At 49.2% G+C, this 108,704-nt stretch overlaps 5 protein-coding genes, 1 long non-coding RNA gene, 2 other non-coding genes and 2 pseudogenes across 13 annotated transcripts; 6 read left to right on the top strand and 4 right to left on the bottom strand.

The window, feature by feature from the left end:
* Positions 1 to 7,755: 7,755 nt before the first annotated feature.
* Positions 7,756 to 12,062, bottom strand: WNT1 (Wnt family member 1). Its single transcript, XM_001159566.7, has 4 exons — positions 11,630 to 12,062; positions 10,652 to 10,905; positions 9,685 to 9,950; positions 7,756 to 9,224 (listed from the first exon to the last, which is right to left on the bottom strand). Exons 1-4 carry the CDS (start codon positions 11,731 to 11,733, stop codon positions 8,736 to 8,738), a joined length of 1,113 nt encoding a protein of 370 aa, XP_001159566.1. The 5' UTR covers positions 11,734 to 12,062; the 3' UTR covers positions 7,756 to 8,735.
* Positions 12,063 to 14,071: 2,009 nt separating this feature from the next.
* WNT10B (Wnt family member 10B) lies at positions 14,072 to 24,995 on the top strand. The gene is made up of 8 exons (XM_016923511.4): positions 14,072 to 14,183; positions 15,738 to 15,812; positions 17,402 to 17,542; positions 18,247 to 18,884; positions 19,770 to 19,883; positions 19,988 to 20,250; positions 22,019 to 22,392; positions 23,782 to 24,995. The coding sequence occupies exons 5-8, from the start codon at positions 19,810 to 19,812 to the stop codon at positions 24,238 to 24,240; spliced, it is 1,170 nt and encodes a 389-aa protein (XP_016779000.1). The 5' UTR covers positions 14,072 to 14,183; positions 15,738 to 15,812; positions 17,402 to 17,542; positions 18,247 to 18,884; positions 19,770 to 19,809; the 3' UTR covers positions 24,241 to 24,995.
* LOC112205054 (U6 spliceosomal RNA) lies at positions 14,741 to 14,844 on the bottom strand. Its single transcript, XR_002938919.1, has one exon. It is a non-coding gene; the product is annotated as a U6 spliceosomal RNA (small nuclear RNA).
* A 4,520-nt stretch (positions 24,996 to 29,515) lies between the features above and the next one.
* LOC112205171 (small nucleolar RNA U13) lies at positions 29,516 to 29,614 on the top strand. Its single transcript, XR_002939019.1, has one exon. It is a non-coding gene; the product is annotated as a small nucleolar RNA U13 (small nucleolar RNA).
* Positions 29,615 to 32,793: 3,179 nt separating this feature from the next.
* ARF3 (ADP ribosylation factor 3) lies at positions 32,794 to 60,094 on the top strand. 4 transcript variants are annotated; one of them, XM_509036.9, is made up of 5 exons: positions 32,794 to 33,045; positions 49,179 to 49,419; positions 50,260 to 50,370; positions 50,588 to 50,712; positions 51,259 to 54,167. In XM_509036.9, exons 2-5 carry the CDS (start codon positions 49,272 to 49,274, stop codon positions 51,418 to 51,420), a joined length of 546 nt encoding a protein of 181 aa, XP_509036.1. In that variant the 5' UTR covers positions 32,794 to 33,045; positions 49,179 to 49,271; the 3' UTR covers positions 51,421 to 54,167. The 4 variants fall into 4 exon arrangements, with proteins under 4 accessions (XP_509036.1, XP_054520276.1, XP_054520275.1 ...); XM_054664301.2 differs by lacking the exon at positions 51,259 to 54,167 and adding an exon at positions 59,030 to 60,094 and having other exon boundaries at positions 32,826 to 33,045; XM_054664300.2 differs by having other exon boundaries at positions 32,868 to 33,364.
* A 4,569-nt stretch (positions 60,095 to 64,663) lies between these two features.
* On the top strand, positions 64,664 to 68,399 carry FKBP11 (FKBP prolyl isomerase 11). 3 transcript variants are annotated; one of them, XM_003313729.7, is made up of 6 exons: positions 64,664 to 65,057; positions 65,246 to 65,311; positions 65,709 to 65,796; positions 66,100 to 66,133; positions 66,504 to 66,574; positions 66,752 to 68,399. In XM_003313729.7, the coding sequence occupies exons 1-6, from the start codon at positions 64,914 to 64,916 to the stop codon at positions 66,802 to 66,804; spliced, it is 456 nt and encodes a 151-aa protein (XP_003313777.3). In that variant the 5' UTR covers positions 64,664 to 64,913; the 3' UTR covers positions 66,805 to 68,399. The 3 variants fall into 3 exon arrangements, with proteins under 3 accessions (XP_003313777.3, XP_001159891.3, XP_003313776.1); XM_001159891.7 differs by having other exon boundaries at positions 68,158 to 68,399; XM_003313728.7 differs by lacking the exons at positions 64,664 to 65,057; positions 65,246 to 65,311 and adding an exon at positions 65,368 to 65,583 and having other exon boundaries at positions 68,158 to 68,399.
* Positions 68,400 to 68,782: 383 nt separating this feature from the next.
* CCDC65 (coiled-coil domain containing 65) lies at positions 68,783 to 84,660 on the bottom strand. Its single transcript, NM_001246546.1, is given in 8 exon segments — positions 68,783 to 69,192; positions 69,278 to 69,430; positions 71,433 to 71,651; positions 71,864 to 72,061; positions 73,235 to 73,373; positions 74,199 to 74,368; positions 83,654 to 83,821; positions 84,299 to 84,660. Coding segments are annotated over 8 exon segments (1,455 nt in total). The 5' UTR covers positions 84,431 to 84,660; the 3' UTR covers positions 68,783 to 68,916.
* A 295-nt stretch (positions 84,661 to 84,955) lies between these two features.
* LOC104001558 (large ribosomal subunit protein eL32-like) lies at positions 84,956 to 85,483 on the top strand (annotated as a pseudogene).
* A 9,969-nt stretch (positions 85,484 to 95,452) lies between these two features.
* LOC112205097 (U6 spliceosomal RNA) lies at positions 95,453 to 95,551 on the top strand (annotated as a pseudogene).
* Positions 95,552 to 103,271: 7,720 nt separating this feature from the next.
* Positions 103,272 to 104,156, bottom strand: LOC129136639 (uncharacterized). Its single transcript, XR_008538463.2, has 3 exons — positions 104,089 to 104,156; positions 103,426 to 103,544; positions 103,272 to 103,341 (listed from the first exon to the last, which is right to left on the bottom strand). It is a non-coding gene; the product is annotated as an uncharacterized LOC129136639 (long non-coding RNA).
* Between the last annotated feature and the right edge of the window lie 4,548 nt (positions 104,157 to 108,704).

A 108,704-nucleotide genomic window follows, 5' to 3' on the forward strand; every position in this document is an offset into this window, starting at 1 on the left:
GATTACAGCCGCGCACCACCACGCCCAGCTAATTTTTGTATTTTTAGTAGAGACAGGGTTTCACCATGTTGGCCAGGGTGGTCTCGAACTCCTGACCTCAAGCTATCTGCCTGCCTCACCCTTCCAAAGTGCTGGGATTACAGGCATGGGCCACCACATCTGGCCATTTTTTTTCTTTTTTCTTTTTCTGAGACAGGGTCTTGCTATGTCACCTAGGCTGGAGTGCAGTGGCATGATTACAACTTACTGCAGCCTCAGCCTCCCCAGCAAAAGTGATCCTTCCACCTCAGCCTCCTGAATAGTAGGAACCACAGGCACGTGTCACCATGCCTGGCTAATTTTTTTTTTTTTTTTTTTTTTTTTGGTGGAGACGGGGTCTCCCTATGTTGCCCAGGCTGATCTCAAACTCCTGGGCTCAAACGATTCTCCCATCCTGGCCTCCCCAAATGTTGGGATTACGGGTATAAGCCACTGCACTCAGCCTACATAGCCTTTTGTGAGTCCTTTTATGGATAGATTTTCCATTCATCCATCTATTCATCCATCCACCCACCCATCCATCTACACATTCCACATCCACTTATCCACCCATCCACCAACCTATTTGTCATCTATCTGGCCATTTATACTTTTTTTCTTCTTTAAGACAGAGTCTCACTCTGTCACTCAGGCTGGAGTGCATTAGTGAGATCTCTGCTCACTGCAGCCTCCGCCTCCAGGGTTCTAGCGATTCTCATGCCTCAGCCTCTTGAGTAGCTGGGATTACAGGCGCCCACCAACATGCCTGGCTAATTTTTGTATTTTTAGTAGAGACAGGGTTTCAGCATGTTGACCAGGCTGGTCTCGAACTCCTGACCTCAGGAGATCCGCCTGCCTTGGCCTCCCAAAGTGCTGGGATTACAGGCATGAGCCACCGCGCCTGGCCCCATTTATACTTCCATCGATTTATTCCTCTGTCCGTGCATCCATTTATTCATGTATCCATCTATTCACCATTTAACAAAGGCATATGATATGCCCAGGTCAGTGCTGCAAGGGCTAGCCTAGTAGGAGGATGAGTAATATACACAGACAACCACCAATGGGACACCCAGTATGTGCTGCTAATGAAAGCACCTACCTACATGGTGCTTCAGGAGCTAGAACGGGCAAGACCACTCTACCAAGGGAAATCAGAAGAGTCTTCATGGAGGAAGGAACATCTGAGATGGGTTTCAACAGTGGGAGACAGGGAAGGGGGACATTCTAGGATGTGGGAAAATGCAGAGAGGTGGGAAAACACGTGGCTTTCACAGGGAGCAGAGGCATTAGGGAATGCAGTGGGGCAGAAGAGTGAGTCCTGGTAAGATGTGTGGGAGCCAGAACTTGAAGTATTTCTTGTCTTTTTTGCTTTTTGGGTTTTTTTTTTTTTTTTTTTTTATGGAGTCTCACTCTGTCACCCAGACTAGAGTGCAGTGGTGTGATCTCTGCTCCAGTTCCTGGGTTCAAGCGATTCTCCTGCCTCAGCCTCCAGAGTAGCTGGGATTACAGGTGGGCGCCATAACGCTTGGCTAATTTTTTATTTGTATTTTTAGTAGAGACAGGGGTTTCACCATGTTGGCCAGGCTGGTCTCGAACTCCTGATCTCAAGTGATCCGCCCGCCTCGGCCTCCCAAAGTGCTGAGATTACAGCTGTGAGCCACCATGCCCAGACTGTTTCTTGGTAATGAAGATAAACCATTTGCACTTCGGTGAGAGGAATTGAGGGAGAGGTGAATGATGGAGTTTTTGAGCTGGGAATGTTCTAGTGCCTCCTCAACACCTGGATAATTTTTTTTCCTGCGGCTTGATCGTAACCTCGTTGGTCTTGTTACCTTGTGGAATCCCCTGCTGGACCATGAGCTGCTGGAGGTGATTTAGCTGATTTAGCTCTGTATATCCGACAAGTTTGGCGTGGAGCAGGCTCTCAGAAAATGCTGGAATAAAGAAGGAACAAATGATAAAACTGTGCCACAGGACCGCTGGCATAACAATGCAGTTCAGACATACAGGAAGAAGGATGGCTGCAGCCCGGGGTGATCCCCTGCTCCTGAGAGATGACCCTGCCTTCTTGGCCAGCGTCTCTCCAGGAGCTCTCCCAAGAGTCACCACAAGGTGGCGCTATCCCCACTACCGCTCTGAGTTCGGCCGGGGTCTGTCGTGTCAACAGCTGGTGAAGAGCCCACCGCTGACCGTCCAGGGATGGTCTAGACATCTCCTTCCAGCAAGTCCTGAGAGAATGAGGAGCCTGAGTGCAGCTGTGGAAGAGAATAGCTCACAGATCCCAGTTTTAAAGCAAGTGCCGGCTTCATCTGTATTCATCCATTCACTTGACAGTGCCTATTACGTGCAAGGTACAATGTTAAGCTCTCATAAAAGCAACAGTGACCAAGACACAAAGACATAGTTCTTGCCCTCAAGGAGTTCACAATCTAGTTCTGCCTAAATCTTCCTTTCTTATCTCTCTCTCTCTGTCTTTCTTTTACACACATACCTGCTCCCCAGGGCCAACCACCTTGACCCAGAAAGCTGTCTCCACGTGAAATCCGCTCTTTGGAACTCTTGCCCCTCCAAATCCAAGTTTCTCCCTGAAGTTGCTGCATGGCCACATTAGTGTGACCCCCAGGAATGCTGTGACTCTTGACTGCTCCTTCTTGACTTGGCTCCTTTTGCTCTTCCCCTGACAGAACCTTTCCTGCTGTCTCTCTTAACATCTCCCATCACATCCACAGCCACTCTGCCAGCACTGGTAGGTTTAGGGATCTCCCCAGAGTAGGCCTGGTACAGGCTAGAGCCTCTTAACACCCTAGAGGCTATAGGGACATGAGGATGGATCTGCAAAAGCACCTTGTGAGACCCTGGTGTCATGCATCTGGAGATGAGGAGTTGGAGAGTCCAGAAAACCAAAGTCCTCAGAAACAGGTCCCTCTCTGGCCTGAGGGCTCTGCCAGCCAAATCCATCCCCTGGCAGAGGCTGCCTTCTTTTCTCACCTTCTCTGGGGGGACCAGGAGACAGCTCTGTAGTGATGGCTATGGGTGACACCGGTGGGGAGGTGAGGCATTGTGGGACGCTGTCCACTTTCCCAACATGCTCCAGGGCCCATCGTAGTCCTTGGCGGGTTTGGAAGAGGAGGGGAGGGAGGGCTGGTGCTGAGAGTGGGAGCCAGGCCCATCGAGGTCCCAGGAGTGAATGCCGCATTGTTGGCCAGGCCAGAGTCACAGATAATTACCTCAATTAGTGACAATGGGAGAGTAATAAATACAGGCTTAGTGTCTCCTACCCCACCAGGGCTCCGAAGATTAATCCAGGCTGACGGGCGGGCCCTGAAAGGCGTGATGGACAATTCATTAAACTCCCCAAATGCCGCACAACCTGGGCGTGAAGGCTGAGTTAGCCCCCTGGGGGCTGTGCCTTTGTCCCGATTGTGTGTCTCCGCCACAGCAGAGCCGGGCAGCCCCCAGAGAGTGGGGAGGTGAGTGGGGCTCCCCCAGCCGGGCCAGGCGGCGGGAGGATTAGGCCTCGGTCCGGCCCTGGTTGCCCTGGCACACTGGCCCGGCCTGGCTGGAATGTCCGTGGGGGGGAGCTGGCCGAGCAGAGGGGCGGGGCCGACAAGGTGGGGTAAGGGGGGCATACAAAACCAGGGGCAGGAGGAGTTAATTAGACGCCAGCCGAGGAGGGTGAGGGGCCACAATAGGGCTGAGGGGCCGCCAGGGACGGCCCCTTAACTTCCGAGGATTAATAGGGAGGAGGGAAAAGGGAGGGGTTCAGCCCTGGGGGAGGAGAGCTGGGAGCTTCACAGGGTGGAAGTGCCCCCTCTTGCCCCAGCTTGGCACCTAGTTGGCAAGTTGCTGGGAGGTGGGAGGCTCTGGTGGCCTGGACAGGTACCCTCAGCATCCCAAGAATGGCTCTTTCTTCGTCACATGGCACCTACTTAGGGAGGATGATTGGGCAGGAAGGAGAGAAAGGACCCCCTCATTTACAGGGGAAGTAGTGGAAGCAGAAGTGTTTGGGGTCCTGTTCTCAGCCACCCCCTACCCCATGCCCCCTAACCTACTCTGAGGCACAACCAGGAGCGTGAAGCTTTGCTTTCCTGATGAGGCTGGCAGGTTGAAGCCAGGAAGTCCTTAGTGGGGGCTGGAGGTGATGTGAGCACATGGAGTAGGGGCAGCTGTGTGTGCTTGCACCTGTGTGTGCACACACTGTGCACACAGGTGGGCCTGTGCACAGGGTCTGGCATTCAGCTGGCTTTCAGTTAATGCTTGTTGAATGAATGAATGAACTTCTGTTTTGCTGAGAGCAAATGCATGTGAAGAAGAGAAGTAGCAGCGGGCTGCGCCATGACACAGAGTACTTTGGGCCCTTTCATTCCGAGCCTCCAGCCAGGGCCCAGGGAGGGTAGGGACCACATCTCTGAAGAGATGAGCAAATGTTCAGGGAAAATGGAGTGGCAGTGGTTCCTTCACCTTGAAAAGGGGGAAAAAATATGGTAGCCTCTAGGAAGCCCCACTTCCTCCTGGGCCTCAGGGAACAGGGCAGCCCTGGCTCCTCCCTGGGAGCCACCCCACCCTGCCCCTCCCAGGGGATGACAAGGGAGCGAGTTGGCGGCAGTTCCCTGGGCATATTTATAACCTGCTGCTCGCTCACCAGCGTCTGCTTTTAGACCAGACGGGGGAGGGGGCAGGGGGGTGGTCTGTCTCATGCTGGGCGCCCCGGCTGGGTGTGGAAAGAGTGAGTAAGGGTGAGTGGTGGGCAGCCCTGCATGGATATTCCTGCTCACACCACAGCCAAACAGCTTATTTTCTCCTCGTTTTGTTATTTTTCTCCCTCTGCGCTGGAGAGGAGGACTGAGCCAGCCTGGGGCGAGGGGGGAGGCTTTGGGGGAGGCTGGACCCTAGGGTATTTGCAGCCCCACTGACAGGGTTTTTCCAGGGTGCGTGTGGCAGAGTGTGTGTGGTGCTGGCTTGCTGACCCCCTGGGGACTGTGCATAGCCTGCCTTTCTTCTCAGCTTTTCCACTCCCCCCAGGATATTTCAGGACTAGTCTTTCCCTCACTTGCTCAGGCCAACGTGTATCCAGCGTCCTGGCACCTGAAGATCAGAGGTGGTGAGAGGTGGCGCATCAAGCACAGTCCTGATGACACCATCCTATGGCCACCACCCTGAGCCTACTGTGGCCCCTGAGACCTTTGTGAGTCTTCTTTCTATGCACAATTGTTCTTCTCCTCAGGATCTACCCGCTCCAGCCCTGTGTGAGGATAGCATAGATGATCACAATAACAAAATGATTAGCTTTTATGTAGTGCTTTGCAGATCCCTCTGCCCTTTTACTTGTTTGTGTGTGTGTGTATGTGTGTGTGTGTTTTATTAGTGCCCATTGAGGGCCCAGCCTAATTCTGCACTTCCCAGCACCATCACCTTTGAAATTCCAGCCCTTGGAAGAGAAGAGCCTCCATGCCGAGGGCTTGAGTATGGGAGTCTGCCCTTAAACTTCATTTATGTGCAGAAGGCTTTACACTTCATTGAGCCTTCATTGCACTCCCTCCATATGCTAACAATATCTGAGGATGTGCTTGATCCCCTGGCCAGACTGTCAACCTCCTCCAAGCAGGCACTGTGGTTTATAAATCATTGTATTGCCAACATTTGGCAGATGCCTGGTATAGAAGAGGTGTCAGTGAGTATTCAAATGACCCAGGCTTTCATGTACATCATCTCATCTGAACCTCATCACCTCCCTGAAAGGTTAAGTAACAATAACCATCCCTGTTTGATAGGCAAGGCAACTGAGTCTGAGAAAGTACGAGATTTGCTGAAAGTCTGGGTAGGGGCAGAAAAGAATTCACCACTTTCCCTTGCTCTTCCTCCAGCTCCTGTTTGTCAACCTGGTTCAGAGTGCCCCAGCTTCCAAGCCTGAAAGCTGATACTGACTCCAATTCTTAGAGTTTCAATTTAGGCAAAAGTAGTTGGAGACAGCTGCCAATGCTTTGACTCTACCCTGCTGCTTCGTCCCAACTCTGGGCACTGTCCTGCAGGGGCCCAAGCCCCCCCTCCCACCTCTGGCAGCCTATTAACTTCTTATTTGGGGAGTTGAGGGATCTAATAGCCCTTTGGCTTATAGACTGGGCATTCTCTGCAGGGTGCTCTTTATGGAAACCCAAAGCTTTTCAGGTGCCTCTTCCCCAGGATCAATAGGTTTTTATTTCTTCCCCTAGGGTGAGGAATCAGAACTGAGATGGTGCTAGTTTGGCAGGTGGAAAGGAAGGGAAAGGGATGTCGTTGCAGGATTGAGCAGTTCCTGGCTCCATTCCCCTACCCCTACACATATCCCAAAGGCCCACTGCAGGTCACACATCCAGGGAGAGGTGGGAGGCACCAACAGCAGAAGAGGCCTGAACAGGAGAGGAGGGAATAGGGGAGAAGGGGAAATTCTCAAGCTGACTGGGAGCAGTTGTTGCTCTTAGGGGATAGGTTGGGTGTTTCACAGCTCCCCTTGCCCTTCTGATCCTCCCCTGTGGGGAGGGGTTAGGATTAGGGACAGACATTAGAGCTTAGAAGGGGTTAGTGTTTGTCTGAAGTTAGGGTTAAGGCTAAGGTTCAACCTAGACCTAGGAACAGGAAGAGGGTTAGAGTTAGAGATAGGTTTAGGGCCGTGGGTAGGATTAGAACTCCCACTGACTCTGGTGAATGTGCACACAGAGGTATCACATTGGTGGTGTTAGTAACAAAATCCTCATTCTGGTTCTTTATGGGAATGGCTAGCTTAGTAGTTTGGTTATGGACCACATTAGGGTTTCCTTTGGTTACATCGGTTTAAGCCTAGCCTGCATTTGGATTCTAGCCTACCTGCTCCCTTCTCTCCCACCAGCATCTCTGAGCTTCTCGGTCCAGCACCAGGCTCATCACCTATTATCTGGATCTCCCTGAGCCCAAGATTGGGAGTGGGGCTCCTGATAAGGTATTTATTAGATAGATAGATAGATATACATATATAATACCTAATAGTGTATACACACACACACACACACACACACACACACATATATATATATATATATATATATATTTTTTTTTTTCTTTTGTAGAGGTGGGGCTGCCTGTGTGGCCCAGGCTGGTCTCAAACTCCTGGGCTGAATCGATTTACCCACCTCGGTCTCCCAAAGTGTTGGGATTACAGGCATGAGCCACTGCCCCAGGCTAGTATTTACTTTTCTGTTGGTGGAAGGGCTTCACCCCTGTCCAATGCCCTGACCACAGCTGAAGAAGCCAAGCTTCAGGGACCAATAGCTCCACATTAGGGGCAGCAGCACTCTGCTTTAGTTTCTCTTCCTACTTTTTGGAAGATGGTCACAGTTATCATTCAATAGTAGCTATTTTCTCAACAGCTGTTCCAGGCAGGAAAAGCAGGCACTGAGGTTGTTTAACCCCCATTCACCAAGTATATGTACTTGTCCATATCACACAGCCAGTTGCTGTTCCACGAGGAAGAAGAACCCTGCAGGGTTGTTTGGCTACTGACCAGGTTCCTCTCTCAGGAGAGCTGGATTCCCAGTGGCCTTGTTAGGGTCATCCAAGGGTCAGAATCTCAGGGTCCTCTGGCAAGGTTAGGAAACCAGTCCCCCAACAGCATATTCTATTTGTTTGAGAGAGGTAAGCTTCCAAGCCTGGGAGTGGTAAAAGGGGAGGATAGGGGACACCACAAACAAGGTTGTGTTCTGGATTCAAGGAAAAGCCACCAAGTCATCGATAAAAATAGAGATTTTATTCTGCAGAGGAAGATGCTACACTGGTGGGGGCGAGGAGCCGCTAATAGCTACAGTGGAAGGAAATACTGATTCCAGGAGGCAAATGCATCTTTGAGAAACTGAGGAGAGAAGAGGGACCAGAAAAGGCTGCAGGGAGAAAGGAGAGAAGAGTGGAGAGGGATTGGGTTGGGTTGGAGGTGGTCTTTGCAAACCAGGCTGGGACCCAGCACAATAAATAGTTTTATTTACAACATCCAAACTCGTGGCTCTGTATCCACGTTTCAGTGCAAATTATTTACACACTGATGAGGAGGCAGGACAGGAAGGGGTAGGAGGTGGCCCAGGGAGGCATGGCTCACAGCTGTTCAATGGCTCCACGACAGAGACTGGGAGAATGGGGGCATTTCTGCTGGTTCCCCCAACCTCATTTCCACATCATCACAGCTGCCCTTTTGCCCTGTAACCTCCTGCTTCAGCTACAGGTGGGGAGGAGAAAGGCCCTGATGCCCAGGTGTGGGTTCAGGGTCTGCACCCATGGCAGGAGAATAGGAAGGGACTTAGGAGGACCCGGAGAAAACGTAGGACAAAGGGGAAGAAGAGAGGCAGAGAGGTCGCTGGCGCGATGGAGCAGGCAGAATGACACCATCAGGAGCCGACCCCATGGCGGAGGGGACCCTTCCTTCTCTCACCTCCTGGCCAAGCAGGGGGCAGTGCAACAAGGGGTCTCCCGCGGAGAGGGAGGGAGGTAGGTCCGGGGCAGGTCCATCAGGATGGCAAGAGGGTTCATGCCGCCCCAGGCAAGTGGTTTGAGGAGTCCCCAGGTAGGAGGAAGTGGGAGAGATGGGATGCGTATGAACCGCGGGGAGTGTGACTGGAGGTACTCGGGTGGGCGAATAACCGGGTCTTGAGTGCTAGCGAGTCTGTTTGGGGGAGGGCTCGAGGAGAGCGTTCCTGGGGGCGAGTCCGCGCAGCGCCTCACAGACACTCGTGCAGTACGCGCGTGTGCGTGCAGTTGCGGCAGCTGACGTGGCAGCACCAGTGGAAGGTGCAGTTGCAGCGCTCGGTGACGCGCTGCGTGCGCGTGCGGTGGCCCCTGCCGCAGCAGAGCAGCTCGCAGCCGTCCAGCGCGGGCGACGAGCTGTTACAGGCGCGCCCTGCCGTGCCTGCTGTGCCCAGGCGTCCGCTGTACGTGCAGAAGTTGGGCGATTTCTCGAAGTAGACGAGGTCGTGGGGAGAGGGCGGTTTGTGGGCCGGGTCTTCCGGCTCCAGGCGCAGCAGCTCCGCCCGCGAAGCGCGGTTGCTGCCGCGGTTGCCGTAGAGGACGCGCGAGGCGCCGTCGAAGCGGTCGCGCAGCACATCGCCCACGGCGCGCAGCGTGGGCAGCCGCATCCAGCACGTGCGCACCGTGCATGAGCCGGACATCCCGTGGCACTTGCACTCCTGGCGCATCTCGGAGAATACGGTCTGCGGGGATAGGGGAAGAAAGAGTGTCCCAGGGCACCGGGCCAGAGTCACCCTCCCAGACACTGCCCTCTCCCGGACGCCACGGGGGCCGGACCTCAGCAAAGGCCCAGGCCTAGCTGAGCCCAGGGGAAGGGAGGCGCGAAATGTTCCGCTGAGATTTGGAAACCCTGCCCAACCCTGCTCCGCCGCGGCGAGTCAGTCTCGGCCTCTCAGGCTTATTTTTCGAATCTGTACAGCGAAGAGACTGTGCTTGATTTGCAACCTCTTCTACCTGTCCGCGGGCCAGACATACCTTTGCCCTCAGCCACTGTCTCCTATTCTCCGTCTTCGTTCCAAGCCTCCGGCTCTCCCAGGACGCCCTCTCCTGGTGCCCCTTGCCTTATCTCACCGACCGTCACTTCCCCAGCCCGAGGTTGGCCCCTGCCGCTCCGCTTAGGGTGCGGAGCCTCTCAAAGCTCACCGTACGGCCTGCCTCGTTGTTGTGAAGGTTCATGAGGAAGCGCAGGTCCCGCCCCTTCTCCCCGGAGTCCACGAACTCCCGGCCGAAGAGGCGGCCGAAGTCAATGTTGTCGCTGCAGCCCCCCCAGTGCCAGTCGGGGCCCCCGGGGCCGCGCCGCCGGTAGTCACACGTGCAGGATTCGATGGAACCTTCTGAGCAGGAGCGCGCCACCGAATGGGTGACCCCGGCGGAGGTGATAGCGAAGATAAACGCCGTTTCTCGACAGCCTGTGGGAGAAGGGAGCGGGGATCAGCGAGAGGGTACGCGGGGCGCGGCCAGCACCCTCATGAAGGGCTTGGGACCGGAATCCCACCCCCGACTCCGCACTTTGAGTCCTGAGAGCCAGGGCCGGCAGTGCTGGAAAGCTGGTCTCTAGGGCTAGTAGAGAAAGCAGGTGCGTGGGCACGCAGCCACGTCCACGGGCGTAATCACACCTTACTGGGAGATTCTAGGGCGCATTTTGGCTCGATAGCGGAAGTGGAGCAGCCCCAGAGAGACAAACCGAAGAGAGGGGAGCGGAAGAACCATACATCCCCAAGACTTCTTCGCAGCCCAAAACTTTCGGCCCGTTTTGGCGATGCAAGCCTTGCTGGGCGAGAGGCCAGACACACGCCTGCAGAGAGCAGCTTCCCAGGCGCTTTTGAGAGAGGCTGGGGGAAAGCGGCGGTCAGCCGGCGTCCGCGACCCGAAACTTTCTTTATCTGGGGCAGTAGCTCAGAAAAGTTAAGCTCGTTTCCAGGGTGCACGGCTGGAAAACGCCTGGTAGAAGTCTGGCCCCGAGCTGGCTCTGGGCACGAGGCACTTGGCAAGGTTGATTGTGTGACCCTCCAGGCGCCTGGGACACCTTCTCTGAACTCGCCCGCCCATGCCCTGGGGGTGACCCCGCGTTTCCCCTGCTCCCGGAAGCGTCGCCTTCCTGGGCACCCACCTCGGTTGACGATCTTGCCGAAGAGGTGGGGCCCTGGAGCAGTGGGACAGTTCCAGCGGCGATTCCGGAACTGCCACTTGCACTCGCGCACGGCACTCTGCAGCCCCCCACTCACGCTGTGCAGGATCCCCGGATTTTGGCGTATCAGACGCCGCTGTTTGCGGCTCAACAGCTGCAGACTGGGCTCGAGTACCAGTTGCAGACTCTTGGAGTCTGTAAGCAGGTTCGTGGAAGAGGCTACGTTCACAATACCCCTGGTGGGACGTATGATAGCTCAGGCTCAGGAAGGGGATCCGCACCCTAACCATAAAAACTGTGCCACCCGGTCCTCTTCCTGGGGGTATGTGGCTGGAGAGAATGGCGGGAGATTAATAATACGCTAATGACCCCGCTCTCCCAGGCTCACTAATTTGAAAGAACTGGGCGTCCAGACTTGTGTGTGCCCAGTAGTCCCAGGGCTGCTCGCCTGAGCCCTAGGTCCGGAGACTGGACAGAGGAGGTACCCGGAGACCGAGTGTCTACCTTGGATCTCCGAGCCTCTTCCGGTCAGCCTGAGCGAGATAATCATGGCCTGCAGTTCTTGCCCACCCAAGGCGTGAAATGCTTAGGAGTCCCACCCTCTTCTCCCCTCCTTTCTAGGCGAACTCCTGGCCCTTCACTTCCCGAGGTGGGGAAACCTGTGGTGAGGCCACCGCCGTGAGGCTGGAGTTGGCGCTCAAAGGGGAAGGGCGGTGCTAGATGAGAGTGGGCTCCCTGCCTGGGGTATCTTAGGCCTCCGCAGGCGGATCATTCGCCCCACTTGTACAGAGCTGGAGTCTGGGGCAGTTTCATGCCAGATCGCCCTTCGGTGTCGCGGAGGAAAGTCAGAGTGGGGAGGGAGCCTGTCGGCAGACGGATCCCAGAGCGTGGGAGCTGGGTAGGGTTGGCCCCTGGCTCTGTGCCGCGGGACAAGTGGCGACCCCGCACCAGCTCACTTACCACCATCGGCCACTGCTGTTGGCAGCCAGGGCTGCGGGCAGAGCGGCCAGCGCCAGCAGCAGCGTAGCAGAAACCCAGCCAGGCAACAGCGCCCAGAGCCCCATGGCCTGCCTGGCTTTGCCCGCTCTGTGCTGCAGTTGCGGCGACTTTGGTTGTTGCCCGCGACGGTGGGACGGGACGCGGCGGTGGCGGCAGTGGCGAGAGTTCGCAGTCTGGCTTTAACAACCCTGGGGGCGGGCGGCGGACAGCATGGCTCGCGGTCCCGGCTGGTGGGCTGAGGCGGCCACGGCGGGCGGCACCGCCTCTTATAGTTGCGGCGCTGGCTGAAGTGACGGGAGGAGGCTGCCCCTCCGGGCCGCACTGTGGCACCAGGGCGCACCGGTTAGGGGCGCAGACAATGGGCAGCGAGCGGGGCTGTGGTTCCCGCCCGTCTGAGCCGAGAGCTGACGGGTTGGCCGTCGGGGCTCACCCCCGCCCCCTGCCCGGTGGCCCCCGCCTCCGGGCCTGCACTGGCCGCGGACCCCTCCCCTTGGGACACCCTCCCACGCGCGCCCGCCTCACTCAGCTGAGCGTCCGGAGCCCGTCGAGGACTAGCATCCGCCAGGGGGCGCGGCGAGAGTGTGCTGCGGGGAGAGCCCGCCAGGGGCCCAGCCCGCCTCGCCGCCCGCGGTGGGGTTGTCCCCTCGACGTCACCCCGGGCCCCTCCGACGTCCCCTCTCTCCCCCATCCTGAGTGTCGGAAGGAAAGCTGTGGTTCTGGGCAGCGACTCCGGGGAGATGCTTAACCGCCCAGGAACCCCCGATGGCTGGACAGAGAAGGAAAAAGGGGAGACGGGGGCGTGAGTGCGGCTGTGGTCAGGGAAATCCCGGGGATGAGTTGTGGGGGTGAGCTAACCAAAAGGAGCCTAGCGGTGGAGAGAAACCTAAAGCAACAGGCAGTTTGCTCATGTGCGCCAGAAGAAGCGCACAAGTGGCTGTGTGTGTGTGTGTGTGTGAAGTGGAACAACGTGAATATGGGTGGGAGTGAGAATGTGCTGTGTTCTGAGGGTGCATCCTCCTGTGTGTTGGTACGTGTAGAAACTCCTTGTTCTGACGAAGGATGTTAGGAAACTTTCCAAAGAATTTTGGAATTTAGCTCAAGTCAGAAAAGGTCATGGAGTCACCTTGTCACAGTCACCGCCTGGGGCAGTGTGTCAGGAAGGAGGTGGCAACTGTCGACAGGAGACTCAGAAGCATGATTGAGGGATGCAGAGTGTCTGGACTGTGTGTGGAGTGGGTGGATGAGCATGTGCATGGGAAGATTAAATATGTGTGTATGCGTCATTCTGTTGCCCTTTGTACCTCGTGGCATCCTATGGCGTGTCACACTGTGGTATGTGTCAACCAGTGCATGTCATTGGGGGAGAGAGCCGAGCCTACAACCAAGATGGTATTGAGGTGAACCCAGCCTGGAGTGGCTAAGTCTCTGAGGCCTAGGCTCAGAAAGGATGGGAAGTAGTGCAGATGTCCACTGTATGTATGGTGATGGAGAGGACTGGGAAGACAAGGGTTGCTGGCTGCATTGAACCTAGATGAGGAAACTTGTGCCTCCATGTGTTTGCTTCTCTTTGGATGTTTCTGCCAAGTTTCTGTCTTCCCCTAAAGCTCTAGTTCCCACCACACTGGGATACCCAGAGTGCCTGTGACCATCTCATCCATTGTACACTTTTCTCTTCTCTCCCAGGGACTCCTACTCAGCTTCAAGGCCATTTAGGCCTCCTATTGAAGAAGTGACAGGCTGGGCGCGGTGGCTCATGCCTATAATCCCCACACTTTGGGAGGCCGAGGCAGGTGGATCACGAGGTCAGGAGATCGAGACCATCCTGGCCAACATAGTGGAATCCCATCTCTAATAAAAATACAAAAATTAGCTGAGTGTGGTGGCGCACACCTGTAGTCCCAGCTACTCAGGAGGCTGAGGCAGGAGAATGGCTTGAACCCGGGAGGTGGAGATTGCAGTGAGCCGAGATCACGCCATTGCACTCCAGTCTGGGCTACAAAGCAAGACTTCATCTGAAAAAAAAAAAAAAAAAAGTGGCTGCTTTTCCCTATATGGGGAATAGGGGGCACTGCCAGCCTGGTTATCATGCCCCACCACCACACACATGGCCCCTGGAAGGAGGGAAGATCTCTTCTCTCTCCCCATTTTGCAGAATTAAAAATAGATCAGGCACTTGTCCAAGGTCCACGTCTAATAAATGAATCAATGGTAGAGCCAGATTAAAACCCAGACCAATTTGACTCAAAGCCCATGCTCTTTCGACCTTACCAGCTGCTTGCCAGTGTGCAGCAATTACAGGCTGGGAACCCTTCTCAAAATTGATGGGTAAAAATAATTTTGGGGGCCTTCCTGCCTCCCTTTTGAGTTCTAGCTCTCATTTTTTTCATCTCCCTTGTCTTTTAGGATGCCTTCTGACTGAGAAATTTCCCCAGGCCTGAACCTAAAGTCTCAAGTCCCAGAAATGACTAGGATTCCCTTCTAAGGCAGGGAAATCACTCTAAGGAATAAATGCCAGGTAAGTTTCATTAATATTCCTGGGCACTTGTGTTTTAAATGAGATGCATATTAACCCAAATGAAGCCTGATGAAAGTTATTTTAGAAAGAAATGTCCTTCTTTCCCTTTTTTCTTCCCTTTTGCCCAGCCTAGTATATCTGGCCCTTCCAAGGATCCACCCCGGAGGGAAAAGGTGTAGTGGTCCAGCACCCTCCGTAGATCCAAAAGCCAGTAGTCCCTGCAGAGAGCACCCAGCATAGATAGCTCAAGTAAATGGACAATGTACCATGGGGAGCCTGTCCTTTATCCCTTATGAGTTTTTTCCCACTGGGGCCTGGGTCACATCTTTTGGCCTGATGGATTGATACAACACCGTGAGGGTGGGAGGCTGGCTGGAAAATATGGAAGCCCTGTCTTTGACAACTGTTGTCAAGCAGAGGTGGAAAGAGAGGAAAGGAGCCACTGTGCTTTGTTCCAACATTCCACCCACCAGGAGTAGGGGGCAAGAGGGTAAGGCCCCTAGATCTGGGTCACATTGTTTATGACCTGGCTGACATTTCTTTTTCTTTTCTTTTTTTAAAATATGAAATGCTTCACAAATTTGCATGTCATCCTTGTGCAGGGGCCATGCTAATCTCTGTATCATTCCAATTTTAGTATATGTGCTGTCAAAACAAGCACCCAACTTTCTATTTAGATCAAATAATCATGATATCAACTGTCCCCTCTTTCTTTCCTGCATCATCCACTTATCTCTCTCCTGGAACATACACATAGGCATGCAGACATGCTGCAATAGTACCCATCTGAAAAACCCAAAAACTTCATTAGACCCCACGTTATTGCTCCATTTCAGTGCTCCATTTTACTGCAAAAATCAAAAGGGTTGATTTAATTACTAGAGCCAATTTCTTTCTTTCTTTCTTTCTTTTTTTTGAGACGGAGTTTTGCTCTTGTTGTGCAGACTGGAGTGCAGTGGTATGATCTCGGCTCACTGTAACCTCCACCTTCCGGTTTCAAGCGATTCTCCTGCCTCAGCGTACCGAGTAGCTGGGATTACAGGCGCCCACCAACACTCCCACCTAATTTTTGTATTTTTAGTAGAGGCGGGGTTTCACCATGTTGGCCAGGCTGGTCTCGAACTCCTGACCTCGTGATCTGCCCACCTCGGCCTCCCAAAGTACTGGGATTACAGGCATGAGCCACTGCGCCCAGCCCAGAGCCATCTTTCCTAAAACAGAAGTCTGATTAGTTCATTTCTCTGCTCAAAATTTTCCAGCGAGACCCCATGTCACTCAAAGTAAAGGGGCCTCCTTCCTAGCCCTCCAGCTTCATTGCCTACCACTCTCTTCCTTGCGAATTTCTCCCCACTAGCCCCACTGGCCTCTTTTCTAATCCTTTGAACCAAGCATGCTCCTTTCTAAGGGTCTGTGCACCTGCTTTTCTGTCTTCTAAAATGCTCTTCCTCAGATCTCTCCATGTATTTGTTCCTTCAGTTTGTTTTCCCTCCCCCTTTATAAAATAGAATCCCACTACTAATCTCCTTTACCCTGCTTCATTTTTCTCTGTATCAGTTTTGACCGTGGATGACTTTAAAGGCTTGAAGTTGAAAATCAGTAGCAAACCACCCCCCTGGAATAGGGTTAGAGGTGAGATGTTAGAGGGGAGAGGGGCTTTGCCTTGACTTTGGGATCTGGGGAGGAAGCAGGGCTCCAGGGTTTAGAGTTTGTGGGCAGAGGAGCCTACCCTCCTTTGAAGCACCTGCAGGCAGCACTGCCCCCTTGGGCTGGGAAGGCACAGCCCATCCATTAGGCCTGAGTACAGAAGGGGGCAAAATTCTGTCTAAGGTAATCCCATGGATTTGTTGGAGTGGACTGCTGAAAGTGGGGCCTTCCTGAGAGTCCAGTATACAGTCGGCCCGCAGACCCTTTGGTGCCTCCAGGTGGTGGCCTACGGTGCTGCAGCAGAAGGCGCATTAAGCGGAGGGTGGGCAGCGCAGCTGAGCTCACCGCCACGGGCGCATCCATCCCTCCTGGGCCTATAATTTGGGTTCCCCGGGTCTGGCCTCCCCTATCAGCGGCTCAGCAACAGATGAGTCACCCGGGACCCCGGGCCAAGGCAAACATGGTGGGGGGGGGGGGAGGAGGAGGCTTCTGAGGCTTTAGCCACCGCCTCAGTTGCTCGACATCCCCCAATCTCCAGGGGCCCCCACTCTTTTCTTTGACCCCCGCCCTCCGGGGCCCCAGTGTTCTTCCCACATTGCTCTCGTTACACCCTCCATCCCTAGGATGGGAAGGGCAGCCCTCCACTCTTCTCATTGAGGGGAAGGGGAACCAGCTTGCTCCTAGTCCCTCCCTGCAGTGATGAAAGCCCCCCACTTTCCCCCTCCTGTCATTGGCCCTGACCCACGTCAAGGTCTCTCTGGTTCCCGTCCCTCCCCTTTCTTGGAGCTGGCCGCGTGCTTGGGGTATTAGGCAATGGGTGTGCACCCACAGCCCTCTCCAGGCCCCGCCTGTCCCACCGCCCTCTAGCCGCCTGCGGGTCAGTGCTCAGGCCAGCCGGTCGGGCTGAGGGCACTGCGGGCCAGCTCAGGCCACCCAGTCTGCCGGCCTGTGGCCTCTTGTCCCAGAGTTGGGCTTCAGTAGAGAGAAGGAGCAGGACTCTGGGTCCTTGGATTTGGAACAGTCCTGCTTGGGGAGACCTAGGGTCACCAGGAAGTTGAAACCTATTGTAGTAGTTCTGCCCCTCGCCCCTTCTTGGCACCTGGCTGTATGCTGGAGCCTGACAAGGGTAGAACCAGAAGGCAAAAAATAATCCCAAACCTAAGGGGGACCCAGAGACACATGGAGAAATACAAATGTCCATGAGGTCCCCATGGAGAAGAGAGGCTTAGGCAACCTCATTCCCCTCTTCCAAGGACCTGGCAGGAATCCCAGGCTGACTGCAAGAAAAAGGATAAGGACACTGGCGGGGATCATGAATCCAGGTGTAAGGATGAAAACTATGAGATGGGGTTTGGAGATTCTGGTGACCTCCAAAACCACACATGGTTTGGCTCTTGTCCTCTAAATGGGAAGGAGGGTCAGGAACTCTAGTGCTCCCTCTTACCCATCCCAGAGGTAGGGAATCAGAGAAAAGCAGTCTGGTCCAGGCTGTCCAGTGTCAGGGACCATGGCACTTTCACCTCCCGACTGCTCACAGCCTGGCACGTAAAGGTGATCTGTAAATATCCCAACAGATGTAAGTTTGCTCGATCTCCTGTCTCAGACTGCTGTGCCCGCTATCCAACAGTGACCCCTGCAGCACGGGCAGGACCTCCAGCAGCACAGACTGGAGGCTGGCTGCCCAGCAGAGCTGCAACGCCACCACCAAGGAAGAGGTGACTGTGGTTGTGGGTATCATCCCTGTTCCTCTGCTTGCTTGGGGGCAGTCTGAGTCAATGTGCCTGGGGCGCGTGGGGCCAGCCGTGCCTTGGGCTGCGGTCTGGCAGGGGCGGGGGGCGGCTGGAAAGCCTGGGGCCCCTCTCTGGCAAAAATAGCCCACAGTGGTTAGAGCTTCGAGGGTGAGTCAGGCGGGAGCACGGTGGCGCCTAACCCGTTCGCTGCCACTGGGTCTCCCTAAGGCGGTTTGCCTTTGCCTGTGCACCCCAAGACCAGGCTCTTTCCCGGCTGCCCTTGGGCTTGGCTGAATTTTGGATCCCAAGGCCCTCCTCATCCCATAAGAAGCAAGTCTACAGCTTGGAGCAGGAATCCAGGCCACCCAAAGTGCAGACCGGGGGAATCCCGAGAAGGGTAGGATACCTCTGTTGGCAAGCATCCCTGCCAGGCAAGGAAGCATCGGGGCAGGCTGACAATCTTTGGTGCTACCTGAACCTCTGCTAGGGCCAAACTCTGAGGCCAAAGCTGTCCCCTCCAAAGGGGCAGGCGCAGGGCTTGGAGGAGGGTGGGAACCAAGCTGCCCAGACCTGTGCTTCTCCTGCCCGCTCTGAGTACCCCGGGTGCGCTCAGGCTGTGGGTGCCACATGTGACTGTCCCACACCGAGAAGCCCAAAGACTGTCTGGCTCCATCCTCATCTTCTCAAAGGCACCTTCCAGCCACCCTGATCTTGGTGGAGAAACTGACGCAAAGAGAAGTGATGAAAGATGTGGCCATTTGGGCCCCATTCTGGCTCCCTAGGAAGGTTACTACACCCTCCCTGCAGCCTTGGCGACCCCAGATCAGGTGAGAGGAACTCTGGCCACCTCCTTCTTCAGTGGGGCCAAGCCTGAACCCAGGCGTCGGGGGAGAGGGTGTGTGTGTGTGTGTGTGCGCGCGCGCGCGCCCGGGCGCGCGCGCGCTGGGGGGAGGGGGAGGCTGCATTCGCCTGGTCAAGGCTGGGAGTGGAGGGTAGGGTGGGGAAGCCCCAGGCTCGGGGAGGGGCTGCAGCTCCGTCAGCCCGGCAGAGCCACCCTGAGCTCGGTGAGAGCAAAGCCAGAGCCCCCAGTCCTTTCCTCGCCGGCTTGCTAGCTCTCTCGATCACTCCCTCCCTTCCTCCCTCCCTTCCTCCCGGCGGCCGCGGCGGCGCTGGGGAAGCGGTGAAGAGGAGTGGCCCGGCCCTGGAAGAATGCGGCTCTGACAAGGGGACAGAACCCAACGCAGTCTCCCCACGGTTTAAGCAGCACTAGTGAAGCCCAGGCAACCCAACCGTGCCTGTCTCGGACCCCGCACCCAAACCACTGGAGGTAATTAGACCTGGGAAAGCAGGGAGGGCAGGGACGTGCACACGAGGAAGAGACAGGCACGTGTGTAGTCAGACAGACAGACAGACACGCATCCACCCACAGAAGCACAGAGACGCATAGAGAGCCAGAGATATTGCTAGAGATAAAGACACAGAGAATAAAGGAGTGCCCCCAGATTTAGAATGCAATGAATGTGAGAGCCAAGGGGTGAGGACCAGACGGGCGACTATGGAGGAGGGGAGCTTGTAGTTAGGCAAGGTGGGGGATAGGGAAGAGGACTCAGTCTGTGCCACGGTCCCTTTTAGGACGGAGCCAGGCTCTCCTCCCCATCTTTCCTGCACCTGGAGCCTCTCCTCTTTCCTTGCTGCTCAGGGAGGGGGCAGTGTGAGTGGGGAACTCATTCTTAGACCTTTCTCATGGAGCCTACTTGCCCTTGATGACACCTGGAGGTGACACCCCCTTAGGTGGTGGGGAACCTCCTCCCTATCCCTCTCCCTAGCCCTGTGAGGGCGGGGAAGCTAGTCGTGGGGCCCTGGAAAAGGGAGCAGTAGGCGAGGTTGTGGAGCAAGTGTTTGTGAGTCTGTGTGTCTGAGTTTGCAAGTGAGTATGTGTCTGTGTGCCGGGTGTTGTGTCTGATTGGGCAAGGTTCCAGGGGTGCTCGCTTGAGTCCTGAGCTGGGACAACGCCTTGACTCTTCTTCTTTAAGACCTCCAAGCCTCAGGGACTCTGGGAATCAAGGGGTGTTTCTTCTTGTTTTGTTTGAGGAGGAATGAGAAGGGTCAGTAGGGTGGCACCGGTGGGTTAGGAGCCCGAAGAAGGGCATCACTTGGTTCCCCAAGCGAGCCGCCCTATTCCTGAACCCGCATCAAGTCTCCCGTCCCGCAGGTCCTGATCGATCTGCCCACCGGAGCCTCCGGGCTTCGACATGCTGGAGGAGCCCCGGCCGCGGCCTCCGCCCTCGGGCCTCGCGGGTCTCCTGTTCCTGGCGTTGTGCAGTCGGTGAGCAGTTCCCCTTGTCTCCCAGGCCATAGAAACACCGACCCGGGGTGGGGAGAGTTGGAGGGGTCTGGACCGCAGACCCCAGACGCCTTCTTGGTTCCCAGGGCTCTAAGCAATGAGATTCTGGGCCTGAAGTTGCCTGGCGAGCCGCCGCTGACGGCCAACACCGTGTGCTTGACGCTGTCCGGCCTGAGCAAGCGGCAGCTAGGCCTGTGCCTGCGCAACCCCGACGTGACGGCGTCCGCGCTTCAGGGTCTGCACATCGCGGTCCACGAGTGTCAGCACCAGCTGCGCGACCAGCGCTGGAACTGCTCCGCGCTTGAGGGCGGCGGCCGCCTGCCGCACCACAGCGCCATCCTCAAGCGCGGTGAGCCTGGCTGGGCGGGTCGGCGCTGCCGCGGAGGCTAGGGGGTGGGGGGCAGGGCGAGGCGCGCGGAGGCGGGAAGGGATGGTTTCGCGGCTCCGGGAGGGGCCTCTCCTGGAATTCCCCGCCCCCCCCGGAGCCGCTCTGAGCCAGGTCTGGCCACTCGTCTGGGCCCCTGCGCGCCTAACTTCCACCTGCGTGCTGCCAGCGAGGCAGCTGGGTCCCTGCTCTCCTACCCTAGGGCCCCCCTTTCCTGCCTCCGCTCAGCTTAATCTGGGTTGCACCTGTGAACAAGAGATGCCCCCAGTCCTGGAAGCTTCAAACGCCCCCCTATTCCCTCCACCATTTTCTCTCCCCCCATCTTGGCTGGACAAGCCCAGGCTGGTGTCTCCAGTGTCTCAGCGGGGGTGGGGTGACGCCCCCAACCGTTTAAGGGTTAAATCTGCTCCCCTAATTGCTGGGGTTCCCAGGAGCCAAAGCTGGGAACAAAGACCCTGATGACTTTGAAGCTGGGGAGCCAGTCCCCTCCTCTGTGCTGTGGTGGCTCCAGGTGTTGCTCACCTGAGCAGGTGAAGAACGGCTGGAGAGGCAGAGAACAGGTCACTGCTGGCCTGGTCTGGGAGGCATGGCTGCCTCTCCTGGTTTCCCACTGGAGTTCACTCCCTGAGGTGTAAAGACCCATGGGGGCTCAGCCCAGAGATGGGGGCAGTGCTCTGGGGACTATGGGGTTAATAGGCAGCTGCCATCTGCAGGGGAATTCCCAAGACTTGTGCAAACAGCTTCACCCCTGGAGGGTTGGAGTTAGGGGGATCAGAAGGCTGGCCCAGGAGCCCTAGATCCTGGGGTAGCAGAGGCCTGGTCTCTAAGGGGGTGCTGTCTCTCGTCTTCTCAGGGCTCCGGAGAGCCCCTGCCTAAAATGAAGTGAGGGTCCCCCTCCTTCCCCACAGGGCCTGGTGTAGGGGAAGGCTTGGACACCCAAATGGTGAGCATGTTTATTTAAGTCTGGGAAAGGCTTGGCAGCCTGAGCTTCTGTGACCCCCAAAACATAACAAAGAAGCCAACCTTTTAAGAGGGCCTTAGGGAAAATCACTCCCCCACCTCTCTCCTCCTCTCAGTGTTTTATAGGGTAATAGCAGGTTAGGATAAACATAAAAAGGGCAGTCTTGAAGGGCAAATATAAAACTACATCTTGGGAAGCGGAAGGGCAGCTCCATAGCTCCAGTGCTTTGGGGGTGCTAGGATGGTGGTAGGTAGGTTGGTTAAAAGACTGATTAACCCTGAAGTGAATTTAAAAAAAAAAAAAAAAAAACCAGAACCACAAAGGCTCTGCTCCCACCTCACCCACCCAAGCTCCCTGCAGGGTTGGGGGAATTTCTAAGGCTTTCAGATGTAGAACTCGGTTGTACACATCTTCAAAGACCTCAGGGACTCCCTCTTAGTCATCTCCCGACTCCAGGGGTCTCTCCCTGTGGGCTAGCTCTTTCATCTACACCTGAAAATCACAGACTTACAGAATGAGAATGGGCCTCAGAGATCATCTTGACCCATCGTCTCCTGCCTCCCTTTAGAAATGAAGAATCTGAGGCTCTGTGCTTTTTGTACCCTTCCTTGTCCCATGACTTTCCTCCAAATCACTCAACTGGTGAATGGCAGGGTCAGGATTCAGTTAGGAATTTCTGGAGTTGCAGGGGGGCTGTTTATTTCTTTCTGCCTCCACACTCTCAGCTGCCTGTCAACCTTACCTCCACCATCACACCCTTCTCATCCCCAGGTTTCCGAGAAAGTGCTTTTTCCTTCTCCATGCTGGCTGCTGGGGTCATGCACGCAGTAGCCACGGCCTGCAGCCTGGGCAAGCTGGTGAGCTGTGGCTGTGGCTGGAAGGGCAGTGGTGAGCAGGATCGGCTGAGGGCCAAACTGCTGCAGCTGCAGGCACTGTCCCGAGGCAAGAGTTTCCCCCACTCTCTGCCCAGCCCTGGCCCTGGCTCAAGCCCCAGCCCTGGCCCCCAGGACACATGGGAATGGGGTGGCTGTAACCATGACATGGACTTTGGAGAGAAGTTCTCTCGGGATTTCTTGGATTCCAGGGAAGCTCCCCGGGACATCCAGGCACGAATGCGAATCCACAACAACAGGGTGGGGCGCCAGGTATGTGTGTACATCTTGTCCTGGGTCTCCCCAGCTTTCGAGGCCTGGTTAGAGTTTGAGAGGCATAGGGAAATGATAGGATAAAGTGTGATGAGTGACTGACACTCACCATCAGCAAGTCACCCAGCCTCAGTTTTGTATCTGTAAAGAACCTAATGATACTTATCTTACAGTGTTATTAAGACTGAGCTAGCAGGCCAGTGTGGTGGCTCACGCCTATAATTTCAGCACTTTTGGAGGCTGAGGGGGGAGGATTGCTTGAGGCCAGGAGTTCAAGAACAGCCTGAGCAACGTTGTGAGACCCCATCTCTATATTAAAAAAAATTATATATATAAAAACAGACTGGGCCGGGCGCGGTGGCTCATGTCTGTAATCCCAGCACTTTGGGAGGCTGAGGCAGGCAGATCACCTGAGGTCAAGAGTCCGAGACCACCCTGGCCAAGGTGGAGAAACCCCATCTCTATTAAAAGTACAAAAATTAGGCCGGGTGCAGTGGCTCACACCTGTAATCCCAGCACTTTGGGAGGCCGAGGCGGGTGGATCAAGAGGTCAGGAGATCGAGACCATCCTGGCTAACATGGGAAACCTTGTCTCTATTAAAAACACAAAAAATTAGCCAGGCATGGTGGCTCCTGTAGTCCCAGCTACTGGGGAGACTGAGGCAGGAGAATCGCTTGAACCTGGGAGGCAGAGGTTGCAGTGAGCCTAGATCGTGCCACTGCACTCCAGCCTGGGCGACAGAGCAAGACTCCCTCTCAAAAAAAAAAAAAAAAAAGACAAAAATTAGCCAGGTGTGGTGGCCTGCACCTGTAATCCCAGCTACTCAGTAGGCTGAGGCAGGAGAATCGCTTGAACCTGGGAGGCGGAGGTTGCAGTGAGCCGAGATGGCGCCGCTGCACTCCAGCCTGGGCGACAAGAGCAAGGCTCCATCTCAAAAAACAAAAACAAACAAAAAAAACAGACTGAGCTAGCAAATAGTATACCCAGCATAGTGCCCCATCGTTGGCTGACTGCATAGTAGCTCTTATTACAGCTACCTTCCCTACAGAATTTAGGCGTGCTGTGGGCCAGACTCCCAATTTTATAAGTGCTTACAATGGAAAGAGCACTGGATTGGGAGTCAGGACAACTTGAGTTGAGTCTTGGCTCTATTACCAGCTGTTGATGGAAGATGGACAAATCACACTGCTCTGTCTTCAATTCTGCCATCATAAAATGAGGAAGTTGGCTATTAGCTAACTGCAATGTCCTTTCTGTTCTGATATGCCATGTTATTCTTGCCTCCATTTGTCCCTCCCTGTGTTCTCTGTTCCCTTCCCTCTCCTGTGCCTCTGTGTTCTGTCCATTTGCTGCCCTCCGCTTCACCTCTTTTCCCCCTGATGCTCTAGGTGGTAACTGAAAACCTGAAGCGGAAATGCAAGTGTCATGGCACGTCAGGCAGCTGCCAGTTCAAGACATGCTGGAGGGCGGCCCCAGAGTTCCGGGCAGTGGGGGCGGCGTTGAGGGAGCGGCTGGGCCGGGCCATCTTCATTGATACCCACAACCGCAATTCTGGAGCCTTCCAGCCCCGTCTCCGTCCCCGTCGCCTCTCAGGAGAGCTGGTCTACTTTGAGAAGTCTCCTGACTTCTGTGAGCGAGACCCCACTATGGGCTCCCCAGGGACAAGGGGCCGGGCCTGCAACAAGACCAGCCGCCTGTTGGATGGCTGTGGCAGCCTGTGCTGTGGCCGTGGGCACAACGTGCTCCGGCAGACACGAGTTGAGCGCTGCCATTGCCGCTTCCACTGGTGCTGCTATGTGCTGTGTGATGAGTGCAAGGTTACAGAGTGGGTGAATGTGTGTAAGTGAGGGTCAGCCTTACCTTGGGGCTGGGGAAGAGGACTGTGTGAGAGGGGCGCCTTTTCAGCCCTTTGCTCTGATTTCCTTCCAAGGTCACTCTTGGTCCCTGGAAGCTTAAAGTATCTACCTGGAAACAGCTTTAGGGGTGGTGGGGGTCAGGTGGACTCTGGGATGTGTAGCCTTCTCCCCAACAATTGGAGGGTCTTGAGGGGAAGCTGCCACCCCTCTTCTGCTCCTTAGACACCTGAATGGACTGAGATGAAATGCACTGTATTGCTCCTCCCACTTCTCAGCTCCAGAGCCCCTTTAACCCTGATTCATACTCCTTTTGGCTGGGGAGTCCCTATAGTTTCACCACTCCTCTCCCTTGAGGGATAACCCCAGGCACTGTTTGGAGCCGTAAGATCTGTATCTAGAAAGAGATCACCCACTCCTATGTACTATCCCCAAACTCCTTTACTGCAGCCTGGGCTCCCTCTTGTGGGATAATGGGAGACAGTGGTAGAGAGGTTTTTCTTGGGAAAGAGACAGAGTGCTGAGGGGCACTCTCCCCTGAATCCTCAGAGAGTTGTCTGTCCAGGCCCTTAGGGAAGTTGTCTCCTTCCATTCAGATGTTAATGGGGACCCTCCAAAGGAAGGGGTTTTCCCATGACTCTTGGAGCCTCTTTTTCCTTCTTCAGCAGGAAGGGTGGGAATGGATAATTTATCATACTGAGACTTGTTCTTGGTTCCTGTTTGAAACTAAAATAAATTAAGTTACTGGACTGGTGGATGCAGATGGTGATGTATGTACCCACACTTGGGATCCCAGTCCATAGCTTCTTTTCTAGGTGAATTCTCCTACCTTCCTACACTCAATGACTTTATGTATATCCTGCTGAGTTCCGCAAAGGATTTGAAATGAATCTCAGTGACTTTGTTGGCAACTTTTCCTTTGTAAAACCAGGAAGGACTCCTAGGTGGGAAGGGCTAGAGTTCCAGATGTAGGCCCTATTGACTCTCTATGTGCCTCAACTCCAGATTTCACCTTGATCACTGCCTTAGAACAAGGGCTGGCAATTTTTTTGTTTTTTTTTCTGTAAAGGGCTGGATAGTAAATACATTACACTTGTGGTCTTTGTCCCAACTATTCAACTCTGCCACAATTACTCAACTCTGCTGTTATAGATCAACAGCAGCCATAGACCACACATAAACGAATGAGCGTGGCCATGTCCAGTAAAACTTCATTCACAGAAATGGGCTGCAAGACCAAATTTGGTCCCCTAGCTGCAGTTTATTGACCCTCATTCTAGACCACAAGGTTGCCTTTGTTCTGGAGTTTTTCAGTCCTAAATGTATCTCAACACTGAATTTGGACCCAAAAGAACAGGTACTTTTTTCTCTGGTTCCAAAGGAGTGAACTTGGGATATAGATGCAAGACTGATGGGAAACGTATAAAAGAGATTCATATGCTTGAAATGGGAGTTTTTCCCTCTGGAAACTAGCAAAACCAGCATGTTCTCTCATGGAATTATTTGCATGTTTTTTGTCCTTATTTATTTGATTGAGACAGGGTCTCACTTTGTCACCCAGGCTGGAGTACAATGGTGAGATCTTGGCTCATTGCAACCTCCTCCTCCTGGGTTCAAGCCATCCTTGTGCCTTAGTCTCCCGAGTAGCTGGGATTACAGGTATGCATTACCATACCTGGCTAAGTTTTGTATTTTTAGTAGAGATGGGTTTTCGCCATGTTGGTTGGCCAGGCTGGTCTCGAACTCCTTGCCTCAAGTGATCCACACGCCTTGGTCTCCCAAAGTGCTGGGATTACAGGCGTGAGCCACTGTGCCCGGCCTATTTATTATTATTATTATTTTTTGAGACAGGATCTCGCTCTGTTGCCTTGGCTGGAGTGCAGTGACGTGATCTTGGCTCACTGCAAACTCCACTTCTTGGGCTCAAGTCTGGGCCCAAGAGTAGCTGGGACTACAGACACATGCCACCACACCTGGCTAATTTTTTTTTGTGTGTGTATTTTTTTGTAGAGATAGGGTTTCACCATGTTGCCCAGGCTGGTCTAGAACTCCTGACCTTAAGCGATATGCCTGTCTAAGCCTCCCATGACCTTCCTCATTTAGAGCTCTTTTGTATGTCATCTTAGTAAAATAATTCCTTTATCTTTTAAGAGATAACATCAACTCAACAGAACAGGATTTATTTTTATTTATTTATTTTTGAGATGGAGTTTCACTCTTGTTGCCCAGGCTGCAGTGCAATGGCGTGATCTTGGCTCACTGCAACCTCCACCTCTCTGATTCAAGCGATTCTCCTGCCTCAGCCTCCCAAGTAGCTGGGACTACAGGTGCGTGCCACCACGCCTGGCTAATTTTTGTATTTTTAGTAGAGATGGGGTTTCACCATGTTGGCCAGGCTGGTCTCAAACTCCTGACCTCAGGTGATCCAGCCGCCTCAGTCTCCCAAAGTTCTAGGATTACAGGCATGAGCCACTGTGCCTGGCCCTAGCCCAACATCTTCGAAAATAAACTCTTACTGGGCTGGGCGCGGTGGCTCACGCTTGTAATCCCAGCACTTTGGGAGGCCGAGATGGGCAGATCACGAGGTCAGGAGATCAAGACCATCCTGGTTAACATGGTGAAACCCCGTCTCTACTAAAAATACAAAAAAAAAATTAGCCGGGCATGGTGGCGGGCGCCTGCGGTCCCAGCTACTTGGGAGGCTGAGGCAGGAGAATGGCGTGAACCCGGCAGGCGGAGCTTGTAGTGAGCCAAGGTTGTGCCACTGCACTCCAGCCTGGGTGACAGAGTAAGACTCCGTCTCAATACATACATACATACATACATACATACATACATACATAAACTGTTTTCTTCCTTTCTTCCTTTCTTTTTCTTTCTTTTCTATTTCCTTTCTTTCTTTCTCTTTCTTTCTTTCTTCCTTTCCTTTCCTTCTTCTTTTCTTTCTTTCTTTTTTTTTTCATACAATGTCTTGCTCTGTCTTCCAGGCTGAGTGCAATGGCTCAATCTTGGCTCAGTGCAACTTCTGCCTCCCAGGTTCAAGCGATTCTCCTGCCTCAGCCTCCCAAGTAGCTGGGATTACAGGTGCTGGCCACCATGCCCAGCTAATTTTTGTATTTTTTATAGAGATAGGGTTTCGCCGTGTTGGCCAGGCTGGTCTTGAACTCCTGACCTCAGGTAATCCATCCGCCTTGGCCTCCCAAAGTGCTGGGATTACAGGCATCAGCCACCAAGCCTGGCCTAAGCTGTTATCTTTCTAAGATTCAATGCAGACAAGGAATATGCATCACACATTTAGAACTTCACAAATGACTGCACACTTATGCAGCTGCCAGATGCTGACTCTAACAGGTTATTTCTTTGGCCAGAGAATGTAGAAATAGTTCTCTCCACTTCTCTAGACAATAGACACTTCTGCTATCCTCAAAATCAGATGAAATGAGAGTAGTACCAAGGTAGTGAGGACATTTTGAGGAGTATTAGGTTAGGGCAGTACTTTTTTTTGTTTTTTGAGACAGGGTCTTAGGGTTTCTGTCACCCAGGCTGGAGTGCAGTAGCGTGATCTCGGCTTACTGCAACCTCCACCTCCTGGGCTCAACCGATCGTCCTGCCTCAACCTCTTGAGTAGCTGGGAATACAGGTGTGCACCACCAGGCCCGGATAATTTTTGTATTTTTAGTAGAGATGGGGTTTCGCTATGTCGTCCAGGCTGGTCTTGAACTCCTGGACTCAAGCTATCTGCCCTCCTCTGCCTCCTAAAGTGCTACGGTTACAGGCATGAGCCACTGTGCCTGGCCATAGGACAGTTTTGTTTGTTTGTTTTTTGTCTTATTTTTGAGAGACAGAGTCTTGCTATGCTGCCCAGGCTGGTCTCAAGCTCTTGGACCCAAGCAATTCTCTTGCCTTGGTCTCCCAAAGTATTGGGATTACAGGTGTGAGCCACTGTGTTCAGCCAGTACTTTTTTTTTTTTTTTTTTTTAATTTAGAGTCAGTGTCTTGCTCTGTCACTCAGGCTGGAGTGCAGTGGCAAGATCACTGCAGCCCTGAACTCCTTGACTCAAGTGAACTTCCAGCCCCAGCCTCTCAGAGTGTTGGGATTTACAGGTTTGAGTCACCACACTGGGCTCTAGGGCAGAACTTTATGGCCACATTTTATGTCCTGGATTTCCACTTGAGCATTGAGAATTCTGGGTTTGGAAATTTGATGGAGACAGGAGAAATCCCATCCTTACTTCAGGCACTTACTGAACCTAGTGTATGTGGAAGGAAGAGGGGATGCACTTAGAATGGGCATAGGATATAAGAGAATAATGATAAAGAATATTTATAATCAGAACTTCTCACACTCAGGACGAGGAAGGAGAATCTCTAACAGAGTCACAGCATGATTATTTCAGCTTTTTCCTGTTTCCTTCCTCTGTACTTTGGGTCCCTCTTTCCTTTCTAGCGTTCCCTCTTCTTTCATCAGACACACTGTGTGGCAAACTTAAGCCCCAAACCACAACCTTGACAAATTCCAAATGGATTTTGTCAGCAAGGCCAACACACCCCTTCACCACTCCCTATCCCTGCTCCTAGCACATGCACTGGGGTCAGTGACAGGGTTGGAGTATGCAACCCACAGAGCTGGTGGCTACAATTTCAGCTTTTACTAGGCTCCAATGGCAGCCAGAGGGAGGGAGAAAGGCTGATGAACTGTAAGGCGGGCCTCTTGTCCCTCTTCAGCTCCAGATGAGTTCTACTCCTGCTGGCCTTTACCAAGTGGCTGGGAAGTTAGGGAGGGGCAGTGGCCAGCTAATTGCCAGCTGGGCAGCACTCCTCCTATCTCTGCTCCTGTTTGCTCCATGGGCAGCCCACTCTGATGCTGCAACAGACGTTTTCTTCTTCAGACTCCAGACAGGTGAAGGACAGAAGCACTGGGAGATTCTCTAGTCCCATTAATCAGTCCTGACTAACATACCATGGTACCTGCTGCTTACTACATTAGACTGTCACCATTTCCATCTTTCTATTGCACTGGGGATAAAACCTTGAGAAGATCTGAAGCACTGGGCAGGAATATCAACAGGTTCCACCTCCTTGTCTGAGTTCCACAGGCATGTGCACGTGGTAAGGGCACTAGGGAGGTTTTATAAATCATAGTTTTGGTGGACAGCATGGTGGGATAACCTGGTGGAGTGTTACTAGAAATTTCTAGAGAAATAAATGAAAGAGTAATCACATGGAAATATCAAAAAACCCACTCTAGGAGTAATAAGACTGGAGGAAGATCCTTTTGTAGTTCATAAGCATAATGACTGGGTGCTTACACACATGTGAGATGTGCCACCCTCAAACCTTGTTACATTGGCACACTATCCATTTGACATGAACAACAACAACAAAATACTGGAGGTGTCTTTTGCCCTTAAAAACACAGAGCTGGGCTAGGCGCGGTGGCTCATGCCTGTAATCCCAACACTTTGGGAGGCCTAGATGGGAGGACTGCTTGAGCTCAAGAGTTTGGCCTGGGCAACATGGCAAAACCCTGTCTCTACAAATAGCATAAAAATTCGCTGGGTGACTGGGCATGGTGGCTCACGCCTGTAATCCCAGCACTTTGGGAGGCTGAGGCAGGTGGATCACCTGAGGTCAGGAGTTCAAGACCAGCCTGACCAACACAGTGAAACCCTGTCTCTACTAAAAATATAAAAATTAGCCAGGCGTGGTGGCACATGCCTATAATCCCAGCTACTTGGGAGGCTAAGACAGGAGAGTCACCTGAACACAGGAGGCAGAGGTTGCAGTGAGCGGAGATTGTGCCATTGCACTCAAGCCTGGGCAACAAGAGCGAAACTGTCTCAAAAAAAAAAAAAAAAAAAAATTAGCCAGGCATGGTGGCGTGCACCTGTAGTCCCAGCTACTTGGGAGGCTGAGGTGGTAAGGATCACTTGAGCCCAGGAGGTTGAGGCTGCAGTGAGCCGATTGTGCCACTGCACTCCAGCCTCAGCAACACAGCAAGACCCAGTTTCTTTTTCTTTTCTTTTTTTTGAGATGGAGTCTTGCTCTATCGCCCCGGCTGGAGTGCAGTGGCGCGATCTCGGCTCACTGCAAGCTCCAACTCCCGGGTTCATGCCATTCTCCTGACTCAGCCTCAGGAGTAGTTGGGACTATAGGCGCCTGCCACCACGCCTGCCTAATTTTTTGTATTTTTAGTAGAGACGGGGTTTCACCGTGTTAGCCAGGATGGTCTCGATCTCCTGACCTCGTGACTCGTGATCCGCCTGCCTCGGCCTCCCAAAGTGCTAGGATTACAGGCTTGAGCCACCGCGCCCGGCCAAGATCCAGTTTCAAAAACAGAAAAAAAAAAAAAAAAAAAGCAAGAAACAAACAAACAAAACCACCAACAAAAACACACCCGACAGAACTACCCAGCACAGTGGCACATGTCTATAATCCCAGCTATTCAGGAGGCTGAGACAGGAGGATCACTTGAACCCAGGAATTCAAGACTGAAGTGTGCTATGATCGCTCCTGTGAATAGCCACTGCACTCCAGCCTGGGCAACATAGTGAGACCCCGTATCTTAAAAAAAACACAGAGATGTGGCTCACGCCTGTAATCCCAGCACTTTGGGAGGCCGAGGCGGGCAGATCACGAGGTCAGGAGATTGAGATCATCCTGGCTAACACAGTGAAACCCTGTCTCTACTAAAAAAACAAAAAATTGGCCGGGCATGGTGGCACACGCCTGTAGTCCCAGCTACTCGGGAGGCTGAGGCAGGAGAATCGCTTGAACCTGGGAGGCGGAGGTTGCAGTGAGCTGAGATTGCACCACTGCACTCCAGCCTGGGTGACAGAGCGAGACTCCATCTCAAAAACAAACAAACAAACAAACAAACAAAAAACACACAAAAACAAAAAACAACCCACAGAGATTAGCAGGGCAGCAGCCCTTAATAGCAGTGCCCAGGACAGATATAATTCCTTGTTATAAACAGGTTCCTTGTCATCCATCTCATCCCTTACCATCTTAAATTAAGGTCCCCTTAGCTTGACATTCTAGGGTCATGTTATCAGGTTAACATAAGACAGAAAACAGACTGGGTTAAGGGACTGTAAGTGCATACACCAGGGATTGATGAGGACAAGGAGATCGACATATATGGCACCTACCAGCTTTTTTTTTTTTTCTTTGAGACAGAGTCTTGCTCTGTCGCCCAGGCTGGAGTGCAGTGGTACGATCTTGGCTCACTGCAACTTCCGCCTCCCAGGTTCAAGCGATTCTCTGGCCTCAGTTCAAGTAGCTGGGATTACAGGTATGTGCCACCATGCCTGGCTAATTTTTGTATTTTCTGGTAGAGACAGGGTTTCACCATATTGGCCAGGATGGTCTCAAACTCCTGACCTTAAGTGATCGGCCCACTTCAGCCTGCCAAAGTGCTGGGATTACAAGTGTGAACACAGGGCCTGGCCCCAGCTTAGTTCTTCTTGGAAGCAAGAAAACAAACAAACAAAACCAACCAAGGCAATACATTCATAAGAGCAACAATTTTGGCTCAAGCCTTAGGGAAGAGCCATGTGTTCGTTCCCTTATACTGCTGTAAATGAGGAGAGAGGGCACTTAGAGAACCTTCTGTTGGCCGGGCGCGGTGGCTCACGCCTGTAATCCCAGCTACTCAGGAGGCTGAGGCAGGAGAATCGCTTGAACCCGGGAGGCAGAGGTTGCAGTGAGCCAAGATGGTGCCATTGCACTCCAGCCTGGGCGACAGTGAGACTCTTGTCTCAAAAAAAAAAAAAAAAAAAAAAAAAAAAGGAACCTTCTGTTCTTAGCATTACTAGTGCCCTTCTATCACAGCTATTTTTGTTTCAAGGCAGTTCTGCATGTCTAGACCAGGTGCAAAACGGAGTGTGAGGGAAGTAGGAGTGGGTAGGAAGCAAGAAATATGGGTGCAAAGTCCTTCACCTTTCCTTGGGATACTAAAATCCCTACTCATCTAGGCACACTTCCTCAAACCACACTTCTGAATATTAGGTTTCCACTCTCCGTCTTTCAAGTTCCAACTTAACTGGCTCAGAGTCCAGCTGTTTTCCTTTAGCCTCTTAAGTTCATCACTCTCCTTCCTCTTCCTTATGGGAAAGGATCTCTTGATTCAGACCCCACAGTAATCTAGTCTCAGGAATAGTGAGCAACAACAATGGTGCGGTGAGGGCTTTCAGGGGATTGCAGCTAGCCCAGATTAAGAAATAAAGATGAAGTCTGGCTGGGTAAGGCATGCCACAGCAACGACTGTTCACCCATATCCCGATGCTGGCTTTGCCCAAGGAGCCCCTGGGCCCCTCAGCCCAGCCCGTCTCCTACGCAGCCAACTTGCCGCCTCAGTCCTTAAATTCCAGGCACAACCCTGGAGCTTGGGATTCTCACCTCAGTCCTCACTGTCTCATCCCCATTCCCGGCTCCCGCCTCCGCCGCCCACAGCCCCCACACCTGCCCCCGCCCTGACTCCAGCTCCAGCGCCCGGCTGCCGGTGCTGCAGCCGCTGCCATGGTGATGGGTCTCGCGAGAACTGCCGCTACCTACCGCGCAGCTCTCGCGCGATCGGGGAGGTGGGAAGTATCCCGGGCTGGGGGTGGGGGTACGCTGCACAGCTCCAGTCGCCGTCGCGGCTTCCGGTGCTAGGTGGAGGGAAGGAAGGAGGGAGCCGGGGAGTGGGCCAGGGCAGCAGCCGGGCTGAAGTCGGCTTGGGGAGCCAGAGGGAGCGGAGCGGAACCTGCGGGGCAGAGGCGGCGGCCGCAGCGGCGCAGCTGATAGCAGGAACAGGTGAGAGGCTGGGAAGGGAAGGCGGGTCCCGGTAGAGAAGAGGCTCGGTCAGGGTGAGGGCTGAGGAGATAGAGCGCCTCCCGGGCCCCGCCCGGCACTGCTTGGCGTGGGGCGGTGGGATCCTTCCCACCCGAGAGCTCAGAGAGGGGGCGTCGGGCCAGCTTCACGCCTGCCCCCGCATTTGAAGGACGCAGAGCTGGGGTGGGGGGCGCACACGGATTTGTCCTCCGCCTCGCTCAAGGGGGCGACCTGGGCTGCAGTTAGGTTGTCGCCTGCAGGAGGTGTGCTGTTGAGGGAGAGGAAAACCGTCCGAGGAGAGGTGATGCGGGGGCGGTGATGGCTGTTTGTATCTTTTCTGTTAAAGGGCTAGGGAATGCTGCTTTCTTCTACTCCCTCTCCCTCCCCCACCTTAGCAATAGGAGACGGGAGAGAAGCCTTGCTGTGGTTACACCCCCTCCCCCATCATAGGGCAGGGGTGCGTAGAGGGGTTGGGGGTTAGCCAACAGGGCAGGCTGCTGGGGCACCACATGGGCGCTATTGTGGTAGAGGTTGCGCTTTCGAGTCTAGGGAACCGCAGGTTGGGAAGAGGGCAGCAAGTGGGGAGAGGGTGGAGAGGAGGCAGGAGAAGGGGGAGGGGGATCTGATCTTCCTGGGAGAAGAGAGGTGGGGCCTTCCTCCCCAGGCGGAGCGGGGGCGGTCTCACAGGAGGAGGGAGCATCTTGTCACTGGCCCTCAGTTTGTGTCTTCCAATCCGCTTTCTTTCTTTAGGAAGTACCAGGATTCCCGGAACAGAAAATGGAGCCATTGCTTACGCGAATCGTTTGAGGGAAGGGGCGGGAGTTGGGGAGGTGGAGTTCCCTGTTAAAACGGGCCACTTGATTAGCAAAGTGGTAGCTGTTATTTTGGGGGAATTCCCGTCTTGATTGCATTAAGGCGGGTCTCCATCTTTCCAGGCCAGGAGGAATGTGGTGGTGGAGGTGGAGGATTGTGGTATGTGGTCAGGAGTGAAAAGAAATAGTAAGGCCGTCCCGGTGAGGGAGAAATGTAATCTAAAACCTGTCTCTGCTGTTGTTGGATTGGGTCACCCCTGGTCTATGGCATGAAAGTTTTATTGGGAGGAGATCTGCTGCAAGAGTCTGATTGCTTGGGTCAGTGCAACAGGACAGAATCTAGTCGCTGCATACCTCCTTCCCTGTCCTCAATCAGGTAGGTAGTAACAGTCTTTGCTGCCATTTTGTCTTGGGCTTGTTGTTGGAGTAGGTGTCTCCACTTGCCGTGACTTGGGACATGGGACAGTGTTATGGGACAGTGGATTATCATAGCCCATTGGACTTGAGTTTGAAAAACATGTCTGTAAAAGTTCATTCTAAGAAAGAAACTAATCCATTAAGGTTCAGCTTTTCACCGAATGAATGATTGACCTTGGATTCAGCCAGGAAAGGCTCCCATGTATCACATATTCACATGCGTCCTGTTTCCCAGCATAGAATTATTACCTTGCATAGTTAGAATTTTTATAGTTGTCTATCTTGCTTTTCCAAAGAGACTAGACGCTTTTCGACTGCAGGAACTGGATTTCATCTCCTCTTCCACAATGCCCATGCAAACAGTAGGTACCCATAATGAATTTAGAATGTAAATGGATAGAACTCAACAAGCTTTCTAACTGTAGTTTAAGGAAAGGGCAAGAGATGGCTTGGCTGTCAGCAAAAGTGCCTGGAAATAGCTTAGCAAGGGTACAAAGACCCTTAGCCTTTGTAATTAAGAAGTTTTTGTGTCTCTGCCTTCCTAAGAGGCACAGAATAGGCATAGATAATGGAAACTTAAGACCCAAAAAGAAAAATATTACTAGAACACAGAGTCATTATCTGCAGTCCCAGATTTCCTGCTTCCCCATTGTGGGCAAAGGGGTCTCTCCATCAGACCTAAGTCTTTCAAAGTGTTATATATGAATTGGGATCCTGGAGAGTTTGGAGGAGGGACCAATATATGTATATGTGTGGTGTCAGGTACAGAATTGGTACCAGTGAATAGTAGCTGCTATTATTATACTGAATGCAAGTATAAAGGGGAGCAGACTGGAAAGAGTGTGAGTGAAATACTAAGTGCACAAAGAGTCATATTGTAGTGTGTGTTCACCCTACTCTTTTACACTAGAGTCATAATAAGAGGAAGTGGACTCAGGATAGAGGGTGGGATTTATTGGTTAGAAGGAGGAACTTCTTTAAAACCAGGTTGGTTAAAGTTGAGTATGTAACTGAAGGAAATTGTAGAATCTGCTTCCCTATATACCTTTATTTTTATCCACCCAGGCTGGAGGGCAGTGGTGTGATCATAACTCACTGCAGCCTCGAGCTGGCCTCAAGCCATCCTGTACTTCAGCTTCCCAAGTAGCTGGGACCACATGCGTGTGCCACCATGCCCAGCGAATTTTTTTTTTTACTTTTTGTAGAGATCTCACTGTGTTGCTAGGGCTGGTCTCGAACTCCTGGCTCCAATATATCCTCCCACCTTGGCCTCCCAAAGTGCTGAGATTACAGGCATGAACCACCATGCCTGAACTCTCCTCACCATTTTTATTTAGGTAAATTTAGAGGCAGAATGGTATAGTAATTAAGAGTGGATCTTGGAATCAGACAAAATTAGATTCAAATCCTGCTTCTGCTAATTACCAGTTGCATGTTTCTTGTAAAATTGCTTGTCTTCTCTCTTTATTTTCTTCATCTGTAAAGAAGGTAATGACATATGGTTTTCAAGAGAATTATTATTTTTTTGGTTGTCAGTAGAATTAAATGAGATAAATGTAAAGCACCTGGTATTGTACAAAGCATATAGTAAGTACCAAATAACTGTTAGCTGCTATTAATAATCCATTATCATAATCCTAATAATATGAACACTCAGGGCTGCCTTAGAGGAAAAGAGGTTTACAGAAGAACAACTTGCTGCCTGAGGTGCTTGTGTAGAGGGATGATTGTTACCATGAGTTTCTATGCTGGTCGTAGGCTTATAAGCAGCGAAATCTTTTTTCAGCTTCAGCATCAGCATCGCAGAGACAGCTCCTGCTGCCTGAGTGGGAGGTGAAGCTGGAGCAAGGCAGGGGCCCTGAACCATCAATTTGGATGTAGGGTGAAGATATGGGGGCACAAGAATAGTATTCATATTAGAAAAGTCAGTGTGACTCTGAGATAATGGTTCACTCTTCCAGAAAAGAGCACCCTGATGACCTAGGTCAGGGATTTAGATTCCTAGATGCCCTTATTTTAGGTCTCAGTCAGTATTTGGGGATCTTCATTTAGTCCACTCTTTTCATTTAGTCCAATCTTAATAAAAAATGTCTGCTTTTGAGTATCTGTTTCAGAATATCATGGCCTAGAAATTGTGATATCTGTATAATTATCTGTCTACCGTACCTTCTTCACTCGAACATCTGTTGCAAATATAGATAGAGTGCTAATAAAACTATTTGATAATGAAAAGACATGAGGAGCGTTTGGAAAGAGTCCCACAGATGTTTGAAGGTTTCATATTATAGTCTGGTAAAGAACTGACTAAAGTAGGGATTTCATGAATGTGTTAGAGCTTTACCATGGACTTATGCAAAGGATCTGCCACACCATGTGGACCAGAAAGGAAATGGCTCAGAATGTTAGAGATCCACCATTATTACCATATTCCTGAAGAAAGTTGAGATGACTGGGTGTGGCAGGTCTCTTGGTACCTTTTAGTTCTCCCATTACTGCTGAAAGCCTGGCATAATCCTTCCTTTATTAGCTTATGCACAGGAGTGTCAAGCATGAATGCTTAAACTTCAGCATGAGCTTAAGATGTAGGAGAGCATTTGCTCTCTGTTGCAATGGTTTATGTCCTTTTTAAAAAAAAAAATAGTCAAACCTTAAATAAAATTTTATTTGAATTCTAATACATAAAATGGACAAAAGTGGAGTTACTCTCCACTGGTGGTGGAAAATGGGGGTGGGGTATAATTACAGCCCCTCACATGATCTCTCCTCTCTTCAAGCAGAACCTGTGGGCTCTGAGGACATGGAAACCATTTCTTCAGTTTGTCAGATACAGGGAAAAGGATCAGTGACCACCTATAGAATACAGTCTTCTTCAACCCCACAAGTGTTTTGCCACCCTCAGTAGAACCGTTCTCAACACGCGTGTCAGTCACTAGCTATAGGTCAGTCGTTGGTGCTGGATGCTGGAGATGTGAAATATGAATAAGGCATAGTCTGTGCTGGCAAAGAGCTCACAGTCTAGTGAGGTACTTTCCAGCCTTTTTCTCATCATGGTATACACAAAAAATGGTAATAGTGAGACTTGAAATCTGAGATGGCTGGCCCAAGGGCTGTAGCCACCCCAAGCCCTGCCCAGCCATCCAGTGGCTGATAGATCAGTATCTCCAGCTGACCTGTAATGCACTAGAGGCACATTGGGCAGTTCCAGCTCTGGAAAGCAAAACAGACAAACGTGAATACTGCAGCAAGTCCTAGAGTAGAAGTGTGTTTGGGATGCCGAGGGATCGCAGGTAACTCTTATTCCCTAAGTAGGCAGTTCTCTGTTCCTCTGTGTCCTTAGGCTGCTCTGTATAATGGTTGGCCTTGTCCACATCATGTCTTCCTGTTTAAGCAGTTTACTGTCAGCTCCATCTTGACTTGCACAATGGGACCAGATTAGGCGCAGAAGATTATTAGGAGTCTAGGCTATTGATGGACTTTCAGTGATTTTGTGATTAGGAATTTATAGTGTTCTGGATATCCAAGACTGTAGAGGTGGGCATTGGATTGGTACAGCCATAGAATATCAGGAGCTGTAGTGGTTGTAAGCTGGTCAGATTCTAAGAACAAGGCAAGCTGAAATTTTTGGGCAGAGGGCAGTACCACAGAATGTTCCAAAGAAACAAATGAGTCTAGTTTTTATCTTGTCACTGTTTTATCTGGCTAGGATTCTAAAACAGACCTTGTCATCTTTTCTGACTCACTTGCTAAGGGTTGTCCATGGTAAAAGCCAGACCCTTCCCAGGCGTTTTGGGTCTCCATCAGACAGGGCAGTTCGGGATCCTTCTTCACTTCACAGCTGTGGCGTCCTTCAGGTTTGTGTGTCCTGGAGTCTTTTCCAGGATTGTTCTTTGCCTAGATGGGAAGCTGGCATAACAATTCTGGCCTGAGCCTAAACACCGCTAATTGAGCTAATAGGAACTTATTTAGTTAGGTACGTTTTAGTTTACACCAAAACTCTAGCTTTGGATCCTCCCTCTTTTCTTTTGTGTGTTCTATCCCCATTGGTGTCTATGATGTCTTGCTCTCTTGATTTCCCTTCTATCCCTCTGGTAGCTTCTTATTCTTTCCTGGCCTGCTTTTCTGCCTGCTATTTTATTTATTTATTTATTTATTTATTTATTTATTTTAATTAATTTTTTTTTGAGACAGAGTTTCGCTCTTGTTGCCCAGGCTGGAGTGCAATGGCACGATCTTGGCTCATAGCAGCCTCCACCTCGCAGGTTCAAACCATTCTCCTGCCTCAGCTTATGGAGTAGCTGGGATTACAGGCATGCGCCACCACGCCTGGCTAATTTAGTACTTTTAGTAGAGACAGGGTTTCTCCATGTTGGTTAGGCTGGTCTCGAACTCCCGACCTCAGGTGACCCGCCCGCTTTGGCCTTCCAACGTGCTGGGATTATAGGCATGAGCCACCGCGCCCGGCCTATTTATTTTTTATTTATTTGTTTTTTTTTTTTTTGAGGTGGAGTTGCGTTCTTGTCACTGAGGCTGGAGTGCAATGGTGCAATCTCAGCTCGCTGCAACCTCCGTCCACCACCTGGCTTCGAGCAGTCCTCCAGTCTTGCCTCCTGAGTAGCCGGGATTACAGGAATGCCCCACCATGCCCAGCTAATTTTGTATTTTTAATAGAGATGGGGTCTCACCATGTTGGCCAGGCTGGTCTCAAACTCCTGACCTCAGGTGATCCGCCCACCTTGGCCTCCCAAAGTGCTGGGATTATAGCTATGAGCCACCGCGCCTGGCTCCCACTACTTTAAATGTTGAAATGTCAGGCAGGTTTCTGCCTTTGCCCTTTTCTTCTATCCCACTGTATACACTATCCCTAGATATATCAGTTAGGATGTATTAGTTGCAAAAATAGAAAACACACATGTGTCTAAAAGGCTGAGAGGATTTATTAAGTCATATAGCAAGACATCTAGTAGAAAGGCAGATATAGGCCGGGTGCAGTGGCTCACGCCTGTAATCCCAGCACTTTGAGAGGCTGAGGCAGGTGGATCACTTGAGGTCAGGAGTTCGAGACCAGCCTGACCAACATGGTGAGACCCTGTCTCTACTAAATACAAAAAATTAGCCGGGCGTGGTGGCAGGTGCCTGTAATCGCCCAGCTACTTGAGAGGCTGAGGCAGGAGAATCGCTTGAACCCAGGAGATGGAGGTTGCAGTGAGCCGAGATTGCGCCATTGCACTCTAGCCTGGGCAACAAGAGCAAAAACTCCGTCTCAAAAAAAAAAACAAAAAGGCAGACACAGAAGAACACATATTGTACAATTCTACTTCTATGAAGTACCTAGAGTAACAAATTCATAGAGACAGGAGAATGGTGGTTGCCAGGGGCTGGAGGGACAGGGGGATTGGGGATCCTCTGTTTAACAGGTACAGTTTCAGTTTGGGAAGATTAAAAAGTTCAGGTGATGAATAGTTGTGATAGTTACACTACAGTGTGAATGTACTTAACGCTACTGAATTGTATACTTAAAAAATGGTTTGAATGGTAAATTTTGTGTATATTTTACTATGATTTAAAAAAAAAGAAGCCAGTCGGGTACAGTGGCTCATGCCTGCAATCCCAGAATTTTGGGAGGCCGAGGTGGGCGGATCACTTGAGCCCAGGAGTTTGAGACTAGCCTGGGCAACATGGCGAAACTTCAGTTAAACAAAAATTAGCCAGGCGTGGTGGTGCATGCCTGTAGTCCCAGCTACTCCAGAGGCTGAAGTGGGAGGATTGCTCGAGCCTGGGAGGTGGAGGCTGCAGTGAGCCACGATCACGCCACTGCACTCCAGCTTGGGTGACAGAGCAAGACCCATCTCAGAAAACGAAAGATGCCAGGCGTGGTGGTGCATGCCTATAGTCCCAGTTACTCAGGATTGCGTGAGCCCAAGAATTTGAGGCTGTAGCGCACCATGAGGGCACCTGTGAATAGCCATTGTATTTCATCGTGGGCAACATAGTGGGACCCCATCTCTAAAAAAGAAAAAGTTTAATTTACCAGCTTGATACTGTAATTAAGGACCCAGCTGAGTTTTTCCCATTTTTCTGCTCTGACATCCTGGAGTTTTTAATGTCTGTCTCCCTCTCTTTATGGTCTCCAGATTATTCTAGCTTCTCATCCTTCTACATCATCAACATCCAAAGGCTGGACAAGAGAACATTGCCATAGGTCCTTTTCTAAGACTGAGGGGCCAGGCACAGTGGCTCATGCCTGTCATCTCAGTACTTTGGGAGGCTGAGGTGGGAGGACTGCTTGAGGTCAGGAGTTCGAGACCAGCCTGGGTAACATAGCGAGACCTCGTCTCTACAAAAAAACTTTAAAAATTAGCCAGGCATGGTGATGCACACCTGTAGTTCTAGCTACTTGGGAGGTTGAGGTGGGAGGATCTCTTGAGCCCAGGAGATGGAGGCTGCAGTGAGCCATGATCATGCCACTGCACTCTAGTCTGAGTGGTAGAGTGAGACTGTTTCTAAAAACAACAGTAATAATAAAAACAAACATGTTCGGGCCAGGTGCGGTGGCTCATGCCTGTAATCCCAGCACTTTGGGAGGCCGAGGTGGGTGGATCATGAGGTCAAGAGATCGAGACCATTCTGGCCAACATGGTGAAACCCCGTCTCTACTAAAAATACAAAAAATTAGCTGGGTGTAGTGGCGGGCGCTGGTAGTCCCAGCTACTCGGGAGGCTGAGGCAGGAGAATGGTGTGAACCCGGGAGGCAGAGCTTGCAGTGAGCCGAGATCGTGCCACTGCACTCCAGCCCGGGCGACAGAGTGAGACTCCGTCTCAGACAACAACAACAACAAACAAACAAACATACATATTCACCCTCGGATCTGTTCCTCTTGTATTTTCTTTCTGAAGAAATGCCACCCAGCCCTAGGCCAGAAACCTGGGAATCATCTTTGATTATTCTTCTCTTCTGCCTACATTTAAGCACTCATTAAATCCTGTGGATTCTACCATTTTGATGTTTCAAATCTGCCCTCTTCTATCTCCACTTCTAGTTGAGAACTTGCGATTTCTCACCTGTATTACTATACCTCCTAAGCAGTCTCTGTGCCTCCAGTCTTTCCCCTTTCTAATTTACTCCTGAAACTTCTAAAGCACATACCTGATCACGTTACTCAGCATGGCCTTTAAAGCCCTTCATGATCCAGTCCCTGCTTATCTCTCCAGCCCCATCCCTCATCATTTTCTTTCTTTTTTTTTGAGACCGAGTCTCACTCTGTCACCTAAGCTGGAGTGCAGTGATGTGATCTTGGCTCACTGCAACCCCTGCTTCCTGGGTTCAAGCAATTCTCCTGCCTCAGCACCCTGAGTAGCTGGGATTGCAGGCCCACACCATCACACCTGGCTAATTTTTCTATTTTTAGTAGAGACGGGGTTTTACCATGTTGGCCAGGCTGATCTTGATCTTCTGACCTTGTGATCCGCCCACCTCGGCCTCCCAAAGTGCTGGGATTACAGGTGTGAGCTACCACACCTTGCCTGTAATCTTCACTTTAGGAGGCTGAGACTGGAGGATCGTTTGAAGTCAGAAGTTCGAGACCAACCTGGTCAACAAAGTGAGACTCTATCTCTACCAAAAATAAAAATAAAAAAGTTAGCTGCGTCACGATGATTTGGGCCTGTAGGTCTTAGCTACTGGGGAAGCTGAGGCAGTAGGATTGCTTGAGCCCAGGATTTGGATGCTGCAGTGAGCCTGGGTGACAGAGTGAGACCTCATCTCTTTAAAAAAAAAAAAAAAGATTATATAAATTTTTTTAAAGTGCTATCTGAAACTTAGGTCTTTTTTTCTTTTTCTTTTTTTGAGACATATTCTCTCACTCTGTCACCTGGGCTGGAGTGCAGTGGCGTGATCATGGCTCACTGCAGCCACAACTTCCTGGGCTCAGGTGATTCTCTTGTCTCAGCCTCCTGAGTAGTTGAGACTACAGGTGCGCACCACCACACCCAGCTTTTTTTTTTTTTTTTTTGTAGCGATGGGCTTTTGCCATGTTGCCCAGGCTGGCCTTGAACTCCTGGCCTCAGGCAATCTTCTTGCATCAGCCTCCCAAAGTGCTGGGATTACAGGTGTGTCCTGCTGTGCCTGGCTCAGTCTTTATGCCTTTGCACACACTTCCCCTGCCCAACTCCCTCTTTATTGTCTGATTACTTCCTCGTCTTCCTTTAGGAGCCAGCTCAGGTATGACCTGAGAATTATGTTTCAGAATCACCCTTTACCCTTCAGTGTTGATTTACTGCTCCAGCTTTCTGTTCACATAATACTATGTGCTTTACTCTTACTCTCACACTGTTTTGTAGTCCTGTCTGTCTTCACTAGTCTTTTCCATTAAAGACTGAGTTTCATGAAGGCAGAAACTGTCTCCCTCTCTGTATCCCTAGTTCAGTATGCCCAATAAATGTTTGATGAATGAGGCCAGGCACGGTGGCCCACGCCTGTAATCCCAGCACTTTGGGGGGCAGAGGCGGGCAGATCACAAGGTCAGGAGATCAAGACCATCCTGATTAACATGGTGAAATCCTGTCTCTACTAAAAATGCAAAAAATTAGCCAGGTGTGATGGCATGCGCCTGTAGTCCCAGCTACTCGGGAGGCTGAGGCAGGAGAATCGCTTGAACTTGGGAGGCGGAGGTTGCAGTGAGCCGAGATTGCGCCACTGCACCCCAGCCTGGGCGAGAGAGCGAGATTGTCTCAAAAAAAAAAAAAAAAAAAAAAAGTTTGATGAATGGATGAAAGCTGGTATCAGAAGCTATTTCTTAACTTTGGGAAATCTTTAAGTCTAGTCGAAATAGTTAAGATATCATCTAGGAGTTCTTATGTTCTGATTTCAGTGCTCTTGAGACAAAAACTTGGAGTTTACACAGGTCACGAGCCAGCTGCACCAAGAAAACTCAGTACAGGCGTACTCTGCTTTTGTTTCCTTAAATTGTATTGGTCTGTTTGGTTAGCTGTGCTAAAAATAGCATCTCTTAGTGATATTTCAATTTGAAAATTATCTAAGAACAAAGCTGTTTTTACTGCACTCTGCCTGGCAGCAGAGGGTTTGGGAGACCCTGGTCTTCCTTCCCCTGGACGCTGAAGAGGAGGAGGTAGTGCCAGATCAGGAGTCCCCTCAGAGGTGTCTCATAGCACATTCTTGGATCATTCACTGGAATCAGGTAGAGGGAGTATGTGTGGCCGACTGGGATGTGTGACTCTCAAAAGCACCTGGAGATTGAGGCAGGCACGTTCTTGCAACATATGTAAGGAAAGATGGCTGAGTAGCCAGTTACAGCAACAGCCTGCTTCTCCTGGGGGGATGAGGTGGGAGCAGTGAGTTGTCCTCAAGTGAGGATATCCTTAGATGAGGCTTAAATCAACTGATGTGCTTAACTGAATTCCTACAGTGTCCCACACAGATTGTACTAGAGCACATATTTGGGTTCCTATTGTTATTTTTACTTGTGATAATAAAGTTTCTGACTGTAAAACAGAACCTGGAGGTATCTTCTTTTTAACAGAGATGTTAGTATATTCCATTTTTCATCTTGAGCCACTCACTTTCAGTCTTAACTGCTTATTCTTGGTATCCAACAGCCAATGGAACCCTGGCATTTTGCCCTATAAACACAGGAGTACCATCTGTGGTGAAAGAGAGTAACTAGGCTATATAATACACGGAGAAACAATTCATGGTTTGTTTGCTTTGCCATTCTGCTTCCTAGTGCTTTTTTAGGAATGTATTGTGAAAGTGAGAATAGGCTGTATAGCCAAAGATTTGTATTCATGGCACAAAGCAGAAAGCTGCTACCATCTTGGTGGTAGGGCAGCATGCTCTCTGGTATTAGCAAGGGACAGGGAAAACCAAGACAAGAAAGCCAGCATCCCCTTTGAAATGCTCATTTAAGTCAAGCTCCAGATTATACTTAAAGAAAAGTCATGGCCAGACGTGGTGGGTCATGCCTGTAATCCCAGCACTTCAGGAGGCCGAGGCAGGTGGATTGCTTGAGGCCAGGAGTTTGAGACCAGCCTGGCCAGCATGGCAAAACCCCGTCTCTACTAAAAATATAAAAATTAGCAAGGCATGGTGGCACATGCCTGTAATCCCAGCTACTCGGGAGGCTGAGGCACAAGAATCACTTGAACTTGGGAGGCAGAAGTTGCAGTGAGCAACCTCTGCCTCTGCACTCCAGCCTGGGTGACAGAGCAAGACTGTCTCAAAAAAAAAAAAAAAAAAATAAATAAATAAAGAGGAGGAGTCATAACATCCATTAGTTTCAAGGTCCTGGGCTGTGCCAGGGAGACACATGATAGCTACTGGATATTTATTTTTTGAGATAGAGTCTCAGTGTTACACAGGCTGGAGTGCAGTGGCGTGATCTCGGCTCACTGCAACCTCTGCTTCCTGGGTTCAAGCGATTCTCCTGCCTGAGCCTCTGGAGTAGCTGGTGCTACAAGCATGTACCACCACGCCCAGCTAATTTTTTTTTTTTGAGACAGAGTCTTGCTGTTGTCTGCCTGGGCTGGAGTGTGATGGCATGATCTCGACTCACTGCAACCTCCACCTCCCAGGTTCCAGCAATTCTCCTGCCTCAGCCTCCCGAGTAGCCACCACACCCGGCTAATTTTTTTGTATTTTTAGCAGAGACAGGGTTTCACTGTATTAGCCAGGATGGTCTCGATCTCCTGACCTCGTGTTCCGCCCGCCTCGGCCTCCCAGAGTGCTGGGATTACAGGTGTGAGCCACCGCACCCGGCCAATTTTTGGGTTTTTAATAGAGATGGGGTTTCACCATGTTGGCCAGGCTGGTCTCGAACTCCTGACCTCAGGTGATCCACCCACCTCAGCCTCCCAAAGTGCTGGGATTACAGGCGTGAGCCACTGTGCCCGGCCTTTTTTTTTTTTTTTTTTTTTTAAGACAGAGTCTTCCTCTGTCACCCAGGCTGGAGTGCCAGCGGCATGATCTCAGCTCACTGTAACCTCTGCCTCCTGGATTCAAGCGGTTCTCCTGCCTCGGCTTCCTGAGTACAGGCGTGCACCACCATGCCCAGCTAATTTTTATATTTTTAATAGAGATGGGGCTTCACCATGTTGGCCAGGCTGGTGTCAAACTCCCAGCCTCAGGTGATACGCCCACCTCAGCCTCCCAAAGTGCTGGGATTACAGGCATGAGCCACCATGCCTGGCCAGCTATTTAGATATTTTATCAGTTATTCATCAGTCCCACTGTATATTAAATGGCAAGAGAGGATCCCACCAATTCTAGTCTTCTAGTCCTTTTATGTTGTTCCCAAACCAGTCCTTGGGTCAAATATGTGTGGAAAATGGCTGAGAATGGACAGGATAGCTAAGCAACTCTCTGTGCATTACACAGAGATACCAAATCCTACTGGACAGAAGAAATAATATAAGGACATCCTCAGATGAGGCTTAAATCAGCCAATGTGCTTAATTGAACTCCCACAGTCGACTTCGCACTAGAGGGAGGACAGATTCAAAATAAGTAGACATAGTCTTTGCACATAGGGAATACACAGCTTAACGTGGGAGGCAGTAAATACACAGACTTATAAAAGAAGAAAAACTCCACAAGGTAGTAAGTGCCACATTGAGTGGTTAAGGTCATTCAAAGTAAGGCCTTGATGTGGCATGCCAGGAAATAATAGGTGTAACACTGGGATCAGCTTTTGAACCAGGACTTCAGCATGACAGCCGAGCAAAGAAGCAAATCAAAGGACAGTGTACCTGTGTTCTGGGGCAAGGCATATTGGCTACTTATATCTTTTTCAGCCACCACTATACTCACAGTTGGTAAGCATTTAATCAGCAATAGTTTCAGTCATAAAGGACAGCAAGATAAATGTGTGGCATAAATTTAATTCAGAATCTGGGCCAAAGCCTGATACCAAACCTTTAAAGCAAAGTGTCATCTGGAGCTGAAGGAAAGGCTGCCTGAGCAAGAGGCAGAATAAAGGCTAGAAGACTAGGAAGACTTGGGAAAGGTTTAAATTTCATGAGGTGTTAGTAGTATGACCAAAAGTCACTACTACAAATTGCCAAGGTTGGTGAGAGCTGTTCTTAGCTGGGTAGGTCGCTCAGGGGTCCTCAGGAGTCTGTCCACCTGGGTGGGTTGAGGCAGGAAGAGTAGGGAGGAAGGCTAGCGGGTGGCTTGACTGAAGTTGAACCCTAAGGTTGAGCTAGCCCTTCTTCCTGGTGTGTGAACCCTCTAGGTCACGGGTAGGGCTCATCTGGGGAACCTACTGAGAGTGCCACGCCTGGCTCATTAGTGGCTGTCTGGGGAGGCCTTTTGAAGATGAAACACTTCATAAGCACTCATTGTTTCTGTTTTTTTCGGACAAACTAGTACTTTGGTCTTCAGGGACTGTTGATCTGGCTCAGTTGCACTAGTCTGGAATTTGCTGCAAACTGAGAAGGGTGTTGGGGGAAATGTCAGAAGTTTTTGTAAAAACAACCAAACTCCCACCAAACCCCCATGCTTTAGCTTGTAAATAGGATTCCTCCCCGTCCACCTTTCACATTCTTGGGTTTGGGCGCACTTTGTCTTGACCTGTCCCTTTGGCTGCTGAGTTTGGGGTGTGTGTGTGTCTCTGGTTCCCAGATTCTAAAGAATGCCAGCAGCTGGCATATGGTGATTGCTGAATAAGCTGCCCGCTGACACATGCCTCCTGCAGGCACAGAGAACTGGTTTGTATGGGTGATTCTGAATCCTCATTTTATTATTGTTTCAAAGATGCATTTCTGTGGCTATCCTGTGCCATAGAGAAGAGAGGGAAGAAGAAAGGGAATGAATGAATGAATCTGATTCTGTCTGTTGGGGCAATGGTTGGGGTGAGCAGATAGACATTTTATACCTTCATAATGATTCTTTTGGTCCTGTTCATCCTTTCAGCAGGTATTTGTTGTTGTTGTTATTATTATTATTATTATTTTGAGATGGATTCTCGCCCTGTCACCCAGGCTGGAGCGCAGTGGCGTGATCTCGGCTCACTGCAACCTCCACCTCCCAGGTTCAAGCGATTCTCCTGCCTCAACGTTCCGAGTAGCTGGGACTACAGGAGTGTGCCACCATGCCCGGCTAGTTTTTGTATTTTTAGTAGAGATGGGGTTTTACCATGTTGGCTAGGCTGTTCTCAAACTCCTGACCTCAGGTGATCCACCCGCCTGGGCCTCCCAAAGTGCTGGGATTACAGGCGTGAGCCACTGCGCTCGGCCTCAGCAGGTATTTGTTACGTGCCTACCATATGCCAGGCATAGCATCCAGTCTGAGTGAGCTTTCAGTAAAGTCAGTAGAGACCCTGGGGATTAGTTGAGTTTTTGAAGTACTGTGTGCTAGGCACTATTCTTGGTACTAGAGACAGAGCAGTGAACAAAACACATAAGGAGCTGATATCTTAGGCAGAATAAAACAATCAGCAAGAAATAAATATATAATGTATCAGATGGTGATAAATGTTGTGAAGAAAAGTAAAGTGGGATAAATGGGGTAGGGAGTGGTGTGTGTCTGTGTGTGTGTTATACATGTGGTTGTGGGAGGCCTCTTTGGTAGGTGACATTGAAACAGACAAGTAACTGAAGGGGGTGAAGGAGTAATCTATGATGGTTATCTGGAAGAGAAGCATTCCAGGCAGAGGTGATAGCAAATATGAAAGCTTTGGGCCAGGCATGGTGGCTCATGCTTGTAATCCCAGTGCCCTGGGAGGCTAAGGCAGGAGGATTGCTTGAACCCAGGAGTTTGAGACCAGCCTGGGCAACACGGTAAGACCTCGCCTCTTTAAAAAAAAAAAAAAAAAAAAAGCTTTGAGGCAGGAAAGGAAAGTGTTGGGGAATTGGAGTGGAGTAAGCAAAGAGAGAGTAGTAGATCTCATGAGAGAAGTAGGGGAGTGTAGGTCTTGTAGGACCTTGTAAGCCATGGTTTGGGCCTTGGGTTTTACTGAAAAGGAGCTATGAAGCCACGAGTGGGTTTTGAACAAAGGACTCATATGACCTGAGTTTGGTTTTAAAACCACCCTAGATGCTATATGGAGAATAGGCCGAAAGGCTTAGGGAAGAAGCAGAGAACCAATGAGATGACTGCCTCATTGCAGTGACCATGTGGGACAGCCCCCTCCTTGGATGGGCCACAGTAAGCCAAGGATGCACCTAGCTGAGGAGTAAAGGGGTAGCCCCGCCATACCCCACCTCTCTACTGCCAGTGCACTGTTGTTTGAACAGGGCACAACATTAGCAGCTGGCATTCCACAGAGTGTAAAGGATCGGCTTCTTTTAAGAGTGCGGCTTTCTTATTCCTCATTTATTTTGGTGTGGAAGAAAGATGGAGTTGCAAAAATATAGGAAGGGAAGAGGCAGAGTCTCTTGATTAAAGGAGAGAGCATAAACCTTGGGAAACTGGCAAGCCTGAACCTTGTCAGGAGTCACAGAGAGCCACTCCTTATTCCGCTCCCTCCTCTCCCACCCTTGCCAGAAGTCTCAGGGTAAGTAAGGTTAGGGGAGGGAGGGGCATTAATGATCTTGCAATGCCTTGGGGTATAGGGTAGAATGTCAGAACTGAAGGGACTTCAGAAATCATCTAGTTCAATCCCCCTTCCATTTACAGGTGCAGATATGGAAAAGTGAAGTAACTTGCCCAGAGTCACATGGTTAGATTACTGGCAGAGCAGGGATCCTTAGTGTTTACTGCTTTGTCTCTGTTCCCAAAGACTCAGTATGTATCTGAGTGGGGCTTGGTATTTATAGTCCCCTCAGGCTCTCCGTTTGTCATGAATGAACTCTAGCCATGACCTTGGGAAATTCTATTTACTTGGAAGTCCTGACAAGCAAATGATGGTATGATTTCACATTTCCTTTGTCTAGGATCAAGTCTTCCATACCAGGGACCAGGCCAAAACCAGACTGCCACTGCCCCTACTTGGGCCCCACTGTCCCCAGAAAGCAGCTGCTGTGATCATGGGCAATATCTTTGGAAACCTTCTCAAGAGCCTGATTGGGAAGAAGGAGATGCGCATCCTGATGGTGGGCCTGGATGCCGCAGGAAAGACCACCATCCTATACAAGCTGAAACTGGGGGAGATCGTCACCACCATCCCTACCATTGGTAAGAGCACAGCTTGGATGTGGGCTTTCACGCCGGCAGCTGAGGCAGGGCAGGGACCTATTCCTGGTTCCCCAACCTGGCCTCTTCTCCCCAGGCAAGTCCATACAATTTGGGGGGTTCAGAAAAGAGGGTGGTGTTGTTTAGCTTACTACCAGGTGCTGAGGTTGCTGTTTGCCCACCTAACCTGGCTCTCCCTGATGCGGGAACTTCCATGGCCTGGCACTCAACAGTTGCCCTCAGGCACGGAGTTGGTTTCTTCTCTGTGTTGTTTGGAAAGCAGGTAAAAGGCTTTGATGTTCCTGCCAAAGGCTTGGAATTACTTGGGTTCAGATCTTTGGTGGCCAATCTTGGTTACAGTTTGCTGAAGGGAGGTCTCCCTACATTTGCTATGTAGATGGGGGCTCCAGTCAGCATTGTCAGCTGGCTCTGCCTTTGGGGCTCCAGGATGCCAGCTTACTTCCCTTTCTTCACTCTGCCTCTCAGGCCCCACATCTTAGCTGAGGCCGACTCTGGTAGCCAAAGTACCAGAGTAGGGCTGAGTCATTTTGTAGGAGGGAGCACCAAAGACTGAGTGGAAAAGTCAGGAAAGTTGGCCGACGTTACCCAGGCAACTGTGAACCTCTCAACCAACTTCCTCATCCTCTTTGACTTCTCTTAGGTTTTCATTTTGGCCTTCAGGCTGCTAGGTTAACGATTATCAGGTCTGAGGAAGCCTTAGCTTTTGTTCCATTGTTGGTGTTATGGCCACCACTGGGGGAAAGCAGAACCAAACTCATTGTGGTGGTGTTTGCGGGGCTAGTGTTTGAGGCCAAGTGGCGATTGCCTGTTTTTTTTCCAAAGGGTTCAATGTGGAGACAGTGGAGTATAAGAACATCAGCTTTACAGTGTGGGATGTGGGTGGCCAGGACAAGATTCGACCCCTCTGGAGACACTACTTCCAGAACACCCAAGGTATGCTCAGGCCTAGCGTGGGTTGGTTGGGTATGAGCAGAGAGTGTGGCTGTCTTTGTTTATGGGTGGCTAACTGTTACCCTGCTGCAGCTCCTGGGGGCAGAAGAAAGGGAGGAAAGGGAGCAAATATTTGGAGGGTGTCAGGCGGGTGTGGTCTTTTGGTTGGGGGGAGGGGGTTACCTGTCATCTTAGCGCAGCCCATGCTCTGCCTTCCTAGGGTTGATATTTGTGGTCGACAGCAATGATCGGGAGCGAGTAAATGAGGCCCGGGAAGAGCTGATGAGAATGCTGGCGGAGGACGAGCTCCGGGATGCTGTACTCCTTGTCTTTGCAAACAAACAGGTGAGACTTCTTCCCACCCCTGAATTTGGGAGACAGCAAACTGGCTGTGGAAATTGTTGGCTCTTGGGCCTATTATATGGTTAACCCTTTTAGTATGCTCTCAATGTTAGAAGCGTGGGAAACTGAGCACTTGGCTTCTTTATGCCCCTCTTCTTGTGCCCCACCCCAGGCTTTATTTAGCAACATTTCAGTCCTCAGGAATTGTCTCAAATCTTTCTTTCATCTTGCCTGTTATCTACTTTAGGAGAATTGGCCTCACTCCTGCTGTCAGACAGACCTGATTCTTTGGTCAGTCTGAATCACGTCTCTTGCTTCCCCACCATCCTCGTATTTGGTTTCCAATTCTTCAGTACAGTGACCTCTAGTGCTTTGGATCTTGAGTTCTAGGTGACTAAATCCAAAGTAGCTCCTTAGGATCTTGTTCTGGGTTTCCTAAAATAAAGGAGGAGGGGAAGGTGCTGGTACACATTTCTTTGGTAGATGGGTGTTCTAGAAGCCTTTAAAAAATCCTGAGGCTTCTTTTTATGTGTCTCCCACGTGCTCCAGGATCTGCCTAATGCTATGAACGCTGCTGAGATCACAGACAAGCTGGGCCTGCATTCCCTTCGTCACCGTAACTGGTACATTCAGGCCACCTGTGCCACCAGCGGGGACGGGCTGTACGAAGGCCTGGACTGGCTGGCCAATCAGCTCAAAAACAAGAAGTGAGAGCCAGACAGCCCTAACCAAGCACCCCACCCACCCCTGACATACCTACTGTCACCCTGCCCCAGTCCTACCCCTTCCTCTCCATTGCAAGTGTGGCCAGGGCCCTGGGTATCATGTCCGCATGCCCAGCAAGAGCCTTGCCTCCCCTTCCTCCCCTCCTTTTTCCTGTCCACCTATATGACCAATCCCTAATTGCTGTCCTGATGATGAGTCATTCCAATTTACTGGATTTAAAACAAAAACAAAGTTGTTACGGTTTCATGGGGTGGCCCCTCTCTCTCTCACCCTCTGGGTTTCGGGAGGTCGAGTGGGGTATTCTCTTTGTTTGGCAGTGGTTGCTGTCCTCTTGGCATCTGAGTCCTTTCCCTGTCCCCACAAGCCCTTCTACTCCCTGTTTGCCTTTCCTTTGCCACCCTCTCCCTGTTCTACATGGAAATTGCACGGGCCTCTCTGTGTTTGCGTGCATGTGTGCGCCTGTATATACATGTATAGAGAGATATATTTGTGGGGGCCGGGGGGAGCGGGGAGGGGGTGGAGTGAAGCTCAGGGCTTGCAGCCAGGACACTGCCCACTGGAGCCTGTCATCTGCCCCTTCCGTGTTGGTGAGATTAAGGGAAGAAGGTGGGAGGGCATTAGTCAAGCCGGACTGCCCCAGTCTTTGACTGGTTACCCTCCTCTCTGCAGGTAGGTTTTTCTGGATGATAGGACAGATGATTGATTCTCCACCACCATTTTCCTTGTACTCTTCTCTCCACCCTTCTTAGGGCTGGAGGATGGCATTTATCTCTAGATGACTGTTCCCAAGGAGATGCCACTCTGCTCTGCCTTACTGTTGGGAAGGAGAGAGGAACCCACTCACTCTTATCAGCTTAGAGTGTTCAACTGATCCTTCCCCACCATCTTCAGATCTGTTCCTCTGGAGCTTGACTGGGGGGTGGGGATGGCAAGTCCATGGTGTGTGTTAGGGACCCAGGGCATTGGGGGAAGGGAGGCGAAGGCCTGAGGTTTTCCATCTTCATTCTCTTTTGTTATTAGGAGAAGGTGAGGCATGGGCCAATCCCATTCCTGCCTTCCAGTGTCCCACCACCCTTCTGATCTTAGGGGTTGGATGGGTCATCTGTCCTTGGTCAGAATTTTCTCACCCTAGTACTCCTACTGGCCTGACCAGGGCTGACTGGGTATTCTAATGGGGAGCTGGGAAGTGGGGTGACATAGCTGACCTTAGTATCAACCCCCCTCTTCTCCAACTCTTGTTTTCTAGTCCAGGATATGCTAAAGGACGAAGATTTTCTATTGTTTCCAGGCCCTCAGACCATCCTTGCTGTCCCTTCACCCTCCATGCCCCTGCCATCCTCACTCACTTCTCATAAATGGATCTGGGGGTTAGAGTGGAGGAAATAAAATCCTGAAGTGGTTGTCAGTCAGTGCTTGTGGGATGCAGTGGTCTTCAGGATTCTCCCCGCATTATTATGTAGTTGTTCAGAAGCTGTTGCTACTGCGTCTCTCTGTCTGCAGGGGGCACTTGTTCCTGAGGTCCTCGCCTGGGTCCTACTTCTGTAGTTTCTGTGAAGACGTGGCTGTCCTGTGGGCTCCTGTGTGTGCTGGCTGCGCCCTGAGCTCCGAGACAGCCGCCCATAACCTGCTAAGGTCAGGGCCCAGGGCCCCCCACAGCATGGCTGAGGGACCCCTTCCCAGTAGGGCTGTCCCAAGCCCCACTCCATGGGGCCAGGTTTCCTGGCCACTTTTGTTGATAGCAGGTGGATCAATATTAGTAACCCCATCCAAGATTGAACTGTGAAAGAGAGGTTCCAGGGGTATCTCCCTCAGTGCCAGTTACTTAGTGATGTGTTACCCGGGATGCAGCAGGTGTGTGCAGGTATCTTGCTCTCTAGGCCTGTGTGTGTGTGTGAGTGTCTGTGTATATGGGTGTGGGTGTGTTTGTGTGTGGTGGTTGTGTGGGGGGGTGTTGGAGGTTCTATTTCATTTAAAAATGTATTCATTTCCCTGGCCCCACAGATGCTTCCCTCCATACTTTTTATTTGCTCTGTTTCCTCAGATTTATTTTGTCTTGCCCCATTGCCTCTCCTTCCTTGAACTCTTTCCTTTTCAATCTCAACTCATTCACTGCTGTTGCTCATTTGCCCTTTTCCATGTATTTTTTCCTACTTAGGATTTTCCACTCTATCTTTGTGGTTCATGAGGACTTTGCCTCTTCTCCTGCCTCATTCCCTGACTTTCTCTAGTTAGATGTCAGTCCTAAATAGGTTTTCCTCACTTCAGGCCTCACCCCTCACCTTGTTTTTTTGGGGGCTCCAGGGACCAATCTGGGGCTGGAAATGTTAGGAGGTTGCCTTGGTGCTGCCCCAGATCTGTCCAGCAGGGGGCAGTAAGTGATCTTGGTAGTATCCCTGGCTGCTAAGCCCTTGGCAGGGGTGGTCCTTTCTACATTCCCATTCACTTAACAGCTCTTTTGGGATTGGGTGTTTCATTCCATTTCTGCCCACTCCCTCTCCTCTCCTCTCTGGTAGGTTTAATTTTATGCTTTCCCTGATTCCAGCTTTCTGCTTCCTGAGGACTCCCGCTCCCCCGACCCCAAAGTTTGTCTGTGGTGTTATAGTGGTAACTGCAGTTCCTCCTCTGGAATGTAGACTGTATATGTTTAATAACTCACCTTCTCTATCCTTGCTCAAAATGTGGGATAACGCGATGACTGTGACCCTGGTTGGAAATTAAACTTGTTTTATGCAGCTTTGGAGCCGACCTTCATCTTTGCTGTGCAGCAGCCGTGGGACAGTAGTTTCATGGTGAGGGGAGTCCTGTTTCTGGTCCCTCTCTCCATAGTGCTCCTTCTTTCAGCAAAGGGGTAAAAGGCACACTTGATTGATAGAGAGTAAGGTTATGGAGGAACTTAGTGCCACTCCACACTGGTTATTTCTTCCCATCATACCCCGCGGGGGGGGGGGGGGGGGAGCCCAAATGAATTGGGCATCAGAGTGTGAGGGCTTCGTGACTTTCCTCCTCTAGTTCTAAAGGGTTTAAACCTGAAATCAGCCGTATTTCTCACCTGTTGGTAGACTGTATGGACTTCACTGGCTGAAGGGCCCTGAACTTGGAGGGCCCCATGTGCCTCTACTCTCAGATCTCCTCAGCCTTGCACATGAGGTGCTTCTAGTTTGAACAGAGACCCCCTCACTAGTCTTGTTCTGGACTTTGGCAGTGAATAAACATGAAGGATAAACGTCTGGGCAGTGTAATGACCTTAATCCTTCTTACAACTGATGGCCCTGCATCAGCTCTACTTCAGGCGTGTGGTTTTTCATTGTCAGGATGCCAAGCCTCATCCAGAGATCCCACAAATGTCTTGAGGAATAGACCTTTTCCATAAAGCCTCCATCCTCCCATCGCACGCCCACCACTATTCTGTTCCTCCCCTGCTACCAGTGTCTGGCTCCAGGCAAAGAAAGGGATGGTGCTACCTTTAGGGTGGGTGAGGTCTGGGTGAGCCAGGCAAGCCTTCCCCAATCTTAATATTTTCTTAAGCTTTGAGGACAGAGGTCTTCCCAGCCTGCTGTTGTGGGAAAGGGATAGGATTTAGGCATATAATAAGTTTGAGAGCCCCAAGTACCAGTGTGAAGCATATAATTTGTATTCAGTTACTTCCCTGCTGCCTCCCCTGCCAATTTTCCTTTTCAGCACTTCTGTTATTAATAGGCCATCACCCTCAAGGACCAGTGCTTCCACCCATACATAGCTCTCAAACTACTCCAACCAGACATGTCTTATCAATCCCAATGACTTTGAACATTACCCACCTACTCCTCAAGATCAGATGACACTTTCCTCCTTCCAGGCTTCTCCAGAGTTCTGCTTGGTGACAGGGGGCTGATAAGAGTATCTTTCCCAAGTGTTTTCTTTCTTCTTCTTTTTTTTTTTTTTTTTTTTTTGAGACGGAGTTTGGTCTTGTTGCCCAGGCTGGAGGGCAATGGCACGATGTCGGCTCACCACAACCTCTCTTCCTGGGCTCCCGGGTTCAAGCAGTTCTCCTGCTTCAGCCTCCTGAGGAGCTGGGATTACAGGCATGCGCCACCACACCCGGCTAATTTTGTATTTTTAGTAGAGATGGGTTTCTCCATGTAAGTGAGACTGGTCTTGAACTCCCGACCTCAGGTGATCTGCCCACCTCAGCCTCCCAAAGTGCTAGGATTACAGGCGTGAGCCACCACGCCCGGCCAGGTGTTTTATTTCTATATTAGCAAATAGATATCTTTCAGAGCTACAACCTCTCATAATGATAAGGGAGAGGACTTTAGCTGAATGGTGGGCCACTGGGGGGTCTTTGGACCCCTGAACAACTTGGGGAAGAGGATGACCTATTCCCATCTGTCCCTTAGTACTCAATTTAGAATGCCAGGAAGGAAGTAGAGGGGAGCCCTCTTGTGGCAGTTGCTGAAGCCTTCCAGTTCTTTTGAGGGGATAGGGGATGAAGAGGAGACTGAACCTGGGAGGTAAATGCTTAGCACCCAGCTCTTAGGACAAACAGCAATCCCATCTTCCGGAACATGCATAGCATCAGTCATGGACTGGCGGAAGACTTGGACCCAGGGTCCACTTCAGGATAATCTGGGCAAGGGAGCTTCCCAAATGAGCCTGTAGAAAGCCAGTGGAAGGGCTTAGGTTGGCTAAGGTGGGATGGAGGGCAAAACCCTCCCCTTCATTGCAGAGTATAGGGGCAGTGGCAGAGAATGAATGTATGTGTGGGTTTCTCAGCCTTGAGGTATAAGGTCTAAAGGCTCTGGGGATTCACTGCATACACCACTTCCAGTTCAAGCGCCTAGGTTGGTTACAGCAGGAAGTTGACAAGTATGTATTTAGTACATTCGATGTTTTTAGGCATCTGCTAAAAGTAGGTCAAACCACTGAACTCAGGGAGGGGGCTGGGGATCCATTTCTGGGATGCTGTGGAATCCTTTTGGGATATCTGTAGTATACCACGTTGGGTAGTGAGAGTTGGGGGACACCCCTTCCATTGCTGCTGCTTAGTGTAGGGAGTCGTGTCTTTGGGCAGCAGTAATATTATTAAGAAAAGCTTTTTTTTTTTTTTTTTGAGACACAGTCTCTGTCACCCAGGCCGGAATGCAGTGGCGTGATCTCGGCTCACTGTAACCTCTGCCTCCCAGGTTCAAGCGATTCTTGTGCCTCAGCCTTTTCCGAGCTGCTGGGATTATGAGTGCACACCACAACTCCCTGCTAATTTTTTTTTTTTTTTTTTTTTTTTGAGACGGAGTCTCACTCTTGCCCAAGCTGGAGTGCAATGGCGTGATCTCGGCTCACTGCAACCTCTGCCTCTCAGGTTCAAGCAATTCTCCTGCCTCAGCCTCCGAGTAGCTGGGACTACAGGTATGTGCCACCATGCCCAGCTGATTTTTCTATTTTTAGTAGAGATGGGGTTTCACCATGTTGGCCAGGCTGGTCTTGAACTTGTGACCTCAAGTGATTCGCCCACCTTAGCCTCCCAAAGCACTGGGATTACAGGCATGAGCCACCGTGCCTGGCAGAAAAGCTTCTTTTCCAGTTCTGAAGAGTGTGAAGGTAGGAGAGCCAGAATTCAGTTCTCTCACTTTCCAACCCAGTAGCTGGAGAGAGAGTGTCTTGCTGGTCACTGGGGAGTGATAGGATCCGGATGCCCGCCTTCCTCTTCAAGTTTTTCTTTCTGATTGGGTTTCCTGACCCTGATTGCTGGTATGGGTAAGAATGACTCTGAATTCCTGAGAAAAGGGAAGAGGGTTAGGACAGAGGAAATGGAATCATTTAGTCAGGTAAAGGGAGCAAAGCCACCGAAGGCAGTGGTTGGAGGTGTAGATGTGAGGAAGTTGGGTTGAGACCATTCACCATCAAGGCTTGAAGATGAGTGTCTGTTTGTGTGTGTCATGTTGGCTGTGAGTTGCAGAAGAGAGTATCTCGCCTCTAGTTGAGGAGCACTTCTGGCTTCTGAGCTGAACATGGTGTAGAAGAGAGGATACTCAATCCAAAACCCTGGCTGTCTATGCAGAGGGCTGACCAGTTCTACCCATGTACCCTTCCTTCCCCCACCCTTCCTCACAAACCAGGCATATTGAGAGCTGTCTGGCAGTCAGTCCAGGCGAGGCAGCAGGTTTGAGAATGGGCTTGTCCGCCTGGCACCTGCTTCCTCCCACTTCCACCTTCACCCCTCCATCCCGTATATCGTTCAGGGTCCTCCCAGCACAGAATTGAATACAAGGACTTTTAAGGCTTGGAGGGCTTAGCTTGGGGCTCTAACCCACAGGAATTCTTTCTGAGTTCTGAATATAGTAATAAAGGGCGCTCTTGGCTTTAGGTTATAGATAGGAGATGGGGAATCTGTTCTTGCCTTTGCCAAATCTTGCATTGATGGGATGATACCTCTTTGATTAGAACAGCCATAGGGGAAGAGTGGAGGAAGTAAGTAAGTGCTTCATTCTTGGATGAATATATGCATAAACATACCTGAAAGAAAACATCTAGTCAGCTGGGGGTATGCATACCCTTGAAAATACAACACCAGGCCAGGCATGGTGGCTCAATTCTATAATCTCAACACTTTGGGAGGCTGAGGTGGGAGGATAGCTTGAGCCCAGGAGTTTGAGATCAACCTGGGCAACATGGTGAGGCCCCATCTCTATAAGAAAAAAAATATATATATATATATATAATTATATGTTTATATGATATATATACAATTATATGTTTATATTATATATATATATATATATTTTACTTTTATTTAAAAAAAATAGAGATGGGATTTCACTATATTGCCCAAGCTGGTTTCAAACTCCTGGGCTCAAGCAGTCCTCCCACCCCAGCCTCCCAAAGTGCTGGAATTACAGGCATGAGCCATTGTGCCTGGCCAAAAAAAAATGTTTTTAATTAGTTGGGCATGGTGGCACGTGCCTGTGGTCCCAGCTACTCAGGAGGCTGAGGCAGGAGGATTGCTTGAGCCTGAGAGGTTGAGGCTGCAGTGAGCCGTGTTTGCGCCACCGCACTGGTGACACAGCAAGACCCTGTCTCAACCAAAATCAAATTTTAAACCCAAATTTGTATATGCCAACTCAGGCTTTTACTTTATTAACAACCTGTTATAAATAAACACTTAAGAACATTTAAAGAGCAGTGTTCTGCTTATTCTTTGGCACATAATAGTCATGCAACCTTGATGAACAAATGGATGAATTAATAAACACCATTGTCTTTAATCAAGCTGGGCATGGTGGGTGCCCCATGAGTCTTGGAAGCCCAGGTACTGTGGTAGGGTTTCTCCTACACACTGACAGAGACAGCTTTGAGTGTGGAGGCTTTTCTAGCAATGGTTCTGTGATTAAGTTGTATCTCCAGCCAGGGGTGGGCCAACTCTCCTATCTTTCCAAGAATCATCTCACCTTTCTCTGTTGTTTGGATTTCTTCTAACTTGATCTAAGGAAAAAGCTCCTTCTCTGGTCCCTCCAGGGTGCAGATGGGCTTGTGCTGCCTGTGGGTGGATATTGTGTTTAATAGTTTTGCCCTTTCCATTTCTACTACCACCTTCTCCTACTCCACTCCTCTTCCCCTTCAGGTTCCTGAACAGAGCCTCAGACCTGGATAAGACAATAGCCTTCCACCTTCACCACACTGTTCGAGTCTGCTGATACATCAGTGCAGTATGCTGTGTCATCCTTTTGCTTAGAAACTTGCAATGTGTTCCCACTGCCTTAGTCTGACATTCAAGGTTCTTCACAACTAGCCTTTTTTTTTTTTTTTTTTTTTCGAGCTGGAGTCTTGCTCTGTTGCCCAGGCTGGAGTGCAGTGGCGCGATCTCGGCTCACTGCAAGCTCCGCCTCCTGGGTTCACGCCATTCTCCTGCCTCAGCCTCCCGAGTAGCTGGGACTACAGGTACCCGCCACCACGCCTGGCTAATTTTTTGTAATTTTAGTAGAGACGGGGTTTCACCGTGTTAGCCCGGATGGGTCTCGATATCCTGACCTCGTGATCCGCCCGCCTCGGCCTCCCAAAGTGCGGGATTACAGGCGTGAGCCACTGCACCCGGCCTACAACTAGCCCTTAATTCCCTCTCCAGCCACCTCTCTCTAGTCTCTGGCCAAATCCCTTACTTTAGCCAAATCAGTCCATTCATTTTTCCCAAACATCTGGCCCTCTGCCTTCACCTCCTTTCTCACTTGTTTAAAAATCCCACTCCAAGATCTAGCTCAAGTTTCACCTCCTCCACAAAGCTGCCTGTGCCCTCTGCAACCACAAGGACTTTTATAGTTTTTCCCCACGTTGGCTCCTTTAGCTCTGTTAGCACAACTTATTTAACACCTCCCACTCATTCCCTTGTATTGCTATATATCTTGTTTATTCGTGTAATATTTAATATTAAACATTATTTTTATAACCTGAGAAGTAACATCTGAGCAGGAAAAAAATTGTTTTTATAACCAAAGTAATTTCTATTGTAAAAGATCCAAACAATACAAAAATATACAGAGCAACATGTGGGACATTCCCCTTACTCTTCTCTCTCCCATGCCCAAACGTAACCATCCTCAGCTATTTGATGTGCATCCTTCTAGTTCCTTTTCTAAATGTATGTGCTGACACATGTTTGTGGAGGGGTTAAAATATAAATGGGCTTATATCACATCTGTTATTCTGCTACTTGCTTTTTTACTTAGGGTATATATACATTTGTCTTAGAGATTTTCTATATTAGTGTAATTAGATCTCCTTTTAATGGCTTCTCAGTATTTCATAGTATAATTTCTTCAAAGTAAAACATACTGTCTAGAATCTATTATTTGGAGGCTATCGTGTAGCTAGTACTTAGCTCCAGACATGATTGCAACCTTGACCTTGCCATCAGTTAGCTGGCTCTTTGGGGGAGATAGGAAGGGAGGAATGGGGCATACACAAATAACTGCAACAAAAGGAAAAATATAATAATGTCCACAAGTATATGCCTGGAGATCCTAGCTAAGAGAATCAGGACTTCACAGAGGAAATGATATTTGAGCTTAGCCTGGAGGGAGCTTGACAGGTAAAAGAAGTGTATGAGTTCAGGCACAGAGATGGAAACAGAAGATGTAGGTTTGTCTGATGCCAGACCACAGTCCATGAGCAGGAAGGGAATTTGGCTCAATTCACAAACATTTACTGAGCATTGATGTGTCAGACACTATACTAGCAATGAAGATTTAGAAATGAGAAACATGAGGTTCCTGTCTCTAAGAGGGATTCAGTTTAATGGAATAAAAGCCAAGTTTGGAAAAGCAGATTAGGGCTGGATGACAAGCTTTCAGTTGTCATGTCAAGGAGTTGGAATTTTATTCACGTGGGCAATGTGAAGCCATGGTAGGCTTTTTAGTGGGCAGATGATGGGACTGAAACTGTAGATAGCAGCAGTGTACACAGTGGTCCAAAGTAGGGAGAGGCTAGGGATCAGGGGCTTATTATTTTTTGAGACAAGGTCTCTGTCACCTAGGCTGGAGTGCAGTGGCGTGATCATGGCTTACTGCAGCCTTGACCTCCTGGACGCAAGTGATCCTCCCACCTTAGCCTCCTGAGTAGCTAAGACCACAGGTACACACCACCATACCTAGCTAATCGTTAAATTATTTGTAGAGATAGGGTCTTGCCATGTTGCCCAGGCTGGTCTTGAACTCCTGGCCTCAAGCAATCCTCCTGCCTCAGCCTCCCAAAAATGTTGGGATTACAGGTGTGAGCCACCACACCAAGACTTTTTTTTTTCTTTTCTTAAACAAGATAGAAGTTTAAAGGCCGGGCGTGATGGCTCACGCCTGTAATCCCAGCACTTTGGGAGGCCGAGGCAGGTGGATCTTGAGGTCAGGAGATCGAGACCATCCTGGCTAACACAGTGAAACCCCGTCTCCACTAAAAAAAAAAAATACAAAAAATTAGCTGGGCGTGATGGCGGGCGCCTGTAGTCCCAGCTACTTGGGAGGCTGAGGCAGGAGAATGGCGTGAACCCGGGAGGCGGAGCTTGCAGTGAGCCGAGATTGCACCACTGCACTACAGCCTGGGCAACAGAGTGAGACTCTGTCTCAAAAAAAAAAAAAAAGCAAGATAGAAGTTTATTTCTGCCTCACTTAAAAGGTGTCTGGGGGCCGTGCATGGTGGCTTACACCTGTGATCCCAGCACTTTGGGAGGCTGAGGCAGGCGGATCACTTGAGGTCGGGAGTTAAACACCGGCCTGGCCGACATGGTGAAACCCCATCTTTACTAAAAATACAAAATTAGCCTGGTGTGGTGGCACACACCTGTAGTCCCAGCTACTCTGGAGGCTGAAACAGGAGAATTGCCTGAACCTGGGAGGTGGAGGCTGCAGTGAGCCAAGATCACAGCATTACACTCCAGCCTGGGCAAGACAGAGTGAGACTTTGTCTCAAATAAATAGACAAATAATAAATAAACAAAAATTAGCCAGATATGCTCGCTTGAACTCAGGAGGTGGAGGTTGCAGTGAGCCGAGATCACACCACTGCACTCCAGCCCAGGCAACAGAGCGAGACTCGGTCAAAAGAAAAAAAAAAAGGTGAGCTGGGCGTGGTGACTGACGCCTGTAACCCCAGCACTTTTAAGAAACCGAAGGGGGCAGATCACTTGACTCCAGGAGTTCGAGACCAGTCTGGGCAATATGGCGAAACCCCATCTCTACAAAAAATTTAAAAAATTAGCCGGGTGTGGTGGCATGCCTCTGTGGTCCCAGCTACTTGGGAGGCTGAGGCAGGAGAATCACTTGAGCCCAGGAGGCAGAGGTTGCAGTGAGCCAAGATTACACAACTATACTCCAGCCTGGATGACAGAGACCCCCATCTCAAAAAAAAAAAAAAAAAAAAGGTATCTGGCAGCTGGTCTGAAGATAGGCATCTCAGTTGTTCACGGCCAGTTACAGATTGAACTACTCTTTCCCCCTTCTCACTACTGCACTTGACTAGTCTTTTTTTTTCCCCCACAAAGAATGGGGCTTCAGATAGAACTGAAAAATAAAAGTGTCTGGTGGTAGGCAATCCAGAGCTGGCATGGTGGCTCTGCAATTAACAAGGACTTATGCTTTTTGCTTCACCATCCTAGCGTGCAGCTTCCATCCTTATGGTCATCTCATGGTCTAATATGGCTTCTAGAGCTTAATTCATCTCATCTACATTCCAGATAGCAGACGAAAGGAAAGATGATTAGGGGGAGAGCGAGCAGCACAGAAGGACGCTTTCTAGTTAACTCTTTAAAGGGCCTTCTTGGAAGTCCAGGACAATACTTCCAACACTTCTGTTTATGTTCTCTTGGCCAGAACTTAGTCAATTGGCCATATCCAGCTTTAAGGGAGACTTGGAGTTTTGTGGGTTTTTTGTTTAACTTAAAAAATATCTTGATACGTAATTCGCAAACAGTGAAATGCACAGATCGTAAGTATACAGTTTGATAAGTTCTGACAAATGCATACACCCATGTAACCCACATCCTTCTGAAAATATAGAGCATTTCATCACCCCTAGAAATTCCCTCCTGCTGAGGGGACCTTTTTTTTTTTTTAAACAATACAAATGAGAGATAATGAAGGCTTCTTATCCTGAGGTGGGAGGGTTGTAGCTATGGGAATGGAAGGGAAGAGCTGGAGAGACTTTGGAAGGAGAATCCAGAGTAGACCCGTTGGATGTGGGAGATGAGAGAAGAATGAATGCTGGTAGCAGAGCCACTAACAGAAACAGGAGATAGGGAGGAAGTCTAGGTTGTTGCAGGTGGATTGGAAGAATGAGTACAGTTAAGACTGTTGGCTGGGAGCATTGGCTCACGCCTGTAATCCCAGCACTTCGGGATGCTGAGGCTGGTGGATCACGAGGTCAGCAGTTTGAGAGCAGTCTGGCCAACATGGCGAAACCCCATCTCTACTAAAAATACAAAAATTAGCCAGGCGTGGTGGTGGGTGCCTATAATCCCAGCTACTCGGGAGGCTGAGAGAAGAGAATCGCTTGAACCCGGGAGGTGGAGGTTGCAGTGAGCCAAGATCGTGCCATTGCACTCCAGCCTGGGCGACAAGAGTGAAACTCCGTCTCAACAAACAACAACAAAAACTTTTAAAAAGTGGGCTGGGCGTGGTGGCTCATACCTGTAATCCCAGCACTTTGGAAGGCCGAGGTGGGTGGATCACTTGAGGTTGGGAATTCGAGACCAGCCTGACAGACATGGAGAAACCCTGTCTTTACTAAAAATTCAAAATCAGCTGGGCGTGGTGGCGCATGCCTGTAATCCCAGCTACTCGGGAGGCAGAGGTTGCGGTGAGCCAGATCGCGCCATTGCACTCCAGCCTGGGCAACAGGAACAAAACTCCTCCCCCTCAAAAAAAAAAAAAAAAAAAAGTCTGGTGGCTCACGCCTGTAATCCCAGCACTTTGAGAGACCGAGGCAGGCGGATCACCTGACATCAGGAGTTTGAGACCAGCCTGGCCAACATGGTGAAACCCCTTATCTACTAAAAATACAAAAATTAGCCGGGCGTGGTGGCGGGTGTAATCCCAGCTACTTGGGAGGCTGAGGCAGGAGAATCGCTTGAACCTGGGAGGCGGAGGTTGCAGTGAGTGGAGATGGCACCACTGCACTCCAGCCTGGGCCACAGAGCGAGACTCCATCTCAAAAAAAAAAAAAAAAAAAAGTGAAGTCTTTACATAAATGGATTACGTGTGCTGCCCTTTGAGAAGTTTGTTGATGAAAGGAGAAAGGAAATAGTAGCACCAGAGGAAAATATCAGGGATTCACCCTGTTCTTACAGGATAACAGCTCCTTGCTCTTTTCAGCTAGCTTTTCAAAGGACAGGGATAGGACAGCCCCCTGCCTTATTTCGGATACTTGGATCTATAACCTCCAGAAATTCAAGCTGAAGTAGCTGGAGGTCGGAGAGGAATGAGAACTGCCTGGGTGGGGTCTGCCAGCCAGACACTGCCAGGATAGCCACAAGGAGACAACTTGGAAGAACAGACAGCAACCACGTTGGACTCAGGCAGTCCTGGGTTTGAATCCTGTCTCTGTCACCACCTAGCCTGATGACCTTGGGCACATCCTGAGCACCCTGTGCCTTATCTGTAAAATGGAAACAATCATGCCGACCTTTCAGGGTGGTTTTGAGGATTAGAGACTAGCTCCTGACACACAGTAGGTAATCGTAAATGGGTGCTATTATTTGGCCCGACCCACGTTATAGGACAGAACGTCTAACGGATGCGTCAGAACCTGCGCCCTCCGGATCTTGGAGGGTACAGAGGGCGCCCCTCGGCCTCCTCCCTTTCGGAGGTGGGGACAAGGTGGAGGAAGGGCTGCAGGAGGAGGAGCTCTAGCATCGCGACCCGCCCCGTCCCGTCCAGTCTGGCCTGGGCGCCGCGGGAACGCTGTCCTAGCTGCCGCCACCCGAACAGCCTGTCCTGGTGCCCCGGCTCCCTGCCCCGCGCCCAGTCATGACCCTGCGCCCCTCACTCCTCCCGCTCCATCTGCGGCTGCTGCTGCTGCTGCTGCTGCTGCTGCTCAGTGCGGCGGTGTGCCGGGCTGAGGCTGGGCTCGAAACCGAAAGTCCCGTCCGGACCCTCCAAGTGGAGACCCTGGTGAGGAGATAGTCCCGACCCTCAGCCCCCGTGGGCCTAGCCTTGTGGGGTGGTAATACTGGGGTCTCAACGAACCTGGGAGCCGGGAGGAGAGGAAGTGCGGGAACTGAGTTGGGGGTGGTGCCGGGTCTAGGGGCGAGAACGGGATCTTTGGAAGAGCATCCGTGACCCCTGTAGTCCGATCGTAGGTGGAGCCCCCAGAACCATGTGCCGAGCCCGCTGCTTTTGGAGACACGCTTCACATACACTACACGGTGAGGGGTCTGGGGGGCCGGGGCGGGGCCTGGGAGGGGGCGGCGCTCTGCTGAAACACGTCAGCTTTGGCTTGGACACGTGGCAAGCGGTTCGGGAGAAGAAACTCGGGGCTCTGGGGTCGTCGAGCACGTGGCGAGGGGAGAGACGTTGCTCTTCCGTGCCTCTTTTCCCTCCTTGCTTTTCTGCCAGTTCCTACCTGGCACGGAGAAGTGCAGGGTGGAGAGATCTCCGAGAAGCGCCAGCCTTCTGGGGCTTCCTGTTCCTTACAGCGGTAAGGGGAATGCTAGGCTGCCGCACTAAGGGGGCTGCCGCCGCCCAGCGGTCCAGGTGTGTGTTGCGCGCCTGCTGGGAGGGAGAGGGTGCTAGATGTATGCTCTTGATGCTCTCTCCCCCCAGGGAAGCTTGGTAGATGGACGTATTATTGACACCTCCCTGACCAGAGACCCTCTGGTTATAGAACTTGGCCAAAAGCAGGTGATTCCAGGTATGTGACCTGTGCCTCCCATTCCACCTCTTCCCAACCTAAGCCCTTTCTTAGCCTCTTCGGCTCCAAAGCTGCCCTGGAAATCCCCCCTGAAATGAGTAAGACCCTAGGGCTCTACCAGTTACCTCCTGAGGTTCAAACCTCACTTCTAGTACTCCACTTGTCCCATACCTATTGGAAGCCAGAGATTTAAGAAGTGACGGAAAGGTCAATTGAGGATGGAGGAGGAAGACTTTGATCTTCATGTCATGGGATTTGGGGAAGGTGGATAGCTTCCAGTTCAGTTGTGTCTTCTTCTTCAAGGTCTGGAGCAGAGTCTTCTCGACATGTGTGTGGGGTGAGTATCTCGGCAGGGGTGGGCCTGGGTACCCCCTTTGCATGGGTAGAGGCTTTCTCAGCCATCCTCGCTCCTTAAGCAGGAGAATGTGGAATAAAGGACCCTGCTTCCCACTGGACAGGTCCAGGTCAGTGGGACCTCTGAGAGCATTCAAAGCCTCTGTGCCTCTTGCGCTGTTGCTTTTGTCGGGGGAGTTGAGGCACATGGGGAGATGGACACCTTTGCTGGCCAGCCTGTTTGGTGTTCAGGTGGAAAAATTCGTGTTTTGGGTGTGAAGATCCAGGGGGTTTTGCTGAAGGAGCTTCAGCTGGACTGAGGCTGCTGGCCTACCTCTCCTGCCTCTGGCTGTGACTGACATTCCTTCCCTCAGAGAGAAGCGAAGGGCAATCATTCCTTCTCACTTGGCCTATGGAAAACGGGGATTTCCACCATCTGTCCCAGGTAATCTGACTAGGACTCTCTCTCAGGCCATCAAAATACCCAGTCCCTAAGAGCTATAAGGAGCTATATACTTTGTTTGATGCTTGAGAAGGTCCAGACCAAGTTTGTTTAGACAGATAGGAGTGGCTGGGGCCTCCATCTACAGGGCCACCTTTTTCCTCCTCATATCACCAACAGGGACTAAAGACAACCTGATGAGGCCACCTGGCATGACCTCCAGCAGCCAGTAACTTGTTAGGGAAGAGACCTGCTTGGGCCACATGGGTCTGCTGCCTGTGCCACCACCTTTCCCAGAACACTGGACTTCTTTCCTGCCCTTTTCTACAACTCTACGCTGTGTCAGCTGTACAGCCACCCCCCCACCCCTTCCTTTCAGCCTCCATCAGGGAAGAGACAGTAAAAATAATCACAGTCAAGTGATTCAAAACAAAACAAAAAGCAACTGTTAAAGCCAAGTCTGCCCCATAACTTTAAAAGCCATCATTGGTCACTGCCGATGTCTATTTTTGAAGGGTTGAGATGGACAGATTTCCCAAGATGCATATCTTTTGCTTTCAGTTCTAACAAATGTTCTATTAGCTAAAATGTGTTGTACTCCACAGAGTATTGGGCTCGTAATTCTTCTTTTTTTTTTTTTGAGATGGAGTTTCACTCTTGTTGCCCAGGCTGGAGTGCAATAGTGCAATCTTCACTCACCACAACCTCCGCCACCTGGGTTCAAGCGATTCTCCTGTCTCAGCCTCCCGACTAGCTGGGATTACAGGCATGCGCCACCACGACCAGCTAATTTTATACTTTTAGTAGAGATGGGGCTTCTCCATGTTGGTCAGGCTGGTCTCAAACTCCCAACCTCAGGTGATCCACCTGCCTTGGCTTCCCAAAGTGCTGGGATTACAGGCATGAGCCACCGCGCCTGGCTGGGCTCGTAATTCTTATCCTAGTTCCAGCTTAGAGGAAGGCCTGGAAGGAGGGTAGGGGGACCAAGGAGAAACTTTTACCCAAAGCCCTATTACCTCCCCATTCCCAGTGCTGCTTATTTGCACCTCTTCTGCCCACTCATTTCTGTTCCACCTACCCCTTTACTTCTTAAGCAGCATCCTCATCCTTCTTCCTCTTCAGCTCTTATGTTGAAACTCCTGTTATCTCATAATCACGTTGAATGTGCTCATTGGTTGGTTGATTTTTTAAAGTCTAGTTTAAATCCATTTAATTTCAGCCCTGCAAAGACTCTATCCGTGTGGTTATTTGGAAATACAATAAATTAGTAGTTAGTATAGAGGGTTCTCCCACTTACAAATGGAGAAGAGCCTGTACATTTCATATTCACAGAAAGTTTTCCTGCATTCAAAGACTTGTCACTGGACCCAAGCCACATGTGTAGTTGGGGTCAACATGATTATCACTGGACTCTGCTCGTAAATCCTCCTCTACTCTTGTCTAAAGGAATTCAAGCCCACATTTAAATCTTGTCAGCTTCATAGTTGTTGGCTTTGCTGTGGCCTACGCTCCCTATTTTCATTCAGATTCTGAGCCCTGGATAAAATGCAGAGAGTCTAACCCTCTCCACCCCTCTGCCTCTCCAGCGGATGCAGTGGTGCAGTATGACGTGGAGCTGATTGCACTAATCCGAGCCAACTACTGGCTAAAGCTGGTGAAGGGCATTTTGCCTCTGGTAGGGATGGCCATGGTGCCAGCCCTCCTGGGCCTCATTGGGTATCACCTATACAGAAAGGCCAATAGACCCAAAGTCTCCAAAAAGAAGCTCAAGGAAGAGAAACGAAACAAGAGCAAAAAGAAATAATAAATAATAAATTTTAAAAAACTTCTTTGCATTCTTCATCTGATACTTTCTGAGACTGCCTTTGAAAGTGGGAATGAGGTAAAGGGCTGAGGAAAAAAGCATTGTGAATTGCATCTTGCCTGGCATGGGGGTGGTTGTAGGCCCTGGATCACCTCTTCCCCTGGCCTCCTCTTGCTGTCCTAACTGACTGTAAGGACCTGGTCTTGAGTCTTCCCATAGGATCTCTAGGTCCTTAAGGTATGGGTTTTGGCTCTCGTGGTGCCCTGATTCTGAGGAGGGATACTTAATTGAGCAGTGAGCCTCCTGGTAGTTGCCTAGCTGTTCTCTCTATTCCCTGGGACCACAGTGTTCCTAGTGTCCTCAAAGAGAACTGCTCTGTCCAATATGGAAAAGATATAAAGAGCTCATAAACTCCATGGAAATTTTTAATAGCAACATCCCTACATTTCTCAAAAAAAAAAAAAAAATCTCTAGGAGTTGAAAGATTTTTTTCCTTAGATCACAGGTTGTGGAAGATCATGTGGGCTGCTTCAATTATATTTTAAGTGGTTGGATGTTGTTTATCACCTGGATGGGCTATACGTATGGACAAGGGCTGGGGTAAGTTGCTTTGATAGTTGACTATAAAGAGTGGGTTGAGCTGGCTCAGCACTTCGTCACTCACTGAGATGCCATCCAAGTACTGCTTCAGCATCTCCCGCAGCTTCCCATTGATATCTAGCAGCTGGGCTCGTCTATGTTGGAGGCTCAGTTGCTCCAGTTTCACTTTGTTGTACCTTTTCCAGAAATTCTCCATTCCTATGTAGTCCACCATCACCTGGGAGTGGAGTTACAGGGAGAAGGTGTGCAGCGAGACCCATTAGCAAATGCTGCCCAATGCCCCACCATCCCCCGGGCTTTACCTTGGTGAGCTCCTCAGTAAGCTCTTCTAGATTATTCTCCTGAATCCCCTCCTGCTCCTTAGGAGTCAATACTGATGAATAAAAAGGCAGCACTTTTTCTTCCTCGGTTTCAAATTTCCTACATATTTCAGCAAGTTTAAGGATCTTTTCACCCTATTTGAAGCAGAAAGAGAGTTTATATTAGGAAAGGGCGTGAAGAGGGAAGCTAGTGGAGTTGGTTCCCCTGTTTGAACCCAGGGAAGCTACTCATCCAAGTGGGAAACAATAGCAATAAATACATATAGCAAATGGAGGTTACCGTGTAACACACACTATTCCAAGTATTTTCTTATTGTAAAATTAATTCATAGCCTGGGAAACATAGAAAGACTCCATCTCTACAAAAAATTATTTAAAAGCCAGGCATGGTGGCACATGCCTACAGTCTCAGCTACTGGGGAGGCTGAGATGGAAGGATCACTTGAGCCCAGGAGGCAGAGGCTGGAGTGAGACGAGATGGTGCCACCACACTCCAGCCTGGGCAACTGAGCGAGACCCTGTCTCAAAAAAAAAAACAAAAACATTCATTATTAATAATTCCTTTAAAAAAAAACAAACTCATTCTCTCATTCTTTTTTTTTTTTTTTTTTTTAAAGATGGAGTTTCGCTCTTGTTGCCCAGGCTGGAGTGCAGTGGCACAATCTCGGCTCACTGCAACCTCTGCCTCCAGGGTTCAAACGATTCTCCTGCCTCAGCTTCCCGAGTAGCTGGGATTACAGGCATGTGCCACCATGCCTGGCTAATTTGGTATTTTTAGTAGAGATGGAGTTTCTCCATGTTGGTCAGGCTGGTCTCGAACTCCCAACCTCAAGTGATCCACCTGCCTCGGCCTCCCAAAGTGTTGGGATTACAGGTGTGAGCCACTGCGCCCAGCCAAAACTCATTCATTATTAATTCTTTTTTTTTTTTAGACAGGGTCTTACTCTGTCACCCAGGCTGGGGTGCAGTGGTGCAGTCCTGGCTCACTGCAGCCTCGATGTCCCAGGCTCAAGTGGTCCTCCCATCTCAGCTTCCCAAGTATCTGGGCTCACAGGTATGTGCCACTATGCCCAGCTTTTTTTTGGTAGAGATGGGCTCTCCCTGTGTTGCTCAGGGTGGTCTCAAACTCTTGGGCTCAAGCAATCCTCCCACCTTGGCCTCCCAAAGTGCTGGGATTACAGGCATGAGCCACCATGCCTGGCCAATTCATTTCAATTTAAAATGTAGACCAGACGCGGTGGCTCACGCCTGTAATCCCAGCACTTGAGAAGCCAAGGTGGGTGGATCGCTGAGGTCAGGAGTTCGAGAACATCCTGGCCAACATGGTGAAACCCTGTCTCCACTAAAAATACAAAAATTAGCCGGGTGTGGTGGTGCGCACCTGTAATTCCAGCTACTCAGGAGGCTGAGGCAGGAGAATTGCTTGAACTGGGGAGGTAAAGGTTGCAGCGAGCCAAGATCATGCCACTCCACTCCAGCCGGGGCAACAGAGTGAATAAAACTTCGTCTCAAAAAATAATAATAATAATTAATTAAAATGTAAGAGAGGGCTCAACGCAGTGGCTCATGCCTGTAATCCCAGCATTTTAGAAAGCCAGGGTGGGAAGATCATCTGAGGCCAGGAGTTTGACCCAGCCTGGGCAACATGGCGAAACCCCATCTCTACAAAAAATACAAAAGTTAGCTGTGCATTGGGGAGGCTGAGGCGGGAGGAATGCTTGAGCCCAGGAGGCAGAGGTTGCAGTAAGCCAAGATGGTGCCACTGCACTCCAGCCTGGGAGACAGTGAGATCCTGTCTCACCAAAAAGAAAAAAAAAAAGTAGGAAGGGGCTCACCAGGGTGGCTCACACCTCTAATCCCAGCACTTTGGGAGGCCAAGACAAGAGGACTGCTTGAGGCCAGGAGTTCATAACCATCCTGGGCAACACAGTGAGACCCCATCTGTAGAAATACATAAATAAATAAATTAATTTAATTTAATGTAAGAGGGGAGGAAACATGGAATAAAAAAGGTATTCCAAGTGTCCACTCAGCCAGGAAGCAGGAAGAAGCCCCCGCTATCCTTTCCAAATCCCTTTCACTTTGCAGGGAGGCAGCTTCCTTGACTTTATTCTGATAGTCCTCTCCCCTGTGTTACCTTATCAACAATCTTTCTCAGGGCCTTGAGGGTGGCATTACTTTCCAGGGTGAGTCTGACTAAGTTCTTCTGGGATGCTGCCCGGGCCTGAGTCCTTTGGGCCTTAAGTTTTCGCAGTTGTACCAGGACCAATTCCTTGTCATTACGGATATACCGGTTCTCATCTTCACTCTCACGGCTGTGTATCATGATCTTGCCTTTTGAAATAGTTATGGCATCCTAGAGGAACAGAGTAGATTAGGGGAAATCTACTTGACCAACTGAGGGTCTTCAGTGAGACAGGTAAAAGGGCTGCCTGGGGACTGAAATCAGAGCATATCATCTTTTCCCAACCAATGATCAGTGATGAGGCCCAGGGAAAACAAGGGGAAGCAAAAGAGGGGATAATAGAGCACTTAAAGCAGTGAGTATTTCCAGGTGGCTACACTAACCTGTAGTTTCTGTATTTTTTTCATCTGTACTTCAATCTCTTTGGAGCTCTTCTCATCCTTCACCTGCAGGGTCTCAAAGGCAGCCTTTCGATCCTCTGTGGCATCAGTGTAATTCTTGAGTACATCCTGGAACTTTCTCCACAGATCTTCTACTATGTTCTCCAGGTGCAGTCTTAGAAAGTGCTTCTCTTCTAAATTCTAGCAAGTGACCCCAAAATAGCAAATGTTTGGAATTACCTTATTAGTGCCCTTTCACTTCTACCAGCAATCCCACCCTCTTGAACTGTTTGTAGCATAGTTTAGTACAGAGGTCTCCCATGAAAATGCCTACACAAGACCAGGCAGATGATATAAATATGTTTTGTGGGCTGGGTGGGGCCTGTGGTGAACTGGAGAGGAAATGCTGCATTTGGGAGGAGGAGGGGCAGTCACTGAGCTCCACGTGAGCCTTGCCATTTGGAAATGTGGCCCAGTGTTGCCAGATCTTTAAATTTTTCAAGGGAAGCTGAAAATTTGGATGTTTTTGTGAAATCTCCAATTTTTAAGTGTAGGATGCTTATTCAAAAAATTGTATAAAACACTGTGGGGTAAATAAAAACAAAGAACTCCATACCCAAACCTAGGTCTGTGGGCTGGCTAAGATTGCAACCTCGAGGACAGTGGAAAGCACTTTGGATCAAGGGGCAGGAGACCTAGATTCTCCTGATTCTACCGCAAACCAGCAGCATGACTTTGGCAGGTCATTTTACTTACTTGTGCCTTACTTTCCTCATCTGAAAATCACAGGGGTGAAGCCAGATGATCTCCTTGGTGCTTTTTAGCTCTAAAATGCATTCCCTTGACAATTTAGAATGGTCCTCCCTCCCAACCAATTTTCACAAAATTACAAAAAGCATTAGGGATACCTACAGGGGCAATAGATGTTTTATTGACTGTATTGGCTAAAGGGGTCTCTTCTACCTCTAGTAGCCTTGAGCATTTTTCTTTTTTTCTTTTTTTCTTTTTTTAATTTTTTTGAGACAGGGTCTCGCTCTGTCACCCAGGCTGGAGGGCAGTGTTGCTATCACAGTTCACTACAGCCTCCATCTTCTGGGCTCAAGCGATCATCCTACCTCAGCCTCTTAAGCAGCTTGGACCATAGGCACACACTACCATGCCTGGCTATTTTCTTTCTTTTTTTGGGGGGCCAGTAGAGATGGGGGGTACTCCCTATGTTGCCCAGGCTAGTCTTGAACTCCCAGTCTCAAGTGATCCTCCTGCCTTGGCCTACCAAGGTGCTGGGATTACAGGTGTGAGCCACTGTGCCCAGCCTCCTTGAGCATTTTTCTATCACCTCCTCCCACTTCTTGCCTATCTACTCTCCCTCCGTACCATGTTTTTGAGATCATTCCACATGCTCTGGAACTCCAGCTTGCTTTCATACTCAGAATCTATATAGTTCTGCTCCATGGCCATGAAGATATCTTGCAGATAGTGAATCTCTTTCTCATGTTGGTCAATAATTGTCTTCCTGTAGGAGACAAGACACTGTCCCTGCTCTGAGGGATACAGGATATTGACCAATAATGACAATTCAAAGCAGTATGTAATCTATGTGAATGGTACAAACTCTTAGGTACTGATGGAGAAAAGAGAGAGGGAAGGCTTTACTCTTTTTAGGGCTAGAAAGAATGAGTAAGGTTATTTTATTTTGATTTCTGAATGGTTAATACATTCATGTGATACAAAAAAAGTACAAAAGGTTACAGTGAGAAGTCTCTCTCCCATCCCTGTTCCCTGCCAAATGGGTAGGATTTTGATAGTTGAAAGTGGGTAGTTGGTAAAAGGAATTTGAGGAGTTAAATTTAAAAAGAAGAAAAAAAAGTTATTTAAAAAAGTAAAACAATAACATAGCCAGGTGTGGTGGCACGCACCTGTAATCCCAGCTACTGGGGACACTGAGGCAGGAAAATTGCTTGAACCCGGGAGGCAGAGGTTGCAGTGAGCTGAGATCGTGCCACTGCATGCCAGCCTGGACAACAGAGCAACACTCCGTCTTGAAAAAACAAAACAAAATAAAAAAATAAAACAATAAAAAAATAGTGAAAGAAAAAAAAGAAGAAAGTGGGTGGTGAAGGTACACAGACAGGGACCTGACGTGAGTAAAGGGAAGCTAGAGCTGCAAACTTAAGCCCGAGTTTGTTTAAAAGGAACCAAGATATTCTCTGCTGGGGGTCCTGTGATAATCAATGTGGGATGCTCCAAGATACTAGCCACTTGCTTACGGCAACTCCTTGACACAGACTCTGGGCACTCCCCTGGATTCAATTCCCCATCTTCTCTTAGGCCCCCATACCTTTCTGTCTCAAACTCCTTGGTTAGGGCTTCCAGCTCCATGTTGTAACTTTCCTCCAGGAGACTGAGCCGGCGCCTCTGCAGGGCCAAGAGCTGGTCAACATTGTGCAAGTGGCTGCGCAGGGCACGGGCGTACTGCTCCTCGGCTTCGGACAGGTCTTTAGCTAAAGACTAGGCCAGAAAGAGAGAGTTACCATTCCAGCTGAATAGCATCTCTGTGAGAAAATAAAAATATATTCAGCTGGCAGTTTTTTCTTTGTTCCTAATGCCAATTCTTTGACTTTAAGAATGCCGGCTGTCCTCCTCACTCTTGTGTAAAGCAAGAGTGATGGCAAGGGCTGGGCAAGGTGGCTCGCATTTGTAATCCCAACACTTTGGGTGGCCAAGGTGGGAGGATTACATGAGCCTGGGAGCTCAAGACTAGCCTGGGCAACATAGTGAGACCCCCCCATCTCTACAAAAACAAACAAACAAACCAAAAAACCCATAAAAATTACCCAGGCCGTAGTCCCAGCTACTCACAAGGCCTGGGCAGGAGGATTGCTTAAGCCCAGGAGTTCAAAGTTGCAGTGAGCTGTGATCATGCCACTACACTCCAGCCTGGGTGACAGAACAAGACCCTGTCTCAAAAAAAAAAAAAAAGACCGGGCACGGTGGCTCACACCTGTAATCCCAGCACTTTGGGAGGCCGAGGTGGGCAGATCACGAGGTCAGGAGTTCAAGACCAGCCTGACCAACATGGTGAAGCCCTGTCTCTACTAAAAATACAAAAATGCCGGGCGCAGTGGCACAAGCCTGTAATCCCAGCACTTTGGGAGGCCAAGGCAGGTGGATCATGAGGTCAGGAGTTCGAGACCAGCCTGGCCAACATAGTGAAACCCCATCTCTACTAAAAATAAGAAAAAAAAATTCCGGCCATGGTGGCAGGTGCCTGTAATCCCAGCTACTTGGGAGGCTGAGGCAAGAAGAATTGCTTGAACCTGGGAGGCAGAGGTTGCAGTGAGCCGAGATTGCACCACTGCACTCCAGCCCGGGTGACAGTGCGAGACTCAGTCTCAAAATAAATAAATAAATAAATAAATAATAAAAATACAAAAGTTAGCTGGTGTGGTGAAGCGTACCTATAATCCCCGCTACTCAGGAGGCTGAGGCAGGAAAATCGCTTGAACCCGGGAGGCCAAGTTTGCATTGAGCTGAGATCACGCCACTGCACTCCAGCATGGGTGACAGAGCGAGACTCCGTCTCAAAAAAGAAAAAGAAGTGATAGCAAAGAGCCCCATGAAGCCAGCCAGTGTCCTGTGGATGACTAACATTTGCAGTGATGTAGCTACCACTGAAAAGAATCAGGGATTCTTGGAGAAATGGGTGCTTTGAGGTCTGATGCAGAAAATAAGTTGAACCTGGGATATCTTTTTTTTTTTTTTTTTTTTTTGAGACGGAGTCTTGCTCTGTCACCAGGCTGGAGTGCAGTGGCGCGATCTTGGCTCACTGCAACCTTGGCCTCCCAGGTTCAAACGATTCCTGCCTCAGCTTCCCAAGTAGCTGGGACTACAGATGCATGCCACCACGACCAGCTAATTTTTTACATTTTTAGTAGAGACAGGGTTTCACCATGTTGGCCAGGATGGTCTCGATCTCTTGACCTTGTGATCCACCTGGCTTGGCCTCCCAAAGTGCTGGGATTATGGGCGTGAGCCACCGCACCTGGCAGAACCTGGGGTATCTTATCATAAAAAATAGCAAAGAAACTATAAAAGACCAAAAGGGTCATGTCAGAAGGACCCAGGAACCAACATGAAGTGCCTCACTGAGGCAGATTTTCCAAAGAAAATCACAGCAATATCTCCCATCCTACAATTCTCTGCTATGTGACCTTGCCACTCCCCATCAAAAGGTGGTGTCTCTTCTTCCAGCTCCTTGAATTTGGGCAGACCCTATGACTACATGGGTCAACAGAATATGGTGGAAGTGACACTATGCCAGTCCCAGGCATAGCCCTTGGCTGGCCTGGCAGTTTCTGCTTCCCGCCCCTTAGAATGCTTGTTCTTAGGATGGTCCCTCCAGGAGCCTAACAGTCATGCTGTGAGAAGCCAAGTGCACATGAATTTTTTTTTTTTTCTTTTTTTTGAGACGGCGTCTCGCTCTGTTGCCCAGGCTGGAGTGCTGGAGCACAGTGGCGCGATCTTGGCTCACTGCAAGCTCCGTCTCCCGGGTTCACGCCATTCTCCTGCCTCAGCCTCCTGAGTAGCTGGGACTACAGGAGCCCGCCACTATGGCCAGCTAATTTTTTTATTTTTTAGTAGAGAGATGGAGTCTCACTCTGTCGCCCAGGCTGGAGTGCAGTGGTGCGATCTCGGCTCATTGCAACCTCCTCCCCACAGATTCAAGTGATTCTCCTGCCTCAGCCTCCCACAGTAGCTGGGATTACAGGCACACACCACCACACCTGGCTAATTTTTTATATTTTTTAGTAGAGATGAGATTTCACCATGTTGGTCAGGCTGGTCTCAAACTCCTGACCTCGTGATCCGTCATCCTCGGCCTCCTAAAGTGCTGGGATTACAGGCGTGAGCCACCGTGCCCAGCCAGAAGTTTTTTTTTTTTTAATCAGTTATCACTGGAGGATACCAGACAACCAATTTTTTTTAAAAACTGGTAAATAAAGGCAAGAGAAAGAATCAAGCATTTATCTTGCCTTTCCTATATAAACTATAGCTCTGAGTAATTGAATAGAAAATGAGGGGAAGTATCTCTTTTCAGAAATACTCAAGCTAATGAACAAAAAATGAATAATACTATTAGAAAATCAGGCCAGGCACAGTGGCTCACACCTGTAATCCCAGATCTTTGGGAGGCTGAGGCAGGAAGATCATCTGAAGCAAGGGTTTGAGGCCAAGAGTTTGAGACTAACCTGGGCAACAGAGTGAGGCCCCCATCTCTATTTCTTTTTCTTTTTTTTTCTTACCGGATCACTACATCCAGACCCCATCTCTATTTCGATTTCTTTTTCTTTTGAGTCAGGGTCTTGTCCTGTCACCCAGGCTGGGGTCAGGTGGCATGATCACAGCTCACTGCAGCCTCAACCTCCCAGGCTCAATTGATCCCCCACCTCAGCCCCCTGAGTAGCTGGGACTACAGGCACACATCACCATGCCCAGCTAATTTTTAAGTTTTTTTGTAGACAGGTTTTTGCCATGTTGCCCAGGCTGGTCTCAAACTCCTGGGCTCAAAGGATCTGCCGCCTCAGCCTCCCAAAGTGTTGGGATTATAAGCATGAACCACTGTGCCTGGCCCCATCTCTATTTCTAAAATAAAATTTAAACATTTTAAAAATAAGCATTTTTGCATCTCCCAATGATTTAATGGATCAACAGCTGCTAACATCACAAAAAGAGAGCTAGACAATATGTGCCTCTTGATACAACATCGCTAAGCATCTAAATCCAGTTACCAAAATAAAAATACAGAGGAGAAAGTAATGTGTTAAACTGCAATACAGAATAGTATGCGGTTGTAAAATAAGAAGCTCTTTATGGGAAAATATGGAACAATCTCTTACATATATGAGCACAATCTTGGCTCACTGCAACCTCTGCTTCCCAGGCTCAGGTGATCCTCCTACCTCAGCCTCCCCAGTAGCTGGGACTATAGGCACATACCACCACACCCGGCTAATTTACATATTCTTAGTAGAGACAGGGTTTTACCATGTTGCCCAGGCCGATCTCGAACTCCTAGGCTCAAGCGATCCGCCTGCATTGGCCTCCCAAAGTGCTGGGATTTCAGGCATGAGCCACTGTGCCCGGCCTCCAAGATATATTATTAAGTGAAAAAAGCAAGGTGCAGAATAGTATATAATAAGATCATTTATGTAAAAAAAGAAAAAAGTTTCCTTATGAAACTAGAATTATTGGAAGGAACACTGGGTTCCTGGAAGGCACTGGTGGGGAGGAACTTTTCTCTATATAACCTTTTTTTCTTTTGAATTTTGAATAATGTGAGTGTATTACCTTCAAAAAAGTAAAACAAGATTAAACAGAAAAGCATTTACGGAATTGCCCACATGATCCAGGCACCTTGAAGTCCACTCACTGTAAACTACCATGACCTCTACACAGAGATAGATTTTACCTTATATGTTTACAATGATAAAAGGATCTTATGAAATAGGTTCTGATAATGGAAGACTATTCACTCACTCAACAAATGTTTACCTCACCCCTGCTATGTACCAGCACTGTGCTGGATGTTGAGGATTCAGAGATAAAAAGATATGCCCACTGCTCCCAAAGGAGCTTACAGTCTAGTAGGAAGAGTTACATAAATAGAAAATCACAACATAACATGGAAATTGCTCTAAGGTTGATGATTTATTGAGTGACAATGAGATATAAAGGATTGAGTGCCTACATCTGACTAAGCACTGGGAAAGGCTTCATAAGAGATGTCATTTCTATCAACTCTTGAAGGAGGAATGAAAGTTTGCCAGGATGGCCGGGCATGGTGGCTCACTCCTGTAATCCCAGCACTTTGGGAGGCTGAGGCAGGCGGATCACCTGAGGTCAGGAGTTCCAGACCAACCTGGCCAACATGATGAAGCCCCGTCTCTACTAAAAATACAAAAATTAGCCAGCATGGTGGTGCACACCTGTAGTCCCAGCTATGCAGGAGGCTGAGGCAGGAGGATTACTTAAACCTGGGAGGTGGAGACTGCAGTGAGCAGAGATTGCACCACCGCACTCCACCCTGGGCAACAGAGTGAGACTCCGTCTCAGAAAAAAAAAAAAAAGAGGCTGGGCGCGGTGGCTCACGCCTGTAATCCCAACATTTTGGGAGGCCGAAGTGGGCAGATCACTTGAGGTCAGGAGTTCGAGACCAGCTGGCCAACATGGCGAAACCCCGTATCTACTAAAAATACAAAAATTAGCTGAGTGTCGTGGCGCACGCCTGTAATCCCAGCTACTTGGGAGGCTGAGGCAGCAGAATCACTTGAACCCGAGAGGCGAAGGTTACAGTGAGCCAAGATCGCTCCACTGCACTCCAGCCTGGGAGACAGAATGAGACTCCATCTCAAAAAAATAAATAAATAAAAATAAAAATAATAAGAAAGTTTGCCAGGACTACTGGAGAAGAAATGGAGATGAGAATTCCAGATACGGGGAATAGCATGTGCAAAGGCACAGGTAAGAAACAAGGCTGGCTATGAAAAGTACAGGTAGGCAGAGGCCAGGTGTGGTGGCTCATACCTGTAATACCCAGCACTTTGGGAGGCCAAGGCAGGTGGATCACCTGAAGTGGGGAGTTCGAGATCAGCCTGACCAACATAGAGAAACCCCGTCTCTACTAAAAATACCAAATTAGCTGGGCGTGGTGGCACATGCCTGTAATCCCAGCTACTTGGGAGGCTGAGGCAGAAGAATCGCTTGAACCCAGGAGGTGGAGGTTGCGGTGAGCCGAGATCGCGCCATTTCACTCCAGCGTGGGCAACAAGAGCAAAACTCCATCTCAAAAAAAAAAAAACAAAAAAAGAGAAAGAAAAGTACAGGTGGGAACCAGATCATGAGGGCTTTGATGTTTTTACTATGGAGTCTGGATTTTTTCCTGTAGATGGGGGAACCACTAAGATTTAAACAGTGGAGTGACAGGATTAGATTTCTGCTTTAGAAAGATAATCCTGGTACTCATGCCTATAATCCCAGCACTTTAGGAGGCCGAGGCAGGTGGATCACCTGAGGCCAGGAGTTAGAGACCAGCCTGGCCAATGTGGTGAGACCCCATCTCTACTAAAAATGCAGAAATTAGCTGGACGTGGTGGCATGCACCTGTAATCCCAGCTACTCAGGAGGCTGAGGCAGGAGAATCACTTGAACCTGGGGGGCAGAGGTTGCAGTGAGCCAAGATTGTGCCACTGCACTCCTGCCTGGGTGACTCTGTCTAAAAATAAAATAAATAAATACATAAATAATAATAATAATAATAATCCTGGTAGTTCTGCAGAGAATCTAGAGGCAGTTCAATGTGAAGAGTGGAAAACAGGAAACTATTACTAATAGTGTAGGTTAGAGATGATGCCCAGGTCTCAACTACAGGAGGACAGTGGAAAAGGACAGCAGGGTATAGCTTTGAAAACTACTTTAAAGTAGACGACTTATACAACACTTAGTAACAGAGGTCAGGGATAGATGCAAAATCTAGGATGGACTGAGCCCAGTGGCTCATGCCTGTAATACTAGCACTTTGGGAGGCCAAAGTGGGAGGACTGCTTGAGGCCAGGAGTTCAAGACCAGCATGGGCAACATAACGAGACTGCATCTCTATAAAAAATTTAAAAATTTGTTAGGTGAGGTGGTATGCACCTGTGGTCCCAGCTACTCCAGAGGGTGAGGTGGGAGGATCAGCCTGGGCAACACAGCGAGACCTTGTCTCTACTAAAAATTAAAATAATTTAAAAATTTAGCCAGTCATAGTGAGAGCCTGTAGTCCCAACTGCTCAGGTGGGAGGATCACTTGAGCCCAGGAGCTTGAGTGTAGTGAGCTATGATTGTGCTACTGCACTTCAGCCTGGACAACAAAGTGAGACTCTGTCTCAAAAAATAAAATAAAATAAAGCCAGGGTAATGTGTAAGATTGGCCCTAGAAAACTGGTTAAAGGGTGAGATGGCCAGACTCAGAAATCCGGGGAATGCTGAAGTTCAGAGGATGGAGAAAGGAAGATAAACTCACTGGAGTGACTGATTTATGTCCCAGAGGTAGGAAAAATGACAGAATGGTGTCATGCAAGCCAAAGGAGAATTTCAAGACCCAGGGCATGACCAAGAATGTCAGTGCCATAGACAGGTTAGGTTAGATAAAGACTAAATGATGAAAAGTAGCCACAATTCTGAACCAGTGGCCTTTACCTGAGCAGTTTCCTAGAGAAGGGTAGAAATCAGATGTTGTGGGATACAGGGTAAAATGGAAGTGAAGAAGTAGAGATAGTGAGGATCACTAACATTTCCACATTTAATATGTGTAGTCTCATTCAGGAATGACCCTGAAGGTGGTTAATATTAACAGTGTGTGATCTACCTAAGCAAGAACTGTTATCATAAGCTGCAAGGCTGCTGTGTAGGAAGAAGTTAATTGTCTCGGGGTGAACCTGGCCAACTACTCAGCTTCCCTTAACCCATTCATGCCTGAGGTTGCAAATATTTTTTGTGAAAAATCAGATCTTGGCGATGACCTTGAACAGTACGAGATACATAACTCCCACAAACTTAGCATTCCAATAATGGAACACTAGGCAATGAACACTGCTGTTCTTATCAAGTGTTTTTTTTTTTTTTGAGACGGAGTCTCGCTCTGTCACCCGGGCTGGAGTGCAGTGGCACAATCTCTGCTCACTGCAAGCTCCACCTCCCGGGTTCATGCCATTCTCCCGCCTCAGCCTCCCGAGTAGCTGGGACTACAGGTGCCCGCCACCACGCCCGGCTAATTTTTTGTATTTTTAGTGGAGATGGGGTTTCACCGTGTTAGCCAGGATGGTCTCGATCTCCTGACCTCGTGATCCGCCTGCCTCAGTCTCCCAAAGTGCTGGGATTACAGGCTTGAGCCACCGTGCCTGGCCCTCTTATCAAGTGTTTGATAACTTCCAATAAGTGTCGGAAAAAGCCTCTTAAAAATCCATAAGGTATGGGCTGGGCGCGGTGGCTAACGTCTGTAATCCCAGCACTTTGGGAGGCCGAGGCAGGTGGATCACCTAAGGTCAGGAGTTCCAGACCAGCCTGGCCAACATGGTGAAATCCCGTCTCCACTAAAAAATACAAAAATTACCTGGGCTTGGTGGTGGGCGCCTGTAATCCCAGCTATTCAGGAGGTTGAGGCAGGAGAATCGCTTGAACCCAGGAGGCAGAGGTTGCAGTGAGCTGAGATCACGCCACTGTACTCCAGCCTGGTGACAAGAGTGAAACTCCTCAGTGGCTGGGTGTGGTGGCTCACGCCTGTAATCCCAGCACTTTGGGAGACCGAGGTGGGCGGATCACATGAGGTCGGGAGTTTAAGACCAGCCTAACCGACATGCAGAAACCCCATCTCTACTAAAAATACAAAATTAGTGGGCGTGGTGGCACATGCCTGTAATCCCAGCTACTCAGGAGGCTGAACTCGGGAGGCGGAGGTTGCAGTGAGCCAAGACTGCGCCATTGCACTCCAGCCTGGGCAACAAGAGTGAAACTCTGCCTCAAAAAAAAAAAAAAAAAAAAAAAAAAAAAAAATCCATAAGGTGTAACTGGTGGGGTGTGGACTTCTAATGAATAATGGTTATTGCAAATTTGAGGACTCTTAATATTTATCTCTGGAAGCTGCCCAGGGTCTGCTGAGCTCTTTCCCCAGGGATTAGGCTATGAAAGAGAAATGTGTGTTTTCTAGAGGGGGAATACCATGTTGGCAATGTATATTTTGCTGTTACTGTGGGCTTTGTTTTGTTGAAAATGGAAAAGACTCTGGCTGGGTGCAGTGGCTCACGCCTGTAATCCCAGCACTTTGGGAGGCCAAGGCGGGTGGGTCACAAGGTCAGGAGATCGAGACCATCCTGGCCAACATGGTGAAACCCCCATCTCAACTAAAAATACAAAAATTAGCCAGGCGTGGTGGCACATGCCTGTAGTCACAGCTACTCGGGAGGCTGAGGCAGAAGAATCACTTGAACCTGGGAGGCAGAGGTTGCACTGAGACGAGATTGTGCCACTGCACTCCAGCCTGGCAACAGAGCAAGACTCCGTCTCAAATAAATAAATAAATAAATAAATAAATAAATAAATAATGGAAAAGACTAAGGAGAAGGCAGTAAATGGAGGCAGAATATTAAAAGTAAGACAAAAGAAGGGGTACAGAAAATCCCTTAGAAGAAAAGATAGGATGGAATCAAGAACTCAAGAACCTCCCAAGAACATAAGGATGGCTGATTGAATTGCTTAGAAATCCAGAACTGCTCTTACCCATGGAGATCTTCTCAACCTTATCCAGGGCCACTGAAGTTGAATCAAGAGGCCAAACAATTTAGTTGAACGGAGCACTGCAGTGGGAATCAATAAACACATGCTGGAGTCCTGGTTCTCTCACTGACTAGCTATGTGACCTTGGGCAAGTCAGTTCCCCTCTGGAACTGAGCCTTCTGACATTGAAATGAAGGTGTGGGACTCATTTCAAGTCACTGGGTGATGTCTACTGTGGCTTATGACTCTACTATTGGATAGTACTGGTTTTGGGCAATAGATGACAAGAAGAGTGGGTCCTCTAAGGGAGAGACGGATGAAAGCCCAATATTCTATTTTTTATTTCTGTGAAAACCATTATTACCAATAGCCTGGCTTTCTCACAGCCTGTGTCTTGTGAGGGCTTTAAGATGGATTCACTAGGCTCATTCTATTAAGAGGTCAGGAAGCCATACTCAAGGTTTCCTTGGAAAGAGTGCCTACCTTGATGACATTGTCCTTACAGTCCACCACTCGTTCAAATGTTTGGCTGAGGATCTCAATGTCCTTATGAAGTTCTCTGGTCTTGACTTCCCGAAGGACAGTTCTCCACTGTGTGTTAATCTTATTAAGGTTCAGAGCACTGTTGTGTTCCTCCTTGGCCAGCTTGTCCTGTGTGAAGGAATAAATATACCTCCAGGAAGTCAGGGCCTTTCAGTACAACAAACAAGATCACTCTTAATTTGTCAGCTGACACCTTACCCCTTTTCGATGGGAATGGCCTGATGGCATTTAGGGAGGGCAAGGGTGAATTTCCTTCAGGGTGGGAGCATCAGAGTAGGATGTTGTTTGTAATGACCTATCTCCAGGGAGAATATCAGCATTCCAGACAGCTGGGACAGCTGACAGGACCTACGGTCCCAGTTCTGGGATTCAGTAAAGATTGCCAAGCCGTATACCACGCACCCCCTCCGTGCTTCGCAGAGAACACCCCCGCCTCCCAAACAATGTTGCCTGAAATCTAAGTGTATCTGGGTCTCAGGATTTCCGGAGGAGGGGAGGTCAGGATGAAAATGAGGTTTCCTCAGTGACAGGGCCAGGGCAGGTGGTGGATGGGGTTGAGCAGGACATAATGCAAAAGGCCATCACCTTCAAGAACTGGCTGAGGAGCCTCTCCTTCTTTTTGGCCATCTCCTCCTCTGCCAGCAACTTCTGCTGAAACAGAAGCAGCTGCTCCTCATCGGACAGGGGCGTCTTGGCCATTTTTTCTTTCTTAGGCATGGGGGCAGGGGATTGGATCCAGGAAAGAAGCCTCGGTCTGCCTCGGCCCGCGTTACAGAGCTTAGAAGAAAAATGTCCCTAGAAAGGGGCCTTCCAGAAGTGCCCCTGGTTGTGGGCGGTTGTGGGACCGGAGATCTCAGCCCTCGAACAGGAGAGATCCCCGGCTATCAGTGAGGCTGAGCTCTCCCACAGTAAGACGCGTCTAGTCTCCTAGCAACGAGGATCTCGCTAACATGGAGAGGCAACAGGCTGGAAGAGTCCCTGTCTTGGAGCGCCCCCTACCCAGTGGAGGACCGCGGTCGGTTTTTGAGAGGGTCTTTTTAACTCTCAAAAACCTGTCTCCTCAGTGCATTTTATTTATTTATTTATTTATTTATTTATTTATTTATTTATTTATTTATTTATTTTTGACATAGAGTCTCTCTCTGTCGCCTAGGCTGGGCACGATCTCGGCTCACTGCAACCTCCGCCTCCCGGGTTCCAGCAATTCTCCTGTCTCAGCCTCCCCTCAGTGCACTTTTATAAACCGTCCTCAGACCCCTTGGGAAGCCCAAGATCGTCAAAAAGAGAACCAAGAAGTTTATCCGGCACCAGTCTGACCGATATGTCAAAATTAAGCGTAACTGGCGGAAACCCAGAGGTATTGACAACAGGGTTCGTGGAAGGTTCAAGGGTTAGATCTTGATGCCCAACATTGATTATGGGAGCAACAAGAAAACAAAGCACATGCTGCCCAGTGGCTTCCGGAAATTCCTGGTCCACACGTCAAGGAGCTGGAAGTGCTGCTGTTGTGCGACAAATCTTACTGTGCTGAGATCGCTCACAATGTTTCCTCCAAGAACCGCAAAGCCATCGTGGAAAAGAGCTGCCCAGCTGGCCGTCAGAGTCACCAACCCCAATCCCAGGCTGCGCAGCAAAGAAAATGAGTAGACAGCTCATGTGCATGTTTTGTGTTTAAATAAAACTGTAAAAACTGCAAACAACAACAACAACAAAAACCTTTTTTAAAAAGATAAGTGTTGGAGAGAATGTGGAGAAACGAGAACCCTCATATATTGGTGGTAGAAATGTAAAATGGTGTAGCCACTTTGGAAAACAGTTTGGCAATTTTTAAAAATGTTAAACATAAATTTACCATGTGACCCAATAATTTCACTCTTAGGGATCTGCCTAAGAGAAATGAAAGCATGTATACACACAAAAACTTGCACAGGAATTTTCTTATCTGTCTCACTCATAATAGCCCAGTTGGAAAAATTGGAGACAACCTAAATGTCCATTAACATGTGAATGAGTAGACAAAATATGCTATGTCCATACAATGGAATATTATTCAGAACAAACTATGGATACCAGCTACAATGTGGATGAACCTCAAAAAGAATATGCAGGCTGGGCGCTGTGCCTCACACCTGTAATCCCAGCACTTTGGGAGGCCGAGGCGGGAGGATCATTTTGGCCCAAGAGATTGAGACTAGCTTGAGCAATGTGGCGAAACCCCTTCTCTACAAAAAATACAAAAGAAGTTAGCTGGGCGTGGTGGTGCGTACCTGTTATCCCAGCTACTCCAGGAGGCTGAGGTGAGAAGATCACCTGAGCCCCAGAGGTCAAGCCATAGTCAAGCCACTGCACTCCAGTTGGGTGACAGAGCAGCCCTGTCTCAAAAAGAAACAACAACAGAAACAAAACAAACAAACCCTTTTTTTTTTTTTTAAGACTGGAGTCTCACTCTGTCACCCAGGCTAGAGTGCAGTGCGTGATCTCGGCTCATTGCAACCTCCACCGCCCGGATTCAAGAAATTCTCCTGCCTCACCCTCCCGAGTAGCTGGACTACAGGTGTCACCACCATGCCTGCCTAATTTTTGTATTTTTAGTAGAGACGGGGTTTCATCATCTTGGCCAGGTTGGTCTCAAACTCCTGACCTCAAATGATCCACCCACCTCGGCCTCCCAAAGTGCTGGGATTACAGGCGTGAGCCACCATGTTCGGCCAAAAAAACCCCTATGCTCAGTGAAATAAGCCAGACACAAGTGATTACATATTGTTTGGTTCCATTTATATGAAATATCCGGAAAAGGCCAAGCTATAAAGACAGAAAGTAGATTACTTTCTTTTCTTCTCCCTTCCCTTCCCTTCCTTTCTTTCTCTCTTTCTCTCTTTCTCTCTCTCTCTCTCCCTCTCTTTCTCTCTCTCTCTCTCCCTCTCCCTCTCTCTCCCTCTCCCTCTCTCTCTCTTTTTTTGACTGAGTCTTTCTCTGTTGCCCAGGCTGGAGTGAGGTGGCACAGTCCCGGCTCACTGCAACCTGCACCTCCCAGGTTCAAGTGATTCTCCTGCCTCAGCTTCCCAAGTAGCTGGGATTACAGGCACCCGCTACCACACCCGGCTAATTTTTTGTATTTTTAGTAGAGATGGGGTTTCACCATGTTGGATCACCTAAGGTCGGGAGTTCGGGACCAGCCTGACCAACATGGAGAAACCCCATCACTACTAAAAATACAAAATTAGCTGGGCGTGGTGGCACATGCCTGTAATCCCAGCTACTTAGGAGGCTGAGGCAGGAGAATTGCTTGGACCCGGGAGGCGGAGGTTGCGGTGAGCTGAGATCGTGCCATTGCACTCCAGCCTGGGCAACAAGAGCGAAACTCCGTATTAAAAAAAAAAAAAAAAAAAGCAAATTATGTGATATGCAACATGTGCCCCAATAAAGTTGTTTTAAATATGAAATATAATACATTACTCAGAACTCTCCAGAAAAACAGAACCATTAGGATGTGTGTATTTATTTATTATAAGCAATCGGTGTTATTATTGGAGGCTCAGAAGTCCCAAGATCTGCAATTAGCAACCTGGAGATTTAGGAGAACCGATGTGTAGTTCTAGACTAAAAGCCAGCCAGTTCAAGGTCCAAGAAGAGTCAATGTTTCAGTCTGAGTCAGAAGGCCAGAAAAGACTGCCTCAGCTTAGGCAGTTAGTCAGGAGGAGCTGCTTTTACTCAGCCTTTTTGGTTTATTCATGTCTTCAATGATTGGATGAGGCTCACCCATGTTACAAGGGCAATCTGCTTTACTCAATCTACCACTAATTAATTCTCAATCCAATTCAAATGTTAATCTCATCTGGAAACACCCTCACAGACACAACCAGAATAATTTTTTTTGTTGTTTATTTTTCTTTAGACAGAAAACTCATTTTGTCACCCAGGCTGGAGTACAGTGATGCAATTGTAGCTCAGTGCAACCTCGAACTCCTGGACTTTAGGGATCCTCCCACCTCAGCCTTCTGAGTAGCTGGGACTACAGGTGTGCACCACCATACTCAGTTTTTTTTTGTTTTTGTTTTTTTTTTTAGACATAGTCTTGCTGTTGCTGTTGTCAGCCTGCGCTGGAGTGCAATGGCATGATCTTGGCTCACTACAATCTCCGCCTCGCAGGTTTCAGCAATTCTCCTGACTCAGCCTCCGGAGTAGCTGAGATTACAGGCATCCACCACCACGCCTAGCTAATTTTTGTATTTTTAGTAGAGACGGGGTTTCACCATGTTGGCCAGCTGGTCTCGAACTCCTGGAACTCCTAACCTCAGGTGATCCACCCACCTTGGCCTCCCAAAGTGCTGGGATTACAGGCGTGAGCCACTGTGCCCAGCCAACTATTTTTTTTTTTATTTTAATTTTTTTGTAGCGACTGGGTCTTGCTATGATGCCCTGGCCGGTCTTAAATTCCTGGCTTCAAGCGATCCTCCTACCTCAGCCACCCAAAGTGCTGGGATTACAGGCACAAGCTACTGTGCCTGACCTCCAGATTAATGTTTGACCAAATGTCTGGGCCCTCCATGGCTCAGTGAGGTTGCACTGAGCCTCCCGAGTAGCTGGAAATAGAGGTGTGCGCCACCATGCCTAGCTAATTTTTGTATTTTTATTTATTTATTTATTGTTGTTGTTGTTGTTTGTTTGTTTTTGAGATGGAGTCTTGCTCTGTCGCCCAGGCTGGAGTGCAGTGGTGCGATCTTGGCTCACTGCAACCTCCGCCTCCCCAGTTCAAGCCGTTTTCCTGCCTCAGCCTCCCGAGTAGCTGGGATTACAGGTGCAATGGCATGATCTCGGCTCACCACAACCTTTGGCTTCCAGGTTCAAATGATTCTCCTGCCTCAGCCTCTTGAGTAGCTGGGATTACAGGCATGCGCCACCATGGCTGGCTAATTTTTGTATTTAGTAGAGATGGGGTTTCACCATGTTGGCCAGGCTGGTCGTGAACTCCTGACCTTAGGTGATCTGCCTGCCTTGGCCTTCCAAAGTGCTGGGATTACAGGCATGAGCCACCATGCCCGGCCTCCAATTTTTCATTGCTAGTTAGGATCAATCACCCCAGCCAGCACAGTAACTTCTTTCTTCGCCTGCCGACACAGAGCCATGAGGATCCCAAAGTGGCCAGGGGTCTCTAGTGGTAATTGTGCATTGTGCCATTCCCATTTCCATCCTTTAATTCCTGGACCTATGAATCCTGGCTGTGGAAGAAACAGCCCTATGTATTGGACACTGATTCGGAACATAGACAGTCTTCTAAAGATCCATGCTCAAAAAAAAAAAAGACAAGATCCATGCTCCAGCCTTGCAAGGTGTTGTGACCTTGCTGATAGCATAAATGTGTTTTCAAAAGGTCATTCCAGGCCAGGCACGGTGGCTCACACCTGTAATCCCAGCACTTTGGGAGGCCGAGGTGGGCGGATCACCTGAGGCAGGCAGATCATGAGGTCAGGAGATCGAGACCATCCTGGCCAACATGGTGAAACCCCATCTCTACTAAAAATACAAAAAATTAGCCGGGTGTGGTAGCGGGTGCCTGTAATCCCAGCTACTTGGGAAGCTGAGGCAGGAGAATCACTTGAACCTGGGAGGTGCAGGTTGCAGTGAGCCGAGACTGTGCCACCTCACTCCAGCCTGGGCAACAGAGAAAGACTCAGTCAAAAAAAGAGAGAGAGAGGGAGAGAGAGGGAGAGGGAGAGAGAAAGAGAGAAAGAGAGAAAGAAAGGAAGGGAAGGGAACTCCTGAGGTCAGGAGTTCGACACCAGCCTGACCAACATGGAGAAAACCCGTCTCTACTAAAAATACCAAATTAGCTGGGCATGGCGGCGCATGCCTGTAATCTCAGCTACTCAAGAAGCTGAGGCAGGAGAATCATTTGAACCCGGGAGGCAGAGTTGCAGTGAGCCGAGATCATGCCATTGCACTCCAGCATGGGCAACAAGAGTGAAACTCCGTCTCAAGAAAAAAAAAAAAAGTCATTCCATCATTCTGTCAAACCAGCTTCAAGTTGGTGGGGAACATGGTAAGACTAGTGAATTTTATAAGCATGGGCCCATTGCCACACTTCATTTGCTGTAAAATGAATTCCTGGATCAGAAGCAATGCTGTGTGGAACACCATGAAGGTGAATGAAACATCCTGTAAATCCGTGGATGGTAGTTTTGGCAGAAGCATTGCGTATAGAGAAGACAAATCCGGATTTGCTCGTTCTCATGTTTATTTGCCATTTGAACATCCTCTTTTGTGGTGTATCTAATCAAGTTTCTTGCCAATTTTTATGTTAGATTGTATGTCTTTTACTGATTTATAGTAGTTCATTTTATACAGTATTCTGGATGTGTAAGTCTTTTATCAGTATATGTGTTTCAAATTTCTTTTCCAAGTCTGTGGCTTACCTTTTCACTTTATTTTCTTTTTCAAAAATTTAATTCACATACCATAATATTCAACCTTTTTTTCACATTTTTAATAACGTTTTGTTTGGTTTGGGCCAATAGAATATTTAAAACTTTTAATGTAGTCAATTACATGACTGTATCAGAACAGCTCATGTACCCCATAAATATATACACCCACTATGTACCCACACAAATTTAAAATAATAATTTAAAAATGTAGTCAAGTGTATCAGTCTTTTTCTTTCGGCTTACTATTTGGTTTTTGTATACTGTTTAAGAAGTCTTTCCAAAAAAAAGATGTCTTTTTTCTATCCTAAGTTCACAAAGATAGGTTTCTACCTTATTTCTAGAGGCTTTATTGTTCTGCCTTTTAAATTTATATGTACAATTTACCTGGGTTGATTTTTGTTATTGTGATTTTATATATGCCTTGGAGATACTTCCTCACTGCTCTGCACTGTCATCCCTTTTGTCATAAATCAAATGTACATCTATGTGTGGGTTTGTGTTTGGATTTTTTATTCTATCCCATTGACCTACTTTTTTTTCTTTTTTCTTTTTTTTTTTTTTTTTTTTGAGACAGAGGCTTGCTCTGTCGCTCAGGCTAGAATGCAATGGCGTGATCTCGGCTCACTGCAACCTCCGCCTCCTGGGTTCAAGAGATTCTTCTGCCTCAGCCTCCTGAGTAGCTGGGACTATAGGCACGCGCCACCACGCCCAGCTAATTTTGTATTTTTAGTAGCGATGGGGTTTCACGATGTTGGTCAGGCTGGTCTCGAACTCCTGACCTTGTGATCCACGCCTGAGCCTCCCAAAGTGCTGGGATTACAGGCATGAGCCACTGTGCCTGGCTTTTTTCTTTCTTTTTTTTTTTTTTGAGACAGAGTATTGCTCTGTTGCCCGGGCTGGAGCACAGTGGCATGATATTGGGTCACTGCAACCTCCACCTCCTGGATTCAAGCAATTCTCCTGCCTCAGCCTCCTGAGTACCTGGGATTACAGGCGTGCACTACCACGCTCAGCTAATTTTTGTATTCTTAGTAGAGATGGGGTTTCACCATGTTGGCCAGGCTGGTCTCGAACCCCTGATCTCAAGTGATCCGCCACCTTGGCCTCCCAAAGTGCTGGGATTACAAGCATGAGCCACTGCGCCCGGCCTGTTATAAATTTTTTCTTTTTCTTTTTTTTTTTTTTTGAGACGGACTCTTGCTCTTGTCGCCCAGACTGGAGTGCAATGGCGCAATCTCAGCTCACTGCAGCCTCCGCCTCCTGGGTTCAGGCGATTCTCCTGCCTCAGCCTCCCAAGTAGCTGAGATTACAGGTGTCTGCCACCACGCCAAGGTAATTTTTTATATTTTTAGTAGAGACGGGGTTTCACCATGTTGGCCAGGTTGGTCTCGAACTCCTGATCTCAGCTGATCTGCCCGCCTCAGCCTTCCAAAGTGCTGGGATTACAGGCGTGAGCCACCGCCAAGCATGGTAAAGTTTTTCTTTCTTTTTTATGAGATGGAGTTTCACTCTTGTTGCCCAGACTGGAGTGCAATGGCATGATCTCGGCTCACTGCAACCTCTGCCTCCTGGGTTCAAGTGATTCTCCTGCCTCAGCCTCCCGAGTAGCTGAGGTTACAGGCATGTGCCACCACGCCCGGCTAATTTTGTATTTTTAGTAGAGACGAGGTTTCTCCATGTTGGTCAGGTTGGTGTTGCCTGGTAAAGTTTTTGTGCTAGATATCTTAAACATATTTTGTTAGAATTATCTAAGGTACTTGATATTTTTTATTCAAATGTAAATGATATCTTTACAAAGTTCTGTTTGTTGCGGACATATGAGAATAAAATTGGCCAGGTGCAATGGCTCACGCCTGTATTCCCAGCACTTTCGGAGGTTGAGGCAGGCGGATCACCTGAGGTCAGTTTGAGATCAGCCTGACCAACATGGTGAAACCCAGTCTTTACTAAAAATACAAAAATTAGCCAGGTGTGGTGGCGAGCACCTGTAATCCCAGCTACTAGGGAGCCTGAGGCAGGAGAATCGCTTGAATCCTGGAGACAGAGGTTGCAATGAGCCGAGATCGTGGTGCCATTGCACTCCAGCCTGGGTGACAGAGACTCTGTCTCAAAAAAAGAATAAAATTGAAGCCAGCCAATGAATCTGCCTATCTGAATGTGTTTCTGCAGAAATTTTTATTTATTTATTTTATTGTTTTGAGATAAGGTCTTGCCATCATCCAGGCTGGAGTGCAGTGGCATGATCACAGCTCACTAACATCTAACTTCTGGGCTCGAGAGATCCTCCCGCTTCAGCCTCCCAAGTAGCTAGGACTACAGACTTGAACCTAAAAATATTTTTTAATTGGCCAATTAGAAAAAAAAAATCTTTCGTAGAGATGAGGTCTCACTATGTTGCCCAGGTTGGGAACTCTTGGTCTCAAGCAATCCTCCCACCTAGGCCTCCTAAAGTGCTGGGATTACATGTGTGAGCCATTATGCCCACCCCTCTTTCTTATAATGTCTTTATGGGATTTAATATCAAGGTTATGTTTGTCTAATAAAATGAATTGAAGAGAGTAGCCTTTCTTTTCTTTTCTGTCTTCTTCTTCTTCGTTTTTTGTTTTTGTTTTTCTTTTTGAGACAGTCTCACTCTGTCACCCAGGCTGGAGTGAAATGGCACAGTCACGGCTCACTGCAGCCTCAACCTCCCCTACTCAGGCACTCCTCCCACCTCAAGCCTCCCAAGTAGCTGGGACTACAGGTGCATGCCACCTTGCCCACCTAGTTTTTTGTATTTTTTTTGTAGAGATGAGGTTTCACCATGTTGCCCAGGCTGGTCTCAAATTCCTGGGCTCAAGTGATCCACCTGCCTTGGCCTCCCAAAGAGCTGGTATTACAGGCATGAGCCGCTGGGCCCAGCTGTTTATTTCTATTATTTGCAAGCATTTATGTCCAGTTGGCATTATTTCTTCCTTAAATGTTTGGTAGAATTCACTGGTGCCACATCTGGGCCTGGGATTTGATTTGTGTGAATTTAAAAAATAACAGCTGTATTGAGACATAATTCACATACCAAGCAATTCACCCATTTAAAATGTACGATTCTTGAACTTGTCTCAGAGGCATGAAAAAAAATGTACAATTTCATGATTTTTAGTTATTCACACACTTGTGCAACCATCACCACAACCAAATTTACAACATTTAGAACATTTTCAAATTTAGAACATAAAGAAACCTTAGCCATTAGCAGTCATTCCCCTTCTGTGGGAATTTTTTTTTTTTGAGACGGAGTCTCACTCTTTCACAAAGGCTATTAAATCTATAATTAAAATATCTTAATATTAAAATATTAATATATACATTAAAAATATTCCCAGCCGGGCGCAGTGGTTCACGCCTGTAATCCCAGCACTTTCGGAGGCTGAGGTGGGCAGATCACTTGAGGTCAGGAGTTTGAGACCAGCCTGGCCAACATGGTGAAACTCTGTCTCTACTAAAAACACAAAAAATTAGCTGAGAGTGGTGGCAGGCACCTGTAGTCCCAGCTACTCGGGAGGCTGAGGCAGGAGAACTGCTTGAACCTGGGAGGCGGAGGTTGTAGTGAGCCGAGATTGCGCCACTGCACTCCAGCCGGGGTAACAGAGTGAGACCCCATCTCAAAAAAAAAAAAATGTATATATATATATATATGTATTTAATTAAGCATTTTCTCCTTCCTTCATGGTCAAACCCAAGTGCCCACATTTCAGGATTAGCTCTTCCCTGAGAGGTCTGCTCCACAGAATCAATGCCACCAAACAATGAGGTGCTGACTGGCACCAAACAATGATGAGGTGCTGTTTGTGGCACCATGCTGGGAACAGAGACACAGAAAGGATATAAGTGGATGGGGCACTGAATCCTGGCTCTATAGAACCCTAAGATTTAGCACCAGGTCAGAGACAAGCCTTTGAACAAGGTTAAATTCTGAATTTCTATCTTCATCTGCAAAGTGGGGTGAGTAATCCCTTCGTATTTTTCAGGATTGGAGTGGGCCAAATGAGAAAATGTGTGTAAAAGCACCTTGAAAATTGTTGTTTTTGTTTTTGTTTTTTTGAGACAGAGTTTCTGTCACCCAGGCTGGAGTGCAGTGGCACAATCTCGGCTCACTGCAACCTCCGGCTCCCCAATTCAAGTGATTCTCTTGCCTTAGCCTCCTGAGTAGATGGGATTACAGGCCTGCACCACCACGCCTGGCTAATTTTTGTATTGTTTAGTAGAGATGGGGTTTCACCATGTTGGCCAGGCTGGTCTCAAACTCTTGACCTCAGGTGATCCACCTGCCTCAGCCTCCCAAAGTGCTGGAATTACAAGCATCAGCCGCCGCGCCTGGCCGCTTGAAAATTGTAAGCCTAGGCCACAGGAGGAAACCCTGTCTCTACAAAAAGCACAAAAAATTAGCCAGGCATAGGGGCGTGCCTCTGTAGTCCCAGCCCCTTGGGAGGCTGAGGTGGGAGAATCACCTGAGCCTGGGAGGTCAAGGCTGCAGTGAACCATGATAGTGCCACTGCACTCCAGCCTGGGTGATAAGAGTGAGACCCTGTCTTTAAAAAAAGAAAGTGGCCAGGTGCGGTGGCTCCTGCCTGTAATCCCAGCACTTTGGGAGGCTGAGGCAGGAGGATCACAAGGTCAGGAGTTTGAGACCAGCCTGGCCAACATAGTAAAACCCCATCTCTACTAAAAATACAAAAATTATCCGGGCATGGTGGATGTGCCTGTTGTCCCAGCTACTCGGGAGGCTAAGGCAGGAGAATCACTTGAACCCTGGAGGTGGAGGTTGTAGTGAGCCAAGATCATGCCACTGACTGCACTCCAGCTTGGGCAACAGAGTGAGACTTTGTCTCAAAAAAAAAAAAAAAAAAGAAAAAGAAAAAGAAAAGAAAAGAGGCCAGCTGCAGTGGCTAATGCCTGTAATCCCAGCACTTTGGGAGGCCAAGGCGGGTGGATCACTTGGGGCCAGGAGTTCAAGACCAGCCTGGCCAGCATGGTGAAACCCTGTCTCTACTAAAAATGTGAAAATTAGCTGGGGGTGGTGGCACACACCGGTAATCCCAGTTACTTGGCAGGCTGAGGCAGGAGGATCGCTTAAACCTGGGAGGCAGAGGTGGTTGCAGTGAGCTGAGATTGCACCACAGCACTCCAGCCTGGGTGACAGAGCGAGACTGTCTCAAAAAAAAATGAAGGAGACAGAGAGAGAAAGAGAAGGAGAAAGAGAAAAAGAGAGAGAGGAAGGAAGGAAGGAAGGAAGGAAGGAAGGAAGGAAGGAAAGGAGAAAGAAAATTGTAAAGTAGTGCTCACTTGGGCAGCACACATTCTAAAATTGGAATGATACAGAAATTAGCATGGTCCCTGCGCAAGGATGACATGATTTTAAAAATTCTAAAGTATGCCGGGTGCGGTGGCTCAAGCCTATAATCCCAGCACTTTGGGAGGCTGAGGTGGGTGGATTACCTGAGGTCAGGAGTTTGAGACCATCCTGGCCAACATGGTGAAACCCTGTCTGTACTAAAAATAAAAAATTAGTCGAGTGTGGTGGCATGTGCCTGTAGTCCCAGCTACTCGGGAGGCTGAGGCAGGAGAATCACATGAACTCAGGAGGCAGAGGTTGCAGTAAGCTGAGAAAAAAAATTCTAAATTATTTTTAAGGTATTATTATTGAAGAGCTGGCGATTGATTCAGCAGAGGAAAAATATAGAAATAACAGAAATCATTACTAAAGATACATAAGCATGTACAACCATAACTACATTTTTGAGCACTCACTATGTGCTAAGCACTGTATTAAGTGCTGTATATGAATCCCCCCTCCTTGGTTTTTACAATAACCCTATGGAGTGCTGCTATTATTTTTATTTTACAGATAAGAAAAGTGATGCTTAGAGGGGCTAAGTCACTCACCCAAGGTTACATGGCTACTAACTGACAGTCCGTGAGGAGGTTCGGCCAGTTCAGACTGACTATGAGAGGACAGCATTTATGGTCTGTCAGGGAAGCTGACCGTCTCCACAGGGTACCAGTTATTCAATAACCCTTATAAAGCAATCCCGCCCCTTCGCCCAGATTTCTTTCTCTCTCCATATTTTCTCTGAACCTTTTCCCTTTTGCCCTTCCTTTATCTCTCTACCCCCCCGCCCAAACACACACACACACACACAACACACACACACACACACACACACACACACCCCTCCAGATTCTTCTCATAGCTTCACAGATCAGCTCTGGGATGGATGCAGAGGCTCCTGTTTCCATGGTGACGCGGGGAGGCTGGTACACCGCACGCCAAGTGTAGGCGAAGCAGAGAATTGGCCGAGGATCCAAAGGTGCCGGCAGTAACCAGGCTCTGGGAAAAGGGATCGATGAGAAAGCCAAGTCTGGATGACTGGACCTCCCTTGAGCTCCAGAAGGACCTCCACCCCCACCACGCCCCCTGCCCTCCCTAAGCTCCTAATTTGGAAGTCGAAGACGGGAGAGCCGGGAAAAGAAGCGAGGGGGCTCCAAAGCAGAAGCCACCACCTCTAACATGTTTTGAAGACAAAGCCTAATCGTCGGTGGGAAGACTGCCCGGTGGGCGATGGCCCCCTCCCGAGGCGCCTCCGCCTCGCTCCCTCCCTCTCCTCTCCCGGCTCTGACCTCAGTCGCAGCCACCGGGCTCTCGGCCGGGCGCTGAAGGGGAGCCTGGCAGCCAGCAGGGGGCAGAATCCCCCGCATTAAAGGCGTGTGTGGGCCTGCTTCCTCTGCTTCCACCTCGCCCCTGCTTTCGCTGGGATTATTTTCAGCTGACAGGCTGCAAAGGCGCAGTAGGTGGATTTCAGGGCAGGAGATGGGTTCTGACAGGGGCTGTGAGCCTGTGAAGCGTTGGTCTTAAGCTGTGGGCCCCACTGAGGAGCCGCGTATTTAGGACCACAGGGTCAGGGGCTGAAGCAACGGGCACTTTAACTTTTTCTGGCAAAGGTTTCTTCTGAGGTTTTTCTCAATCCATTGAAAACATTTAAAACACTGTAATTGTGAAGAGGAGGCTCATTCATTCAATAATGTTTATTATCACCTATTATTGTCACGATGGATGCATCCAATCAAAAACGAGTATTTACAGAAAGCTTACACACACTGATTCTTAACCTTTTTTAGGGGGCAGGGGTGTCACATATCCTTTGAGAGTATGATATAAAAAAATACAGATTATCTCCCAAAAAGAATGCACTATAAGCCTACAAACATTTTCATGTGATTTTGGGAGCATCATGAACCCCTGGCAGCTCATCCACGGGCCCCAGGGCATAAACCCTGGTCTATTTTGAGCTGGGCTCTGGGCTAGGCACTAGGGATGCAACAGCAAATTAGATAAGCATGGTCCCTGCCCTGCCTGAGTTCTGCAGGCAAGTGGGGGGCACAAAGAGATGCTTAAAATACAGCGCCAATGCCTGTGCTGGAAGACCCCAAAGGAGGGCCACTTATCTAGACACAGGGGCTTCACGGAAGGCTTCCTGGAGTGACAGGTAAGCTGAGAGACCTGAAGAAGTAGGAGCTGGCCAGGCGAGGACCTGAGGAGGAGCACTTTGGGCAGGAGGGAAGCACCTGGAAAGGCCCTGAGAGGGAACAGCAGACCTGAGAAGCTGACAGCAGGCCCTCGTGGCTGGCTCAGAGATGCCAGGAGCAGGACTGGTGAGAAATGAGGCTAGAGTGGTAAGTGCCATATGTAGGCCCTGGGATGCAACAGAGAATAGGCAGACAGCTGCTCCCCTCAAGGACACCAACAAGAAAGCCGGTGGTTATGATGCAGAAGTGTTAAGTTCCACATTGGGAATGAGCATTTGGTGGTATGGGAGTATGTGGATGAGCACTGAATTCAGCCATGGGGATCAGGACCAAGGCCCAGAAAGCGGGGCTCCAGGTGCAGGTGGATCAGTGATATATTTAGTGTATTCAGAATACTCTCAGAACCTGAAAACAGCTGGAAGGAAGAGGTGAGGGGAGAGGAGGAGGGAGAGAGAAGGAAGGGGAGTCACCAATATACCTCGATCTGACTGCAACCTACCATTAGGAACATGTTTTATTCTGGGGGTGAGGAGGGCTGGGTGGGGATGAGCTCAGGTCTACCTATTCCCTTTTTTATGTTGCCCAGGCTAAACTCAAACTCCTGGGCTCAAACGATCCTCTCCACTCAGCCTCTTGAGTAGCTGGGACTATGGGTGCATGACACCACACCTGGCTGTTTTTTTAAGTACCGGAGTTGTGACCGGAGGAAGCCTTGGACAAAAAAGTGGTGAGTAGAGATAACAGCAAGCTGGGCCTCTTGCTCCCTGCTGTGGACCTAGGGATGGGACTGGGAGAGCATGGGATGAGCTAGGAAAACAGGAGATGTTGTAGTGATTTATTGCTGGTGATTTTGTTTCAGAAACACTCTGAGTCGGGCCCAGTGGCTCATGCCTGTAATCCCAGCACTTTGGGAGGCCGAGGCAGGACGATCACTTGAGCCCAGGAGTTTGAGACCAGCCTGGGCAAATAGTGAGACCCTGCCTCCAAAAAAAAGAGAAAAAAACCACTCATATACAGTAGCCCCTTCTTATCCGTGGTCTTGTTTTCCATGGTTTCAGTTACATGGATAAAAAAGGGCTACGGTATATGTCTATGTATGTAGTCTCGCCTTCTGTGGTCAATCATGGTTTGAAAACATTAAATAAGGCTGGGCGCCATGGCGCATGCCTGTAATCGCAGCACTTTGGGAGGCTGAGGTGGGCGGATCACCTGAGGTTGGGAGTTTGAGACCAGCCTGACCAACATAGAGAAACCCCGTCTCTACTAAAAATACAAAATTAGCCGGGCATGGTGGCGCATGCCTGTAATCCCAGCTACTCGGGAGGCTGAGGCAGGAGAATTGCTTGAACCTGGGAGGCGGAGGTTTCGGTGAGCGAGATCACACCATTGCACTCCAGCATGGGCAACAAGAGTGAAACTCTGTCTCAAAAAAGAAAAAAGAAAAAAAGAAAACATTAAATGGAAAATTCCAGAAATAAACAATTCATAAGTTTTAAATTGCCACCATTCTGAGTAGCGTGATGAAATCTCACACCATCCCACTCTATGCTGCCTGGAATGTGAATCATCTCTTTGTCCAGCGTAGCCACACTTTAGATGCTACCCACCCATTATCACTTAGTAGCCATCTCAGTTATCAGATCCACTGCCTTGGTATCACAGTGCTTGTGTTCAAGTAACCTTTATTTTGGCCAGGCATGGTGGCACACACCTGTAATCCCAGCTACTCGGGGGACTGAGGCACAAGAATCACTTGAACCCGGGAGGTGGAGGTTGCAGTGAGCTGAGATCGCGCCACTGCACTCCAGCCTCGGCGAAAGGGCAAGACTGTCTCAAAAACAAAACAAAACAAAAACCCTTATTTTACTTTATAATGGCTCCAAAGCACAAGAGTAGTGATACTGGCATATCATTATAATTGTTCTAGTTTATTATTAGTTATTGTTGGTAATCTCTTACTGTGCCTAATTTAAAAACTAAACTCTAAGCCGGACATGGTGGCTCATGCCTGTAATCCCAGCAGTTTGGGAGGCCGAGGTGGGCGGATCATGAGGTCAGATCGAGACCATCCTGGCCAACATGGTGAAACTCCATCTCCACTAAAAATACAAAAAATTAGCCAGGCGTGGTGGCACACGCCTGTAGTCCCAGCTACTCGGGAGGCTGAGGCAGGAGAATCACTTGAACCCGGGAGGTAGAGGCTGCAGTGAGCCGAGATCACGCCACTGCACTCCAGCCTGGGCAACAGAGTGAGACTCCATCTCAAAAAAAAAAGATTAAACTTTATCATAGGTATGTATGTATAGAAAAAAAATACATGGTCCATATATAATTCGGTACTATCTGCAGTTTCAGGCATCCACTGGGGTCTTTGAATGTATCCCCTGAAGATAAGGGGGGACTGTTCTAGTACTTATATGCCAGGCTCTGTCCTAAACACTTAGCAAATATTACCTTATAACACTCCTAGGAGATAAGCATGGTCATCCTCATTCTACATATGAGGCATGAAGCAGTTCAGTAACTTGGCAAGGTCGAACAGCAAGTAAGTGACAAAGCCACTGTCTGAACCCAGGCAGTCTGGCTCCAGAGTTTGTGCTTTCACCACCAAACTATGCTACCTCTTGAGAGGGAAGGCCTTTGCAAAGGCAATGAATTGAACCTGAATGTCCCACACAAGACATGAGAATTCTACCACTCCACCTCCTGGGGACACTCATAAAGTACAAGGAGCACCTACTACTATGAAGAGGTCCTGGGGAAGTGGGAGGAGCCATAGGGAAATGGTGAGGCCTTGCAACTGCAGGGAGCTGGTGGAGACCAAGGCCTAGAGGTCTAGGACTGGAGAGGGACAGCTAGTTAAGAGATAAGGTCAGGCTGGGGGCGGTGACTCATGCCTGTAATCCCAGCACTTTGGGAGGCCGAGGCAGGTGGATTACCTGAGGTCAGGAGTTGGAGACCAGCCTGGCCAACATGGTGAAACCCCATCTCTACTAAATACAAAAAATTAGCTGGGCATGGTGGTGCATGCCTATAATCCCAGCTACTCAGGAAGGAGGCTGAGGCAGAAGAATCTCTTGAACCCGGGAGGCGGAGGTTGCAGTGAGCCAAGATTGTACCATTGTACTCCAGCCTGGGCAACAAGAGTGAAACTCCATCTCAAAAAAAAAAAAAAAAAGAGATAAGGTCAAGTTGGGCATGGTGACGCATGCCTGTAGTTCCAGCTACTCAGGGGCTGAGGCAGGAGGATCACTTGAAGCCAGGAGTTTAAGGCTGCAATGTGCTATGATTGCACTTGTGAATAGCCACTGCATTCCAGCCTGGGCAACACAGTGAGACCCTCCCCCCACATTTCTAAATATTAAAAAGAGAGAGAAAAAAGCTCAGGGTATTAGGCAGCATGGAAGCTCCTACTGTCACCTATGAGATCTAGCCCTGCCTCTCTTGTCAATGTCATCTCTCGTTGCTCTCCCCTCACTCACAATTTTCCAGTCACACTGTTCTTTTCTGCCCTAGGGCCTTCTTCCTTGACGTTGCTTCTACCCTGAACCCTTCCCTATACGCATACACATATACCTGCCCTTTTCCATGCTAACCCCACTCATCCTCCAGATCTCGGCCTCACGGTCAGTTCCTCAAACAATCCCTATGGATTAGATCCCTTCTCTTAGTCTCACATAGTAGTACCCTATTATTTTCCATTGTAATCTGTATCACAGTTTTAAATTATATATTCAGTTGTGGGCTAGGTGTGGTGGCTCATGCCTATAATCCCAGCACTTTGGGAGGCCAAGACAGGAGGATTGCTTGAGGCCAGAAGTTTGAAACTAGACTGGGGAACATAGCCAAGACCCCTGTCACTAAAAAATAAGTACATAAAAATAAAAATATATCAGTTGTGTTTATTCAATGCTTGACTCTCCCATTAGACTATAAGCTCTATGAGGGCAAGAACCCCTGCTATAAACTTTGTTTCTGGCATAGTGCTGGGCACATGTAGATACTATATAACATTTTGCTAAATGGGTTTATAAATTTAGAGAAATCTTAGAAGTCTATTTGTCCAATGCTTCTTTCCTTTCACCATATGTTCAATAGGCTATTTACCTTCTCCTTGAATATTCCCAGCAGCAGAGAACTCACTACTTCACCAAGAGGCCCATTTGCTTTTGGAGAGATTTAATAGTTAGAAAGTTCTTCTTATTGAAGAAAACTCTGACCACCTGTCACCCCTCATTCCTCGACTGGCCCTCTGGACCTGTGTCCTTGAAACAGGCACAGACAGCTGTCCTGCTGGCCTCTCCCTCTGCCCTCAGCTTTCACTGTGCCATCTCAACAGTTCTTCCAGCTTAGGAAGGCTTGGATTCTCAACCCTTTCCTTCCCTTCTCAAGATAGTCCCTTCTCTGCCCTTCTCAAGAAACTCCCTTCTCAACCTTTCTTCTCTTTCTTTTTTATTTTCTTTTTCTGTTTCTTTTTCTTTTTGAGATGGAATCTCGCTCTGTCGCCCAGGCTGGAGTGCAGTGGCATGATCTCGGCTCACTGCAACCTCTGCCTGTCGGGTTCAAGCAATTCTCCTATCTCAGCCTCCCGAGTAGCTGCGACTACAGGTGCCCGCCACCAAGCCTGGATAATTTTTGTATTTTTAGTAGAGACGGGGTTTAACTGTGTTGGTCAGGCTGGTCTCAAACTCCTGACCTCAGGTGATCCGCCTGCCTTGGCCTCCCAAAGTACTGGGATTACAGGCGTGAGCCACCACGCCCGGCCTCTACCCTTCTTCTCTACCCTTCTCAAGAAACTCCCTTTGGTCAGCACCAGATTTGCCATCTATTCTCATTCCCCCAGGCACTCCAGTAAATGCAATACAGATGTGGCAGGATGAGGGCGGAGAAAGTGAGAAAAGAACGCTGTTTCTTTCTCACTTTGTAACCAGATATATTTCCCAGAAAACACTATTATTACTGATGGTTGGGTCCCCAGGCTAATCCTGAACTAGATGTAGCATTGTCAGCTAATTCTGGGTCAAGTGGCCTTTCTGGACCCATTTAACTTTTTTTAGATGGAGTCTTGCTCTCTCGCCCAGGCTGTAATGCAATGGTGCCATCTCTGCTCACCGCAACCTCCGCCTCCTAAGTTAAAGCGATTCTCTTGCCTCAGTCTCCCGAGTAACTGGTATTACAGGTGCGTGCCACCACTCCAGACTACTTTTTTGTGTTTTTAGTACAGACGGGGTTTCACCATGTTGGCCAGGCTGGTCTCGAACTCCTGACCTCGTGATCCGTCCACCTTGACCTCCCAAAGTGCTGGGATTACAGGCGTGAGCCACCGCGCCCGGCCCATTTAACATTTTGTCTCTGGGAAAAATGTGTTTGGGTTCCAAACAACCAAGTTATATATAAACCCTTTAAATAACCAGCTTGCAAATTGGGAACTGCTTCTAGAGAAGTATTTAGGTAACACCGAGTGGGAGAGGGAAGGGAGAGAACAGAGTGGGCTCGCTCAGAAAAGTTTCCAAGAAGTTTTTGAAGCAAATGTAGGAAAAATGGGAAGATTCAGACAAACCTGGGTTTAATCCCAGCTCTTCCACTTACCGGCTGTGAGTGCGTGCCTGATTTACCTAAGTTCCCCTCAGATTCTTCTCTCTAGTAAAAGAGGACAGTCATTTTTTACCTCACAGAGTTGTAGGGGGCATTAAGCTAGAGACTGTATTGCATTCAGCACAGTACCTGGCACGTAAATGAATGATCTGTGTTGTGATGTTTTCCAAACGAGGGTCTCTCCTCTCAAAGTGAAGTAACAGGATCCATGACCTGACGTCCCTGAACCCTGCGTGCAGCTCTCCCACCTGTGGGAGCCCACGCTCATGAAAGAGAGGACTGCCCTCTGCCTTCCATAAACATTCCAAAGGAGGGAGACTAATGGGCTCCGGAGGAGAGGCCGGGGACAAAGGAGCAGGGGATCCGAGTGTCCTCAAAGATCAGTGTTTCTGTAGGAACACCTGTGTGTCCTGTGTGATCACTGTGACTGTGTGTGTCAGTGTGGCAAGGTATGCAGGCCTGCCACGTGTCCTGCTTGTTAGTGGGACCATGGAGATTCCCCTCGTCTCTGGGGCTCCATTACTCAGCTCTCTGCGGTCCCAGGCCTTATCACTTAGCTGTCTGCCCTCTGGCCTCTTCCCTTTGTTTACCAACTTGGCTGGCTTTCTCCTCTGGGAACAAAGGAGGTGTTCAGTTCTGGGCAGTGCCTGGCTCCAGCTACCCGCCCCCATCGCCTCCCCTTTCCAGGAGGGTTGCCCCTGTCTCAGACCCCTTGGCTCTGACAGGCCCATTCCCACAGCTCCAGGGAGAGAGGAGGCTGATCTTCTCATTTGGCACCCCCTTTTTTCTCACCCTCTGGCCCCATTCCTGTCCCCAGCAAGGCCCCTGAAGCTTCACTCGTCTAGGCTGGAGACAGCTCCTCTCCCCATTGTCTGGCCAGGATTTGGAAGCTCTGGTTACCATAGCAACCCCTGGGCATTTAATTAAGGGAGGAGGCCTTCATTTTCCAGGCTGGGCAGTTCCAAATCTCAACCCGAAAAAGGATACCCTGAGGGGGTGAGGAAGAAGTGTTGTCCTCCAGTATAGCATAATTCCGGCTTCCCCACAAAGTCTGTTATGGCTTTCCCAGCCTACCCCCTCCCAGCTGCCACCCCGATCACCACCTCATGCCAGAGCAGGCTGGGGAGGCCTCTCAGATCAGCTAGGGCAAAACCCAGGTCCCAGGCCAGTAGAGGTTTCAAGGAAGGGATGGTGTGCAATTGCTGTAAGCCACCCCTCCCCCATATGCACTGTCGCTTTGTTTACTGGACTGTGGGGTCAGGGATAAGGGTGGGAGATCATTCAACACTGGCATACTGTCCAATTTCTTTGCCGTGGAATGGGCTTCAGGGCTCTTTGAACTCCCTGAAATTGAATGTAATATGTATAAGTTCATTATAAGGCTTTTTCCTAGGTACTGGGTACATAGCTTTCATTAGATCCCCAGGAAAGGGCTCTGTGATCTCAGAAAGGTTCCTAGCACTGCCATTTGCCGGCTGTGAGACCTCAGTCAAATTGTCTAACCTCTCTGTGTCTCTGTGTCTTCATCTATAAAGTGGGGATGATACTACTTCACAAGACTGTTGGCATCTTAGTAAGAGGTTGTTGTTAAGACAGTTATGATTACTCTGAGAGTGGGCTAAATAGAGGGTCCTCGCCTTATCCATCCTATACCCACATTCCCTGAAGGTAACAGGTCTGCCCTCTCAATAGGGGGCATTCACCTCCTCCTGGCTCCTTCTCTTATTCCCTCTCTGCTCCACCTCAGGCTGCTGGAAAGTGCTCCAGACGCTGATGGGAAGCAGTCGCTCTCCAGAGACTCGTCATGGGGTGGAATTTCCGAGCTCAGGTCACTGAGTTATCCCAGTTCCTGAAATTCTTGTCTCAGATTTCTCAGCCGTCGCCGTGACCACTTTTCCCCATTTCTGGTTAGGTTAGTTTGTGTGTGTGTTTCCTTTTCACTGTATTTTTAGCCTTTGGAAAAAATAAACACATTTCACACGCTAGCACCTTCCCGATCTTTCGGTTCTCTGCAGGCATGGGGGTGGGACCACTTCTTCCCCTGACCTTTCTTCAACCCTGTCTCCTGTTCCCAGACTCCCACCCCCCAGCACACATCCTTACCTTCTGTTGAGAATTCCCAGACTTATCCCACCCTCCTCCCATCTCTCTGTCTCTCCTGTCCCCTCTCAGTACTGAGTATATTCCCACCCAGGCTGGACTGATATATGCAGATTGTGACACAATTCTGAGTCTCTGGATTCCTTATCCTTTTCATCTTGTTTCCCTTCTAGAAATCCCTCCTCCTTTCCCACTGTGACATTTTCCCCTTGTTTCAGAAAAGGCAAGTCTATCCCTGCGGTTCTGGCTTGTCCCACTGCAGTAGCACCCTGATTCAAATGAGCTGTGAAGTTGTTGCCAGAAAAACGGGTCCTCATCCAAACCCCAAGAGAGGATTCTTGGATCTCGTGCAGGAAGGAATTCAAGGCAAGCCACAGGGCGCAGTGAGAAGAGATAGTTGATTGAAAGCTACTCAGTTACAGAGTAGGGCATCCTTAGAAAGCAATAAGAGGAGGAATGTGCCGACTCTTCTTCTTTTTTTTTTTTTTTTGAGACTGAGTTTCACTCTTGTCACCCAGGCTGAGTGCAGTGGCATGATCTCTGCTCACTGCAACCTCCGCCTCCCGGGTTCAAGTGATTCTCCTGCCTCAACCTCCCACGTAGCTGGGATTACAAGTGTGCACCACCGCGCCCAGCTAATTCTTTTTGTATTTTTAGTAGAGATGGGGTTTCACCATGTTGGCCAGGCTGGTCTCGAATCCCTGACCTCAAGTGATCCGCCTGCCTCAGCCTCCCAAAGTGCTGGGATTACAGGCATGAGGCATCATGCCCAGCCAGCTCTTCTTATATATGGGCCTTATCTATGTAAAAACTAAGTTATGTCTACATATGGGTGGGCTGATAGCATGGCAAATTGTGTTATTCTGTTGATTTAAAGAAAACTATCCTTATTATTGTTACTTTTTTAGGGCATAAGTACATAAAAGCATAACCATGACTATCTTACAAGCATAATTGTTATCCAGTCTCAGCGTATCTAGACATTCTGTTGTGATAGAGTTTGTCCTTGCAGGCATTATTAAGCTGCTTCCTTAGCCATAAACATCTTATGACCATGGGTTGTGACTGGCAAGGAATGTGCCTTGCTAGTTTTATTTTTATTTATTTATTTATTGAGACAGGGTCTCGTTCTGTCACCCAGGCTGGAGTGCAGTAAGTGGCATGATTTCAGCACACTGCAGCCTCCACTTCCTGGGTTCAACTGATTCTCCTGCCTCAGCTTCCCAAGTAGCTGGGATTACAGGCGCCTGCCACCACGCCCTGCTCATATTTGTATTTTTGTAGAGACGAGGTTTCACCGTGTTGGCCAGGTTGGTCTCTAACCTCTGACCTCATGTGATCTGCCCCACTGGACTTCCTAAGGTGCTGGGATTACAGGCGTGAGCCACCGCGCCCGGTCCATGCCTGGCTAGTTTTAATATGGAGTTGATTTTAAAATGGTGTCACCCTGGTTCTCCTATGCTGTTTCCCTAACAGAGTCAGATGAACCTAGAACCCTGTACCCCACCAATTATGTTTAGGTTTCATCATTAATACAATAGTATTATATTTAGTAGAGTTGCAGAAAGGTTTATATGAGATCATGCAAGGAGGGCACTGTAGGGGCCACGAGAAACTTTTCCCTTCTTCCTCTAAGGGTTCGCTGAAAAATCAAATCACAAAAGGCAGATTAATTGGAGGAAAAGCATACAAATGTATTTAACACATGTACATGAGGAGAATCACGGTGATTGCCCACTCCCTGGTGGGATTCAGGAGCTTGTATCCCATCCTGGCAAAACAGAGGATGGAAGCCGGAGAAGAGGAATTCTGTTGAGGAGATTTCTAGGGAGAAGGAATACATCCGGGGAACAGAAACTATCCTGTGCATTATCTTGCAAAAGGATCTGTTCAGGTGTGGTTACTTAGGTTCCTGTTCTTACAGAGAGGGGAAGAAAAAACAGTGGTTCCTTTTGGTGGGTCTGGATCTTAGGCAGATAAAGGAAGCTCACTTTGGGAGACGGTGGGTGGGGAGAGGGTCAGAGAGACCTGGCGGCTTCTTCAGTTGAGCGTGACAAAACACTGTTTTTTGGGATATTGGTTTCTGAGCCCCAACAGCACTTAGCACAGTGCCTTCCAGGTGGCAAAGACCTCAGGAATGGAGCCATTGATTCCCTGGATCTGAGAGGTCTAAGGGACACAGGGTTATTTCTCAGCCCGTTTGCTCAATTCAGTTCCAACCCCAGCCAAAGGGGTTTGAAGTTGGACTTGGTGTTGTCAGTGTCAGAAGACACAGGTGATACAGGGAGGTGGCAAAGGAGAGATGTGGGAAAGGACTGAGAATTAGATTTGTGAGGGCAAGAGAGGGATTTTTTGCCTGGGCGCAGTGGCTCACACCTGTAATCCCAGCACTTTGGGAGGCCGAGGTGGGAGGATCACCTGAAGTCAGGAGTTCAAGACCAGCCTGGACAACATGGTGAAACCCCATCTCTACTAAAAATACAAAAATTAGCTGGGCATGGTGGCGAACACCTGTAATTCCAGCTACTTGGGAGGCTGAGGGAGGAGAATCACTTGAACCTGAGCCGAGATTGTACCGCTGCACTTCAGCCTGGGCAACAAGAGTGAAACTCCGTCTCAAAAAAAAAAAAAAAAAAAAGGAATTTAATTATTCCACCTGGAGAAAGTTGGAAGAGGAAAAAATATTTTTTATTTTTTTGGAGATGGAGTTTCACTCTTGTCTCCCAGGCTGGGGTGCAATGGCGCGATCTTGGCTCTCTGCAACCTCCACCTCCCCAGTTCAAGTGATTCTCCTGTCTCAGCCTCCCAAGTAGCTGGGATTACAGGCACCTGCCACCACGTCTGGCTAATTTTTGTATTTTTAGTAGAGAGTAGAGACGGGGTTTCACCATGTTGGCCAGGCTGGTTTTGAACTCCTACCCTCAGGTGATCCACTCACCTCAGCCTCCCAAAGTGCTGAGATTACAAGCATGAGCCACCAAGCCCAGCAGATTTTTTTTCAAGACAGGGTCTCACTCTGTCACCCAGGCTGGAGTACAATGGTGCCATCACGGCTCACTGCACCCTCAACCTCCTGGGCTCAAGTGATCCCCCTGCCTCAGCCTCCTGAGTAACTGGGACCACAGGTGCTTACCACCATGCCTGGCTAATTATTTTATTTTTTGTAGAGACAAGGTCTCCCTATGTTGTCCAGGCTGGTCACAAACTCCTGGGCTTGAGCCATCCACCCGCCTCTGCCTCCCAAAGTGTTGGAATTAAGAATCTTGGCCAAGCCACCACTCCTGGCCAAGATTCTTGATGATAACAGA

Source organism: Pan troglodytes, chromosome 10 (genome assembly GCF_028858775.2).
Source record: "Pan troglodytes isolate AG18354 chromosome 10, NHGRI_mPanTro3-v2.0_pri, whole genome shotgun sequence".
Taxonomy (NCBI): Eukaryota; Metazoa; Chordata; class Mammalia; order Primates; family Hominidae; genus Pan; species Pan troglodytes.

Coding starts and splice junctions, on each gene's coding strand:
- WNT1 (XM_001159566.7), bottom strand. CDS start 11,733: ATGGGGCTCTGGGCGCTGTTGCCTGGCTGGGTTTCTGCTACGCTGCTG. Junction 10,906..11,629: donor AACAGCAGTGGCCGATGGTG/GTAAGTGAGCTG, acceptor ACGTCCCACCAG/GGGTATTGTGAACGTAGCCT. Junction 9,951..10,651: donor CGGCAAGATCGTCAACCGAG/GTGGGTGCCCAG, acceptor CTTCTCCCACAG/GCTGTCGAGAAACGGCGTTT.
- ARF3 (XM_509036.9), top strand. CDS start 49,272: ATGGGCAATATCTTTGGAAACCTTCTCAAGAGCCTGATTGGGAAGAAG. Junction 49,420..50,259: donor CACCACCATCCCTACCATTG/GTAAGAGCACAG, acceptor TTTTTTCCAAAG/GGTTCAATGTGGAGACAGTG. Junction 50,371..50,587: donor CTACTTCCAGAACACCCAAG/GTATGCTCAGGC, acceptor CTGCCTTCCTAG/GGTTGATATTTGTGGTCGAC.
- WNT10B (XM_016923511.4), top strand. CDS start 19,810: ATGCTGGAGGAGCCCCGGCCGCGGCCTCCGCCCTCGGGCCTCGCGGGT. Junction 19,884..19,987: donor TTCCTGGCGTTGTGCAGTCG/GTGAGCAGTTCC, acceptor CTTGGTTCCCAG/GGCTCTAAGCAATGAGATTC. Junction 22,393..23,781: donor ACAACAGGGTGGGGCGCCAG/GTATGTGTGTAC, acceptor CTGATGCTCTAG/GTGGTAACTGAAAACCTGAA.
- FKBP11 (XM_001159891.7), top strand. CDS start 64,914: ATGACCCTGCGCCCCTCACTCCTCCCGCTCCATCTGCGGCTGCTGCTG. Junction 65,058..65,245: donor CCCTCCAAGTGGAGACCCTG/GTGAGGAGATAG, acceptor GTCCGATCGTAG/GTGGAGCCCCCAGAACCATG. Junction 65,797..66,099: donor CCAAAAGCAGGTGATTCCAG/GTATGTGACCTG, acceptor TTCTTCTTCAAG/GTCTGGAGCAGAGTCTTCTC.